Below are 118,650 nucleotides of genomic sequence, written 5' to 3' on the forward strand. Positions count from 1 at the left end.
TTCAATAGCAAGAACGTCCTTCCTCAGACTAGGAGACCAAAACTGAACATAATATTCCAGGTGAGGCCTCACTAAGGCCCTGTACAACTGCAGTAAGACCTCCCTGCTTCTATATTCAAATCCCCTAGCTATGAAGGCCAACATACCATTTGCCTTCTTCACCGCCTGCTGTACCTGCGTGCCCACTTTCAGTGACTGATGAACCATGACACCCAGGTCTCGTTGCAACTCCCCTTTTCCTAGTCTGCCGCCATTCAGATAATATTCTGCCTTCGTGTTTTTTCCCCCAAAATGGATAACCTCACATTTATCCATATTATACTGCATATGCCATGCATTTGCCCACTCACCTAACCTGTCCAAGTCACTCTGCAGCCTCTTAGCGTCCTCCTCACAGCTCACACCACCACCCAGTTTAGTGTCATCTGCAAACTTGGAGATATTACACTCTATTCCTTCATCCAAATCATTAATATATATTGTAAAGAGCTGGGGTCCCAGCACTGAGCCCTGCGGCACCCCACTAGTCACTACCTGCCATTCTGAAAAGGACACGTTTATCCCGACTCTCTGCTTCCTGTCTGCCAACCAGTTCCCTATCTACATCAGTATATTACCCCCAATACCATGTGCTTTGACTTTCCACAACAATCTCTTGTGCAGTACCTTGTCAAAAGCCTTCTGAAAGTCCAAATACACCACATCCACTGGTTCTCCCTTGTCCACTCTGCTAGTTACATCCTCAAATAATTCCAGAAGATTCGTCAAGCATGATTTCCCTTTCATAAATCCATGCTGACTTGATCCAATCCTGTCACCGCTTTCCAAATGCGCTGCTATTTCATCCTTCATGATCGATTCCAACAACTTACCCACCACCGATGTCAAGCTAACCGGTCTATAATTACCCGTTTTCTCTCTCCCTCCTTTTTTAAAAAGTGGTGTTACATTAGCTACCCTCCAGTCCATGGGAACTGATCCAGAGTCGATAGACTGTTGGAAAATGATCACCAATGCATCCACTATTTCTAGGGCCACTTCCTTGAGCATTCTGGGATGCAGACTATCAGGCCCCGGGGATTTATCGGCCTTCAATCCCATCAATTTCCCTAACACAATTTCCCGCCTAATAAGGATATCCTTCAGTTCCTCCTTCTCACTAGACCCACTGTCCCTTAGTAGCTTTGGAAGGTTATTTGTATCTTCCTTTGTGAAGACAGAACCAAAGTATTTGTTCAATTGGTCTGCGATTTCTTTGTTCCCCATTATAATCTCACCTGAATACGACTGCAAGGGACCTATGTTTGTCTTTACTAATCTTTTTCTCTTCTCATATTTATAGAAGCTTTTGCAGTCAGTTTTTATATTCCCTGCAAGCTTCCGCTCGTACTCTATTTTCCCCCTCTTAATTAAACCCTTAGTCCTCCTCTGTTGGATTCTAAATTTCTCCCAGTCCTCAGGTCTGTTGCTTTTTCTAGCCAATTTATATGCTTCTTCCTTGGTTTTAACGCTATCCTTAATTTCCTTTGTTAGCCATGGTTGAGCCACCTTCCCAGTTTTATTTTTACTCCAGACAGGGATGTACATTTGCTGAAGTTCATCCATGTGATCTTTAAATGTTTGCCATTGCTTATCCACCGTCAACCCTTTTAGTATCGTTTGCCAGTCTACTCTAGCCAATTCACGCATCATACCGTCGAAGTTACCTTTCCTTAAGTTCAGGACCCTAGTTTCCGAATTAACTTTGTCACTCTCCATCTTAATAAGGAATTCTACCATATTATGGTCACTTTTCCCCAAGGGGCCTCGCACAACAAGATTGCTAATTAGTCCCTTCTCATTACACAATACCCAGTCTAGGATGGCCAGCTCTCTCGTTGGTTCCTCGACATATTGGTCTATAAAACCATCCCTAATACACTCCAGGAAATCCTCCTCCACCGCATTGCTACCAGTTAGGTTAGCCCAATCAATGTGTAGATTAAAGTCGCCCATGATTACTGCTGTACCTTTATTGCACACATCCCTTATTTCTTGCTTGATGCTGTCCCCAACCTCACTACTACTATTTGGTGGTCTATACACAACACCCACTAGCATTTTCAGCCCTTTGGTATTCCGCAGCTCCACCCATACTGATTCCGCATCATCCAGGCTAATGTCCCTCCTTACTATTGCATTGATTTCATCTTTAACCAGCAACGACACCCTGCCTCCCTTTCCTTTCTGTCTATCCTTCCTAAATGCTGAATACCCTTGGATGTTGAGTTCCTAGCCTTGGTCACCCTGGAGCCATGTCTCCGTGATGCCAATCACATCGTATCTGTTAACTGCTATCTGCGCAGTTAATTCATCCAACTTATTCCGAATACTCCTTGCGTTGAGGCACAGAGCCTTCAGGCTTGTTTTTTTTAAACACACTTTGCCCCTTTAGAATTTTGCTATAATGTGGCCCTTTTTGTTTTTAACCTTGGCTTTCTGTGCCCTCCACTTTTACTATTCTCCTTTCTATATTTTGCTGCTGCCTCCTTTTCATTTCCCACTGTCTCCCTGCATAGGTTCCCATCCCCCTGCCATATTAGTTTAACTCCTCCCCAACAGCACTAGCAAACACTCCTCCTAGGATATTGGTTCTGGCCCTGCCCAGGTAGAGACCGTCCAGTTTGTACTGGTCCCATCTCCCCCAGAACCGGTTCCAATGCCCCAGGAATTTGAATCGCTCCCTTCTGCACCACTCCTCAAGCCACGTATTCACCTGAGCTATCCTGCAATTCCTACTCTGACTAGCACGCGGCACTGGTAGCAATCCTGAGATTACTACTTTTGAGGTCCTACTTTTTAATTTAGCTCCTAGCTCCCTAAATTCACCTCGTAGGACCTCATCCCGTTTTTTACCTATATGTAGCACGACAACTGGCTGTTCACCCTCCCTTTTCAGAATGTCCTGCACCCGCTCCGTGACATCCTTGACCCTTGCACCATGGAGGCAACATACCATCCTGGAGTCTCGGTTGCGGCCGCAGAAACGCCTATCTATTCCCCTTACAATCGAATCCCCTATCACTATCGCTCTCCCACTCTTTTTCCTGCCCTCCTGTGCAGCAGAGCCAGCCATGGTGCCATGAACTTGGCTGCTGCTGCTCCCCCCTGATAAGTCATCCCCCTCAACAGTACTCAAAGCGGTGTATCTGTTTTGCAGGGGGATGACCGCAGGGGATCCCTGCACTACCTTCCTTGCACTGCTCTTCCTGCTGGTCTTCCATTCCCTATCTGGCTGTGGACCCTTTACCTGCGGTAAGACCAACTCACTAAACGTGCTATTCACGTCATTCTCAGCATCGTGGATGCTCCAGAGTGAATCCACCTTCAGCTCCAATTCCACAACGCGGTCAGTCAGGAGCTGGAGGCGGATACACTTCCCACACACTTAGTCGTCAGGGACACCAGAGGCGTCCCTGATTTCCCACATAGTACAGGAGGAGCATAACACGTGTCCGAGCTCTCCTGCCATGACTAATTGAGAAGGCATTTAAAAAACATACTGGATCCTCAGCTTTATAAACAGAGGCATAGAGTATAAAAGCAAGGAAGTTATGCTAAACCTTTATAAATCACTGGTTCGGCCCCAGCTGGAGTATTGCATCCAATTCTGGGCACCACACTTTAGGAAGGTTCTCTTGTACATATTTCAGGAATTCCTCCCTATCTTTGTTCTTTACACTGTTACTATCTCAGTCTAGATTAGGATAATTGAAGTCCCCATTATCACTACTCTATAGTTCTTGCATCTTTCTGTAATGTGCCTGCAAATTTGCTCCTCTATCTCCTTCCCACTACTTGGTGGTCTATAGTATACACCCAGCAGCGTAATAGCTTCTCTATTGTCCTTTAATTCTAACCAAATAGATTCTGTCTTTGGCTCCTCAACTACATCATCCCTCTCCGGTGATATAATAGTTTTCTGATCCATACTGCCACCCTCTCTCCTTTTATCCTTCCCTATCTTTCCTGAATATATTGTAGCCAGAAATATTAAGTTCCCAATCCTCCCCTTCTTTGAGCCAGATAGTCCCATGTATTGACTTGTGCCTGCAGCTCACCAACCTTATTTACCACGCTACATGCATTTACGCATGTGCACTCCAACCCATCTTAGACTGCCTCACATTTGGCACAGGTCTGATCCCTATTTCTGAACTATTTTTTACTCTAATAGTATTTGTCTCTCACAGTTCTCTGTGCACCTTGTTTCTCCTCTCTCGCATTTCATTCTAGTGCCCAATCCCCTGCCAAATTAGTTCTCCTCATTTTTTGCAAATCCCCACTATTTTTGTATTATGAGCAAATCTCAGGATTGTGCTCCCTATGCCCAAGTCCAAATCATCTATATATCCCAAGAACAAAAGCGGACCCTGCACTGATACCTGTGGTAAACCTTTTAACCCATTTACCCTAACTCACTGTTACCTGTTCGTCAGCCAAATACATCTAAATCCATTTATTTCAAAAATAAAATGTATCGCCTAGTAAAACATATCTTAGGCAACCCACCCACTTTGACATTTGGCAGTTACGAGAGAGCTGAAACACCTTGGTTAAAACAGCATTTACAGGTACCAACCCAGCTACTTTTTAAACTAAATGAATTCTAATTGAGTTTATAAAGAATATGCTGAGTGCCAGTCAATATGCATTTTCAATTTTATGATACAAAAATAAATCTCTCAAATGAGTTTCTTTATGACCCGTAACAAAAACAAAAAAACAATTATGCAGGCATACTTCATATATATGTAGTGAGCAGCCTGCACCTCACATATATTTGAGAGCCTCACCTATTGAAATAGCTAAAAATGCCACAGCTTTAGACTCAGTATAATTTATCAAATTCTTAGGATTCCTTTGTCCTTGTTTTATCCCTGTTTAAAGCACCATAGCTTTGATCAAGGTTTATAAAATAATCAATGGGACCAGATTGAGTTTACGTGGACATATTATTTCAACTGGATGGGTTAGGCAGGGCCTGTGGTAATACTTACAAATTGTATAAGGGGAGAATAAGGCTGATGTTACATGGCTCTTTTCACAGAGAATAGCAGATGTCTAGAACAAGTAGCTGGCTCATGCGATGAACACTGATTCACTGTATTAGGAACATAGGAACAATAGTCCATTCAGCCCTCAACCATTCAATTAGATCATGGCTGATCTGTATATTAATTCCATCTGCTCGCCTTGATTCCATAACCCTTAATACCTTTGCCTAACAAAAACCTATCAATCTCAGTTTTGACATTTTCAGTTGACACCCAGTCTCAACAGCTTTTTGGGTGAGAGAGTTCCAGATTTCCATTAGTCTCCGCCTGAAGAACTGTTTCCTGACATCACACCTGAATGCCCTAGCTCTAATTTTAAGGTTATACTCCTTGTTCTGGACTCCCTCACCAGAGGAAATAGTTTCTGTCTATTTGTTCTATCCATCTATCCATTCCCTTAATCATTATAAGGTGATAAAAAAACAGTCACTAGAGTGGAGACAGACCGATGGTCAAGAATGGAGATACTGAAGGTAGTGAATTGATCTGACATGTAAATTGGTCTAGATTAAGAGGGTTTAGCAGTATTAGGAGATTCTGAGGAATCAGGCATTCTCTGTCTTACGGTATGGATTGTAATATTGACTGATTATGTATAACCCGCTTATGTATGTAAAGCACGCTCATACACTCGCTTACATTGGGCTAGTAAGAGGGGAATAGCGAAGCCTGATGGGTAATGAACCACCCGTTGGATTAACCTTAAAACATGGAAGCACACATATTAAGTACAGAACAAGGAATCAAATGTTTGGGAACATATTTTGTAAACAGCATCTGAATCTCATAGCAAATGCTGGGAAACAAGGTTATTTCACGTGTCATGAGAAACTGAGGCGAAGTTGAACACATTCCAGAAGGGAGATGGACTGGTGGGGAAGAACACTCAGAGCTAATCTGATAAGAGTCAACAAATCAATGTGACTTCAATTATAACAGTGGGCCAATCGGTGCTTTTGTAGGAAGGTCACACACCTTGGAAAACTGTATAATTGTAATTGTAAAACCTCTGATTGGAGAAGTGTTCATCGGAACCTTCCCGGGCATGTTCGAATAAAAAAATGGTTAACCGACATTTCGTCTGAGTGATTCCGTGGTTGCTATACAATACGGGCAGGTGTTAATTCCTTATATCAGGGAGTCCATATTGAGGAAGAGAAGTCTTCTTTTTACCCCAACAATTGGCACTGCGAGCAGGGTGCAGACCCTCCGACCCGGATGATGTGGCAGCTAGCAATGGCAGAGAGTATGTTTTCTGTACCACCTACAGAGCTATAGCATTGACGGGGAAGGAGGTAACCTGTATAAAGAACTAAGAGGGGGGTAATCTGTACAACTAAGTTATAGTGAACCATGGAAGGATGAAAACCAAGGTAGGGGACAGGTGTATGTCTTGAAGCGTGACGGGTGACATGGTAATAACAGGGAGAAGCCTGTATTAATAGTGCACGGAGCAAACAAGAAGGAATACAACCTAAAGGGGGGGGGGGGGGGGGGTGGGACCCCAGAATGTTTAGGAGAGGCTGGCCAATGGGATGAAATGAAGACCAAGTGGGGTGGGGGGGGAGGGGGTCTCTGAGATATGGACCAAAAGGGTCTCGGGTCTAAATGCTAGCAGGAAAGAATGTGAAAATAATTTTTTTTAAACTTACGAGTTAAAACGAACACAGTAGCTGCAGCCTTTGTGCCGAGAAAAGAGAAAATAAAGATGCAACCTTGAAGCTAGATTGCAAAAAGGAAAACAAATTGAACTTTTAATTGGGAAAAAAAGATTTTGCGATTGTCTTATGTAGTTTAAAGTAACAATGGAAAAAGACGTAACTCACTGGATGCTATTTAATATTGGCTGTGAAAAAGGTATTGGTTTAATTGGAGGGTAATTAACCAATGAAAGCCGGACTTTCGTTGTGGCCATGGTGAAATTCCAGTTTTGTTTCAAAGTGTGAAGATTGGAAGAAAGGTAAAAGATACGATGTTGAAAATAAAAGTTGGTGTTTGGGTGTTTGGAAAATGTTATTTAAATTCTGAGAAAGTTTCACTTCAGTAAAGATTTAAATTTCGGGTTTGAAAACCTTTTTAAAATGGATGCTGTATTCTGATATCGGGAAAGGTTTTAATAAAAAGAATTACGCAAAGTCACGTAATGATGTGAGGCCTTCTTACAAACCTGCAAAGGAGTTAACCCTTTCCACCGACAGCTGTTTTATTTAGTTCACCAACAACTTTAGCATCGCTGCATGAAATTAAAAAAATTCTGGACATTATTAATTTGGGTTTCTTAATTGGAAGTGAATATTTTCCCACGTGCCAGAAGGAAAATAAAATTGTAACGGTTATAAAGAATTTTAAAAAAATGTGTAATCGTTAATATGGAAGGAGTGAAGTTACATAGTTAGAATACATCATAACACAAGGGAAGAGACAGCTGCCTGAGGACAGAAAGGAAGCAATTCGATCAATGCCCAGGCCAGGAACCGTGAAAGGGGTCAGGCACGTACTAGGGCTATTCAACTACTGTAGAAATGTTATTCCCGAATATGCCGAGATGGCCCAGCCGATACAGAACCTGGTCAAAGGAGGGAAATCCTCCCAAGAGCCTGTAAACTGGGGCCCTGATCAGGAAATTGTGTTTGTAAGGTTAAAACAAGCTCTCACAAGTTCTCCAACCCTGGGATTACCCGTCTAGAATCTACACCTACCACAGTAAAGATCATTACATGGGGACAGGCATAGGTCAGTGGCATAGTAATGTCAAGACACATTATCCTACATACCCAGCATACCTTAGTAGAAGTGCTCAACACAGGAAGGCTAAAACCGGTATCCGACGTACGAAGGGCTAGGTGGGAAGCAATACTCTTACCCCCCCCACCCCCCCCCCAACGGGACGGTAACAATAAAAAACAACCTTCAGGGTGGATCATTACGCAGGGAGAGGAGCATCAGTGTAGCCCGACAGGAGGAGACAAAGGAAGTAGTCAGGCTAGTGAAACCCCCCTTGAAGAGGTAGACATGGATCTATATGTAAATGGGTCTCGGCGCTATATCAAGGGGACACCACGGACGGGATGGACCGTGGTAGACAGCAGCGGACAGGTTAGAAGGGAAGGACGGCTAGAAGGGGGCCTATCGGCTCAAGTGGCTCTCACCCAGGCTCTGAGGCTGGCTGAGGGAAAAAGAGTAAACATCTATACAGACAGTCGATATGCTTTTGGAGTAGTGTATGGTTATATGATAGCTTGGAGCAGATGGAGATACGTGACCTCAGGAGGAGGGCCAATTAAACATGAGGAGATTGTTAAAGAATTAGTGCAAGCTTCCCTCCTACCCTAAGACTAATAAAAGTCAAAGCGCACATAAAAATTACTGATCAACACCAAGAGGGAAACGCATGGGCAGACGAGGCAGCCAAGCGTGTGGCAGAGACATGTACACTGGCCGGGGAAGCCCAGGTCGGAGCATGTACAATCGGGCCTGATGAAGTAAGCATGTTTAAGGTACAGGGAGAAGCCACTCCACAGGAAAAGGAGGGGTGGAAGCAAAGAGGGGCCCAACAAGGGACTGACGGGAAATGGAGGAATGATGGGAATGTGGTGGCCCCGAAATGCATCCAGGGGAGCCTACTAAATTTATTCGAGCATGTCCATACTGGTAGAACCAACATGGTAAGCTCGATGTCCAGATGCTGGTGGTGGAAGGGAATGGGTAGAGATATGGAGAACCACAGTAGAAGGTGCATGACATGTGCAAAAAACAACCATGGGGGGAAAGTTAGGTCAGAATGGGACATCAGCCCCGACCCCTGGGAAAACTTGCAGATAGATTTTACTGGACCGTTACCCAGCAACAAGGGGAAGACATACTGCCTAGTTATAATAGACCAATTTACAAAATGGGTAGAAGCTTTTGCCACTAGAAATTGTTCATCAGAAACCGAGGCCAGGATCCGAGCAGAGGAAATACCAGCGGGAATCTTCCGGATTGGTGGAACGAATGAATAGGACCTCAAAAAGCAGTCCTAGCCAAGGCAATGGAAGGGACTGGAAAGGGATGGGTAAACATGTTACTCCGAGTACTGATGAAACTCAGGACAACCCCTAGTTGGACGACAGGACTGACACCCTTTGAACTAATGATCGAAAGGGCTATGAGACTGACAGAAGTCTTGGTTACAGGAAGCGAGGACGTAGGCCCTTATAAAGACAGGATACAGAGGTTTGTGATGGAACTCTGTAACTAGTTACGTGATTTAAAGGCACAGATTAGAAACCAGCAAGTAATCAAGGACTTAGAGAACGACGCTGAAGAACAGAAGGTCCAAATACCCCAAATGGACCAGTCAGGTAATGGTGAGGATTACCCCAGAGAGATCCGTGCTCGCACCAAAGTGGACCGGACCCTATCAGGGACATGTGCGCCTGCGTAGTAATAAGGGATATTGGCAAGCGGAAACACTGGACCCAGTTGGAAAACAGAGTCACTAACTAACTGGTGACGACCGGGAAATATTGTTTTTTTGCAGGATTTTGGTGCCTGTGGGGACAACGTGGAGTAATGCAGCCTCATATTAAGGACAACAGGCTGAGGGACAGCAAGGCTTGTATTACAGGGACTCGGGCGACATTAATTGTGATAATCAAAAACGCTGACAGCGATGAACGGAGCAATAGTGGACTTAAATAACGGGCATAAAACAACGTAACAAGGAAACGCAACAACATTGGGGATGGGCTAGTAATACGCGACCAATAATTAGTGTGAATAAGACCTGGAGGGGGGGACAAAGATACTGCACCCGGGGGAAGGGGGTGCCGATTTCACTCAACATCTAAGAATGGTGGTGGAGGGATATCTCCCGAGATAGACCCACCAACACGGCCCCACCTACTACTTTAGCAACAGTGAGCACTACCAGGGTCCCGACCATCACACCCCCAGCCACCAACGTGTCCAACTATAAACGCTTGGGGCAAAAGGGGGATTGGTAATAAGGCAGACCAAAGATAAGATACACCTTGGGGTATGTCAGCGAATAATTATTGTATTCCTAAATTTAACCATCCCCAGCTTCTGCAGGTCAAACACCGTAAGCCTGTATAGAAACCTGACCCTGTGAGCACTACAGGCTCTGAATCAAAAACCATGAAGTTTAATGTTGTAAGAGGGTCAGATAAAAAGTGGGATTGGGGAAAAAGAGGGATACTGGAAATGGTAGGTGTGGGATATGCGGCGGGAGTTGCGACGGTAAACGCTATAGACCTGCACATGGTAGATGATCGAGTCGATGCCCTAACACGAACCTTACAGGGATTGTTGGAGAGGGATGAGGATAATGAAAAGGTACAGGCACAACTGGAGAATGGCGCAGAAAGGAAATGATTACAAGTGGCCCACACACTGCAAGACCATGCTAGAACTATAAATTCGATAAATAGATTGGAAAGAAACTTGAAGAGAATCATAAAGACAGAAATAGTATACGGAGCAAGGTTACTTATTGCTATACAACATAACCTAGAGCAGCTTCAGAATGGAAAGGTGCCGGATTTGATAACACTTGATGTATTTACCAACTGGACCTTGGACAAAAACATGACTCATGCCTGTGAGATGCGGAGAAACAGTCATGCTTGGGTCCCAAAGCTCAGATGTGTAACCGGACATTTAAATATATTAGGTTTTGTACTATCTATACCACAGTATGATGTGACAAAGGGAGATCCCCTGTACCAAACAAATAATATAGAGGATATAAGAAATCAAACTCGCGTGTGATACCATGACAATCCAGATATGTAATTGAAGAGACCAACAGTACTAAGAGTCTCAGCATAGATGATTGTTAAAAAATAACCAAGTTGTTTTATGTCGAGATCCACTACAAAGGCTCAAAGATAACTGTGGATATGACCAAGTGGACTGGTACACCTTGAGTATCACCCCCCTAGCACGGGACTACGAAACCAACGCTGCTCCACAAGGAAATGGGGAATGTGTGTGAGCACCACAGCGACTGAGATGATGGTCACAAATAAAGGAGGAGATACCTCACGCGCCATCATGAATACTGACTTCTGCTTTTCCCCGCATGACGAGACACACATAAATGGATATGTTATAAACTCTGAACTAAAAGAAGAAACCATCAATGGGACAATGATAGACACTATCCGAGAAGGGTATGAGAAGGCCATCGGGCCGCAAGGAAAAACCGATGAAAGAGAATATTCAAAGCAACATAGAGAAGACCCCAGGTGGAGGAAAGATAGAAGAAACAGAGGATATCCCAGGCGCAGCATAATTCAAACACTGAGAAAATGTAATGCTGGACTCAATGTGCAAGTGCATCCGTTGATACGGATAGTGTCACATGTACTGGTTGTAGTGCAAGGGATCATCTTGGTCATCTTGCCATTGTTAGCCTGTAAAAAGTGTAACTTATGTAAGAGGCAGGCCCAAGCCCGAACTATAGTTAAAACATTGAATAAAGGGAATATAGACAGTCCGGCAGAAAGGACTTATCTGGTATAACCTTGATGGGAAAGCCAACAGGTGGGTCCTGCAGTTTGGGAAGTAGTGCTACCCAAGCGAAAGGACAACCCTGGATGCTCACCCATGAGAAAGTAATTGGGAAATGACCTATTTTGGGCACATAGCCAAGGGCCATTAGTGGGGATTGTAAGGGGATAAAAATCAGTCACTACAGTGGAGACAGACCGATGGTCAAGAATGGAGATACTGAAGGTAGTGAATTGATCTGACATGTAAATTGGTCTAGATGAAGAGAGTTTAGCAGTATTAGGAGATTCTGAGGAATCAGGAGTTTTTCTGTCTTACGGTATGGATTGTAATATTGACCGATTATGTATAACCCGCTTATGTATGTAAAGCACGCTCATACACTCGCTTACATTGGGCTAGTAAGAGGGGAATAGCGAAGCCTGATGGATAATGAACCATCCGTTGGATTAACCTTAGAATGTGGAAGCACACATATTCAGTACAGAACAAGGACACAAATGTTTGTGAACATAGATTATAAACAGCATCTGAATCTCAGCAAATCCTGGGAAGCAAAGTTATTTCACATGTTATGAGAAACTGAGGCAAAGTTGAACACATTCCAGAAGGGGGACATATGATGGGAGATGAACAGGTGGGGAAGAACACTCAGAGCTAGTCTGATAAGAGTCAACAAATCAATGTAACGTCGGTGATAACAATCGGTGGCTTTGTAGGAAGGTCACACACCTCGGAAAACTGTATAATTGTAATTGTAAAACCTCTGATCGGGGAAGTGTTCATCGGAACCTTCCCGAGCGTGTTCGAATAAAGGTTGCGTCTGAGTGTTTCTGTGGTCGCTATACAATATGGGCAGGTGTCGATTCATTATATCAGGGAATCCACCTTGAGGAAGAGAAGTCTTATTTTTACCCCAACAATCATCTTAAACACCCCAATTAGATCACCCCTTAATCGTGTATACTCAAGAGAATACAAGCCTAGCCCAGGTAACCTGGTCTCATAATTGAATCCTTTTAGCCCCGGTATCATTCTAGTAAATCTATGCTGCATCACCTCCAAGGCCAATATATCCTTCCTGAGCTACTCCAGGTGGGGTCTAACCAGAGCTTTATATTCCTTCAAGAAAAAGCTGGACCTGTTTCGAACTGAGGTGGAGATCACCTTGAATAAGAGGAGTGCTTCCTTTAATGGTACTCAAGGTCAATACGATCTCCTGGATTAGTTATGATCGCCTAAAGGGGTTGGGGAGGAATTTTTCAGACTTTTCCCCCCTAAGTGTTCTGGGTTTTTATCTGCTTTTCCCCTCTCCCGGGAGATTACGCGGCTGGGTAGGGAATGTCTGTATCGTGATACATAAGGCATCACAATTGTATGGGACAGGCTAGTTGGACTAGTTGGTCTTTTCCTGTCCCAGTTTCATATGTTGAGATCTTTGAAGTTCATTGGTAATATTTTTGAGTTCTGACAAAGGATCCATACCTGAAATGTTAACTTGCCTATTTACTGCGTAAATCCTGCCTATGATCTGCCTATTCTGGTTTGGTTTTACATTTCCAGTATCTACAGTTTTTTTGCTTTTTATTGACAGTTTTATTGCTCAAGTGATTTCTGTCTAGTCAATCAAAGACTGAGAGAAGATAGTATAAGAAAATTAATCAACTATATCAGCAGCATGAACAAAAATACCATCAACATTAAAAGTAGAATTAGAGGATATGATTAAACCACACATGAAACTTTGGATAAGGAGTACCTTCTTCACTTGAAATCCTCATCTAAGACTGCCATCTAGTGCATTAAATATGATGCTGTTAAAGCCTTCAATACGGAATTAGATCAATTATTCTTTTAGTGAAGAGGAATAACGATTGGATTGGGAAGCACGATTCCATTTCTAATTTCCCAAATCTTTACAAAAATAGATTAATGTTTTTGTCGGCATGTTTGCTGTTTTGCATAGTAATTTGCATTTATAAAATACCTTTCACACCCTCAGGATATACCAAAGCACTTCACAGCCAATGAATTACCTTTGATCTGGAGTCACTGTTGTTTAAGGCCGATGCAGCAGTCAATTTGTACACAGCAAAGTCATACAGACAGCACGGAGATGAATGATCAGATAATAAAATGAAAGTCAGTATGGATTTGTTTAAAGGCAAATTGTGTTTGACTAACTTGATTGTGTTCTTTGATAAAGTAACCGTGAGGGTTATGCGGTTGATGTTGTGCATATGGACTTTCAAAAGGCTCTTGACAAAGTATCACATAATAGCCTTGTTAGCATAATTAAAGCCTGTGGAATTAAAGGGACACTGGCAGCAATTGGCTAAGGGAGAGAAAGTGGGGAGTAGTGGTGAATGGTTGTTTTTCAGACAGAAGGGTGTTCCCCAGTGGTCAGTATCAGGACCATTGCTCTTTTTGATATACATTAATGACCTGGACTTGAGTACACGGGGCATAATTTAAAAGTTTGCAAATACAAATATAAAAATTGGATATGCAGTAAACAATGAGGATAGTAACAGATCTAAGGAGGACATAGACAGACTGGTGAAATGAGCAGGCACATGGCAGATCAAATTTAACTCAGAGAAGCGTGAAGTAATACATTTATGTAGGAAGAATGAGTAGAGGCAATATAAACTAAATTGTACAATTTTAAAGGGGCTGCAGGAAGGGAGAGACAAATCTTGGAAGGGGGCAGGACAAGTTGGGAAGCCCATTTAAAAAAAGCATGTAGGCTCCTTGGCTTTATTAATAGGGGAATAGAGTACAAAAACAAGTTATGCTAAACCTTTATAAAACACTGGTAAGGCAGAAGGTGGAGTAGTGTGTTCAATTCTGGGCACCACACTTTAGGAAGGCTGTCACAGCCTTGGAGAGGGTGCAGAGTCAGGTTGTGCAATGCTGTGGAGGGAATTGTAAACGCAAATTTTTAATTCAATGTGTTTTGACGATAGCGAGGACAGGGATGATAGGGGAGGATGCAAGCGCTGTAGTTTTGGATGATTTGGAGTCATGTAGGATGGAGATCGGGATACCAACAAGGAGAGCATTAGAGAAATTCAGTCTGATGGCGTGGAGAGAATTTCTAGCAATGGTGGGATTGAGGTAAAGGTAGAGATGAGTGATGTGCTGCAAGTGGAAATAGTTGGTCTTGGTGATGGCTTTTCTTTATAAAAACCTAATTTCATTGAAATAATTTCTTTAAATTGTGTTCTAAATAAATCAAGTCACAATGCATTTCTGAAAATGTTTCCAAATTTTTATTTCTGTCGAGGTATAAATCTCATGTTTAATTCTAAATACTCGTGCAAAATTAGGTTCAAAGACAACTATATCCAATGTCATCAGAAGCATCGTTACCCCTGCATCTGCAGCCTTTAAATGTTCTGGATACATAAAACAACAGGAAGGTATATGTCCACCGAACAGACTGAGAAACTATCCAACACTCTGGTTCAACTTAAAACAGCTTCCTCAACAGGTTTGTGGCAGCTGTTTGTTCCGTAAAGTTGCCAGAAAATTATCTCCTAGAAGCCCTACCTATCATCAGATGGTCTCCACATGGATAGTTGACTGGTGCAATTGGACTTTGTCCATGACAAGCCATCTGCTGTCAGATTTTAAGACACCAGCAGGGCCAAGGCTGGGACACCAGCACACATATATATCATCATAGGCAGTCCCTCGGAATTGAGGAAGACTCACTTCCACTCCCAAAGTGAGTTCTTTGGTGGCTGAACAGTCCGATACGAGGGCCACAGACCCTGTTACAGGTAGGACAGACATTCGTTGGGGGAAGGGATCGGTAGGGCTGGTTTGCCGTGCACTCCTTCCGCTGCCTGCGCCTGGCCTCTTCATGCTCCTTGCGTCGAGACTCAAAGAGCTCAAGGCCCTCCCGGATGGACTTTCTCCACCTCGGGCGGGTGGCCCGCCAGGGTCTCCCAAGTGTCAGCGGTGATGTCGCACTTTACCAGGGAGGCTTTGAGGGTGTCCTTATAACCTTTCAGCTGTCCTCCTTTGGCTCGTTTACCATGAAGGAACTCCACATAAAGCATTTGCTTAGGGAGTCTCGTATCTGGCATGCGTACTATGCGTACATATATAGCAACCAGGAACAAGGGTCAGGGAGATGTTCCCTGCTCATTCATGTATTTGTTCTCTTTTCTTTGATAAGCCATCTTTATCTACAAGACCATTTCCAGTGAACTGCAAACTCAGGAAAAACCCAACTGCAACAAATACAAAAGCAAAATACTGCAGATGCTGGAATCTGAAATAAAAACAGAAAATGCTGGAAATACTCAGCAGGTCAGGCAGCATCTGTGGAAAGAGAGAGAAGGTAAACATTTCAGGTCGAGGACCCTTCGTCAGAACTGGAAAAAGTTAGAGATGTAATAGATTTTTAAGCAAGTGTAGGGGAAGGGAAAGGTGGAGGGGAGGGGGGGGGGGCAGAACAAAAGGGAAGGCCTGTGACAGGGTGGAAGGCAGAAGAGATTAAGAGACAAAAGGGATGATGGTGCAAGGCAAAAGGAGATGGTAATGGGACAAGTTAAGAAACAAAAGATGAGGGTGTAAATGGAGATGGCAAAATTATCAACAGCTGCCGTGGGAAACAAAGGTTATGGTTTGAAATTGTTGAACTCCGAGTCCAGCAGTGCCTAAACGAATGATGAGGTGCTGTTCCTCGAGCTTGTGTTGTGCTTCATTGAAACAGTGCAAGAGGCCGAGGACGGAGCGATCAGAATGGGAATGGAGTGCAGAATTAAAGTGACAGGCGACTGAAAGCTCAGGGGTCACACTTGCAGATTAATGAAGGTGTTCTTGGTCTGCACTTGGTCTCCCCAATGTAGTGGAGACCACATAGTGAGTAGCAAATACAGTATAGTAAATTGAAAGTAGTACAAGTTAATCGCTGTTTCACCTGGAAGGAATGTTTGGGGCCCTGGACAGTGGGAAGGGAGGAGGAAAAAGGGCAGGTGTTGCATCCATTGCACTTGCACGGGAAGGTGCAGTGGGAAGGGGAGCGGGTATTGGGGATGATTGGGGACTGGACCAGGGTGTCGCAGAAGGTGCGGTCCCTTTGGAATGCTGAAAGTGGAGGTGAGGGGAAAATGTGTTTGGTGGTGGGATCACGCTGGAGGTGGCGGAAATGGCGAAGGATGATCTGTTGAACGTGGAGACTGGTGTGGTAGAAGGTGAGGACAAGGGGAACACTATCATGGTTCTGGGAGGGAGGGGAAAGGGGTGAGAACAGAAGTGCAGGAGATAGAACAGACACAGTTGAGGACCATGTCAATCATGGTAGAGGGGAATCCTCAGTTGAGGAAAAAGGAAGACATATCCAAAGCACTAGTATGGAAGGTGGTGTCGTCAGAACAGATGTGACTGAGACCGAGAAACTGGGAGAATGGAATGGATTCCTTACAGGAAGCGGGGTGGGAGGAAGTATAGTCCAGGTAGTTGTGGGAGTCAGTGGGCTTATAGTGAATGTTTGTCAATAGCCTATCCCCAGAGATGGAGACAGAGAAGTTGAGGAAGGGAAGAGTTAGAGATGAACCATGTGATGGCAAGGGAAGGTTGGAAATTGAATGCAAAATGAATGACATTTTCTAGTTCAGGGCGAGAGCAGGAAACGCCAATACAGTTATCAATGTAGTGGAAAAAGAGGTGAGGGAGGGGACCCGACTAGAACTGGAACAAAGAATATTCCACATATCCCACAAAAAGACTAGGCATAGCCAGGCATGTAGATTCCCATAGCACCTTTAATTTGGAGGAAGTGAGCAGAGTTAAAGGAGAACAAGTTTAGCCCGATGGAGGTGGTGATGGTGAATGGGCACTGGTTGGGCCTCTGTTCAAGGAAGAAACCGAGCACCCTCAGGCCGTCCTGGTGGAGGATGGAAGTGTAGAGGGATTGGATGTCCATAGTGAAAAGGAGATGGTTGGGGCCAGGAAACTGTTAAAGTGACAGAAGGCATCGGAGGAGTCATAGATATAGGTGGGAAGAGACTGGACAAGGGGAGAAAAAAAAAGTCGTGATGGGAAGAAATCAGTACCATGGGGCAAGAATTGGCTGAAATGATGAGTCTACCAGGGCAGTCCTGTTTGTGGATTTTAGGAAGGAGGTAGAAGCGGGCTGTGCAAGATTGGGTAATTATGAGGTTGGCGGCCATGGAGGGAAGATCTCCAGAGGAGATGAGGTCGATGACGGTCTGGAAAATGATGGCTTGATGGTCAGTGGTGGGGTCATGGTCCAGGGGGAGGTAGGAGGAGGTGTCAGAGAGATGCCGATCAGTCTCTGCAAAGTAGAGGTTGGTTCGCCAAACAACAGCGCCACCCGTGTCAGCAGTTTTACTGACAATGTTGGGGTTGGATTATCCAAATCCGACTGTTTAGTTTGGAAGAGGCCACGTACGTTAAGAAATCGCGAGCCAGGAAGAGAGACTGCAGCCATTTTACTGCAGGTGTTGGTCATCGGAAAGGATCCAAATCTGGACACAATGTGGTGGCATTGACTAAAGTGAAGGATGAACCATCTGGTTTAATGGTCAAACAATGTGACAATGGAACTGACACAGGTCAAGATGAATAAACCTGAATGCAAAAAACAATAAAATGCAATCCAAAATAGGTCTTTGAATTTAATGACTTAGCAGAAGCTTAAACTTCAAAAATGATTTTATTTTAAGTTTGAGAATTTTGCTAACATTACATAAAGAAAATAATGTAAAGAGTTATTTTAATGAAGATAAATATCGTCCTAGTGTGCCATCAATCAAATAATTTGCTGTTAACAGAAAAAGGACCAAGAATTGAGCCGTTTGCCAATCCCTATTTTAAGACTGAGATTGGCCAAGATGTTTTCTTTAGTTATTCGTTCAGAATGTGGGCGTCGCTGGCAAGACCAACATTTATTGCCCATCCCTAATTTCCCTTGGTGGTGAGCTACCATTTCAGAGGGTAATTAAGAGTCAACCATATTGCTGTGGGTCTGGAGTCACATATAGGCCAGGCCGGGTAAGGGCGGCAGATTTCCTTCCCTAAAAAAGGGCATTAGTGAACAGATGGGTTTTTACGACAATCCAGTAGTTTCATGGTCACCATTACTGATACTTGTTTCTTAAAATTCCAGATGTATTTAATTAACTGAATTTAAATTACACAGCTGCCGTGATGGGATTTGATCTCGTCTCCAGATTATTAGTCCAAGCCCCTGGATTGCTAGTCCAATAACATTACTACTATGCTACTATTTCCTTAAACAGAAGGTTAAGGGTGATTTACATAGTATTTATAGCACAATAACAGGCCATTCAGCCCAACAGCTCCATGCCTGTGTTTATGTCCACCCGCCCCCCTTCATAATGTAACCCCATCAGCATGTCCTTCTATTCCTTTCTCCCTCGTGTCTTTATCCAGCTTCCACTTAAATGCATCTATACTATTCACCGCATCTACTCATTCCCTCGGAGCAGTTTCTCCTGAATTTCCTATTTGATTTGATTGAGGTTTTTAGGATTTTGAAAAGGAACTGATGGGGTAATTAGAGAGAACCATTTTCCGCTAGTGGGGGAGTCTAGGACAAGGGGGCATAACCTTAAAATCAGAGCCAGGCCATTCAGGAGAGGGGTTAGGCAACATTTCTACCACCCTTTGCATGAAGTGTGGCACTCTCTCCCAAAAAATCAGTAGATACTAGCTCAATTGATAAGTTTAAAGCTGAGAATCATAGATTTCTGCTGGTCAAGGGTATTAAGGGACATGGAGCCAAGGCGGGTAAATGGAATAAGGACACAGATCAAGCATGATCTAACTGAATGGCGGAATAGGCTCAAGGGACTGAATGGCCTTCTCCTCCGTGGCACTAATCTGGTAGAAGTGATAGTTTCCGAGTGCTTATTTGCACAGTGGAATAATTTTTCTAATGTGAAATTGAACAAATGAGGAATATTTGAACATGTTATAAATTAACAATGGCAAAAAACTCATGAGTTGCAGATATCAAAAATAGTGTGCTAAAAACAAGATTAACCTTTCTTGTAACATAAATAAATTAATTTCCACACCAGCACATCAATTTCAAACTAATGTTGAAAAATACAATATTCAAGCATATACATTTATAAGCAGTAGTAATGTCTGTGCATTGTGCAATTTCTGCTTATTTCATGAAATCAGTCTTGATCAAACAATTTCCACAATGTTCAGTGAATAAGTCAAATTTAAAATCCAGTGATCATATTTTCCATAATTAAATAAAAAACAAATACATCAAATGTGGAATGTATAGACACTAATACTCTGCCAAATCCTTGAAGATTAAGTTGCTCATCTTAATGTTGGTTCAGCATGAAATTCTATTAATGTGTGTCTCCAAACATAGTTGCATAGGACATTTTGAGAAACTGTACGTAATTCTGGATGCTGTGATTCTGATTTTCAGATTGTTTGAGACTGAGCTTCAACTCCTGTAGATGTGTTTTATGATTCATCTCAGCCTGAAAAAGCAAGATTCATTCTGTGAGCTTCAAAGGAATGTCATCATTAACGTTAAGAATTTGAGTGGCTTCATGTAACTTTCTCTACTTCCTACCAGTTCCAGAGTTAGTATTTCGCCAACTCTGCTATTCGAAATCACAGAATCTTACAGCAGAGGCGTCCATTCGGTCTGCATTGGCTCTTTGAAAGAGCTGTCCAATTTAGTCCCACACCCCAGCTTTCCCCCCCCCACAGCCCTGCAAATTAGTCCTCTTCAGGTACAAGTGCCTTTTGAAAGTCACCATGGAATCTGGTCCCACCACACTTTCAGGTAGTGCATTCCAGATCTTAATATACTGTGTGAAGACATTTCTCCTCTAGTTCTTTTGCCAATTGTTTTAAATCTTTCTCAATATTTGTCCCATCTGAACTAGATTGTTTTGTCTCTTAGTACGGCATTGTCTAATTTGGTTCTTTTGTGTATAGTTTGGATTCCTTTTCTCCCTAACTCTTACTTTCTTCAACATACATTCATACCAAGCTCAATTCTACAAATGTTGCAAAAATCTTTCACTTAGGCCTATTGCAATGTAGAATTTGAAAGCAGAAATTACACAAAATTAGAGAACATTTGTAATATTTTGTTGGTAGAAAAATACAGTGATGATTGATTAAATGGTTTCAAAGCATTTAGTAACTCACTGGCAGTCATTTTGAATTTAATATTTTCACATCTTTGGAAAGGAAATAAAGAATGATAGAAAATGTGGTGACAATTCATATTTCATCAAAAAAAGTTGCACTCATCAGAAAATTACGATGCAAGTATCTTAAAGGAAATCTAAGTGATCTTCTCAAACTGGTTTGCATATTGCTATAAAGCTGAATTCACAAGTTAGATTTGTTCAGTATCTGATCTCTCATTCGCACAGCAACCTTGGAACCTCCATCATCCAGCTTCTTTCTCTAAATAATAGATTTAACAGCAAGACTTCAGCAGTTTTTTCAGTGCATGACTGAACCTGATCTTACACTAGGTTTTCATTTGTTTAACTGTGGGGGGGGGGGGGCGGTCACTGAATTCAAGAGAGTTTGTCCACCCTTGCAACACAAGAGATTCTTAAACCCATGTATTTTTCTCAAAGGAAATTTGGAATTGAAATTCAGCCTAAATGAAGCACATAACAATCAAGACTTGTCTCAGTGGTGGGGAATATTAGTGTTCAAAATAGGCACTGTTTGGGCACTGAAGGTATTAAAGGGCACCTACCCAGGAACAGAATCCTGTTGTAATATAATGAGGTACATTTGAGATTTCCCCCCCACCCCCATCAAGGCACAGACTCTCCCTTTTCATGCCCCATTGGAGAACCCCAACTGGTAGCCATCTTGTGATCTGACATCATTGCTTCTATCTTGACCAAGAAGTGCCTCGAGCCAGTGTCCCTTATATTCAGAGCAGGTCTTGTAGATTTCACTAAAGCTATGTGGAAGATCTGGCAAGGCACTATATTGTCATAGAAGGAACACTATAAAAAATTTTTATTTTATACTTCATTACAAAATCTTTTGTTCTGCATCTGGGTCTCAAAATCATCAGAGGTATAAACGAGTTCATCAAAATTTGGAACCATGACCCAAGGTTTCCAGCTCTCCAGCCTCTATTCACGAGGTATCGGTTAACAATCACTGATGTAGTCATGGTGAGTAGGACGAGACTCATCCAACATGGATCAGAGGTATCGATGACTCTGTTCCTCTTCACCATGCCAAGATACACTGCTTTGAGTGCTGTTGAGAGGGATGACTCATCAGGGGAGGGCAGCAGCAGCCAAGTTCATGGCACCGTGGCTGGCTCTGTTGCACAGGAGGGCAGGAAAAAAAAAGAGTGGGAGAGCGATAGTGATAGGGGATTCAATTGTGAGGGGAATAGATAGGCGATTCTGCGGCCGCAACCGAGACTCCAGGATGGTATGTTGCCTCCCTGGTGCAAGGGTCAAGGATGTCTTGGAGCGGGTGCAGGGTATTCTGAAAAGGGAGGGTGAACAGCCAGTTGTCGTGGTGCACATTGGTACCAACGACATAGGTAAAAAAAGGGATGAGATCCTACGAAACGAATTTAAGGAGCTAGGAGCTAAATAAAAAAGTAGGACCTCAAAAGTAGTAATCTCGGGATTGCTACCAGTGCCACGTGCTAGTCAGAGTAGGAATCGCAGGATAGTGCAGATGAATACGTGGCTTGAGCAGTGGTGCAGCAGGGAGGGATTCAAATTCCTGGGGTATTGGAACCGGTTCTGGGGGAGGTGGGACCAGTACAAACCGGACGGTCTGCACCTGGGCAGGACCGGAACCAATGTCCTAGGGGGAGTGTTTGCTAGTGCTGTTGGGGAGGAGTTAAACTAAAATGGCAGGGGGATGGGAATCTGTGCAGGGAGACAGAGGGAAGGGGGCAGAAGCAAAAGTTAGGAAGGAGAAAAGTAAGAGTGGAGGGCAGAGAAATCAAGGGCAAAAATCAAAACGGGCCACATTACAACATAATTCTAAAAGGAAAAAGAGAGAGTGTTAAAAAAACAAGCCCGAAGGCTCGGAGTCTCAATGCAAAGAGCATTCGTAATAAGGTGGATGAATTAACTGCGCAGATAGCTGTTAACGGATATAATGTAATTGGGATTATGGAGACATGGCTCCAGGGTAATCAAGGCTGGGAACTCAACATCCAGGGGTATTTAATATTCAGGAAGGTCAGACAGGAAGGAAAAGGAGGTGGGGTTGCGTTACTGGTTAAAGAGGAGATTAACGCAATAGTAAGGAAGGACATTAGCGTGGATAATGTAGAATCTATGGGTAGAGCTGCGAAACACCAAAGGGCAAAAAACGTTAGTGGGAGTTGTGTACAGACCACCAAACAGTAGTAGGGAGGTTGGGGATGGCATCAAACAGGAAATTAGGGTCGCGTGCAATAAGAGTACAGCAGTTATCATGGGTGACTTTAATCTACATATTGATTGGGCTAACCAAACTGGTAGCAACACTGTGGAGGAGGATTTCCTGGAGTGTATAAGGGATGGTTTTCTAGACCGATATGTCGAGGAACAAACTAGAGAGCAGGCCATCCTAGACTGGGTCTTGTGTAACGAGGGAGACAGAGGGAAGTAAAAAAGGGGACAGAAGCAAAAGTTAGGAAGGAGAAAAGTAAGAGTGGAGGGCAGAGAAATCAAGGGCAAAAATCAAAACGGGCCACATTACAACATAATTCTAAAAGGAATCTGGTCGTGCAGGGCCCCTTGGGGAAGAGTGACCATAATATGGCAGAATTTTTCATTTAGATGGAGAGTGACACAGTTAATTCAGAGACTAGGGTCCTGAACTTAAAGGAAACTTCGACAGTATGAGACGTGAATTGGCTAGGATAAACTGGAGAATGATACTTAAAGGGTTGACGGTGGATAGGCAATAGCAGACATTTAAATATCACATGGATGAACTACAACAATTGTACATCCTGTCTGGCGTAAAAATAAAACGGGGAAGGTGGCTTAACCGTGGCAAACAAGGGAAATTAGGGAAAGTGTTAAATCCAAGGAAGAGGCATATAAATTGGCCAGGAAAAGCAGCAAACTTGAAGAGAAATTTAGAAGTCAGCAGAGAACTAAAGCTTTAATTAGAAGGGGGAAAATAGTGTATGAGAGTAAGCTTGCAGAGAACATAAAGAAAGGAAGCTTCTATAGATATGTGAAGAGAAAAAGATTAGTGAAGACTAATGTAGCTCCCTTGCAGTCAGAATCAGGTGAATTCATAATGGGGAACAAGGAAATGGCACCAACTGAAAAAATACTTTGGTTCAGTCTTCACTAAGGAAGGCACGAATAACCTCCCGAAAATACTAGGGGACCGAGGGTCTAGCGAGAAGGGAGAACTGAAGGAAATCCTTATGAGTCAGGAAATTGTGTTAGGGAAATTGATGGGACTGAAGGCCGATAAATCCTCAGAGCCTGATAGTCTACCTCCCAGAGTGCTTAAGGAAGTGACCCTAGAAATAGTCGATGCAATGGTGGTCATTTTCCAACATTCCATGGACTCTGGTTTAGTTCCTATGGATTGGAGGGTAGCTAATGTAACCCCACTTTTTTAAAAAAAGGAGGGAGAGAGAAAACAGAGAATTATAGACCGGTTAGCCTGACATCAGTAGTGGGGAAAATGCTGGAATCAATTGTTAAAGATGTAACAGCAGCGCATTTGGAAAGCAGTGACAGGATCGGTCCAAGTCAGCATGGATTTATGAAAGGGAAATCATGCTTGACAAATCTTCTAGAGTTTTTTGAAGATGTAACTAGTAGAGTGGATAAGGGAGAACCAGTGGATGTGATTATTTGGACTTTCAAAAGGCTTTTGACAAGGTCCCACACAAGAGATTAGTGTGCAAAATTAAGGCATATGGTATTGGGGGTAATGTATTGACATGGATAGAGAACTGGTTGGCAGACAGGAAGCAAAGGCCCCAAGTTTCCACATGATTTGCTTCTGATTTTTTAGGAGCAACTGGTGTAGAACGGAGTATCTTAGAAATCGGAATTCTCGACATTTAGTTTGCTCCAGTTCTAGTCAGTTAGAACAGTTTCACTTTGGAACAGAATTTTTTTTTCCAAAAGGGAGCGTGTCCGGCCACTTACGCCTGATTTCAAAGTTTCGTGAGTGAACACTTACTCCAAACTAACTTAGAATGGAGTAAGTGAAGATTTTTGTACGCCGAAAAAAACCTTGTCTACACTTTAGAAAATCAGGCATAGGTTACAAATTAGGCGTAGGGAACGAGGTGGGGGGGGGGGGGGGGGGGGGAAGGGGAAATCATTAAATTCTACAATCAATCCTTAGTTATACTTATACAAATATTATACAAATAAATCCAACCTGAATAAAAATTTATAAGCAAAGAAAAGATTAAATAAACCATGTTCCTACCTGTGTGAAAGTGCTTCAGGTAGGCCTTTCATGTTGGAGACAGGCAGCGGTGTGGCGTCAGTGTCTCGACGGCAGCGGCAGCAAGCTTCGAGCTGAGCTGCGGTGCTTGAGGCAGGCCTTCATTCTCTTCGTGGCTGGCCGCGAAGAAGCAGCACCGGACGGACCCGAGGCCATTCAGCCATGAGATATCAGCGGCGTCAGTGGCTGGCCGGCAGCCGAAGAATCAACACCTGACACACGCAGCTCTTTATGGTGCTCGAGGCCATTCGGCCACGCTTTAGGGGCGGCGTCAGTGGCTCGAAGGCAGCCGAAGATACAGCAGCAGCCTTCGAGCTGTGAGGGGGACTGAGGCCATTTGGACAGGGAGAGGCAGCCACAGACAGTTTTATATTTAAATTTGCAGAATGGGTGCTGCATTGTCAACACCACGGATTATGCAATGGTTTGCCATCAATTCACTGCATAGGAGAGAATTGATTAGAGCTCACCGCACCAGGAACGTCATAGCCCGTAGGTTGATGGGCAGGAGACCTTACCCACGTCGACAATATCGAACCAGGTGCTCGTACCTGGACGTGAGCGAGGCTGATTGTGTGAAAAGGCTGCGTTTTCGCAGAGAAGTTGTCACTGAGATCTGTGACATGGTGAGAGCAGATTTGCAGCCCAGAAGCAGAAGGACAACTGCCTTGTCTGTTGAAGTGAAGGTAACAGCTGCACTTTTTTTCTATGCCTCGGGATCGTTTCAGGCTACAACTGGAGATGTGTGTGCCATCTCTCAACGTGCAATACATGCCTGCGTTTACCAGGTCACGGCTGCACTTTATGCGCGAAGGAATGACTTCATCATTTTCCCAATGACCGCACAAGCGATCCATGAGAGGGCTGTGGGCTTCTTCAGGATTGCCGGCTTCCCAAAGGTAGAGGGCTGCATTGATTGTACCCACATTGCCTTGCGAGCACCCGTGGAGGAATCTGAGCAGTACCGAAATAGGAAAGGTTTCCACTCTATCAATGTGCAGCTCGTGTGTGACGACAAGCAGTGCATCATGTCAGTCGATGCGAGATACCCTGGCAGCACCCACGATGCGTTCATCCTACGCGACAGCGTTCTATCTGACATGTTTGAGCAGCAGCCAGAAGGGCAGAGCTGGCTACTGGGAGACAAAGGGTACGGCCTGACCACCTGGCTCATGACGCCCATACGCATGACACGGACAGAAGCTGACCGTCAATACAACATGGCGCACATTGCGACGCGCAGCATCATTGAGAGGACCATTGGCATATTGAAACAGCGATTCCGATGCCTGGACCATTCCGGAGGACAGTTGCTATACTCTCCTCAGATTGTCGGTCACTTCACTGTTGTGTGCTGCATGCTTCATAACTTAGCCATCATGAGGCAGCAGGAGCTGGTAGTGGAACCTGAAGGCCGACGTGAGGGTCCAGTGCATGATGATAGTATTACGGAAGACCAGGATGTGGATGATAATGACAATCAGGAAAGCATGCAAGTGCCTGATGCCGAAGCACGAGGTCGGAGGAGGGCCGTCCATCGTGCTCCTTTAACGATTGCTCGAGACTTGCACCAGCAGCTCAACCGTGAACGCTTCAATTACTGATGCCTGAGGGCTCTGCGACTACTTTTGCGCATGGACATGTTTATTCTTTGCAGTTGTTCCTACGTTGTGTTGTGTTAATGGAACATGAAACAGTTTTAATGAAAAAATATTTTAATGAAAAGTTAACGTCACTCTAATAAAATATTTGTTGTATCAAACGATACTTTTTAATATGACTCTTGAAGATCACTTAAAAACTTTAAGATCACTTATAAACTTGTAAAGTTACAAAACTTACAAAACAGTTTAATTGTGAAAAATCATACACTCTGAAGAACACAAACTTCAGGATCACTTTTTAGGTGCAAAATTAAAGATACAAAAAAAATGTGAGAGCATTTACACTATAAGATCACTTAAAAACCATAAGATCCCTTATAAGTTGTAAAGTTACAAAACAATTTCAATTTGAAAAACGCTACTACAGCTACTTCAAGAACAAGAACAAAAGCAGCAAAGAAAGGCTGCAACCATCTCTCATCCACATCTCAGTGAATGTTCACTTCCTCATGGGGGTGTCATTTGATTGGCTGGGCTGTGTGCCCTTATTGCAGCAGCTACCTCAACCAGGCCCTCCCTGACGGCCTGTGCCGACACTCGCATGCCCTCCCTGACGGCCTGTGCCGTCGGTTGCACTCCCTCAGACATTCCCTCCCTAAGTTCCCGTGTCATTACTGCTATTTCTCCCGTCAGGACCGTCAACTCTTCACCTACTGCATTGACGCCACCGATGAGTGATCGGGTAAGCTCATTGGTCTCCATACCCAATGCCACAACCTGAGCCACATCTGTTGCACGCTGCATCTCAGGAGAGCGTGTATCCAATCTCCTCCTCCTCTGCCTGGGTCTGCCTTGTGGCACCACTACACTGGGAGGCACAGGCAGTGACGGTGGGACGCTCGGTGTTCCAAATGGCACCACTACACAGGGAGGCGCAGGCTGGGACTGTGGGACGCTCGGTGTTGCAGACGGCAGAACTAGAGGGAGAGGCTCGGGCTGGAATGGTAGGACGCTCGGTGTTCCAGACGACAGCACTCGAGTGCGAGCCATGGGCTGGGATGTTGGACGAGTGGGTGTAAACTGCTCGATGATATCAGCAGCAACACTGGGACCCGAAGCGTCGGAATCAAAACCATAGTAGGTGGAACCAGAACCTATGCGAGAGGGAGGCACAGGCTGGGACGGTAGTGCACTGACTGTAGAATGCTGCATTATACCAGCAGCACCACTGGGACCCGCAACATCGGTAGCGAAACCATGGAAGGTGGAACCAAGACCTATGCTAGGGGTTGAAACTCTGATGCCCCTTGATGGGGGCTCATAAATATTAAATTGGAAGCTCTCCCCTGCAGACATTTCAGTCATCGCTGCCATCATCCAGTCTGGAACGTCCGCAGCTGGTTGTACTGGTTCTTGTTCTGCACCCTCAGGATCCTCAGGGTTGGCAGCAGCAGCATCGTCATCATCATCATCATCATGTTCTGCAAAATACCTCAGAACAGTCAAATGTTTAACAGCAAGGGAGGGGGCCGGATGGGTGGCATGAGTACTCTCACACATAGCAGGCCAGGCAGCAGGTTGATTTAAAGGGCCATGATGCATTTTCAGGACTTGCCCTCTTCCTCGCGTGCAGGCCCAGCTTGTGCTGTACTGATTGCTTTTCTCCATGTACGACTCATCACAGCAGCTACCCTTTGTTCCAAGGGTGTCAGTGGATGCAGATTGGGCACGCCTCCTCCTGTCCTAGTTGCCTCCCTTTTGTTGTGGGCCAATTTCTTCTGCAAAGAGTAAAATATAACTTTTTACAGAGTGTGTCAGTCTGCAAGGTGGGACATACAGATAGCCAGGTTACAATTACGATTAAATTAAAAATGGGAAATATTACTTACACTAACTACTTGACCAAGGTCGTGCCATTTCTTTTTACACTGGCTTCCAGATCTCCTGGTATGCACCACTGCGCAGTAATCTTCTGCAACTTGGTCCCAGCGTTTCTTCATTTCTTTTGGTGGCACTTTTATGCGACCTCTGTTGCTGGTATCCAGCTCCTGCCATCTCTGCTCAATTACGTTGACTAATATCTCCACTTCCTATGCAAGAAATTCTTTGTTCTTGGTGGACGTTGATCCATTGCAAAGTTGAATTGGCACTCTTATTTCTCCAAACACACAGTCCTTAATTTGCATGCACCAATGCAGCACCGGTTCTGCAAGTTTAGCAATGAAAAGCTGAACTCACTGATTTCAGCAGGTGATTTATTCAGCAGTGCTGCTAAAAGCACTCCCTCACACACAGAAATATCAAAAAAAATTAAATTACAAGCCTTTTGCAGGGGTCCAAGAAACAAATCTTCACTTTTTCTGCAGTATTTTAAAAAATGGCCAAGTGCCAATGTTTGTGTGAGACTGCGCGTGCGCGCACGCTCCAACGCGCACGGTTGCCGGCACCACGAAGGCTAATTTAAATTGTACCCGCCCCCTGCTACTTAGAAAATCGGCGCGAGTGTTAGGCTCCGCCCCCTGCTGCGAAGAGCGCGCCGCGCCAAGCAGACATAGAGCTCCCAGAATATCAGACTTTTTTTTTTTTAGGCGCAGTTTTCGGCGCGAAAAACAGGCGCCCAGCTCGGAAGTGCGCCGTTTTCGCCGCGGGACGAAACTTGGGGCCAAAGAGTGGGAATAAACGGGTCCTTTTCAGAATGGCAGGCAGTGACTAGTGGGGTACTGCAAGGTTCAGTGCTGGGACCCCAGCTATTTACAATATATACTAACGATTTGGACGAAGGAATTGAGTGTAACATTTCCAAGTTTTCAGATGACACTAAGCTGGGTGGCGGTGTGAGCTGAGAGGAGGAGGCTAAGAGGCTGCAGGGGGACTTGGACAGGTTAGGTGAGTGGGCAAATGCATGGCAGATGCAGTATAATGTGGATAAATTTGAGGTTATCCACTTTGGTGGCAAAAACAGGAAGGCAGATTATCTGAATGGTGACTGTTTAGTAAAAGGAGAGGTGCAACGAGACCTGGGTGTCATGGTACATCAGTCGTTGAAGGTAGGCATACATCAGGCTGTAAAGAAAGCAAATGGCATGCTGGCCTGCTTAGCGAGGAGATTGGAGTATGGGAACAGGGAGGTCTTACTGCAGTTGTATAGGGCTGCTGCGGTAGGGAATTCCACAGGTTAACAACTCTCTGGGTGAAAAAGTTTCTCCTCATCTCGGTCCTATATGGCTTACCCCCTTATCTTTAGGCTGTGACCCCTGGTTCTGGACTTCCCCAACATCGGGGAACATTCTTCCTGCATCTAACCTGTCCAGTCCCGTCAGAATTTTATGTTTCTATGAGATCCCCTCTCATCCTTCTAAACTCCAGTGAATACAGGCCCAGTCGATCCAGTCTCTCCTCATATGTCAGTCCTGCCATCCTGGGAAGCAGTCTGGTGAACCTTCGCTGCACTCCCTCAATAGCAAGAACGTCCTTCCGCAGATTAGGAGACCAAAACTGAACAGAATATTCCAGGCGAGGCCTCACTAAGGCCCTGTACAACTGCAGTAAAACCTCCCTGCTCCTATACTCAAATCCCCTAGCTATGAAGGCCAACATACCATTTGCCTTCTTCACCGCCTGCTGTACCAGCAAGCCAACTTTCAATGACTGATGAACCATGACAACCAGATCTCGTTGCACCTCCTTTTCCTAATCTGCCGCCATTCGGATAATATTCTGCCTTCGTGTTTTTGCCACCAAAGTGGATAACCCCACATTTATCCACATTATACTGCATCTGCCATGTGTTTGCCCACTCACCTAACCTGCCCAAGTCATCCTGCAGCCTCTTAGTGTCCCCCTCACAGCTCACACCTCCACCCAGCTTAGTGTCATCTGCAAACTTGGAGATATTACTCAATTCCTTCGTCTAAATCATTAATGTATATTGTAAAGAGCTGGGGTCCCAGCACTGAGCCCTGCGGCACCCCACTAGTCACTGCCTGCCATTCTGAAAAGGATCAGTTTTTTCCCAACTCTCTGCTTCCTATCTGCCAACCAGTTTTCTATCCATGTCAGTACATTACCCCCAATACCATGTTCTTTAATTCTGCACACCAATCTCTTGTGTGGGACCATGTCAAAGCCTTTTGAAAGTCCAAATAAATCACATCCATTGGTTCTCCCTTGTCCACTCTTCTACCAGTTGCATTCTCAAATAATTCTAGAAGATTTGTCAAGCAGGATTACCCTTTCATAAATCCATGCTGACTTGGAGCAATCCTCTCACTGGCTTTCCAAATGCGCTGTTATTCCATCTTTAATAATTGATTCCAACATTTTCCCCACTACTGATGTCAGGCTAACCGGTCTATAATTACCCGTTTTCTCTCTCCCTCCTTTCTTAAAAAGTGGTATTACATTAGCTACCCTCCAGTCCGTAGGAACAGATCCAGAGTCGATAAACTGTTGGAAAATGATCACCAATGCACCCACTATTTCTAGGACCATTTCCTTAAGTACTCATCAGGCCCCGGGGATTTATCGGCCTTCAATCCCATGGAATTTTTTGAGGATGTTTCCAGTAAAGTGGACAAAGGAGAACCAGTTGATGTGGTATATTTGGACTTTCAGAAGGCTTTCGACAAGGTCCCACACAAGAGATTAATGTGCAAAGTTAAAGCACATGGGATTGGGGGTAGTGTGCTGACGTGGATTGAGAACTGGTTGTCAGACAGGAAGCAAAGAGTAGGAGTAAATGGGTACTTTTCAGAATGGCAGGCAGTGACTAGTGGGGTACCGCAAGGTTCTGTGCTGGGGCCCCAGCTGTTTACATTGTACATTAATGATTTAGACGAGGGGATTAAATGTAGTATCTCCAAATTTGCAGATGACACTAAGTTGGGTGGCAGTGTGAGCTGCGAGGAGGATGCTATGAGGCTGCAGAGTGACTTGGATAGGTTAGGTGAGTGGGCAAATGCATGGCAGATGAAGTATAATGTGGATAAATGTGAGGTTATCCACTTTGGTGGTAAAAACAGAGAGACAGACTATTATCTGAATGGTGACAGATTAGGAAAAGGGAAGGTGCAACGAGACCTGGGTGTCATGGTACATCAGTCATTGAAGGTTGGCATGCAGGTACAGCAGGCAGTTAAGAAAGCAAATGGCATGTTGGCCTTCATAGCGAGGGGATTTGAGTACAGGGGCAGGGAGGTGTTGCTACAGTTGTACAGGGCTTTGGTGAGGCCACACCTGGAGTATTGTGTACAGTTTTGGTCTCCTAACTTGAGGAAGGACATTCTTGCTATTGAGGGAGTGCAGCGAAGATTCACCAGACTGATTCCCGGGATGGTGGGACTGACCTATCAAGAAAGACTGGATCAACTGGGCTTGTATTCACTGGAGTTCAGAAGAATGAGAGGGGACCTCATAGAAACGTTTAAAATTCTGACGAGTTTAGACAGGAAGAATGTTCCCAATGTTGGGGAAGTCCAGAACCAGGGATCACAGTCTAAGGATAAGGGGTAAGCCATTTAGGACCGAGATGAGGAGAAACTTCTTCACCCAGAGAGTGGTGAACCTGTGGAATTCTCTACCACAGAAAGTAGTTGAGGCCAATTCACTAAATATATTCAAAACGGAGTTAGATGAAGTCCTTACTACTCGGGGGATCAAGGGGTATGGCGAGAAAGCAGGAAGGGGGTACTGAAGTTGCATGTTCAGCCATGAACTCATTGAATAGCGGTGCAGGCTAGTTGGGCTGAATGGCCTGCTCCTGCACCTATTTTCTATGTTTCTATGTTTCTATTACCGGAAGGATATTTGTGTCTTCTCTTGTGAAGACAGAACCAAAGTATTTGTTTAACTGCTCCGTCATTTCTTTGTTCCCCATTATAAATTCACCTGAATCTGACTGCAAGGGACCTACATTTGTTTTCACTAATCTATAGAAGCTTTTGCAGTCAGTTTTTATGCTCCCAGGAAGCTTCCTCTCATACTCTATTTTCCCCCTCCTAATTAAACCCTGTCCTCTTCTGCAATTCATTGGACATATTCAAAAGGGAGTTAGATGTGGCCCTTACAGCTAAAGGGGTGAAGGTGTATGGAGAGAAGGCAGGGGTGGGGTACTGAGGTTGCATGATCAGCCATGATCATATTGAATGGCAGTGCAGGCTCGAAGGGCCGAATGGCCTGCTCCTGCAACTATTTTCTATATAACTCTTTTTACTGTGCCTTGTCAAATCTTTGGGCCGTTTCAAGTACTTTACAACCAATGAATTGCTTTTGAAGTGCAGTGTTAAGCAGGCAAATGACTAGTCTACCCAAAGCTCGCAAGTACAGCATACACAAGTCAGATACATGATAAATGTGCATCTAAAAAGGACAGATGTAAGGGTTCACTATCCAGTCTGCCAAGCACAGAAAATAGTGCACATGTTCTCAACATTTGCTTTTAAACATGTCCTAAATGTTTAAAAATTACTCTAAGCAATAATTGAGCAAATGAAGTCCATTTTGTAGTCCCTGTTAAAATGAAAACCACAAATGTGCATTAACTGTACAATAAAATATACATTTAAAAAAATCTTCAGCGTTTTGTTTTGAAATATTAAATATATATATGTTTTGCAATTGAAGCAATACATGAGGTAGTGGGTCACCAATTGAATCCTTTACTCCGACATGTTCCCAATTTTAGCAGTGCTGGTGTGATGCATCAGACAGAGGCCAGGCATCTTCACCTGGTGGAAGAGAAAATATTAAATGAGTGGGAGAGTCATCCTCTGGCTCCTGTGATGTTCTTTCTGGAGGATGGCTCAGACCAGCTTTGGCCGAGGTTTACTCTCCTAAAGTGATGCATGGAATTGGGGACTGGGGAGAAAGTAAGGGGGCACAATCATCCCCCAAAAGTTTAAAAACTCATCTCTCTCAATCACGGCCTATACTTTTGAAGCATTTCCAGAACTCTATTATAAAACAAAACTTGTTTTTTCCAAGCCTTTGATCTCAATATCCCACGTCACTAAAGTCACAATAATATTTTTACATTTATATTGGCATCAAAACATTGCAAAGTCCAGCAACTGTTATGTAGGAAAATGCAGTAGCTATTCTGCATCTGCCCCAACCCACAAACAGCAATGAGACGAATTAACAGTTCATCTGTTTTTTTTTAAAAAAAGGTGTTGTTGACAGAGATAGAAATGTTGGCCAGACACCAAGAAAACTCCAGCTCTTCTTTGAGTAGTACAATGCGATCTTTAACATTCACCTGACCAGACAGATGAAATCTCACCTATGACAATGTCGGACCACTTCAGCACTGAACTGGAACGTCAAGTCTGGATTACCTACTCAGGTAGAACACACAGCCTTCTGACAGAGAGGCAAGAATGCTAACGGTTAAGCCAGGCTGACAGATACTGGGAATTCAGAAGGCTGGATAATATATTCAGTTTCTGTACTCAAGCTGCTAATGTGGCAAAGATGGTGGCTCCAATCTGGAGGCCAGCCAATACATGGCATATTTGTAGCTTTGTAAATTAAGATTAAAATGCCTTGCCCCAGGGCATTTTGTTATTTGCAATTGGTATTTAAGTTAAAAAAATGTTAATCTTTACTTGTTTTGTCAGATCTAAAAAACCAAGAGGTCTCAAACTTAGGCACGTCAAAACTGTGTTTTTAAGTTTGATAAAATGTCTGAATTATGAAAAGCACAAGTGATTTTGTTCACAGCCAGCCATTAGCAAGAGGTAAAGTTGCATTGCATATCCTTTCAAAACTATTATTCACAGAAGTTCAGCATAAAATAAGGCCATTTGGCCCATTGTGCCGGTGTTGGTGCTAGCTCCAAATTGGCACCATCAACTATAATCCTATTTCCCTGCTGTTTCCCCAGAACCTTTGCTTCAACCATTTATCAGATTGTCTCTTAAATGTTATGATTGACTCCAGTAGCCACTTGTGTGAATGCATTCCATATTTCAAATATCTCCGTGGGAACAGATTTCTTATTTTGTGCTTCAACAACAACTTATATTTATATAGCACCTTTAATATAGTGAAATGTCTCAAGGCACTTCATAGGAGTATGAAGATAAAAAATTTGACACCGAGCACACAAGGAGAAATTAGGGCAGGTGACAAAGAGGTAGGTTTTAAGGAGCGTCTTGAAGGAGGAAAGAGGCGCGGAGAGGTTTAGGCAGGGAATTCCAGAGCTTAGGGCCTAGGTAACAGAAGGCATGGCCACCAATGGTTGAGCAATTATAAATCAGGGATGCTCAAGAGGGCAGAATTAAAGGAGCGCAGAGATCTCGGGGGGGGGGGGGGTGGGGGGTGGGGGGTGGTGGTGTGAGACTGGAAGAGATTACAGAAATAAGGATGGCGTGGCTATGGAGGGATTTGAAAACAGATGAGAACTTCGAAATTGAGCCATACTTAAATTTATGTCAGCCATGGCTCAGTGATAGCACTCGTGTGTCTGAATCAGAGGGTCGTGGGTTCAAGACCCATTCCAGAGACACGCGTACATAATCGACACTAATACTGCGGTGCAGTACTGAAGGAGTTGCTGTCTTTCAGGTGAGATGTTAAATTGAGGCAATCTGCCTTCTCACATGGGCATAAAAGATTCAAATAAAAGCAAGGGAATTCTCCCAGTGCCCTGGCCAAAATTTATGCCTCAACCAACACCATCATAAAACAGATTAACTGGCCATTTACCTCATTGCTGTGCGCAAATTAGCTGCCACATTTCCTATATTACAAACAGTGACTGTAATTCAAGTGTGATTTATTGGCTGTGAAGAACTACGGAATGTCCCGAGGTCATGAAAGGCACTATTTAAATGCAATGTATATACCATGTAGAGTGTAAACACCAGCATTGACCAGTTACGGTGCTGTAAATTATATGTAACTTCTATCTGGTTTTATTATTTCTCCTTATTACTGACTCTCCAATTCTAGTCATTCTGATCCCTTCTATTGGATCGTTCTTAACCTCCTCTTCTCCAGTAATCACCATTGTAGTTTTCCAAGTCACTAAATGAGAACCAACATGTCAAACCCATTATTATCCAAAAGCAAAATACTGCAGATGCTGGAATCTGAAATAAAAACAGAAACTGCTGGAAATCTCAGCGGGTCAGGCAGCATCTGTGGAGAGAAACAGAGTTAACGTTTCAGGTCGATGAGTTCAGAACTCAATATTATCCAATATACATTATCCAATATATTTTTGCATAATAATGATTTTTTTAAAGTTTAAATTTACATATTTATCATATGTATAGATGACATTGAGAAATTATAATGTACTCCTGATGATATTCCACAGAGGACAAGCCCGTCCAGGTTTGGCCTCACCTGTGGCCCTCAACATTTGTCCAATATACAGTTCCACTGGTCTCTGCATCTGTGCATATCTCACAGCTGTGGGTGGCTTGTGCTTCAGGATTCCTTCTCCTTTCACCTTCAGTGATGGAGAATGCCATTGATACATAGGGAGACGTTCTTCTAGAGGGTCGGCAACCTGTTGGGGCCAACCTTGTTTTCATATCACAATTGATAGGCCCTCAAAGTTTTAGTAGTGCTCTCTCACTTGTGGAACGGATGTTGGGATAGCCCCCTTTTCTTTTTTGGTTTTATGATTTTAGCTTGCGTCATTTTTTTTCTTTCAACTAATTTTTAATTTGCCTTGCAGGTGACTCGCTTGTAGGATCCATTCCCCCTCTTCACAGACAGACCACACAGAAAACTCACGTTATTCTTGTTCTGTTGAAGCTGTTTCAATTCTTTTGTCTTTCTATTTAACTCTGATTCAAGACTAAGTATTTTGCACTGAAGTGCACGTTCTCCAGCGACAGCCTGAGCCTTCACCTCGCTGACCTGTGAATGAAATCGGAACATGCAGAAAGAATGACTATACACAATGGGATAAACATCTCTGCAAAGTATACAAGTCTATGAAGTAATCGTCATGCGGATGGAGACATGACTAGAGGTACAGTGGAATTGCTATTATCCAAACGTTAATTATTTGCCTTGCTAATTGTCCACCAGACTTTTTGCAGACATTTTGGGGGGAATTTTAACTGAAAAAAAAACGGGTTGGTTGGGGTTGTGTGGGAAGTTAGAGTTAAAAATCTGTATTCTGACCAGAACCCGCCTCCAATCCACTCACTTCAGTTTTAATGGAGGTGGGATGGGGGGAGTGGGGCAGCCAACCCACTCCCAGGAGGAAGATAGTCTATTTAAATATTATAATGAGGCTGGAAGCCTCCGTTTTAATCTCCAGTTTGAATTTAACCTTCGCTGGTCAGATTTCACAGGCCTCGTGAAACCCGCCCAGTTCATGGAAGGCGAAGACTGCTGGATCCAGGATGTAAGGGCTTTCATACTTACCTGCTGAATCCAGTGCCTTGACCTAACCCATCCCCTGCGATCGGAGACACCACCACAAGGCCTCACTGCCCATCCCTCGCCTGCTCCTCTGGTTGCTGATCACTCGCCCCACCCTGGCATCTCAATCAGGCTGGCCGCAGCTGGGAAAGAGGTTTCACATTCAAATCAGGCCCTACTGTTAAATTCAGCGTTTCCCCACCATTTCGGAGCACCCACCCCACCCCTGCTCCCACATCGCTTTCCCAATTAAAATTCAGCCCCGCTTGATAGCGAGGCAAAGTGCGTTAAAAAGACAAGCCTGAAGGCTCTGTGCCTCAATGCGAGGAGTATTCGTAATAAGTTGGACGAATTAACTGCACAGGCGGCAATTAATGATGATATAATTGGCATCACGGAAACATGGCTCCAGAGTGACCAACGCTGGGAACTCAGCATCCAGGGGTATTCAACATTCAGGAAGGATAGACAGAAAGGAAAAGGAGGTGGGGTAGCGTTGTTGGTTAAAGAGGAAATTAACGCAATAGTAAGGAAGGACATTAGCTTTGATGATGTGGAATCTGTATGGGTGGAGCTGCGGAATACCAAAGGACAGAAAACGCTAGTGGGAGTTGTGTACAGACCACCAAATAGTAGTGAGATTGGGGACAGCAAACAAGAAATTAGGGATGCCTACAATAAAAAAGGTACAGCAGTTATCATGGGAGACTTTAATCTACATATAGATTGGGCTAACCAAACTGGTAGCAATACGATGGAGGAGGATTTCCTGGAGTGTATTAGGGATGGTTTTCTGGACCAATATGTCGAGGAACCAACTAGAAGGCTGGCCATCCTAGACTGGGTGATGTGTAATGAGAAAGGACTAATTAGCAATCTTGTTGTGAGAGGCCCCTTGGGGAAAAGTGACCATAATATGGTAGAATTCTTTATTAAGATGGAGAGTGACACAGTTAATTCAGAGACTAGGGTCCTGAACTTAAGGAAAGGTAACTTCGATGGTATGAGATGTGAATTGACTAGAATAGACTGGCAAATGATACTTAAAGGGTTAACGGTAGATAGACAAATATTTAAAGATCACATGGCTGAACTACAACAATTGTACATCCCTGACTGGAGTAAAAATAAAACGGGGAAGTTGGCTCAACCCAGGCTAACAAGGGAAATTAAGGATAGTGTTAAAACCAAGGAAGTGGCATATAAATTGGCCAGAAAAAGCAGAAAACTTGAAATTTAGAATTCAGCAGAGGAGGACAAAGGGTTTAATTAGGAGGGGGGAAATAGAGTATGAGAGGAAGCTTGCCGGGAACATAAAACTGACTGCAAAAGCTTCTATAGATATGTGAAGAGAAAAAGATTAGTGAAGACAAACGTAGGTCCCTTGCAGTCAGATTCAGGTGAATTTATAGTGGGGAACAAAGAAATAGCAGACCAGTTGAACAAATACTTTGGCTCTCTCTTCACGAAGGAAGACACAAATAACCTTCCGGAAGTACTCGGGGAACGAGGGTCTAGTGAGAAGGAGGAATTGAAGGATATTCTTATTAGGCAGGAAATTGTGTTAGGGAAATTGATGGGATTGAAGGCCGATAAATCCCCAGGGCCTGATAGTCTGCATCCCAGAATGCTCAAGGAAGTGGTCCTAGAAATAGTGGATGCATTGGTGATCATTTTCCAACAGTCTATCGACTCTGGATCAGTTCCTATGGACTGGAGGGTAGCTAATGTAACACCACTTTTTAAAAAGAGGAGAGAGAAAGCAGGTAATTATAGACCGGTTACCCTGACATCAGTAGTGGGGAAAATGTTGGAATCAATTATTAAAGATGAAATAATAGCGCATTTGGAAAGCAGTGACAGGATTGGTCCAAGTCAACATGGATTTATAAAAGGGAAATCATGCTTGACAAATCTTCTGCCATTTTTTGAGGATGTAACTAGTAGAGTGGACGAGGGGGAACCAGTGGATGTGGTGTATTTGGACTTTCAAAAGGCTTTTGACAAGGTCCCACACAAGAGATTGGCATGCAAAATTAAAGCACATGATATTGGGGGTAATGTACTAACGTGGAGAGAGAACTGGTTGGCAGACAGGAAGCAGAGAGTCGGGATAAACAGGTCCTTTTCAGAATGGCAGGCAGTGACTAGTGGGGTGCTGCAGGGCTCAGTGCTGGGACTTCAGCTATTTACAATATACATTAATGATTTGGATGAAGGAATTGAGTGTAATATCTCCATGTTTGCAGACGACACTAAACTGGGTGGCGGTGTGAGCTGTGAGGAGGATGCTAAGAGGCTGCAGGGTGACTTGGACAGGTTAGGGGAGTGGGCAAATGCATGCCAGATGCAGTATAATGTGGATAAATGTGAGGTTATCCACTTTGGGGGCAAAAACACAAAGGCAGAAGATTATCTGAATGGTGGCAGATTAGGAAAAGGGGAGGTGCAACAAGACCTGGAGGTCATGGTTCATCAGTCATTGAAAGTTGGCATACAGGTACAGCAGGCGGTGAAGGCGGCAAATGGTATGCTGGCCTTCATAGCTAGGGGATGAGTATAGGTGCAGGGAGGTCTTACTGCAGTTGTACAGGGCCTTGGTGAGGCCTCACTTGGAATATTGTGTTCAGTTTTGGTCTCCTAATCTGAGGAAGGATGTTCTTGCTATTGAGGGAGTGCAGCGAAGGTTCACCAGACTGATTCCCGGGATGGCTGGACTGACATATGAGGAGAGACTGGATCGACTGGACTTTTATTCACTGGAGTTTAGAAAGATAAGAGGAGATCTCAGAAACATAAAATTCTGACGGGACTGGACAGGTTAGATGCAGGAAGAATGTTCCCGATGTTGGGGAAGTCCAGAACCAGGAGACACAGTCTAAGGATAAGGGGTAAGCCATTTAGGATTGCGATGAGGAAAAACTTCTTCACTCAGAGTTGTTATCCTGTGGAATTCCCTACCGCAGAGATTTGTTGATGCCAGTTCGTTGGATATATTCAAGAGGGAGTTAGATATAGCCCTTACAGCTAAAGGGATCAAGTCGTATGGAGAGAAAGCAGGAAAGGGGTACTGAGGGAACGATCAGCCATGATCTTCTTGAATGGTGGTGCAGGCTCGAAGGGCCGAATGGCCTGCTGTTGCATCTATTTTCTATGTTTCTATGTTGCCTCATTGTACAACTCACAAATGTCACTCTCCTCCTGCCTATCATAAATCAGCCTCACCTGAGGAAAATTAGATTACATGTGTTATTTATACTGTGCTGGACTTCATTATTAAAAAAATATATTCATTCCTGGGATGTCTGGTTGCTCTGGCAAGGCCAGCATTTCTTGCCCATCCCTAATTGCCCTCGAGAAAGTGGTGGTGAGCTGCCTTCTTGAAACGCTGCAGTCCGTGTGGTGAAGGTGCTCTCAGTGCTGTTTGGGAGGGAGTTCCAGGATTTTGACACAGCAAGATGAAGGAACATGATATATTTCCAAATTTGGCTGGTGTGTGACTTGGAGGAGAACTTGGAGATGGTGGTGATCCCATGCTCCTTTGCCCTTGTCCTTCTAAGTGATAGAGATCGAGAGTTTGGGAGGTGCGGTCAAAGAAGCCTTGGCGAGTTGCTGCAGTGCATCTTGTAGATGTTACACACCGCAGCCACGGTGTGCCGGAGGGAGTGAACGTTTAAGATGGTGGATGGGGTGCCAGTCAAGGGGGCTGTTTTGTCCTGGATGGTGTCGAGCTTCCTGAGTGTTGTTGGAGCTGCACTCATCCAAACTAGTGGAGAGTATTCCATCACACTATGGATTTGTGCTTTGTAGATGGTGGAAAGGCTTTGGAGAGTCAGGAGGGGAGACACTCATCACAGAATACCCAGCCTGTAACCTGCTTTTTTAGCCACAGTATTTATTGGCTGGTCCAGTTAGGTTTCTGGTCAATGGCAACCCCAGAATGTTGGTGTTGGGAGCTTCGGCAATGGTGATGCCGTTGAATGTCAAGGGAGGGTGGTTCGACACTCTCTTGTTGGAGTTCGTCATTGCCTGGCACTTGTGGTGAGAATATTACTTGCTACTTATCATCCCAAGCCTAAATGTCATCCAGGTCTTGCTGCACATGGGCATGGACTGTTTCATTATCTGAGGAGCTGCAAATAGAACTGATGTCTGAACTGAACACTGTGCAATCAGCGAACATCCCACTTCTGACCTTACGATGGAGGGAAGGTCATTGATAAAGCTGCTGAGGATGGTTGGACCTAAGACATTGCCCTGAGGAACCTCTGCAGCGATGTCCTGGGGCTGTGATGATTGACCTCCAACCACCACAACTATCTTCCTCTGTGCTAGGTATGACTCCATCCAGTGCAGAGTTTTCCCCCTGATCCCCATTGACTTCAGTATTAATGCCACACTCGGTCAAATGCTGCCTTGATGTCAAGAGCCGTCACTCTCACCTCACCTCTGGAATTCAGCTCTTTTGTCTATGTTTGGACCAAGGCTGTAATGAGGTTTGGAGCCAAGTGGTGCTGGCGGAACCCAAACTGAGTATTGGTGAGCAAGTACCACTTGATAGCATTGTTGATGACACCTGTCATCACTTTGCTAATGATTGAGAATAGACGGATGGGGTGGTAATGGGCCAGATTGGATTTGTCCTGCTTTTTGTGGACAGGACATACCTGGGCAGTTTTCTACATGTCAGGTAGATGCCAGTGCTGTAGCTGTACTGGAACAGCTTGGCTAGAGCTGCGGCTAGCTCTGGAGCAGGTCTTCAGGGTGACAGCCAGTATGTTGTTGGGGCCCATTGCCTTTTCTGTATCATGTGCAGTGAATCGAATTGGCTGAAGAATGGCTTCTCTGTTGGAGGGGACCTCAGGAGGAGGCCGATATGGATCATCCACTCGGCACTTCTGGCTGAAGATGGTTGCAAACACTTCATTCGTGTCTTTTGCACTCACGTGCTGGGCGCCGCCATCATTGAGGATGGGGATATTCATGGAGCCTCCTCCTCCAGTCATTTAATTGTCCACCACCATTCATGACTAGATGTGACAGGATGGCAGAGCTTTTATCCGATCTGCTGTTTGTGGGATCGCTTAGCTCTTCTACAGTATGCTACTTCCGCTGCTTAGCATGCATGTAGCTATGTTGCAGCTTCCCCAGGTTGGCACCTCATTTTTAGGTACGCCAGATGCTGCTCCTGGCACTCCTTATTGAATCAGGGTTGGTCCCCTGGCTTAATGGTAATGTAGAGCAAGAGATATGCCGAGCCATGAGGTTACAGATTGTGGTGGAATACAATTCTGTTGCTGCTGATGGCCAACAGCACCTCATGGTTGACCAATTTTGAACTACTAGATCGGTTCTGAATCTATCCCATTTAGCACGGTGGTAGTGCTACACATGATTCACCTATGGTTCTTTTTAATATATATGAAAAAACAAAAATTGTGTGTTTTCAATTAATCACCATTTGCCATTAGGAAGCATAAAGCTTCGCTGCATTATGCCAGATAATTGAGATTTCACTTTAAACCAAAACCCCCTCAAATTGGATGTTAAATAATTTATACTTTTCTCATGAATGGTACAGGTCCTGAAGCAGTGTGAATGCTGCACTTTGATAGTGTTCCTTCTTTTGTTGCATTAATTGTATCTTTTGTGAAATACTTATAATCTTATCTACAATTGTAACCAGGTAAACTGGGCTCTCTTGTAAACTTAAGTCTACATGGACTTCAAGAATGCTTTTAAATCACTAGATGATACAGCTCAGACAGTTATTCAGCACATTGTGTTTGTGGCAACTCTGCTAGAGCAATCCAATTCTAATCCCATTTCCCCGAGCTCGATTCATAGTCCTGCATCTTCCTCCACTTCAAATAGTTATCCAACTCCCCCTTGAGATGCAATGCTTTCTGCCTCAACCATTCCCTGTTGCAGAGCCTTCTATTCGCCAACAATCCTCTGTATAAAGAATTTTTGCTTACATTCACTTTCTTGGTAATAATTTTAAATTGATGAACCCTCATCATGGACTCCCCAACCAGAGGAAACAGTCCTTCCCAATCAAAACTTTCCTCAGAACTATCTTAGACAATCTAGGCTGTATGCTCTCCATCATTTCAATGCCATTTCTACAATGTTGGAGGTGCCACCCTTTGACTGAAATGTTAAACCGAGGTCCTGTCTGCAGTGTCAGCAGGATGTAAAGATCCCAAGGTGCCACATAAAAGGTTACTGCACAAGATAAGAGCTCACGGGGTTGGGGATAATATATTAGCATGGATAGAGGATTGGCTAACTAACAGAAAACAGAGAGTCAGGATAAATGGGTCATTTTCAGGTTGGCAAACAGTAACTAGTTGGGTGCCGCAGGGATCAGTGCTGAGACCTCAACGATTTACAATCTATATTAATGACTTGGATGAAGGGACAGAGTATAATGTAGCCAAATTTGCTGATGATACAAAGATGGGTGGGAAAGCAAATTGTGAGGAGGACGCAAAGAATCTGCAAAGGGATATAGACAGGCTCAGTAAGTGGGCAACAATTTGGCAGATGGAGTATAATGTGGGAAAATGTGAGGTTATCCACTTTGGAGGAAATAATAGAAAAGCAAATTATTATTTAAATGGGGAGAGATTACAAAATGCTGAGGTACAGAGGGATCTAGGAGTCCTTGTACATGAAACACAAAAAGTTAACATGCAAGTCCAGCAAGTAATTAGGAAGGCAAATAGAATGTTGGCCTTTATTGCAAGGGGGATGGAGTATAAAAGTAGGGAAGTCCTGCTACAACTGTACAGGGAGTTGGGGACACCACACCTGGAGTACTGTGCACAGTTTTGGTCTCCTTATTTAATGAGGGATATACTTACATTGGAGGCAGTTCAGAAAAGGTTCATGAGGTTGATTCTGGAGATGAAAGGGCTGTCTTACGAAGAAAGGTTGAGTAGGTTAGGCCTATACTCATTGGAATTTAGAAGAATGAGAGATGATCTTATTCTGAGGGGGCTTGACAGGATAGATTGAGAGGATGTTTCCCCTTGTGGGGGAATCTAGAACTAGGGGGCATAGTTTCAGAATAAGAGGTCACCCATTTAAAACAGAAATGAGGAGGAATTTCCCCCGAGGGTTGTGGATCTTTGGAATTCTCTACCCCAGAGAGCTGTGGAGGTTGGGTCATTGAATATATTTAAGGTGGAGATAGACAAGATTTTTGAATGATACGGGTGTCAAGGGTTATGGGGAGCGGGCAGCGAAGTGGCGTCAAGGCCAAGACCAGATCAGTCATGATCTTATTGAATGGCGGAGCAGGCTCGAAGGGCCAAATGGCCTACTCCTGCTCCTATTTCTTATGATGCAATTTCAAAAAAAAAAGGGGAGTTCACCCCGATGTCCTAACCAAAATTTCTCTCTCAACCATCATCACTAAAAAAAACAGATTAGCTGGGTCATGATCACATTGCTGTTTGTGGGAACTTGCTCTGCGCAAATTGGCACAAGGCCATAGGAAGAGCCAGGCTTCATGTAACAAAGATATACTTCATTCAGAGACACCCTTCATCTTCAAATCGGAGCCTGCTGCAAACACAAATTTGTCTTTTTTTTTTTATGATCTCAATGTTTAATGTGGAATTATAAATTGAAAGTACAATCACTGAGAAAATTCACTGATTGGTAATTGTAGACGCACAGCTCCGTCTTCTAATTAATTTAATTAAGAACAAAGAGCTCTGCAAATAGACATTTCTGGTTGGAGTGCACTCTGCAATTGATAAGAATGCACATGGGATAAAGGAATCATTAATCTGAAGGATTGGGAAATAATACCAGATAGCTTCGATATTTGAATACAGTGCATTGTGCTGGACCACAATTTGCAGTCGGCCAGATAGAAGCACCAGCTGCTCGAAATGTTGTTTCCGACAGGAACTTTAGGTCACATAAAAAACATGGCTTGCTATACAAACCTGTGCAAAAGCAGTCGGAGATAACATTCGGGATGTCAGGCTCGAAATGAATTACTGAGACACTTCCAACCGCATTGTGAAAATTCAGTAATCCACAAATCCAAAGTAAGCTATAAATCTAATGGACTGGACGAATTGCCTCACTGAAAAGGCCAGCATTATAAATGTGATGTTTTAAGCAATCCTGCTAGTCACACAGCATAAGGCAAGTCAACATCAATTAAACTGTGCACTAGACCGTGTTGGCTCAGATGGGTGCCGAACTGATCCAGGTAAAAAAAAAAAACTTACTCCTAGGAGAAATTGGCAGATATATAAAGAAAGACAGACTTGGATTCCCATGCACGGGGAACACTGCCTACGCCTGCTCCTAATTCTTATGTTGTTTTAATTCCAGAACTAAGGCACAGCTGTCAACGGTGCAGCGTTAAAAGTCGGGGATGTGAAAGAAGTCAGAATAGAAGGAGCGCAGAGATTCATAGACACAATTAGAGCACCTAAGTAGCTTCCAATTCACCTAGTTAAATCATAATACCACAGTCTGAATCCAATTTTTTAAAAATCAGTAAAAACGAATCATTGTATTTTTCCACAATGAGCCTGATGTAACCAAAAATCTGATTTTCTTGAAAATAGTGAATTTGAGTCACCACTCAAACATGAAGTGAAAGGCAACATTCAGTGTTATCACGTTCAAGTCGTGTACCTTATTGTTGACAAAGTAGAAAACCTAAGGGAGCGGTAGCATAGTGGGTATGTTACTGAATTAGTAATCCAGAGGCCTAGACTAATGACCTGGAGACGAGAGTTCAAATCCCACCACCGCAACTGGGGAATTTAAATTCAGTTCATTAAATAAATCTGGATATGGTGACCATGAAACTACCGGATTGTCGTAAAAACCCATCTGGTTCACTAATGCCCTTTAGGGAAGGAAAATGTGCCGTCCTTACCCGGTCTGGCCTATATGGGACTCCAGACTCACAACTTGAAAAAGGTTTTGTGTGCTCCACACAGCAATCGGCCTGCCAATGGTAAATAGAATTCTTTTTCTATATGTTCTGAACAAGGAAAAGGAAAATTGCAGACGGATGAAAACATTATTTTACGGAAGAGTGATGGGAGTTAGATGTGGCCCTTACGGCTAAGGGGATCAAGGGGTATGGAGGGAAAGCAGGAATGGGGTACTGAAGTTGTATGATCAGCCATGATCATATTGAATGGTGGTGCAGGCTCAAAGGGCCGAATGGCCTACTCCTGCACCTACTTTCTATGTTTCTATGTTTCATACCTTTTTGCCAACATCGTGCAACGCAGCTTCCAACTGCTGACTCAACGCTGCAGATTCCCTCGATCTCTCTTCTAGCTGATATTTGCTCAGCAAAACAGCTTCTTCTTGTTTTGCCATTGTCTCGATTAGCTCTCGGTTTTGTAAATCAACCTCCTTCAGTTTCCTTAAATTAATAATTGAAATTAAGTAGATTCAAACAGGAAAAGAAGCCACTTCTCACAGAAAAGCAATCTAAATGCAATTAGAAAACATGTACACACCTATCTAAAGAAAGATGGTTATAAATTAATAAATCGATTGAAACAGAATTTATTTAAAGTTGATTTTCTGAGAAGGCTGCCCTATCTCTTGTGCACTGGGTTGGAATTCAGCCTAGATTGACAGAATGAAATCTCTCTGCTGACAATAAAGGACTCAATGCAAAATGCACGTAGTAGCTGGGCCATAGAGGCAAGGTGGCCCTGGGTTCAATACCCAGTCTATGTTGAGTAAGCTGATTTCATCCAGAGCCATTGTAAAGACATTACATTTGGTCATACTGGTCCAAGTGTTAATCCAATTCTTAAGAACCACTGGTCCATGAACAGAAGTGGCAACAGTTCATCAGAAGTCCTCACTCAGATAGGCTTAATTTAGGAAAGTGGACTAGTGTTTTTCTGAGGGCAAGGGGCTGGCACATTGTTGGGACTTTATTTCAAACAGACTTCTGTTGTCTAATGTTACCATGAAGAATTTTTAGTTATAGCAAGGATTAGACACGGACTTTGCCCATAGCTCAGCTAGTTACGGTGGTGAATAGCTGAGCTCGAGGGACTAGAAGATCCCGGGGCTCAATTCACAAATCTGTGTTGAGTTAGCTGAGCCCATCCAGGGGAAGTTGTAAAGACACTACATTTGGTCCTGGGTTAGGGTGCGGAAAATCAGCCACGGTTTCTATTTTAATTGCTAACCTCCTGGAAGTGCTCTCAGTACTGGAGGGAACCCTGCTTCTGTGGAAACATTAGCAAACAAGGAGCCAATGCCTGAAAGTGGACGGCAGAAGAAATATGAAAGGATTGAAAGCAGAGCAATGCTCCCAATGTGCTTTATTTAGCATATGTCTTAAATGTAGATTCAGAAGTACATGTGCATTAATGTGTATTTTATTTACACATCGGAAACAGACAAGGTGGTGAAATAAAACTGTTTTAATTCAACTCAATAGTCCTTGTGTGATTTGGCAATGTAATAATTAACTGCTTTAGAGTTATGGGTCAGTATTTGCTGATGAATAGAACATAATGAGGTTCCTATTGACTGCACGTAATGGAGTGCCCAATATCACTTTACCCATGTCCTCTTAGCTGATTTATAATATACAACTACTCAAGGAACTGCAGAGGTACCGGTGGTGTTTTGTTAAACCTCTCAACGGCAGGTGAATACGACAGTATGGAACATGAGGACTATTGATATCTAAGGCTGCCTTTGCACTACAGTCTAAAACTAGCAGATGTAGTTCAGGTTCCAGTCAGAACCATCTGTATATTGTCCAGCTCCTGCTTGTCTGGAACTGTAAGAGTCAAGCCCGAGAGAGCTGTGTGCATGCCTGGATACTGATGCGATGGGAGAGCTCTCCCAACAATCAAATGTATGTGCTTAGACGGCAGGGAGGAGACAATCTCCACTTGCTAATCATCATTACCGTCATCATAGGCAGTCGCTCGAAATCGAGGAAGACTAGTGAATTCTCAGGTAGCTGTACAGTTCAATACGGAATTACAGTCTCTGTTACAGGTGGGGCAGTGGTTGAAGGAAAAGGTGGGTAAGGGAGCCTGATTTGCCGAACACTCCTTCCGCTGACTGCGCTTGATTTCCGCATGCTCTTGGCGACGAGGCTCGAGTGGTCAGCGCCCTCCCGGATGCTCTTCCTCCATTTTGGGCAATTTTGGGCCAGGGATTCCCAGGTGCCGATGGGGATGTTGCACTTGAAATGTTGCTAAACATTTAAATCAGCATTAGGTGGGCTTTATAAAGTGCCCAGGATCGACGCGAGTCCATGAGCACTTTGTAAACCAGGTTTGACACCGCACTGGATTTACATTGCATGCAGTGTCAAACCAAAGAGCGAGGCAACCTGCTCCAGGGAGTTTAACCTGCTTCATTCCAGAGTCAAATGGGTCACTCGCGTACACTGCCAGAATAGCATTGCTGCAAAGCCACAATTGATTTCCACTAAAGCTAAACTGGTACTGTAAAAGAACAGGTCGGTGAGGAGCTAACACAATGATCTGAAATGCGACTAAAAATTGTGGAGACATTACCGAGAAAGAACTTCCAACGTCATCTGTAATTTGCGTTTCTCTTCACTTAAAGACTCCGCCTTTTCCGAAGAGGATTTCAATCGAAAGCTCTGTTCGTCAGCCTGGAACATCAGCATAATTATAGCACTTCTACAAAACAATTCATTTGGTTGAAAGACACAAGCTGTTGTCAACATTACCAGTAAACAAAGAGGAAGTATAGGATAGTAAATAACCATAAGCAAGGTCAACAGAGGATATATATAGCTAAAATGATTAGAACAAGCAAGCTCTGCGCTATACCATTGCACAAGGGAATCAATACAGCATGAAAGGAGTTAGGAGAGCCTGTGCACTTTGAAAGCCAAACAAACAATCATTAAAAATCCATTCACAATGCTTAGCATGTTGCTTCCAGAACCTTGCAGATAAAAATGCCATGTGCAAGACTCCAGGAATAACTCCCATATACAAGGTTGCAGGTGGAAAGGCAGTATCAGGGATGCACTCAACTGATTACGTTGTGCTAATACCCATCTCCCAATTAATGGCGTTTGCCTTAACTCCAGCACCTTCATCTGCAGCTCAATCAGTGTTTGTGATAGACCAAAGAATCTTCTCTTGCGACACAGGAGCTTTTCCTCATATTCATGCAGCCTACGTTCAGCCACTTTCAGCAGCTCAGGAAAGGCTCCCAATTCCTTCAAGCGCAGTCCCATCTGATCTTTCGCCTGCACCATGATAGTAACAGCAGTGGGATGGTGGTGGAGGTGTGAGAGGGCAAAATATAGATGAAAAATAACCTGTTATTATAGTGAACCTGTGTTGATGACTCTAATGGGATCACCATTATGCAACACCTCTACAATATTATTCTGCCTTATATGGGCACCTCTACAATATTATTCCTCCTTGGAGAAAGAGACATTAGTAAATGCCAATGCTAGCAGTTATTTCCTGCTAACCTTGATTACATGGCTCTCAGATTTACAAGGAGCTGCCAGTCTACAAGCAGTAAGAGACCAATGAATTGCTCCCTCAGGCTGAGTCTCTAGCAGAGGGGCAGCATTGCTGTTTAATAGTTATTTTTAATCAGACAAACTTCAGTTAACATCAGTAATTTGTCTCTAATTGGCATCACGACGTGTCTAATCAGAGCACTTCCCTACATAGAATAGCCAAGGAAGATCCGATTTTGGCTCAGAATGTGTCACTTTAAAGGGATAGGCTAGCTTAAACACAGTTTAGATAGCTCTCCTCAAGTCAGTCACTTTTGGAAAGGGCTATGAAGACAAAGAACTACCTCTTTATTCAATAAATCATGCATTAAATCATTTAACACCTCTGTTGTGATACAACAGTGAATCCTTTGACTTATTAGCGACCTAAGTGTGCCTATTTCCACTTCCGTAACATCGCCTGTCTCCACCCTTGTCTCAGCTCATCTGCTGTGGAAACCCTCATCAATGCCATTATTTCGAGATTTGACTATTTCAACGCACTCCTAGCTGGCCTCCCATGTTCTACCCTACATAAAGTTGAGATCCAAAACTCGGCTGCCTGTGTCCTAACTCACACTAAGTCCCACTCACCCATCACCCTGAGCTCATTGGCTCCCAGTTAAGCAGCACCTCGAATTCAAAATTCTCATCCTTGTTTTCAAATCAGCCCCATGGCCTCACTCCTTCCTATCTCTAATCTCCTCCAGCCCAACAACCCCACCCAGAAGTATCTGCACGCCTCTAATTCTGCCCTCTTGAGCATCCCTGATTATAATCGTTCAACCATTGGTGGCCGTAAGCTCTAGAATTCCCTCCCAAAACCTCTCCGCCTCTCTTTCCTCCTTTGAGACATTCCTTAAAACCTCTCTCTTTGACCAAGCTTTTGGTTATTTACCCTGATTTCTCCCTATATGGCTCGGCCAATTTTTTTGTCTTGTGGTTCCCCTGTGAAGCACCATGGAATGTTTTACTACATTAAAAGCGCTATATTGAAACTTACAACGTAGGAAGTGGCCATTTCGGCCCATCGTGTCCACGCCGGCCGACAAAGAGCCGCACGGCCCTTGGTCAACAGCCCTAGAGGTTACATATAAACTGATGAACAATGACGGAAAGGCAAAGAACACCCAGCCCAACTAGTCCGCCTCACACAACTGCGATACCCCTTATACTGAAACATTCTACACTCCACCCCAACCAGAGCCTCTCTGGGAGAGGCAAAAACCCAGGCCAATTTAGGGAAAAAAAAATCTGGGAAAATTCCTCTCCGACCCATCCGGGTGATCGAAACTAGCCGAGGAGATCACCCTGGCTGTATTTTATTCCCTGCAGTACTTACCATTACATTATAAATGTAAGTTGTTGTTGCTATTGACTCATTGAATCAAAGATTCATTAGTAAAAAAACAAAAACATGAAATGTTCGGATAGGACTTGTTTAAAACACGATGCACAGCAACCTAACACTATCAATTTACTGACTATTACATTTTAAGGACACAAATATGTTAAAAGAAAATAAATACAGATTCTACACGAAACAACTTGCGTGTCACTAAAAGAAAGAATTCTCACAGCAGTTCTCTGCCTTTTCACTCTCTGTACTGTTGAAAAACAAGTTCAATAGAATTGTTATTTATAGAATGATACAGTACAGGAGGCGGCCATTCAGCCCATCGTGCCTGTGCCTGCTCTTTGAAAGAGAGATTGAATTAGTCCCACTCCCCTGCTTTTTCCCCTCAGCCCTGCCATTTTTTTCATTTTTAAAGTATTTATCTAATTCTCTTCAGAAAATGACTTTGAATCTGCTTCCACCATCCTTTCAGGAAGTGCATTCCAGATAGTAACAACTCGCTGTGTAAAAAAAAAATAATAAATGTAAATGAATCATTTGACTGACATTACACTGCAATGTTATATTGGGTCACTTAAAGGAACATTCGCGAGAAGGTTACTGCATCTTATAGTCCACCAGATTATAATGGAAGGTGGACTAATGTAATGTCTTATTTGAGAAATTAATGGGACTGAAAGCTGCTAAATCCCCATGACTTGATGGCTTACATCCTAGGGTTTTGAAAGAGGCGGCTATGCAGCGATTATAATAGGGTGCATTGGTTGTCATCTTCGAGAATCTATGGAATTTTGGAACAGTGCCTGCAGATTGGAAGGTAGCTAATGTAACCCCGCTATTTAAAAAAGGAGGGAGAGAGTGAAAACTACAGACCAGCTAGCCTGACATCAGTAGTAGGGAAAATGCTAGAATCTATTATTAAGGACATGGTAACAGGGCACTTAGAAAATAATAGGATTGGGCAGAGTCTACATGGATTTATGAAAGGGAAATCACATTTGCCAAAACGTAAGAGTTTTTTGAGGTTGTAACTAGCAGAATAGATAAGGGGGGGGGAGGGGGGGGGGAAGAACCAGTGGATGTGGTGTATTTGGATTTTCAGAAGGCATTTGATAAGGTGCCACGCAAGAGGTTATTAAACAAAATTAGGGCTCATGGGATTGGGGGTAATATACTAGCATGGATTGAGGATTGGTTAATGGACAGAAAACAGAGATAGGAACAAATGGGTCATTTTCGGGTCGGCAGGCTGCAACTAGTGGGGTGCCACAAGGATCAGTGCTTGGACCCCAGCTCTTCACAATCTATATCAATGATTTGGATGAGGAGATCAAAAGTAATATATCCAGGTTTGCTGATGATACAAAGCTAGATGGGAATACAAGTTGTGAGGAGGATGCAAAGAGACTTCAAGGGGATATAGACAAGCTAAGTAAATGGGCAAGAACATGGCAAACGGAAAATAATGTGGAGAAATGTGAAGTTAGCCACTTTGGTAGGAAAAATAGAAAAGTAGAGTATTTTTTTTTTTAAATGGTGAGAGATTGGGAAATGTTGGTGTTCAGAGGGACCTGGGTGTCCATGTACACAAATCACTGAAAGTTAACATGCAGGTACAGCAAGCAATTAAGGAATCAAATGGTGTGTTGGCCTTTAATACAAGAGGATGAGAGTATAAGAGTAAAGACGTCTTACTGCAATTATATAGGACCCTGGTGAGACTGCACCTGGTATTGTGTACAGTTTTGGTCTCCTTACCCAAGGAAGGAGGGAGTGCAACAAAGGTTCACTAGACTGATTCCTGGGATGGGGGGAAGGAATTGTCCTAGGAGGAGAGATTGAGTGGACTGGGCCTACATTCTCTAGAGTTTAAGAGAAGAGGTGATCTCATTGAAACATACATAATTCTTACAGGGCTTGACAGGGTGGAACCAGGGGTCACAGTCTCAGAATAAGGACTGAGATGAGGAGAAATTTCTTCACTCAGATGGTGGTGAATTTTTGGAATTCTCTACCCCAGAGGACTGCGGATACTCAGTGGTTGAGTATATTCATCATCATCATAGGCAGTCCCTCGAAATCGAGGAAGACTTGCTTCCACTCTAAAAGTGAGTTCTCACTGTACACTATATTCAAGAGAGAGATCGATAGATTTTTGGATATTAAGGGAATCAAGGGCTATGGGGAGAGTGCAGGAAAGTGGAGTTGAGGTAGATCAGCCATGATTACACTGAATGGCAAAGCAGGCTTGAGGGGCTGAATGGCCTACTCCTGCTCCTAATTATGTTCTTAAATATTATATTTTTTTTTAAAAAAAGGTCACAAAACTCCATGGAAAATTGATGAGCGTACCTTCTCTGTTTCCGTGTATCTCATGTGTCTTATCTGGCTATTTTTTTCTGCAGTCTTTTCAAGACTAGTCTTCAGCTCATCAGCTGCTGTCTGTAGTAACTGGACCTATCGTTAGGAGTGACAAAATTAATTGTGCAGCAACTCAAGAGTACTGAGTGAGGACAGCAACTTATACTACAATTCCCAGAAGAATAATTCTGCTTGGTTACCAGAATAAGAGCAATTTCGAGAAAGTGAGAATAAATTTTGGAGACCTAGAGGACACAATTTATATCCCGTAATGTGCTGACCTCAGTATTCATAAGTTACAATGTGGTATATTTCCCCCATTCCTTAATTTTAAAACAGAAAAAGCACAATGCAGTGTTCCCCATTTAAACCGACCTTCTCATTAATTAGTTACAAACTACTTCATAGTGATGCAGAAGTGACAATGTAACTGCACCAAGCAGATCATTCTCTTCCATCAGATGATTTTTGTTTCCTTTAATCTGCTGCGTATCGTATTCCAGTCGAACTTTAGCTTAAGAAAAATTATTCACTTTTTTTTGAAAGAAAATGCATCCCTCCAGTACATTAACTATCACAGCATCTAATTGTACTTGGCATAACAATGACAACTTGCATTTATATAGCACCTTTAATGTAGTAAAACATCCTTCGGCGCTTCACAGGAGCGATCAGACAAAATTTGACAGTCATATAAGGAGATATTAGGGCAGGTGACTTGGTCAAAGAGGTGGATTTTGAGGAACATTTTAAAAAGGAGGAAACCATACTGACTTGAGCTCTGTTGCCTTGCTTGGTGGATTTTTCCAAACATTTTATCATTTTGAGAGTTAAACAAGTTCTGCTTCTTGGCATTTGTTCCAAATTTACTTTTCACTTGTTCCTTTCCATGAACTGTATGTGCTCTGGATCCATTTCTCCGTGTATTTTCAGGTAATTATCTATATACCATTTAATATTTTGTATACCTGGATGAGATTCCGCTTCATCATCACCTTTTTAGATTGTACAGCTTAAAACTTTTATGCTCTCTGTTTATGATTCATTCCCTTTACACTCATCAATCTTGTTCGCGTTTAAAAAAAAATTAAAATACATCTTTTTGTAGTGTGGTGACCAAAACTAAACAGTATTCGGATTGTGATCTGACAGGTGAAGCCTTAGGGTAACTTCCGCAGTCTTAATATTTTACTGTGCTAGATTAACCTTTTTCATCTCTGTCATATGTTCTGGACACAGAGTGCACAGATACATGTTTTCTGTCATGCAGTGACAGCATATCTAGCACATCCATTATCAGGTACAACAATAGTCTAATGTTATGAAGATTTCTCCATTAAGCCTCACTAATATGCATCAAAAGACAGCTCTTTTGCAGAAGAATGAGATTTTCATGCTGGCTGCTACCTAACTTCATCATCTCGGAGTTCAATTAACTAATCACAGCAACTCATTTGCATTTGCTGTGATACAGATTTGTATCTACAGGAAGCTGGACTAGATACCAAAATTCATGTCTTTGGAAATCCTTTTTCCCCCTCCCTAAAGTTTTGTTCCTCTTTTTCCCTCCTCTCCTAAAGATGGTGACTGACGCTGAGCCATTGCCGCAACCTTACTATTTTGAACAGATCAAAGGCAACCCCTTACAGATCTTAAATCGGTATGCAAGAGAAAGGTAACTCTCAATTCGATTGATCAGAGCTGGAGCCTAGAGTTGCACAGCACACGGTTTAACAAGTGTTGTCTTCGGAGATTTCAGGAATTGCAAATTGAGGTAAGATTTCCAATTTAGACCCTGAGCAGTGTTCTAACACATTGCTACTTTCAGCTTAGTAAATTTTCATTACCCGAGTTTCGTATTGCAGAGCAACTTCCTCCCATTGTTTAGCTTTGGTTTGTAGCTGCTCAAGTTCTGTTGTCGTCATCGCTGCTTTTTCTTCCAAAGCTGTTATTGAAGCCTGTGAATAACAATGCATTGTCCCTTCTGTCATATAAAAAAGGTATGGCCCGTACAGTGCAGCACATTTTATCAGTTTATAGTTACTAGACGATTGCGAGTGAGCCTCAAGGCCAGATAAGAATCTCAGCACAAACTAGTCACCTTGGGAGGATGGACAATAATGAATAATCAGCCAGGTTTCTGTTCTGAGCACTATCCAGTGATCTCTACTGGAATAGTTACATGAGCATTGAGGAAAGGGCAGCATTGGGCTCACTCTGACGCTCTCCATGATCAAATAACATGCCAACACATAATGACCACCCGGCTGCAATGCCGGAAATTATCTAGTGTCCATGGAATCAAAATCTCAAAGAATAGGGCTTTCAGGAGGGCTGAAAAATTGTATTCCGCAAGTGAATAAAACTTCAAATTTAGTTATATAGACCTACTTCGCTCGTGGAATAAACATTACCAACCTTCTAGGTAGTTTCCTGGTTGTTAACTTTTTAAAATAAGGTATCTGATCTCCCTCGGCTTGCTGGTCTATTTATATGGATTGAGCCCTTGCCTCTTGTCGCTCCGGCTGGTGCTCGGGAGGGCAGAGTCAGAAGTGGAGCTCCAAGCTCTCTCCCAGCTTTCCTCTTCTGCCTCCAAACTTTTCTTTGCCTCTTGAGAGCTCATTCCCAACACCTTGCTTTGTCTCTTGTATTATTTTAAACGCCATTTCTTTCATTTCACTCAAGAATTATGTCTTACTGCAGTTGTACAGGGCCTTGGTGAGACCACACCTCGAGTACTGCGTGCAGTTTTGGTCTCCTAATCTGAGGAAGAACATGCTTGCTATTGAGGGAGTGCAGCGAAGGTTCACCAGACTGATTCCCGGGATGACAGGACTGACATATGAGGAAAGACTGGATCGGCTAGGCTTATACTCACTGGAATTTAGAAGAATGAGAGGGGTACTCATAGAAACATAAAATTCTGACGGGACTGGACAGGTTAGATGCAGGAAGAATGTTCCCGATGCTGGGGAAGTCCAGAACCAGGAGTCACAGTCTAAAGATAAGGGGTAAGCCATATAGGACCGAGATGAGGAGAAACTTTTTCACCCAGAGAGTGGTGAACCTGTGGAATTCTCTGCCACAGAAAGTTGTTGGGTCCAGTTCGTTGGACATATTCAAAAGGGAGTTAGATGTGGCCCTTACGGCTAAAGGGATCAGGGGGTATGGAGAGAAGGCAGGGATGGGGTAACTGAAGTTGCATGATCATATCGAATGGCAGTGCAGGCTCAAAGGGCTGAATGGCCTGCTCCTGCATGTATTTTCTAAGTTTCTATGTAACTCAATTTGCTGGCCTGGTTTTTATACTGCTTTGCCTTCCATTTTTTTTCCCCCAACACTCACTTCGAAATAAAGCCAGGGATTCAGCTAGAGCTCCCCACTTTATTTTTCATCAACCAATAATCCGAAACAGGCAAAATCCAACCTGGTGTACTTTGAGGAATTGTCACAGTAGCTGTATGCCACAGAAACTTGTTTTCCCTCAAAATGATGTGATGGAAATTGCACAGTTCTGGGATCTGGAAGGAGGGCTTGAAGGTTCAGTGGTGACAGATTAAAAATCCTCACCTAAAACAGTAACTTGTCTGTACTCTCCACAGATGTTCACTGACCTGCTGGGTGTTTCTAAGATTTAAGTGTTTGAAGTTCTGGAACGTGATTGATTTCTCGTCTCGCATATACAGTCCAAAAGTGGAAATCAGCTGAGGCACAGATTACTTAAACAATCATGTCAGACAATTTCAACCAGGATTCTGCTAAGCTCCTATATTGATAGCTTGCACTTGTGTGAGGAGGAATCGCAGAGTCAGAGCTGGAAGAAGGTCCCTTGGAAACATGGAACATCTAGGGTGATTCTCAGAAATATGAAGCTTTTAAGAACATAAGAATTAGGAGCAGTAGGTCATTTGGCCCCTCGAGCCGGCTCTGCCATTCAATAAGATCACGGCTGATCTTCTGCCTCAACGCCTAATTTGCAGAAGGCAATTAGAAATTGTTACTTTTTAGCTACATGCTGTAGGAGGTATGAGAGAGCAGCTTGGTGGAAGTTCCCCGTTTGACTTTATACCAGCACAGGCAGATGGTTGGTCTGTGCTTTGTACTCCCTCCCACAGCCCCAATGCAGCCAAGATCACATGCGGTGGACTAAGGAAATCGATCCATGTGCCTGCATTCTGTGGTACTCCATTGCATATGGTCACCAAGATGTCTACAGTACTGTAGTTTCCACTGACATAAGAACATAAGAAATAAGTGCAGGAATAGGCCATTTGGCCCTTCGAGCCTGGTCCGCCATTCAATAAGATCATGGCTGATCTACTATGTCAACTCCACTTTCCTGCACTATTCCCATTTCCCTCGATTCCCTTAATATCCAAAAATCTATCGATCTGTGTCTTAAATATACTCAACGACTGAGCCTCCGCAGCTCTCTGGGTAGAGAATTCCAAAGATTCACCACCCTCTGAGTGAAGTCATTTCTCTGCATTTCAGTCCTAAATGGCTGACCTCTTAGTCTGTGACCCCTGGACTAGACTCCCCAGCTAGAGGCAATATCCTCACTGTCCAGCCCTGTAAGAATTTTGTATGTTTCAATGAGATCACCTCTCATTCTTCTAATCTCTAGAGAATATAGGCCTAGTCTACTCAATCTCTCCTCTTGGACAATTCCTCCCATTCCAGGAATCAGTCTAGTGAACATAAGAACATAAGAAATAAGAGCAGGAGAAGGCCATAAGGCCCCTCGAGTCTGTTCCGCCATTTAATACGATCATGGCTGATCTGATCATGGATTCAGGTCCACTTCCCTGCCAGCTCTCCATAACCCATTATTCCCTTATTGTTTAAGAAACTGTCTATTTCTGTCTTAAATTTATTCAATGTCCCAGCTTCCACAGCTCTAAGGCAGTGAATTCCACAGATCCACAACTCTCAGAAATTTTTTTTCCTCATCTCAGTTTTAAATGGACGGCCCCTTATTCTAAGATCATGCCCTCTAGTTCTAGTCTGCCCTCAGTGTAAACATCCTCTCTGCATCCACCTTGTCAAGCCCCATCATAATCTTACACATTTCGATAATTCTTCTGAATTCCAATGAGTAGAGACCCAACCTACTCAACCTTTCCTCGTAAGTCAACCCTCTCATCTCTGGAATCAATTCTGGAGTGAACCTGCGTTGCACTCCCTCTATGGCAAGTACATTCTTCCTTTGGTAAGGAGACCAAAACTGTACACAATACTCCAGGCGGTCTCATCAGGGCCCTTTAAAATTGCAGTAAGACATCTTTATTCTTGTACTCAAGACCTCTTGTAATAAAGGCCAACATACTATTTGCTTTTTTAATTGCTTGCTGTACCTGCATGTTAACTTTCAGTGATTTGTGAACAAGGACACCCGGGTCCCTCTGAACACCAACATTTCCCAATCTCTAACCATTTTCTTTTCTTTTTTTCCTACCAAAAAAATGGATAACTTCACATTTCTCCATATTATATTCCATTTGCCATGCTCTTGCTCACTCACTTGGCCTGGCTATATCCCCTTGAAGTCTCTTTGCATCCTCCTCACAACTCACATTCCCACCTAGCTTTGTATCAGCAAACCTGGATATATTGGGGCCAAGTTTCGGCCTGAGTTGCTCCTGTTTTTTTGGAGCAACTGGTTTAGAATGGAGTATCTTAGAAATTGCAATTCTCGGCATTTAGTTTGCTCCAGTTCTCGTCAGTTCGAACAGTTTCAGTTTGGAACAGATTTTTTTTCCCCCAAAAAGGGGCGTGTCATGCCACTTACGCCCGTTTTGAAAGTTTAGGTAGTGAAAACTTACTCCAAACTAACTTAGAATGGAGGAAGTGTAGATTTTTGTACGCTCAGAAAAACCTTGCCTACACTTAGAAAATCAGGCGTAGGTTACAAATCAGGAATAGGGAATGGGGGGCGGGGGTTAAAAAGGGAAGTTTACAAACATTAAACACTTCAGTTTTACAAATAAAGAGCCATCATCAATAATAAATGATAAATACATCAATAAATCAAAAAAAATGGGGGGCGGGGGGGGAAGAGAAAGAGAGATGGGGGGCGGGGAGAGGCGCGGAGAGGGGTGGGGGGTGGGAAGGAGGAGAGAGGCGGGGGAGACCTTATCCACGCAGCCCCAGTGAGGCCATTCAGCCAGGGCTAGGGGCTGTGTGCTTCGGGCCCCTCCCACACAGTTTTGGGCGCCTGGAGCTACTGCACAGAGGTCCCGGCACAGTTTTCAGCGCAGGGACCTGGCTCCGCCCCCCACAGCTCATGCTGCGCCGCGCCCAGCTCCAGAGGACCTGCAGGGAGCCGGAGAATAGGTAAGTTTTTTTTTTAGGCGCACTTTGTGGCACGAAAAACGGGCGTCCAGGTTGGGGCTGCGCTGTTCTAGGCGCGGCCCGAATCTTGGGCCCATTGCATTTGGTCCCCTCAGCCAAATCATTGGTATAGATTGTGAATAGCTGGGGCACAAGCAATGATCCTTGCGGCACCCCACTAGTTGCAGCCTGCCGACCCGAAAATGACCCATTTGTTGCTATCTCTGTTTTCTGTCCATTAACCAATCCATGCTAGTATATTACCCCCAATCCCATGAGCCCCAATTTTGTTTAATAACCTCTTGTGTGGTACCTTATCGAATACCTTCTGAAAATCCAAATACATCACAACCACCGGTCCCCCCCTTATTTATCCTGCTAGTTACAACCTCAAAAAACTAAACAGATTCATCAAACATGATTTCCCTTTCACAAATCCATGTTGACTCTGCCCAATCCTATTATTATTTTCTACGTGCCCTGTTACCATGTCCTTAATAATCGATTATAGTATTTTCCCTACTACTGACGTCAGGCTAACTGGTCTGTAGTTCCCCGTTTTTTCGCTCTTTCTCCTTTCTTAAATAGCGGGGTTACATTAACTACCTTCCAATCTGTGGGAACCATTCTAGAATGTATGGAATTTTGGAAGATGACAACCAATGCATCTGCTATCTCTATAGCCACCTCTTTCAAAACCCTAGGATGTAGGTCATCAGATCCAGGGGATTTATCGGCTTTCAGTCCCATTAATTTCTCCAGTACTATATTTTTTTACTAATACTAATTTCTTTCAGTTCCTCATTCTTATTAGACCCTTGGCTCTCCACTACTTCCAGGAAGTTTTTATGTGTCTTCTTCTGTGAAGAAAGGCACAAAATATTTGTTTAACGTCTCTGCCATTTCCTTATTCCCCATTATAAATTTCTCCTGTCTCAGCCTGCAGGGGACCCACATTTACTTTCACTAATCTTTTCCTTTTTACATACCTATAGAAACTTTTACAGTCTGTTTTTATGAGCTCAAGAATCGGCCTTAGTTGCTCCTATTTTTTTTGGAGCAACTAGTTTAGAATGGAGCATCTTAGAGATTGCAATTCCCGGCCTTTAGTTTGCTCCAGTTCTAGTGAGTTAGAACAGTTTCATTTTAGAACAGATTTTTTTTCCAAAAGGGGGCGTGTCCAGCTACTTACGTCTGTTTTGCAGTTTAGGCAGCAAAAACTTACAATGGAGTAAGTGTAGATTTTTTTGTACGCTCAGAAAAACCTTGCTTACACTTATAAACGAGATGGGGGTGGGGGCGCGGGGAGGGAAGTTTAAAAACATTAAACACTTCACTTTTACAAATAAAGAGCCTTCATCAATAATAAATGATAAATAAATCAGCCAAAAAAAATTAATGGGGGGGGGGGGGGCAAGAAGAGGGGGGGGGGGGGCGCGGAGTTGAATGGGAGGGAGGTTAGAGTCCCGATCTTCACCGGTGAGCCCATTCGGCCAGGGCTGGGGTTGGGCCCCTCCCACGCTGCCTCAGGGGCCTGGAGCTACTGCACATGCGCGCACAATCTAGCGCGCATGTGCAGAGGTCCCGGTACTGTTTTCAGCACCGGGACCTGGCTCCGCCCCCGACCCTTGTGCTGCGCCACGCCGAGCACGAAGACGTCTTGAGGAGACCGGAGAATCACAAGGTAGGTTTTCGGTACCCTTTTTCTTCCAGAAAGTCGCCACGCCGTTTTTCCAAAGGGCGGAAACATTGGGCCCTATGTCCCTCGCTCGTTTATTTTCATATTCCATTTTCTCTTTCTTTATCAATTTCTTAATCCTTCTTTGCTGAATTCTAAAATCTGCCCAATCCTCAGGCTACTGCTCATTTAGCCAACATTATAAGCCTTTTCCTTTAGTCAAATATCTATGGGGAGTTTGGAGACAGAGGGGCTCAGGAAAGGAGATCAAATGTCAAATATATGTGGCAGAAGTTCCCAAAAGGACTGGGAGAGATCTCAGAAACTTGCAGTGACACACATGCACAAGCATCAAGATAACAACTTGCATTTATATAGCGCCTTTAACGTAGTAAAATGTCTCAGAAGTAAAAACCATTTAACGCCTTAACAGACTTTAGAAGTTTAATTCTAGTACCGAACCTTTAATTGTGCATTTTCCAGTCTGAGATTGGAGTTTTCCGAGTTGCTGGTGTGTAACTTGTTGAGAAGTTCATGGTTTGTTGATGTGGTACTTTCTGCAGTGTTCCGAAGCTGTTCCTTTAGGCCAGCTACCCTACTGTTTGTTGGAATGGTTAGATATGTTAGTCCAATGCAAAGCTTTTACAATTAAGCTTTGAAAAACATCCCATGAAGTGAGCATCCCATATACACACACAACTTTTCTTTTTTCGGTTTATAATTTGGAGACATATAATGGACCCACTGACTTATTAATATGATGGACAATCCAGCTCTGAAGACTCTGGAGCCTTGCCCTTCATGGGAGCAGTGGTAATGCTGAACATATTTTAAACTTGTGGCTAAGTTACATCAAGTTTTCACCCAGGCTACTCGGGTCAGAAAACAGCAGGGAAGGAAAATCTAGCAGGGTCAACAATGCCATTTTAAACGCATCTACTGGACTGAAAAATACTGTACCAGAGGCAGTGAGGCAGTTAACATAGATCAGTTACATTTCTAAAGTGTAGCTATAAAAAGGAAAGTGATAAATGCCAAATCAACACAAGAAAGATATGCAACTAATGATATCAGAAGGCTGTATTACAGGTATACTGGGGCTGGTTTTCCTCATCTGCTTGACTTGACCTGGACTGCACACCAAACCTTTTGGGGTATCTGTAACATTTTGGGACTTATTGGGGCTTTGATTTAATGTCGCAGTGAAAAGATGGTGACTGAAGAACACAGGTCTAGAACAAACAAGGTGGATGGAAGATGTACGAGGACTTTTGATAGAATAGATCAGGGGAAACTGTTTCCACTGGCAGGAGAGTCGGTAACTAGAGGACACAGATCGAAGATAATTGGCAAAAGAATCAGTGGGGGAAATGAGGAAATATTTTTTTTTCCACAGCGAGTTTATGATGATCTGAAATGCACTGTCTGAAAGAGTGGTGGAAGCAGGTTCAATGGTAACTTTCAAAAGGCAGTTGCGTATATACTTGAAAAGGAAAAAAGGAACAATTTTCAAAGTGCTGGGGAAAGAGCAAGGGAAGTGGCACGAATAGGATCACTCTTTGACAGAGCCAGCACAGGCACGATGGGCCGAATGGCCTCCTTCTGTGCTGTCTGATTCTAGGAAAGGAATGATAGACCCCCATTATATATTAAACGTGCAGTTCTGGATTTCCCCAGGTGGGTGACCTAGCTTATCTATGCTTTGTGGATGACAAATCAAAAAAATGATACAACAAATCTGAATATAATTAATTCCATATGAAAGGTAGTAGCCACAAGACTGAACTTTACAGCAAATCACCATTTTTACCAAATTCTGACAAATCAGATATACTCACGTGGAAAGGGAAATAATCTGTGTTTCCAATTGGGCCTTGTCCTCCACAGTTAATTCATGTTGTTTCTTCCAGGTCTCAAGGGTCAGGCGGGCTTCTAATAACATCACATCCTAAAAATGTTCACAACATACAAAGAAAGCAGAGTAATATTGGTAGGACACTAAACCAGAGAGATGAGAGGGTCCCAGGTATGCGGAGCTTTCCAGGCTGAAGCTGGGACAGCTGTTGTGGTGCTACACGCGTTCGTTTTAGCACCCTCCTGCCAGCTGAGATTATCCAATTCAACACAGACGGACGATCAAACCCAAGTTCCTCTTTGTCTGCAAGGTTCAGATACTCTGGATAGCTCTTTGCGCCATTGGCAGAACACAAAAGCTTTCATTGTTACATTACATTAAGAAAAAAAAACAAACCGATGCTTTTCCAGAAATGCTCATTTCAATAGATACCTTATCTTTGACCAGAGAATGGAGGTTTTCCGTCGTAGCTTCAAATCTCTCCGCTCTCCTTTTTTGAGCCCGTGTCGCCTTCTTCAGAACCTCCTTGTCCACTTCAGCCTTTTCCTTCAGCGCTGATAACTGTGACTTAAGGTGCTCAATCTGCAACTTCTGCTCAATTACGGTCCTCTCAAATCTCTGAAATATTGTAAGATACAGTGACATTTCACCCAATGTCCACAAGATGTCCTCAGGCACACACAATTCAAAGACTTAGAAGGGGAGCGAGTATCCAGAATAAACAGCGAGACCTATTTAGAAAGAGAATGGGTATCCAGAATAAACAGAGACCCATTTATAAAGGGAGTGGAATAAACACTGGGATCCATTTAGATAAGCAAGGGCACTATAAATGTTATAATAAAGATGTCCAACAGTTTCTGATAGGAATCAGTGAAAAGCTGAGTCATAAACAGCTGCAATAGCTATATATGTAACTAACAGCAACTTCATTCTACCGGTTCTATCCTTTAGTTTTGCGCATGTTATTATATATACACCTCAAAGCGCTGGAGAAGTACCATCAGCGCTGCCTCCGCAAGACCCTGCAAATCCACTGGGAGGATAGATGCACCATCGTCAGTGTTCTCCATCAGGTCAACATCCCCAGCATCGAAGCACTGACCACACTCAACCAGCTCCGCATGCCCGACACGAGATTCCCAAAGCAAGCGCTCTATTCGGGACGCCTACACAGCAAGCGAGCCCCAGGTGGGCAGAGGAAACGTTTCAAGGACAGCCTCAAAGCCTCCTTGATAAAGTGCAACATCCCCACCGACACCTGGGAATCCCTGGCCCAAGACTGCCCAAAGTGGAGAAAGAACATCCGGGAGGGCACTGAGCACCCCGAGTCTCATCGCCGAGAGCATGCAGAAACCAAACGCAGACAGCGGAAGGAGCGTGCGGCAAACCAGACTCCCCACCCACCCCTTCCTTCAACCATTGTCTGTCCCACCTGTGACAGAGACTGTAATTCCCGTATTGGACAGTACAGCCACCTGAGAACTCACTGAGTGAGTGGAAGCAAGTCTTCCTCGATTTCGAAGGATTGCCGATGATGATAGAGATATATCTATCTATTATACACACACACACACATGTATATATGGCTGCCTGGAATGATTATGTATTGCATATACATAGGAACAGAAATAGACCATTTGACCTATCCAGCCACCTCTGCCTTTTACTTAGCTATTGCAGCTCTGTCTGTTCTCCTTTCCTGCATAAGTAGCTATCTATCTCACACTGAAACATCTCAATTGATTTTCCATCTATGGCATCCCAGGACAGTGCATTCCTAGCTTTTAGCCAGCTTAGTTCTAATTGTAAGGTTCTGTCGCCTTGTTCTAGATTCCCCAAGAGATGAATGAGCTATTCTCTTTCCTATCCACTCTGTAATCCCCTTCATTGCTTTAAACAAGCATCCCATAACCTCCTCATTTCTAGGGACTATAACCCAAATTTACCTAGTCTCTCATCATAAAGCAAGACCCTTCATCTCAACTATAACCCTGGTGGATGGTCCAGTATTGTTTGACTATCATCCTTCCAGATGTCATTAAGGCAGATTATATGAAGGGTGAAAACAAATAAAATGAAAGTAATTTGTGTCTATATGCATTTTATTGCTAGTCATATTAATTAATAACATTGTTCAATTAAAAAAAAAAGTAAGAAAGATAAAAAGATTATACACTAGTGTGCATTTATATTCAGTTGTGAAATTTCTAGCTTGTTCAATTAGCAGGATCAAAGATTGTTTCAGAAATCTGAATTGGTACTGCTATTCTCATAGGGAGAACATTCTCATATGGAGAACATTTATTATAAGACAATAATATCTACATAATTTAGTTATCATTATAATCATAATCAAAAATAGTCTGCAGCTGAAATCAGACTTTCAAAGCACAGCCCATGTCGAGCCATCCCTGATGGTTTGGGAACTTTGTCTGAAGGTTATACCAGGCTTGGAATTCCTAATTTTAATTGAACCTGGTTGGAGGTCACAAATTCAGTTGACAGGTTTCTGAAATGCCACTTGCAGTGATCGTCAGACACTGCACACTATCTGCTCTGATGGAAACTACTGGCTTCCCACCAAACCCCCCCCCCGCCCACTTTGAAACACTTGGTAAATATCTCCTGAATGCAAACGTTGCATTGGTGAGGAATGAAAAAAGGGAGAGAGATTCTCACCCTGCCTTTATTTGTGTGACATTTCAGTCACTAAAATTAAGCCAACCTGTGCATTAAAGGCATCAAAATACAAGCGCCTTGCTTCATAGCCTCTGGTCTCAAACTTCAGGCGTTAAAGCAACCTCCGAAGCTTCCAATAAGACGGGCAGGTAGCGCAGGCTCGTAACGAGCTCATATGGAGACTTTTCCCATGTACAGATCATCTGGTTGCTGGCTAAATACAATAACCACCAGAGTGTTTTTCAAAATGCAAATCATGGTCGGTCATTTTCACAAGGTTGGCAGAATTTTTTTTGTGGTGTAATTAACCGTAAAAAGTTTGAAGACAACATTCTGCAACCTTTTAAGTTCTTGTGTTTTTTATTTGACAAAACTGGTCAAATTTTGCAGAGCAACTTACGTGTATCTGAACTGACATTCTGTTGCTCTCGGCCTCTTTGTTTCTAAGCTGCCCCTGTAGACGAGCTCGGGTCGCTTCAACAGATTTTGAAATTTGTTTTACAAAGAAAGAATTATCCTGGAAATAAATGTCCTATTTGGTTAAAGCATTAATTAACCATAATGAATCATTATTATTTAATCGGAATAAATGAAGAAAGAATTCCAAAGTCCCTTCACCTTTTCTACCTGACACAGCTCCGAAACTTCTTTTGCATTTCTCTCAGTCTCCAGGAGCTTTCTTTTTAAATGCTGTAAAAAGGAGTTTTAGAAAAATAAGTAACTTTTTTTTTGGTGCAAACTCAGTTGTTAATATGAAATCATCCATCTTTCTGTATTTAACGTAATTTGGATCAATTCATCTATATTTAGGAATGATGAATGTAAAATACTTGCAATATTTTCAGTTTCACTTCTCGTCAGCTTCTGTGTCAACACTTCGATCTGCCTGTTGGTACAATCCACACTAGGCTAGAAAGAGAAGCTATGTTTAGAATGAGGCCTCAAATTCCTAAAAGTAGTAGAGATATTAACAGCACTGGCTAAAAAATTCCATCATGTGTTAATTTTATCCCCATATCCACAAGAACTTTGCCCATGGGAAAACATAGCTTAAAAAAATCTTTGATTAATGAAATATTTCCCTTCCCCTGTGGCTGGGACAACTCCATCTCTCATGGGATTAACTCAACTCTAGCTGGTGTGTGTGGGGACAAATAGATTTAAAGACATTTTGATTAATTTGTAACTTAAATACAAAGTATGTCATAGAAGCTGATAGAAGCATTAGTGGAGCAGTTTATGGGCAATATAGGGAGAGACGGAGGAGAAAATTAAAATATTTAGCATTTTTAATTTAGCATTTTTGCATATATTAAAACTATGGTGGTTTATTTCAGCTGATCATAGTTTGGAACTTGATAAAAGTATGTGAATAAAAAGGGCAACATTTATTCATACTGGGCCCAAATTTGGCCAGGAGTTGCTCTGTTTTTTTTGGAGCAACTTGATTTTTTTTGGAGTATCTTAAAAATCCCCATTCTGCACATTTAATTTGCGCCAGTGTAAGTGAGTTAGTTAGGATTTTTTTTAGTTTAGTTTTTTTTCCCCCCCAAAGAGGGGGGGGGTGGGGGGGAGTGGTTTACCAGCCACCTACACCTGTTTTGGCCATTTAAGCCAGTTTGGACAGCTAATAGCTGCTCCAAACTAACTTAGGCCAGCATATGTGGCCACTTGTGGCTGCATAGAAAACCCTTGTGGAGAGTTAAGAAATCAGCTCAGGCAAGTACATTTAAAGCACCAAGCACTAAACAAAGCACAAAAATAAGCATTCAATAATAAAAAATACAAGGAAGCTGAGAGGACCTGCATCTAGCACCAAGACTTACAAAGCACTAAACAAAGCACAACAAGTAATAAGCAATTATTTAATAAAAAAAATAGAAGGAAACCTGCACCTAAAGCACCAAGACCAAAAGTAATAAGCAATCAATCAATAATAAATAAAAAATAGAAGTCCTATCAAAACATGGCCCGGGAAGGCAGCAGTCCGCCGATGAGGGAGACCATTTGGCCAGGGATAGGGGCGGTGTGCTTCGACCCTCCCACACAGCCTGCAGCACACGAACAGATTCTGGGGCGAAGAGCTACTGTGCATGCGCGCACACTCGAGCGCGCATGTGCAGAGGTCCCGGCTCTGTTTTCAGCACCTAGACCTGGCTCCGCCACCATCGAGGAGGCGCTGGGGAGCGGCCAAACTTGGCCCGAAAATTTGGGAGCACTTCGAGGCGGACAAAAGCAGCACACCTCTGGTGAGTGCGTCAGAAATCTGTACTGGCCAAATTCTACCCCGTAGAATCTTCCTGCTAACATCAGAATATTCAACTGATACAATAAATTAAATAAAAAGCCACTATGGAATGGTAGAATGGCTGATGCATTTACTTACATAACACTCACTGCACTCAGAAAGTGATTAGTTGTGCTGACTTGGAGTCATTTCAACAATATATAAATGAAAAGATCAATTATGCCTTGTTTTTGGGTAGATTTGTAGTCAACTGCTGTCATTTTAGCACATTTAAGAACTCTCTCACATACACTCAAATTAGTTAATCACCCAGGGATTCAATAAACTTTGAATTACAAACCGATCCCATTTCCACAACAGCATTGGCAGCATAGCTCCAGTAACACCCAGCTTGAGGTTTGTATTTTTCCCAAATGCTCCCATTTTAACTTTCCACTTAATTACTAAAAAAAAAATTTATCTTGCGGTTGACAATCAATGTACAGCATTCTTCCTGATCTCTGCACAACTGGATTTTGTAAGAACAATAAGAATTAGGAGCAAGAGTAGGCCATATGGCCCCTCGAGCCTGCTCTGCCATTCAATAAAATAGTGGCTGATCTTTTACTTCAACTCCACTTTCCCACCCGATCCCCATACCCGTTGATTCTCCATATAGAGTCCAAAAGTCTATCCATTTCGGCCTTGAATATACTCAGTGATTGCAATTATCTTCCACCAAAGGGCTGTGGTTGCACAAAGATTCACAACCCACTGCGTGAAGAAATTCCTTCTCTTAAATGCCCGACTCCTTATCCTGAGACTATGCCCACTAAGTTCTAGACTCTCCAGCCAGGGGAAATAACCCCTCAGCATCTACCCTGCCAATCCCCCTCAGAATTTTATACGTTTCAATGAGATCACCGCTCATTCTTCTAAACTCGAGAGTAGTGGCCCAATCTACTCAATCTCTCCTCATAGAACAACTGGGAACAGTAGCATAGTGGTTAAATTACAGGACTAGTAACCCAGAGGCCTGGACTAATAATCCAGAGATGAGAGTTTAAATGCCACCACAGCAGCTGGGAAATTTAAATTCAGTTAATTAAATAAATCTGGAATAAAAAGCTAGTATCAGTAATGGTGACCATCGAACTACGGGATTGTCGTAAAAACCCCTTTGGTTCACTAATGTCCTTTAAAGGAAGAAAAGCTGCTGTCCTTACTTGGTCTGGCCTAGATGTGACTCCAGACACACAGCTCTTGACTGCCCTCTGAAATGGCCTAGCAAGCCACTCAATTGTAACAAACTGCTACAAGAAATAAGAATAAAACCGGAGGGACCACCCAGCATTGACCTCGGTACTGGCTTCAAACACACTAACAAGCACACCCAGCCCAGTCGACCCTGCTCACTAACATCTGGGGACTTGTGCCAAAATTGAGAGAGCCGCCCCACAGAATAGTCAAGCAACAGCCTGACAGTCATACTCACAGAATCATACCTTTCTGCTGGCTCTGCTGCACAGGAGGGCAGGAAAAAAAAAAGAGTGGGAGAGCGAGTGATAGGGGATTCGATTGTAAGGGGAATAGATAGGCGTTTCTGCGGCCACAACCAAGACTCCAGGATGGTATGTTGCCTCCCTGGTGCAAGGGTCAAGGATGTCTCGGAGCGGGTGCAGGACATTCTGAAAAGGGAGGGTGAACAGCCAGTTGTCGTGGTGCACATTGGTACCAACGATATAGGTTTAAAAAAAAGGGATGATGTCCTACAAGACGAATTTAAGGAGCTAGGAGCTAAATTAAAATGTAGGACCTCAAAAGTAGTAATCTCAGGATTGCTACCAGTGCCACGTGCTAGTCAGAGTAGGAATCACAGGATAGCTCAGATGAATACGTGGCTTGAGCAGTGGTGCAGCAGGGAGGGATTCAAATTCCTGGGGAATTGGAACTGGTTCTGGGGGAGGTGGGACCAGTACAAACCAGACGGTCTGCACCTGGGCAGGACCGGAATCAATGTCCTGGGGGGGCAGGGGAGGTGGTGTTTGCTAGTGCTGTTGGGGAGGAGTTAAGCTAATATGGCAGGGGGATGGGAAACCAATGCAGGGAGACAGAGGGAAACAAAAAGGAGACAAAAGCAAAAGACAGAAAGGAGATGAGTAAAAGTGGAGGGCAGAGAAACCCAAGGCAAAAAACAAAAAGGGCCACTGAATATAAAGGAGCTGCAGGAGGGGTCAAAACTAAAAATCATGATTTAAAAACTAGTATTAAAACACTATCTAAACGCACGCAGCATTCAAAACAAAGTAAATGAGTTGACGGCACAAATCATTACAAATGGGTATGATTTGGTGGCCATTACAGAAACGTGGTTGTAGGGTGGCCAAGACTGGGAATTAAACATAGAGGGGTACCTGACGATTCGGAAAGATAGACAAGAAGGGAAAGGAGGTGGGGTAGCTCTTTTAATAAAGGATGATATCAGGGCAGTTGTGAGAGATGATATTGGTTCTAAATGAACAAAATGTTGAATCATTGTGGGTGGAGATTAGAGATAGTAAGGGGAAAAAGGCACTGGTGGGTGTAGTTTATAGGCCCCCAAATAATAACTTCACGGTGGGGCGGTCAATAATCAAGGGAATAATGGAGGCATGTGAAAAAGGAACGGCAGTAACCATGGGGGATTTTAACCTACATATCGATTGGTCAAATCAAATCACACAGGGTAGCCTGCAGGAGGAATTCATAGAATGCATACGGGATTGTTGCTTAGAACAGTATGTTACAGAACCGACAAGGGAGCAAGCAATCTTAGATCTGGTCCTGTGTAATGAGTCAGGAATAATAAACGATCTCCTGGTAAAAGATCCTCTCGGAATGAGTGATCACAGTATGGTTGAGTTTGTAATACAGATTGAGGGTGAGGAAGTTGTGTCAGAAACGAGCGTACTATGCTTAAACAAAGGGGCTATAGTGGGATGAGGGCAAAGTTGGCTAAAGTAGACTGGAAACACAGACTAAACGGTGGCACAATTGAGGAACAGTGGAGGACTTTTAAGGAGCTCTTTCATAGTGCTCAACAAAAATATATTCCAGTGAAAAAGAAGGGCGGTAAGAGAAGGGATAACCAGCCGTGGATAACATAGGAAATAAAGGAGAGTATCAAATTAAAAACCAATGCGTATAAGGTGGCCAAGGTTAGTGGGACAATAGAAGATTGGGAACATTTTAAACGACAGCAAAGAATGACTAAGAAAGCATTAAAGAAAGGAAAGATAGATTACGAAGGTAAACTTGCGCAAAACATAAAAACAGATAGTAAAAGCTTTTACAGATATATAAAATGGAAAAGAGTGACTAAAGTAAATGTTGGTCCCTTAGAAGATGAGAAGGGGGATTTAATAATGGGAAATGTGGAAATGGCTGAGACCTTAAACAATTATTTTGCTTCGGTCTTCACAGTGGAAGACACAAAAACCATGCCAAAAATTGCTGGTCACAGGAATGTGGGAAGGGAGGACCTTGAGACAATCACTATCACTAGGGGGGTAGTACTGGACAGGCTAATGGGACTCAAGATAGACAAGTCCCCTGGTCCTGATGAAATGCATCCCAGGGTATTAAAAGAGATGGCGGAAGTTATAGCAGATGCATTCGTTATAATCCACCAAAATTCTCTGGACTCTGGGGAGGTACCAGCGGATTGGAAAGCAGCTAATGTAACGCCTCAGTTTAAAAAAGGGGGCAGACAAAAGGCAGGTAACTATAGGCCGGTTAGTTTAACATCTGTAGTGGGGAAAATGCTTGAAACTATCATTAAGGAAGAAATAGCAGGACATCTAGATAGGAATAGTGCAATCAAGCAGACGCAGCATGGATTCATGAAGGGGAAATCACGTTTAACTAATTTACTGGAAATCTTTGAGGATATAATGAGCATGGTGGATAGAGGTGTACCGATGGATGTGGTGTATTTAGATTTTCAAAAGGCATTCGATAAGGTGCCACACAAAAGGTTACTGCAGAAGATAAAGGTATGCGGAGTCAGTGGAAATGTATTAGCATGGATAGAGAATTGGCTGGCTAACAGAAAGCAGAGAGTCGGGATAAATGGGTCCTTTTCGGGTTGGAAATCGGTGGTTAGTGGTGTGCCACAGGGATCGGTGCTGGGACCACAATTGTTTACAATATACATAGATGACCTGGAAGAGGGGACAGAGTGTAGTGTAACAAAATTTGCAGATGACACCAAGATTAGTGGGAAAACGGGTTGTGTAGAGGACACAGAAAGGCTGCAGAGAGATTTAGATAGGTTAAGCAAATGGGCTAAGGTTTGGCAGATGGAATACAATGTCGGAAAGTGTGAGGTCATCCACCTTGGGAAAATAACAGTAAAAGGGAATATTATTTGAATGGGGAGAAATTACAACATGCTGGGTGCAGAGGGACCTGGAGGTCCTTGTGCATGAATCCCAAAAAGTTAGTTTGCAGGTGCAGCAGGTAATCAGGAAGGCGAATGGAATGTTGGCCTTCATTGCGAGAGGGATGGAGTACAAAAGCAGGGAGGTCCTTCTGCGACTGTATAGGGTACTGGTGAGGCGCACCTGGAGTACTGCATGCAGTTTTGGTCACCTTACTTGAGGAAGGATATACTAGCTTTGGAGGGGTTACAGAGACGATTCACTAGGCTGATTCCGGAGATGAGGGGGTTACCTTATGATGATAGATTGAGTAGACTGGGTCTTTACTCGTTGGGAGTTCAGAAGGATGAGGGGTGATCTTATAGAAACATTTAAAATAATGAAAGGGATAGACAAGATAGAGGCAGAGAGGTTGTTTCCACTGGTCGGGGAGACTAGAACTAGGGGGCACAGCCTCAAAATACGGGGGAGCCAATTTAAAACAGAGTTGAGAAGGAATTTCTTCTCCCAGAGGGTTGTGAATCTTTGGAATTCTATGCCCAGGGAAGCAGTTGAGGCTAGCTCATTGAATGTATTCAAGTCACAGATAGATAGATTTTTAACCAATATGGGAATTAAGAGTTACGGGGAGCGAGCGGGTAAGTGGAGCTGAGTCCACGGCCAGATCAGCCATGATCTTGTTGAATCGCGGAGCAGGCTCGAGGGGCTAGATGGCCTACTCCTGTTCCTAATTCTTATATTCTTATATCCCAGAGTATGTTCTGTCTTACCAGAGGTGGTATACAACCGGGAGCGAATGGTCCTGGGAATCCTAAACATTGACTTCGGACTCCATGAAGACTCATGGCTTCAGGTCAAGCATGGGCAAGGAAACCTCCTGCTGATTACCACCTACCGCCCTCCCTCAACTGCTGGATCAGTACTCCTCCACAACACCACTTGGAAGAAGCACTGAGGGTAGCAAGGGTAGAGAATGAATTCTGGGTGGGGAACTTCAATGTTCATCACCAAAAGTGGCTCGGTCGCACCAATACTGACCGAGCTGGCAGAGTCCTGAAGGATATATCTGCCAGACTGGGCCTGCAGCAGGCGCTGAGAGAACCAACACGAGGGAAAAATGTACTTGACCTTGTCCTCACCACTCTACCTGTCGCAGATGCATCTGTCCTTGACAGCATTGGTAGCATTGATCACAGCACAGTCCTTGTGCAGACAAAGTCTTCACACTGAAGACACCCTCCATCGTGTTGTGTGACATTACTACCATACTAAAATGGGATAAATTCATATCAGATCTAGCAGTTCAAAACTAGGCATCCATGAGGCGCTGTGGGCCATTAACAGCAGCAGAATTGTATTCCACCACAATCTGTAACCTCATGGCCCAGCACTTTACTATTACCATCAAGCCATCTACTATTACCAACAAGCCAGGGAACCAACTCTGGTTGAATGAGGAGTGCAGAAGAGCATGCCAGGAGCAGCACCAGGCATACCTAACATTGAGGTACCAACCTGGGGAAGCTGCAACACAGAACTACATGCATGCTAAACAGCAGAAGCAGCATGCTATAAACAGAGCTGAGCGATCCCACAATCAATGGATCAGATCAAAGCACTGCAGTCCTGCCACATCCGGTTGTGAATGGTGGTGGACAATTAAACAACTAAACGGGAGGAGGAGGCTCCATTAATATCCCCATCCTCAATGTAGGTATGTATCCTTGAATGTAGAGGGTATGATTAAGAAGTTTGTAGATGGTACAAAAATTGGCCATGTGGTTGATAATGAAGAAAAAGCTGTAGACCGTCGTCATCATCATCATAGGCAGTCCCTCGAAACAAGGATGACTTGCTTCCACGCCAAAAAAAAGGATGAGTTCACTTGTGTTTCGAATGAAGAACCCGAACTACATCCTCAAGGATGGAAGATGCCTGTGCGTGGATTTTTTTAATGTGTGGTGGCTGTTGCACACTAGCCACCACACGGGCTTGACAGAGCTAGGGCTTGGTCCAGTGGCAAGGATTACCCATGCCCTTCATCCAAGTCATTATTATATTGTAAATAGCTGAGGCCCAAGCACCGATCCTTGTGGCACCCAACGTGAAAATGACCCATTTATCCCTACGCTCTGTTTTCTGTCCATTAACCAATCCTCTATCAAATGCTAATATATTATCCCCAATCCCATGAGCTATTTTCTTGTTTAGCAAGCTTTTATGTGGCATCTTGTCAAATGCCTTTTGTAAATCCAATTACACTACATCCACTAGTTCCCCTTTATCTACCCTGCTGGTTCCATCCTCAAACCTCTAATAGATTTGTTAAACACTATTTGCATTTCATAAAACCATGTTGACTCTGCCGACTTATGATGATGATTTTCTAAGTACCCCGTTATGAAAGCTGATCACTGCCCTTCCATCACATTTGCCTGCCTCTTGACCTATCAACAACTTTTTCAACCCCAAGTGTAATAACCCCAAGAACTTTCCTCATGACTGAAATAACGTGCTCAATACCGTGTCATTTTTTGTTGCATTCTCAGTCAACCTCATCATGTCTGTTATTTTGTTACTTCCAGGACCTTATTAGAAGTCATTCTTTTTGTTCATTCTGCTGATAGTTTTATGGCAACAATGTTTCTCTTACCTCTGGATTCCATAACTCCCTGAAGAGAAATTGTAACTTTAGGTTAGCGACATTGAAACTCTCCAGCTTCTCAAACAGCAAGTCCTTTTCTCCAACAAATCTGCCAACACCAGAGGCTGAAAGTTGATTCACCTACAAAAGATAAAAAGGCGCATTGAGCCAAATGGATTTACTGAATTACATAGTAGTTACATCACAGAAACAGGCTATTCGACCCAACTGGTCTGTGCCGGTGTTTATGCTCTACACGGGCCTCCTCACAGCCCACTTCACCCAACCCCTGCCCAACCCCCCCCCCCTCCCCAAAGCCCTCTTCATCTAATCCTGCTCCCCCTCAACTAACCCTCCCCCCAGCCCTCTTCACCTAACCCCTCCCTCCATCCTTCTTCACACAATTCCCCCCCCCCCAGACTCCAGCCCTCTTCTAATCCCCCCGCCCCCCACTCCAGCCCTCTTCACCTAACGCCGCCCCCCCACACCCCCACTATCAGCATATCCTTCTATTCCTTTTGTAGGATCCGTTCCTCCACACCTCAAACTGTAAAAATTGAATTATGAAATAATAAAACCCAAACCTCAGTGCAAACACCCAGAGGGTGGGTTATACAGTAAGGAGTTCATTCAAACAGTGCAGCGAAACTGACCCATCGAGAGACAATGATACAGGATACCTGCCATTGATCTAATCACCAGACGATGGCCATTATCTTATATGCTTCAATAAAATTCTCTCTCATTCTTCTGAACTCCAATGAGTTTCGGCCCAACCTACTCAAGCGATCTTCATAAATCAAACCCCTCATCTCCGGAATCAACCCAGTGAACATTCCCTGAACAGCCTCCAATGCAAGTATATCCTTCCTTAAATACGGAGACCAAAACTGTACGCAGTACTCCAGGTGTGGCCTCACCAATACCCTGTAGAGTTGTAGCAGGACTTCTCTGCTTTTATACTCGATCCCCCTTGCAATAAAGGCCAACATTCCATTTGCCTTCTGATTACTTGCTGTACCTGTATACTAACTTTTTGTGTTTCATGCACAAGGACCCCCGGGTCCCTCTGTACTGCAGCACTTTGCAATTTTTCTCCATTTAAATTATAATTTGCTTTTCTATTTTTTCTGTCAAAGTGGATAACCTCTCAGTTTCCGACATTATACTCCATCTGGCAAATTTTTGACGACTCACTTAACCTGTCTATATCCCTTTGCAGATTTTTGTATCCTCCTCACAATTTGCTTTTTGTATCAGCAGCAAACTTGGCTACATTACACTCGGTCCCTTCATCCAAGTCATTAATATAGATTGTAAAAAGTTGAGGCCCCAGCACCAATCCCTGCTGCACCCCACTAGTTACTGTTTGCCAACTGAAAAATGACCCATTTATCCCAACTCTCCGTTTTCTGTTAGTTAGCCAATCCTCTATCCATACCAATATATTACCCCCAACCCCTATGAGCTTTTATCTTATGTGGCACTTTATTGAATGCCTTCTGAAAATCCAAATACACCACATCCGCTGACTCCCCCTTATCATTACATCCTCAAAGAACTCCAGCAAATTTGTCAAACATGATTTCCCTTTCATAAAACCATGCTGACTCTGCTTGATTGAATTATGCTTTTCCAAATGTCCCGCTACTGCTTCCTTAATAATGGACTTCAGCATTTTCCCAACGACAGATGTTAGGCTAACTGGTCGATAGTTTCCTGTCTGCCTCCTTTTTTAAAATAGGGGCGTTATATTTGCGGTTTTCCAATCTGCTGGGATCGCCCCAGAATCCAGGGAATTTTGGTAGATTACAACCAATGCATCCACTATCTCCGCAGCCACTTCTTTTTAGACCCTAGAATGTAAGCCATCAGGTCCAGGGGACTTATCCGCCTTTAGTCCCATTATTTTACTGCGTATTACTTCATTAGTGATAGTGATTGTATTAAGTTCCTCCCTCCCTATAGCCCCTTGATTATCCACTATTGGGATGTTTTTAGTGTCTTCTACCATGAAGACTGATACAAAATATTTTTCTTCAATGTCTCTGCCATTTCCCCGTTCTCCAGTATTAATTCCCCAATCTCATCCTCTTGGGGACCAACATTTACTTTGCCACTCTTTTCCTTTTTATACCTGTAGAAACTCTTAAGTATCTGCTTTTATATTTCGTGCTCATTTACTTTCATAATCTATCTTCCCCCTCATTTTTTTTTTTTTTAAATCATTCTTTGCTGGCTTTTAAAATGTTTCCAATACTTTGGCCTCCCACTAGTCTTGGCCACATCATTTTCAATTTGATATTCTTCCTCATTTCCTTAGTTAGACACGGATGGTTATCCCTTTTCTTACAGTCTGGTCTGTATCTTATCTGCATCTACCCACCTTGGCTCAGTAACCCTTAATTCCCTTCCCTAATAAAAGTAAAATAGACTCCCACAAAACATACATATCAGTACGGATTATTTTATTACCCCTGCTATATTTACATTTTTAAAAAAAATCACATTTGCCATGTTACTTCATGTAACACTAGAAAAATATTGGATATTATAGGAAACATGTCCTTTTAATAACTAATGCGACCTCCAGATTATTATATTACATTCAGGTATAGAAGTTGTAGGATACTGGATGCGAAACCTCTAGAATCATTCACAACTCAGAAATTCACACTCACCACCCCCAACCAATAGATCAGGTAAAGCCAGCCCCTGCCCGCTGAGCAAACAATTACTCTCCCATTCAAGGAAACACCACTATTCAACAGATTAATCCCACAGATGAGAAAAAGACCTGCTGAATGGGTAGAGGGACCCACTGTGTGGTATAATTAAGTCCTACAGGAACAGTGCCAACTGATGCAAATGTTGCCTGCAATCGCTCCCTCTCCCCCTTGTCTTCCTTTCCATCTGTACCTCACGACCACCCCTACATCTCCAGATAAACCCCTCCTCCTCCTCACCTTTGTGGCCACGTGGAGGTCTAGAGGTCCTGCGCACGCCGCCCATCGGCTTTTCAATGGTAATAACCATGCATGGGCGAAAAACTGAATGGGCGCGCCGCCAGTTAAAGGGCCCACGCACCAAAATAAAATGACAGGGAACATTGCTCCTTTCCTCTACCTCCCCGTCTCTCCTCTCACCTCCCTTCAACTCTACCCTCCCTCAGCTCTGCCTCCCTCTCATCTCCATTCCTTCTCCCACCAAAAAAAAAGACCCCCCCCCCCCCCCTCTGCCATTCTCTCCCTCTCTGCTCTCCCCTCTACCCAGTACTCTCACTCTCCTGTAAAGTGCCCTTGGTTTGGCCCGATGCATCGCCAAGGGGATCAACTAGTACATTCATAGGTTGCTATACATTAAAATCATTGAAGGGTTTGCGCATTTAACTGCTGTGCTTTGTACATACCTGCATTAACTCAGCAATGGAATTCTTCAGTGCTGCCACTTGTTTTGCTGCAGATATTGATGCTGTTTCAGCTTCTTTAAGTGCAGTGAGCAGCATGCTCTCTTCAGCAAGGCCTTCCTTCTCCAGTCTAAATAACAGCAAAAGCTGCATCAGAACAGATTTATAGCATAATGCTTGTTTGCAATTCAAGATGCAACAGATCTCAGGATTGAAATTACTTCAGGTTTCACCATTTCAATCTATGCATCGACAATATTGGAACCAAACGGTGGGCCCCAGCAATTTGGCTCACAGAGCGCAGATAATTGGTTGTGTGTGTGTTCATAGCTCACTTGCTGGTTTGTCCTGTTTGAATTTCCTTGGCCTGTAGGTTTGGAGCGGGCTATTTTATCAGTGTTACTTTATTGATGAATAAATATTATAGCAGAACAGCAAGATCTATAATGATCAGCGATGAGATATGCACAAATTAATGGAAATGGACTGGAATTTCCTGAAAATCGTCAGGCATCTATCAAGGATGGATTAAAGGTGTTTTTCCCCCTACGAGGAAATTTGCATAACTGATTTGGCATAAAACTGCAGTTAACTATCACTACGCACGAATATCCCAAGTTATGCCACTTAGCTCATTAACATAGATCCACTTTTTGGCAAAAGACCAGAGAACACACGTTTCCTGAGTCAGCTGTGGCTCAGTGAGCAGCACACTCGCCTTTGAGTCAGAAGGTCTTGGGTTCAAGTGCCACTCCAGGAACTTGAGCACATAAATCTAGGCTGACACTCAGTGCAATGCTGGAGGAGTGCTGCACAGTCAGAGGTGCCATCTTTCGGATGATACGTTAAACCGAGCCCCCGTCTGCTCTCTCAAGTGGATGTAAAAGATTGCATGCCACTATTTCGAAGAATAGCAGGGGAGTTATCCCAGGTGTCCTGGCCAATATTTATCCCTCAATTAACATAACAAAAAACGATTATCTGATCATTATCATCGGTAGTCCCTCGAATTGAGGAAGACTTGCTTCCACTCCAAAAGTGAGTTCTCAGGTGACTGTACAGTCCAATACAGGAACCAGTCTGTCACAGGTGGGACAGACAGTCGTTGAAGGAAAGGGTGGGTGGAGAGTCCGGTTTGCCGCACGCTCTTTCCGCTGACTGCGCTAGATTTCTGCATGCTCTCGGCGATGAGACTCGAGGTGCTCTTCCTCCACTTCGGGCGGTCTTTGGCCAGGGACTCCCAGGTGTCAGTGGGGATGTTGCATTTTATCAAGGAGACTTTGAGGGTGTCCTTGAAACGTTTCCTCTGCCCACCTGGGGCTCGCTTGCCATGTAGGAATTCAGAGTAGAGCGCTTGCTTGCTTTGGGAGTCTTGTGTCGGGCATGCGAATAATGTGGCCGTCCAATGGAGCTGGTGGAGTGTGGTCAGTGCTTCGATGCTGGGGATGTTGGCCTGATCGAGAACACTGATGTTGATACGTCTGTCCTCCCAGAGGATTTGCAGGATCTTATGGAGACATCGTTGGTGGTATTTCTCCAGTGATTTGAGGTATCTGCTGTATATGGTCCACATCTCTGAGCTATACAGGAGGCAGGTATCACTACAGCCCTGTAGACCATAAGCTTGGTGCCAGATTTGAGGGCCTGATCTTCGGACACTCTTCCTCAGGCAGCAAAGGTGCGTGCAGCAAACCAGACTCCCCACCCACCCTTTCCTCCAACGACTGTCTGTTCCACCTGTGACAGATACTGTAAATCCCCTATTGGATAGTACTGTCACCTGAGAACTCACTTTTAGAGTGAACTTCAAACTAACAGCTGTAGTTAGAATACATTTTTATCAGTTTTATGATGCTTGGCCCAGCTCTATATGATTGTAGCCCTCTAGAACTAATCAAAAAGAGAAACTGGTCATTATCACATTGCTGTTTGTGGGAGCTTGTTTGTGCGCAAATTGGCTGCCGTGTTTCCCAAATAACAACAGTGACTACACTCCAAAAGTACTTAATTGGCTGCAAAGCACTTTGGGACATCCAGTGGTCGTGAAAGGCACTATAGAAATCCAAACTTTTTTTTGCATTTACGTTATTTTTTTAAATCTGGAAGTAAAAGTAAAACTAAAACTCTGAATTCAAATTTCCAAACACACACGGTGGGATTTGAACTCCTATCTGTTGTATCATTTGTCCAGGCTTCTAGATTACTACTCTAGTAATGTAACCACTATACTACCATACCCCTTATAGTTAAACAACCATCTAAACATCGAGTTATAGTCTCAAACTTACTTGAAATCAATCTAAACTGGGATTTACATAAAAACAAAACACGTTCATAACATGATCATCATAATAAACTGGGCATTCTGGCCGGCTAACAATTACTACTTATTGGTTGTGAACTTTAAAATTCAAAACAGCTGTAGTTAGGATAAATTTTTATCAGTTCAATGATGCTTGGCCCAGCTCCATATGATTGTAGCATCCTGTCTCAGAGGCAGTAAACAAATATTTATACTTCAAGTAGCCCTCTCGTAACTAATCAGAGAGAGATACTGGAAGCAGTCGAGAAGTAACTGAAATGTGTTGCATCTCAACTGAAAAAGGATATCAGGGCTCACCGTTATATTTGGATACCATGCCATATCCAAAGCAACACCTAAAACCGTTATACGTGAAATAAGTGTTTAACAAATTTATAACCAAATAAGAGCTTCTATTTAAATACAGCTTTCACAACCTTAGGATGCCCCAAAGCGCTTCACAGCAAATTAATTTGTTTTGAAGTGTTGTCACTGCTGTAATGTAGGGAACCGTGGTTGCTAATTCTGCGCACAGCGAGCTCCCACAAACAGCAATGAGATAAATGACGAATTAAACGGTCTTGGTAGTGTTAGGTGTGGGATAAATATCGGCCAGGGCACCGGGAGAATTCTTCTACAAATAGCAACACAGGATCTTTTATATCCACCCGAGGGGGCAAACAGGACCTCAGTTTAACGTCTCAGCCACAAGATGGAACCTCACAGTGCAGCACTCCCTCAGTACTGCACTGGAGTATCAGCTGAGATTATGTCTCTGGAGTGGGGCTTGAACCTATGACCTTCAGGAGGCAAGAGTACTACTCTAAGCCAATGATAACACACAAATCTAGGTGTCTGGATGATATGAAATTGCAAATATGTTCCTTTCAATAAACAGATTATATTATTTAGTCATTCTATACCAAATGTTATTTTTGACAAAACATTGCATGCTTTTTAGTTGCAAACAGTTTCTCAAAACTGCAAATTCTGCCATGACAATCTTAAGACGATACTCATGGTTCTTGCATAACATGATGTGTAGACAGCCTTCTCAGACTCGGTTATATCACAGCGTATGAGTAAAAGGATCAGGCCAAAGGAAAATACTTCACAGCGTATGTGGAACTGAAAGTACTGTGACTCTTAAAGCTGTAGCGGACTACACATAAAATAAATAGATCAGAAATATATAGGCAACTTTGATTTGCCACGGTTAATAAAATAACTGCATGGAAAAATAACCAGGATTTTTAAAATAATTATGCATTGCAACCAATGAGGTTTGCATACTCAGATCTACTAATTGTTTCCATATCCGTAAAATGATAATCATCTAATTTAAATAAACTTAATACAGGTGAAAAAGAAAATCACCACGCTGTTTGACATGAACATATTAGTGCAGGATTTAAATAGGTTAACACTTTGGTTAAAATAGCAGACAAACGTGGCTTCATTTAATGCATTGAAACAGTCACATTAATATTACGACATCTCAAAAGATTATCGACAAACATAGCTACCCTTTCAGGTCCAGCTCTTTTTGCAGCTTTTCAAAACTCTCCTGAAAAATCCTATTTTTATAGGTTGTTGCAGTGAGCTCCTGTGACAGTTCAGCTTCATGGTCTTCGGTCGTCCATTTTGATGTATTCGGTTCATCCTCATCTTCCTCAAAATGTTCATTTGTCGTATGCCCTGAAAGCTGAACAATTTCCATTAACAATTTGTACTGCAGCCAGCAGAGCACATAACTAAGCGCTACAATTAACAAATAAACAGCCAAAATGATCTTAAATATATTCGATGTCTATACGGTGCAAATATTCTGGTGCCTTTATGTTAGTTGCACCTTCCCATTCCAATCCTGGTCGTATATTACACTCAGCAACAGATTGTTCCCTATCCACAGGCACACGTGGAAAGGGTAACTCATTAACAGACAGCACAGGGAGCGATGTAAATGCTGGTCTTGCCAGCGATGGCCACATCCCGGAACAAATTAAAGAAAAGCATTATCCGAGATCTCGTCAACTAGCACCAACATTTTCTAATGATAACTGATCAAAACTTACTTCATTTTTCAAACTTTCTAAATCTTCCATTAAGCTGTCAATTTGCTGTTCATACTGATTCATTCGCTCATGAATGTTGGCTTCCTGATCAAAGCTAGCATCACTGGAATGGATTACTGTAAAGGTCTTTTCCGTCTCGCCTAGGGTGATTGAGACACTTTGTGCTGGTCCCTTCAAGCAACAAGAATATACTTCAGACAAGTGTGGGTGGATACCGAGTTGTGCACCCTTTCAAAAGTACATTCAGGCAATTTTACAGAATATCTAAATGAAAGAATAATATACTTTTCCTTACATATTCAGATTCCTCATGTGGAACATTGCTCAGATTACAACAATACAATTATTAGCAGGAACACCATCAAAGAGAAGAGAGTAACACGTTCCTAAAATGAGGTGTGTTACAAATACTTACAGCACAGAAACAGGCCATTCGGCCCAACCGGTCCATGCCGTGTTTATGCTCCACATGTACCTCCTCCCACCCTTCATCAACATCTCCTATTCATTTCTCCCTCATGTGTTTATCTAGCTTCCCCTTAAATGCATCTATACTATTCACCTCAACTACTTCTTGTGGTAGCAAGTTCCACATTTTAACCACTCTCTGGGAAAGAAGTTTCTCCTGAATTTCCTATTTGATTTATCTTATATTGATGACCCCTGGTTCTGGTCTCACTCACAAGTGGAATCATCTCTACATCTACCCCATCAAACCCTTTCATAATCTTAAAGACCTCTATTAGGTCACCCCGCAGTCTTTTTTCTAGAGAAAAAAAAAAGAGTCCCAGCCTGTTCAACCTTTCCCGATAAGTATAACCTGCCAATTCTGGTATCATTATAGTAAATCTTTTTTGCACCTTCTCCAGTGTCTCTGTATCCTTTTTGTAATATGGAGACCAGAAATGTTTACAGTACTCCAAGTGTGGAATCATCAGCCATTTTAGTAGCAGAAAATGAGTTCGATCTTGCAATACACTTATTCTAAACTCCCTAAAAAGAGTAATTTTAATACTAAGGATACAATAAAGTTATCAAGTTCTGTTCTTCCAAACCTGCAATGCAGAACTTTTATACTGAATGTAATTATATATTGGATCAGATGTGCAAAGGGAAGGTTCACTTGTTTAGTGTAACAGATACAGGTTGAACTTTCCTTATCCGGAACCCTCGGGACCTGGCCTATTCTGAATAAGGGATTTTTCTGGATGATGGGTGGTCACCTTAAATTGGATGGTACTGGTACTGAGCAAGGGGATATCGGGGCTGGCTGGCTTGGGGCTGGGAGTGCGGTAGAGAGATCATGGGCAGGGGTGGGGGTGGGGGGGGGCGCGGTGGATCTCGGGGTCAGGCTACAATTGTGGGAGTCGGCAGCGAGGAAGGACTTCAATTTGCTCATGTCGGAGTTCTGCGCATACGCCACCCGGTGGCCAGGGGTGGTTCTGGACATGGGGGGCGTTCTGGACCGGGAGGTGGGGGTTCAGCCTGTAGTTCAAACCAGAAACAAAAACCTGGATACAAAAACATTTTTTGTATGTCAGGCACTGTAATATAGCCAGAATAAATTTCTAATTCATATTTGCACTACTCCAGTATGTGGCTTAGGAGACCGCCTGTGTATATCTTGTTTTTCCCCTTGCATCTCTCCAGATACTGCTACATTTTTAGTGTTTAAATCTACCTCTTATCTTTTTGGGAGCTCTCACAGAAGTTATCGATCTGATAAAAAAGCAGAATCTGTCTGGGGCATCTAAAAATATTCTGCTGGCTGCTCACATGTGGTACCGAGCTTCAAAACAGAAATAGTTATGAGCTCCACAAACAGACAACTGCACGCTGGCCACTGTAAATAGGTTTTTGGAAACTAAATTCTCCCATGTGAATTAAATTATACCTTAAATTTCATTTTAACCAACAGGAAAATAATTAGCACGAATAGATTGACATTGTAAACCCCAAAGCTTCTGTTTTTAATAATTCCTTACCTATAACTATTAGTAGTGTAGCTTAAGAGAACACAATAATCTAATTTGGTATACCTACCTCTTGTTGGTAATTTTGGCCACACACAGAAGTTTGGGGCTTCCAGTAACCCTTAGCTTTCCCCTTCTGAGATCTATTTGCTTTCGCTGAATCAGTCGACAGCTTTCTTTTGGACAGACGGGATAACTGGAAGAAAACATGCCGAATGAGAATGGCGATCTGAAAGTTCTGGACTACGTACAATAGATTTACCAAACATATCGGGGCCGAAATTCCCCCCCCCCCCCCCAACCCCGACTGAAATCCATGGGGCGGAGAGTGGAGCACAATTGAGCTCTTCCAAAAAAATAAATTCTCTTCCGGGCGGTGTTTGGGGCAGAAGTTGGCGTGGAGCAGGGCAGATGTCGGTCGGTGTCATCAGTGCCGTGCTGATGACGTCATCACACTGACACGTAGCAACGTCTCTCTCCCCTCCCCGCCCCCCCCCCCCTTCAGTTAAAGGGGAGTGTCGCTGCGAACTCTGCAGCCATATTAGTGGCACCCACTGGGCCACCAGGGAGAGCTTCAGCCAGGCTAGTGGCCCGTTACCCTTGGAGTCAGCCGACAATTAAAATAAAATGGTGACCATGGCAGTGCACCCTCCCCTTCAAGGGCTGACGCGCTGTGCAGCCACAAGAAGCTGCCCATCGGGGAGAGCGGTCAGGGGCACTGACCAGCTGCGGCTCTGCACCCGCGGGACAATTTCCACCCAGGGTGGAATGGGGGTCGCTGCCGGTCGATAAGGGGTCAGCGCGGACCCAAAAATAAATATCGCGAATGTGGGCGACTCTGCGCTGACTGAGCGGTGAGTGCTTTCCACACAGTCACCGCCTCTTTAAAAATAAAAAAAGGGGCTATTTCGGCCCCATAGTGTTTGACAGTTGAAAAATAGAAGTATGACAAAAAAAAATGTTTTATGGATTATGTTGTGCCATTGAATTAAAAAACAGTTTTAGAAAGTATATTTTCACTACCCCACCCTCTACATTGTTTCTCAGCTGAGAGCGCAAAAGATGGCCCACCCCAGATATCTTCCAAAAATGCTACTTTGTAACTAATCATCAGGAAGTGCACAGGATTTGTAGGGCTAGCCTGGGTAGAGGGAGAACTTTCACTCTGGTGGGCACGAAAGTCTACTCAGTGACTTCCTGAACAGCAAACTCAAGATCATTGAATCACTATGTCCACATATCCTATCACCAAGTAATCGAAGGGGGAAAATGTAATGCTAAATATCATTTACCACTTCCTAAACATTGGTGCACAAGTTTGCAAACACACTAAACCTACAATTGCTTTACAAATATGTTGTCAGAAAGCGCAGACACAGGAAATGCATTAACCACACCATCTGTTTCAATGCCTCTCCTCCACGGTCCAACTCTGTGGGACTTCCCCCAAATGGTTCCACTTTTACTTATCTAAAACATGGCTGAGCATCTCCAGCAATGGCTTCCCACTCCGGCACCATCGCCTCCGGAATCCCGGGAAGACCTATGCCATTGCCTTCAGCCCCCACCACAAACTCCACTCCTAAAGCGCTGATTCCAATCTCTTCCCTGGCACTATCGCAGGTTGAACCAGACTTTTCTCAACCCCCAGTGTCCCGCTCGAACCCACGCTAAACTTCAAATTCCATATCCTCTTCATCACAAAGACTGCCAAAATTCCACCTCCATAGCATTGCCTGGCATTGCCCCACCTCTGTCCCATCAGCACTAAAACTTTAATCCACACCCTCATTACGTCAACACTCCAAATCCCATGTGTCCACCCTGCTCCATATCCCTGATTCTCTTTTCCTGCAACTACCTATCTCACCTATTCTTAAATGGTGACATGGTCTCTGCTTCAATCACTAACTCCACTACTGCATTCCACAGCCTCACAAGCTTCTGTCAGAAAAATATTTCTCCTACTTCCTGTCCTAAGTCTCTTGCATTAACTCTTATATCCATGGCCCTTATTCTATACCCAAACCACTGCAAAAAGTTTCTATCTAATCTGCCCATCACTTCATAATATTAAATACCTCCATCGAATAACCTCTTAAATCACCTTTGTCCTAATGAAAACAGCCCTAACATTTCAAATCTTATTTTGTATTGCCTCATACCATCTCTATTGCCTCAACATCCTTCTGATAGTTTGGAGTCCAAATCTACACACAGTATTACAACGGTGGTCTTACTAAAGTTTAATATTGACTCACATTTCAATTTTATATTCGCTACTTCTTGCCGCAAAATCCAGTATTGAATTAGCTTTTTATGCTCTCAATTACTTGAGGGTTGGAGTGCTGCTTGTAATGTCTTGTAAACATGAACCCCCAAACCCCCTGCTCTTCCACATCAATCAATTCCCACCCCCCCCTCCCCCAAGTATTACTTTAAAAAAAATGTACCACTCACATTTACTGATATTGAATGCTACCCATCAGTTTTTTGCCCATTCCACCAATTTATGAATATCCACTTGCAGCTTTCTTTAACCTTGAGAATTATTTACAATGCCTCCTATTAGGTATCATCTACAACTTTAAAAATCACTCCCTCGCACCTTATATCCAAACCATAGATGTACACAGGGAACTGAAGCAGTCCCTAGAAAAGAACCCGAACACTGTGACCTGCGCCCAACCAGAGAAACTGCCCTCCTAACCTCTGGCTCTCCCCTCATCACAAGCTTTGAATCAAAATTTGCTACTTCACCCCCCACCTCATTCCATCCCCCTAAACCTTCCCCAATAGTCCCTTGTCCAGTACTTTGTTAAAGGCTTCCTGAATGTCTAGAAACATAGAAAATAGGTGCAGGAGTAGGCCATTCGGCTCTTCGAGCCTGCACCACCATTCAATAAGATCATGGCTGATCCTTCACCTCAGTACCCCTTTCCTGCTTTCTCTCCATATCCCTTGATCCCTTTAGCCGTAAGGGCCATATCTAACTCCCTCTTCAATATATCCAATGACCTGGCATCAACAACTCTGTGGTAGAGAATGCCACAGGTTAACAACTCTCAGTGAAGAAATTTCTCTTCGTCTCAGTCCTAAATGGCTTACCCCTTATCCTTAGACTGCGTCCCCTGGTTCTGGACTTCCCCCAACATTGGAAACAATTTTCCTGCATCTAACCTGTCCAATCCCGTCAGAATCTAGGCTCGCAACTTCGCCCTAATCTACCATCGGTCACTTAGAAATACAGAATCATAGAATGATACAGCACAGAAAGAGGCCATTCTGCCCATTGCACCTGTGGCAGCTCTTTGGTAGAGCTTTCCAATTAATCCCACACTCCTGTTCTTTCCCCATAGCCCTGTTTTTTTTTATTCCTTCAAATATTTACCAAATTCTCTTTTGAATGTTACTATTCATAGAATCATAGAATGGTTACAGCACGGAAGGCAGCCATTTGTGCCTTCAAGCCCCTGCCAACTCTCTGCAAGTCCCACCGGTCCTTCCTTTCCCGTAGCCCTGCAAATTTTTCTTCTTTCAGGTACTTATCCAACTTCCTCTTGATAACAGTGTTTGAGTCTGCCTCCACCACCCTTCCAGGCAGTGAATTCCAGATCCTAACCACTCGCTGTGTAAAAATATTTTTTTCTTATGTCGCTTTTGGTTCTTTTGCCAATCACCTTAAATCTGTGTCCTCTGATTCTCCACCCTCTGTCAATGGGAACAGTTTCTCTCTAACTACTCTGTCCAGATCTCTCATGATTTTGAACACCACTATCAAATCTCCTCTCAATTTTCTCTGCTCTAAGGAGAACAACCCCAGCTTCTCCACATAACTGAAGTCCCTCATCCCTGGAATCAGTCTCGTAAATCTCTCTGCACCCTCTATAAAGGCCTTTACATCCTTCCCAAGGTGTGCTGCGCAGAACTGGACACAATACTCCAGTTGAGGCCGAACCAGTGTTTTATACAGGTTCATCATAATTTCCACGCTTTTGTACTCTTATACCTCTATTCATGAAGCCCAGGATCCCATAAGCTTTTTTAACCGCTTTCTCAACCTGCCCTGCTACCTTCCAATGATTTATGCACATATACCCCTCGGGGTCTCTGTTCATGCACTCCCTTTAGTTTATATGTCCTCTCCTCATTCTTTCTCCCAAAATGTATCAATTCACACTTTTCTGCATTAAATTTAATTTGCCATGTGTCCACCCATTCCACCAGCCTGTCTATGTCCTCTTGAAGTATATCACTATCCTCCTCACTGTTCACTATACTTCCAAGTTTTATGTCTTCTGAAAATTTTGAAATGGAGTCCTGTACACACACATCCAAGTCATTAATATACATCAAGAAAAGCAGTGGTCCTAGAACCAACCCCTGGGGAACACCACTGTATACCTTCCTCCAATCCAAAAAACAACCGTTCACCACTACGCTCTGTTTCCTGTCACTTAGCCAATTTTGTATCCATTTCATAGGCAGTCCCTCAGAATCGAGGAAGACTCCCAAAGTGAATTCTTTGATGGCTGAACAGTCCGATATGAGAGCCACAGACCTCAGGTGGGACAGACATTCGTCGAGGGAAGGAATCGGTGGGGCTGGTTTGCCGCGCGCTCCTTCCGCTCGGCCTCTTCACGCTCTTTGCATTGAGACTCGAAGAGCTCAACGCCCTCCCGGATGCACTTTCTCCACCTCGGGTGCTTTTCTGCCAGGGTCTCCCTGGTGTCAGTGATGATGTCGCACTTTACCAGGGAAACTTTGAGGGTGGCCTTATAATGTTTCTGCTGCCCACCTTTGGCTCGTTTACTGCCAAATGCTGCCACTGTCCCTTTTATTGAATCTGCTTCTACCAACCTTCCGGGCAGTGCATTCCAGATCTCAACAACTCGCTGTGGAAATAAAATGCTTCCTCATGTCACCTCTGGTTCTTTTGCCAATAACTTCCTCAAATAACTAAGGTTTTGATTATTTTTATTAAGTAATTGTCACCATTTGTACCTACTTCCACAACAGAAGGCAACAATTTGGACTTCTGAATATGAACACAAACAGGTGTAGATTCATCAGTATGGACATGGATTGGAGGTGAAGATGATCTTGACTTCATTCTAAGAAAAAAATAATGAAAATAAATTAATACTTAAAAAAAATCTTTGTTTTTATTGGTAATTGCAGAATATATGCTTGTTGTAGAGTCATAGACTAATACAGCACAGAAAGAAGCCATTTGGCCATTGAGTTCACATCAGCTCTTTCGAACAGTAATCCAGTTAGTCCCACTCCCCCACTATGTCCCCATATCCCTGCATTTTTTTTCCCTCCTTCAAATATTTATCCAATTCCCTTTTTACAGTTACTATTGAATCTGTATCCACCACCCTATCAGGCAGTGCATTATAAATCCTAACTACTCGTTGTTTAAAAAAGTTTTTCCTCATGTCGCCTCTTCTTTTGCCAATCGGCTTAAATCTGTGCACTCTGGTTATACACAATAACTTTCAATTTTTTTTGGAGTGCGATAAAAATTGTTGGATGGCGGTAGGAATTTGTAATAAAAAAATTACTGTCAGTATCAATGACTTCAAATATTGGAAAACAGACTTAATTGCATCATAAAGAACACTTTCCATATTTAAGTTAAAACAAACCAACAAGCCTCCTTAAAAAACTGGGGATTCTGCCCAACATGTGGCTAACTCTGTAAATTATCTCCATTTATTTATTTTTTAAAACAAGGGTGCCTTCTGTTCCCACTGAAGCACGAGACAGGGCATTTCTTCCTGAGGAGTGCGCCTCAAGTTCTGAGAGAATAATTCAATGTAACTGTGAATGATTGGTTTGAGTACCCTCCTAGGCCAAGTTCCCTGGCTCTTGATATTGTATTGTACAGTTCAATATCTCACCTATACTACTGACTTCTGTAAATAAACCGGTCAATCTATCAAAGTGATGCAAATAGCTAAATCCTCTGTAGCAGTAAGTCCATAAACTAAACTCTTTTTCTTCCTGTTTACATCTGTGCTTGAAGATGTGGAGACCTCTTCAGGTTATGAAGATCCTCACCGTCGACCAAGAAAACGTTCAAACTTAAGCCAAGTTCCTGCCTTATTTTGGGGTCTTACATAAGAAATAGGAGCAGGAGTAGGCCATTTGGCCCCTCGAGCCTGCTCCGCCATTTAATAAGATCATGGACTCAGCTCCACTTCCCTGCCCGCTCCCCATAACCCCTTATCGATCAAAAACCTGTCGATCCCCACTTTAAATATATTCAATGACCCAGCCTCCACAGCTTCTCTGAGGCAATGAATTCCACAGATTTACAACGCTCAGAGAAGAAATTCCTCATCTCAGTTTTAAATGGGCGGCCCCTTATTCTGAGACTATGTCCCCTAGTTTTAGTTTCCCCTATGAGTGGATATATCCTCTCTGCATCCACCTGGTCAAGCCCTCCCATTATCTTATATGTTTCGATAAGATCACCTCTCATTCTTCTGAACTCCAATGAGTATAGGCCCAATCTATCTTCATAAGTCAACCCCCTCATCTATGGAATCAACCTAGTGAACCTTCTCTGAACAGCCTCCAATGAAAGTATATCCTTCCTTAAGTTCTTATACATCTTCCAGTTACTCACAATAACTAAATACAAATCTTAAATTGGTGCCAGTTGGTTTGGATGCACCTAAAATATGTTGACAATACCGACATTTATATAAAGGGGAAACAGTGCAGAGCGGCAGACCTCCGGCGCAGTGCAGCTCCTCACCCCTTACACTGCCCCCGGACTTGCCTCCATTCTCCTCTCCAGCCGCCTCCTGCAGACTGGGATACAGTTCCTCCCCCCGCGGCCCAGGCTCCGCTCCCGCTTCCGCTCCTCGCGGTGTTTTTGTGCGTCTCCAGCAGCTGTTGCCTGACGCCAGCCCAGGCTGCTGATTGGCTGCCTTTAAAATTTGGGGCTGGGTTTCCTCCGTCGGCAGTGAGCGTCAGAGCGGGTTATCCGCAGTTAGAGCGGGTTAACGGAGCAGGCGCCGTCAGAGCGGGTTATCCGCAGTCAGAGCGGGCTAGCGGAGCAGGCGCAGTCAGAGCGGGTTATCCGCAGTCAGGGCGGGTTAGCGGAGCAGGCGCAGTCAGAGCGGGTTATCCGCAGTCAGAGCGGGTTAGCGGAGCAGCTCGGGCAATCTGCCATTCGCAGCTGTCACCAATGTTGTGGTATAATTGAGCGCTGAAGCAACAAGTTTCATGGCGGAACCGGGCACTGAGGTAGCAAATTTCACAGAGGATTTGAACACTGAAGTTGCAAATTTTGTGGCGGTTTTGAGTGCCGAAGTAGCAAATTTCGTGGTGGAAGCCAACGCCAAAGTTGCAAGGTTTGTGCAAGAATCGAGCATCAAAGTTGCAAATTTCGTGGCAGAGTCAAGCGCCAACGTTGCAAATTTCGTGGCGGAATCGAGCGCCGCAGTCGCAAATTTCGTGGCGGAATCGAGCGCCGCAGTCGCAAATTTCATGGCGGAATCGAGCGCCGCAGTTGCAAATTTCGTGGCGGAATCGAGCGCTGCAGTCGCAAATCTGCTGACAGAATCGAGCACCAAAGTAGCAAATTTCACGGAGGATTCTTACAAACTCTTAATTTCTTCCATTTGATACAAAATATCCCAGTAAAGTGTGTCGGGAGGTGTGCGGATTAAAAAGGGAAAGAGGGAGTTGGCGGGTGTGCCGTCATGGCCTCAGACACTCTGGGCGAGGAGCTATTGTGTGTGTCATTTGCCGTGACATCTCCGTGGAGCCCATCATCCTGCCGTGCGGGCACAACTTCTGCAGTGGGTGTGTGGTGCAACTCAAGCGCTCGGTGTGGGGCTCGGGTCCAGCCGCAGTCGGTGGTGGCGTTGGCTCCTCTCCGCGGGCGGAGCCTTGCTACTCCTGCCCGCTCTGCCTCGCCACGTGCGGGGTGAGTTTGGAGCTGAAGAGGAACGTCACGCTACACAACATCACCGAGAAGTACTTGCAGCGGGCGGAAGCCTCCGACACCGGGACGCCGAGGTGCGACTTGTGCAAGGGGCAGCGGAGAGCACCGGCCGACAAGTCGTGTGTGACCTGCGGCGAGTCCTACTGTGCCCTGCATGTCTTGCCGCACCTGGAGAGCTCTGCCTTCCGGGAGCACGTCCTGGTGAGGCCGATCGCGGACGCCGGCCAGCTGTGCAAACAGCATGGCAAAGAGCTGGAACTCTACTGCCAGACCAACAAGTGTCCTCTCTGTGCCTACTGCATGATACCGGCCAAGACCGCTCATCGTGACCACTGGGTCGTTAAACTGACGGATGCCACCAGTATAATCAGAGTAAGTGTTTTAGCTGTTCGAATCATACAGCATAGAAGGAGGCCATTCGGCCCATCATGCCTACATAAGAAATAGGAGTAGGCCATACGGCCCCTTGAGCCTGCTCCACCATTCAATAAGATCATTCATGGCTGATCATCGATCTCCACTCCACTTTCCCACCCGATTCCCATATTCCTTGATTCCCTTAGAGTCCAAACTTCTATCTATCTATCTCAGTCTTGAATATACTCAACGATTTAGCAACCACAACCCTTTAGAGCAGGGAATTCCAAAGATTCACAGCCCTCCGAGTAAAGAAATTTATCCTCATCTCGGTCTTAAATGGTCGACCGCTTAACCTGAGACTATGCCCCCTAGTTCTAGACATGACAGCCAGGGGGGGAAAAAACGCTCGGTATCTACCCTTTCAATCCCCTTTAGAATCCTGTATAGAGATATGCAATTAGTCCCATGCCTCCTGATCTTTCCCCATTTCCCTGCAGCAACCCCTCCCCCCACCCAACTATTTATCAAATTCCCTTTGGAAAGATACTATTTAATCTGCTTCTGCCACCCTTTCAGGCAGTGCATTCCAGATCATGATAACTCGCTGGGTATTTTGAAAAAATCCTCGTTTCACCTCTGATTCTTTCTTTTGCCAATTACTTTTTGCAAAAAGTCCCCCCCACCCAGTTTTCTTCCTAAACGTGAGTGTGTGTGTGAAATCCATCCAATTGGAAAGGATGCATAACCTTCCAAGTGGGGAATTTTAATAATTCTACCAGCAGTCTCAGGCTGTTGTTATACTGCACTGGATGAGAACTAACACTGGTGCTTTAAAGAAAGTCATACATTAATATTGCATCTTTTGCACCCTCATTATGTCCCGAAGGGCTTTATAACCAAAGAAGTATGTTTTGATGTGTAGTCTCTGTTGTAATGTTGGGAAACATGGCAACCAATTTGCAGACAACAAGGTCCCAAACAACAGCATCGTGATAATGACCAGAAAATCTATTTCAGTGATGTTGTATGAGAGATAAATATCAGCCAGGACATCAGGGAGAACTCCTCTGCTCTTCAAAATAATGCAATGTGGTTTTTTTTATGCCCACCTGAGAGAGAATATGGGGCCTCGGTTTAACGTCTTTTCAGGAAGACGACACCTCTGACAATGCACCACTCCCCCAGTGCTGTGCTGGAGTGTTGGCCTAGGTTATGTTCTCAAGGCTTTAGTTCAGTTTTGTGGAGAGACGAGAGACGCTGTGATTGTACTCTTTAGAACAGAGAAGGTTAAAGGGAGATTTAAGAGCTGTTCAAAATTGTATGGGATACAATAAAGAGAAACTTTCCACTGGCAGAGAGTCCGGATTCAATAATAACTTTCAAAATGGAATTGGATATATACTTGAAAAGGGAAAAATTGCAGGGCTATGGGGAAAAAGCTTTGGAGTGGGACTAATTGGATAGCTCTCTCAAAATGCCACTACAGGCATGATGGGCCGAGTAGCTGTGATTCTGTGATATAGGATGAGTTTATACTACCAACACAGAATGAGGAGAGGACATGTAAACTAAATGGTACAATCCTAAAGTGGGTGCACGAAGAGAAAGACCTGGGGGTATGTGTGCATAAATCATTGAAGGTGGCAGGGCAGGTTGAGCAAGCAGTTAAAAAGGCTTTCAGTATTCTGGGCTTCATTAAATAGAGGTATATAGTACAGGTATAAAAGTGTGGAAATTATGATGAACCTGTATAAAACACTGGTTTGGCTCCAACTGGAGTACTGTGTCCAATTCTGGGCACCGCACTTTAGGAAGGATGTGAAGGCCTTAGGGAAGGTGCAGAAAAGATTTACGAGAATGATTCCAGGAATGAGAGACTTCAGTTAAGTTGATAGACTGGAGAAGCTGGGGTTTTTCTCATCGGAGTAGAGAAGATTGAGAGGAGATTTGATAGAGGTGCTCAAAATCATGAGGGGTCTGGACAGAGTAGAGAGAGAGAAACTGTTCCCATTGGCAGAAGATTTGAGAACCAGAGGACACAGATTTAAGGTGATTGGCAAAAGAACTAAAGGTGGCGTAAGAAAAAACATTTTTCCACAGTGAATGATTAAGATCTGGAATGCACTGACTGAAAGGGTGATGGAGGCAGACTCAATCTTATCTTTCAAAAGGGGAGTTGGATAAGTATATGAAAGAAAAAAATTTGCAGGGCTACGGGGAAAGGGCGGGGGAGTGGGACTAGCTGAGAGTCGACACGGTGTTGATGGGCCGAATGGCCGCCTTCCGTGCTGTAACCATTCTATGGGCCCAAGTTTCCACACGATAAAAAACGGGCGCCCCTCCGAGCTGGGCGCCCGTTTTTCGTGCCTAAAACGGCGCCGGAAAAAAAACGCTCGATTCTGGAGCGCCCTGCGGCTCCTTGTCTGCCTGGCGCGGTGCCCAGGGGGGCGGAGCCTACACTCGCGCCGATTTTGTAAGTGGGAGGGGGCGGGTACCATTTAAATTATTTTTTTTCCTGCCGGCAACGCTGTGCGTGCGCGTTGGAGCGTTCACGCACGCGCAGTGTGAAGGAAACATTGGCACTCGGCCATTTTTGTAGTTCTTTGTAGCTGTTTAATTTTTGAACATTTTTTAATAAAAGCACATTGCCATCAGCACTGAGAAGGCTGCAGGAAGCCTCAGAAAGTTGAGGCAGCCGTTTCCCTCCCCCTCCCCGACTGCTGTCGGGAACAAACGGCTGCCTCCTCCCCCGCGGGAACAAACTGTTTTCTCCTCTCCCAGCCCCACCCCCCACCCCCCCGCGGGAACAAACCCCCCCCCCCCCCCCCCCCCCCCCCCCCCCCGCAGGAACAAACTGTTTTCTCCTCTTTCACCCCCCCCCCCCCCCCCCCGGCGGGAACAAACTGTTTTCTCCTCTCTTCTCCCCCCCCCCCCCCCCCCCCCCCCCCCCCCCCCCCCCCCCCCGCAGGAACGAACGGCTCCCCCCCCGCGGGAACGAACTGTTTTCTCCTCTCTCCCCCCCCCCCCCCCCCCCCCCCCCCCCCCCACAGGAACGAATGGCTTTCTCCTCCTCCCCCCCCCCTGCGGGAACGAACGCCTGCAGCATTCTCCCTGGCTGAAGCACTTTCACACAGGTAGGAAGATGGTTTATTTAATCTTTTCTTTGCTTATAAATGTTTATTCAGGTTGGATTTATTTATATAATATTTGTAGAAGTATAAATAAGGATTTATTATAGAATTTAATGACTTCCCTTCCCCCCCAACTCGTTCTGGACGCCTAATTTGTAACCTGCGCCTGATTTTTTAATGTGTAGACAAGGTTTTTTCAGTTCTACAAAAATCTTCACTTGCTCCATTCTAAGTTAGTTTGGAGTACGTTTTCACTGTGGAAACTTTGAAATCAGGCGTCAGTGGCCGGACACGCCCCCTTTTGAAGAAAAAATTCTGTTCCAAAGTGGAACTGTTCTAACTGACTAGAACTGCAGAAAAAAAAATGTGGGGAATTGCGATTTCTAAGATAGTCCGTTCTCCACCAGTTGCTCCTAAAAAATCAGGCGCAAATCATGTGGAAACTTGGGCCCAAAGATTCTAACTTCAGTGCACTTTACAAAAATGCTAAACTGAGGATATAAATCTACAGTAAGGTCCTGGTGAAGAGAGGAGTGTTTCAAGGCGGCAGTCCTGCAGCAACTGAGTTTGGTACCTGATGGAATATATATATAACTGCAGTGTAAGAGTGATGCAAAAGTGAACCAGTGATCTCCTTGAACCTCGGAGTTCTTGTTAAACTTGCTTAGTATGTTCAGAATAGACACTGAACTCTGCTCAAATCATTTAGGATGAAAATAGAATAATTTTAGTTAAGATGCTTTTCTTTCAGATTTTATTCAACAAAAAATTGATGTCATAATCTCCTTTTGGACCATATTTTGTTCTTAAATACAAAGATAATGTGAAACCATAATGGACCATAATTTGCGGTCCCTACGGGCACATGCGAGGGGCCACGCAAGGTCCAGATTTAGGCTTGCAAAGCACATGCGCTAAAACACGGAACTTGGGATCTGTCAAGAATTTTCTTGTCCGATCCAATGCATTCCCGGGAAAAGGGCCTCCGCAGGCAGAGGTATTTGCCCAACTTCTGCCCAGCGAATACCAATGAAATTCTTGCACTTGGTAAGGCCTGATTTTACTAGTGTATGACTTTTAAAAGACATAAAATACATTTATTTCATTCATTTAAACATTAAAATGCATGTAAAATAAGGTAAGTTTATTTTTAGACACTTTGAAATATGTAAGTGTATTTTTCAAAAAATCACATTTTTGTTTTAAATATTTAATTAAATGGCATTTTGATTAATTTAAAATAGGTGATGTTTTTAAAAAAAAATGTATTTTAAGTATATGTGTATTTTTGGGGACACTCCCATTCATACTTATGGGGATTCCGTATGTGCGAAATCCCCATAAGTATAAATGGGGATTCATTGGTTGGGCCGGCCCATGTGATACCACATGCACCCCTGGGATACGTGAGCCTCTACGCAGGCCTATGCATAGAGGCCCAGGAGCGCAAGTATTTGAACCTCCGGGACCATCAGGTAGGTTCGTAGATTTTTTGCAGGTCGGAGAAGCCTCCGACCGCAATTTCAGGCTCCTTGCATTTTTATTTTGTTTTTCAATGCAATCTTTAGCTTTCATAATGGAGTACCTTATCTTGTAACTTGTGAAATGTTGGCTTTAATTTTGAGGCCGTGCAATATAAATGTTTAATATTCCCTAGAATGCCTGCAAGTGTGAACTCGTCAAAGTTATCAAAAATCTGGCTGATGTGGAAGATGAGCTCTGCCATTTGGATAAAACTGCAGCTGCTCAGAAGGCACGATGCTGGAACTGGAGGAAGGAGCTTAATAATCTGCAACTCTTGGTATAAGGCAATTAGAAATTGTTACTTTTTGTAACGACATGCTTTACAGTTACAGGATAGATGCCACATTTCTCTTTGTAAAACTATTGTATAGTACTGGTTTACTTTTTCCCCCTTAATCCTCCACCCGCCTACAGGTCCCACAAGCACACAGAACCTGGAGCTGAGTTTTTGGCCAGCTATAGGAGGTATGCGAGAGCAGCTTGGTAGAAGTTCCCCGTCTGACTTTATACCAGCACAGGCAGATGGTTGGACTGTGCTTTGTACTCCCTCCCACAGCCCCAATGCAGCCAAGATCCCATGCGGTGGACTAAGGAAATCGATCCATGTGCCTGCATTCTGTGGTACTCACTCCACTGCATATGGTCACTTTCCACAGACATAAGAAATAGGAGCAGGAGTAGGACATTCGGCCCCTCGAGCCTGCTCCACCATTCAGTAAGATCATGGCTGATCTTCTACCTCAACTCCACTTTTGTGCATTATCCCCATATCCCTTGATTCCCTTAATATCCAAAAATCTATCGATCTTTGTCTTGAATATACTCAAAGACTGAGCCTCTGCAGCCCTTCAGAGTAGAGAATTCCAAAGATTCACCACCCTCTGAGTGAAGAAATTTCTCCTCATCTCAGTCCTAAATGGCCGACCTCTTATTCTGAGACCGTGACCCTTGGTTCTAGACTCCCCAGCCAGAGAAAACATCCTGCATCTACCCTGTCAAGCCCTATAGGAATTTTGTATGTTTCAATGAGATCACCTAAACTCTAGAGAATATAGGCCTAGTCTACTCAATCTCTCTCATAGGACAATCCCCCATCCCAGGAATCAGTCTGGTGAACCTTCACGCAATAGAGTAACTGTAGGTCATTCAGTGGCATTAAGGCGTATCTTCACCACGCAGCTATGGATTAACACAAAGCACAGTGTGCTATCAGCAACTTGCCCAATTTTAATTACCATCATAATCATGGAGCCCAGCAGTTAAATTGAGTGAAGTATTTATTCTGTATACCAGTGATAAAATATTTAAGCAGTGAAAGTCATTTTATTGGATGATCTTGGGCTTAGTTTGTTCTCATTTAACAGCAATCCTTGAAAGTTTCACTTGTCAATCACCATCTGGATGTCTAGACTGACGACTTATGGAAAATTCAAGGGGGCCGAAATAGCCCCCTTCTTTAAGACCCGTTGCCACCTCTAAGAGGCAAGGCCTTTCTGACCAGGGACAGGCACATGGTCCGACCCATGTGGAATTGCCCCAGTACCAGGGGCGGTGGAAACATCTGCTGTCCCCCCCCCCCCCCCATGTTTCCGCCCCACCCAGCGCTCTGACCCGTTGTCGGGTACCCACTGACCCTTTACTGCCTCGCAGCAAACCCTTTAACCCTCTCCGCCGCCGGTCGGTGCCCCCGACAGCTTTGCGGAGCAGGAAGCTGCCAGTGGCTGGGCTGGGCGGTGCGGCCGTCCTTAAAGGGGTGAGCGCACCGCCATGGCCGCCATTTTATTTTAATTGTCAGCCGACTCTGCAGTCGGCCCGACAGTGATGGCCGCTAGTTCGGCTGGGCCACTAGCGGGCAGCCTGCACCCACTCTTGTGTGCTGGGCCTCTGGCCCGACCGAAGCCCTCCCTGGTGGCCCAGTGGGCGCCAAGGAGGCCTCGCAGCGTCCCTCCCCTTTAACTGAAGGGGAGAGACATTGCTATGCATCAGCACGACGCGGCAGATCTATGTCGCGCTGACGTGCTCAGCGTGGTGCTGATGACACAGTGTGCCTTCCGCCCCACTCCCACCTCTCTGCCGCTCCCAACACCGCCCCAATGATTTTTAAAGACGAAAGAGGGCAATTTCCCTCTATACCCCCTCCCCTCAGTGCTGGTGGTAATTTGCCAGTCAATTCGAATTATCCGCCCCACATTGGGCGGAGGGCAATTTCGGCCTCGAGACGTCTAGGCACTGTTGCATTGGAAATCTCTGCTGATTTACTCTAAGTGATGTGTTTCTGCCCGCTGCTGATTGAGCTTGGATAGTGCTGGACATGTAAGAACAAATGAGCTTGCATTGATACAGCACCTCGGGACTTGCTAACATGCTTCCCAGCCGATTTGATTCCTTTGCAGGCACTGTTTTGTCGGAAGGTGAAGTCTGTTTCAGTTGGGATCAGGTCTAATCTGGCGATTGCAAGCTAAGAACATGCAGTTCTGGTCGCCATATTACAAAAAGGATATAGAGGCACTGGGGAGGGTGCAGAGAAGATTTACAAGGATGATATAGAAATGCAAGGCTATACATATCAGGAAAGGATGAATAAGTTGGGTCTCTTTTTTTTTCTCTTGAAAAGAGATGGTTGAGGGATGACCTAATAGAGATCTTTAAAATTATGAATGGTTTACAGAGAGAATGTTTCCACTTGTGGCGAAGAGCATAACTAGAGGCCATCAATATAAGATAGTCACTAAGAAATCTAATAGGCAATTCAGAAAAAAATTCTTTACCCAAAGAGTGATGAGAATGTGGAACTTGCTACCACAGGGAACGGTTGAAGCAAATGGTATAGATGCATTTAAGGGGAGGCTAGACAAGCATATAACGGAGAAGGGAATAGAGGCTTATGCTGATAGATTTGGATGAGGAAAGATGGGAGGAGGCTGGAGTGGAGCATCATCATCATAGGCAGTCCCTTGGAATCGAGGAAGACTTGCTTCTACTCTTAACAAGAGTTCTTTGGTGGCTGTACAGTCTAATACGAGAACCAAGGTCTCTGTCACAGGTGGGGCAGATAGTCGTTGAGGGAAGGGGTGGGTGGGACTAGATTGCCGCATGCTCTTTCTGCTGCCTGCGCTTGATTTCTGTATGCTCTTGGCGACGAGACTCGATGCTCAGCACCCTACCAGATGCACTTCCTCCACTTAGGGCAGTCTTTGGCCAGGGATTCCCAGGTGTCAGTGAGGATGTTGCACTTTATCAGGGAGGCTTTGAGGGCATCCTTGAAATGTTTCCTCTGCCCATCTTTGGCTCATTTGCCGTGAAGGAGTTCCGAGTAAACATAGAAAATAGATGCAGGAATAGGCCATTCGGCCCTTCAAGCCTGCACCACCATTCAATAAGATTATTGCTGATCATTCACCTCAGTACCCCTTTCCTGCTTTCTCTCCATACCCCTTGATCCCTTTAGCCATAAGGGCCATATCTAACTCCCTCTTGAATATATCCAATGAACTGGCATCAACAACTCTGCGGTAGGGAATTCCACAGGTTAACAACTCTGAGTGAAGAAGTTTCTCCTCATCTCAGTCCGAAATGGTTTACCCCTTATCCTTAGACTATGTTCCCTGGTTCTGGACTTCCCCCAACATCGGGAACATTCTTCCTGCATCTAACCTGTCCAGTCCCGTCAGAATTTTCTATGTTTCTATAAGAACCCTCTCGTGCTTCTAAACTCCAGTGAATACAGGCCCAGTCGATCCAGTCTCTCCTCATATGTCAGTCCTGCCATCCCGGGAATCAGTCTGGTGAACCTTTGCTGCACTCCCTCAATAGCAAGAACATCCTTCCTCAGATTAGGAGACCAAAACTGAACACAATATTCCAGGTGTGGCCTCACCAAGGCCCTGTACAACTGCAGTAAGACCTCCCTGCTCCTATACTCAAAACTCCAAGCGATGAAGGCCAACATGCCACTTGCCGCCTTCACCGCCTGCTGTACCTGCATGCCACCTTTCAATGACTGATGTACCATGATACCCAAGTCTCGTTGCACCTCCCCTTTTTCCTAATCTGCCGCCATTCAGATAATATTCTGAGTGCTTGCATTGGGAATCTTGTGTCTGGTATGTGGACAATGTGGCCTGCCCAGCGGAACTGATCAAGTGTGGTCATTGCTTCAATGCTGGGGATGTTGGCCTGGTCGAGAACGCTAACGTTGGTGCATCTATCCTTCCAGGGGATTTGTAGGATCTTGCGGAGACATCGTTGGTGGTATTTCTCCAGCGACTTGAGGTGTCTACGATACATGGTCCATGTTTCTGACCCATACAGGAGCGCGGGTATTACTACAGCCCTGTAGACCATGAGCATAAATGCCTAAATGGACTGGTTGGGCCAAATGGCCTGTTTCTGTGCCGTATATGCTATGCAATCCTATGTAGAATGAAAAATGTCCTTGTTTTTAAAGTGGAAAATACCCCATGAAAGCTTCTGTGTTGCCTTTTTCTTTAATAGGACAAGTTAGCAAAGCAGCAACAGACACACCTGGATTTCTTCAGGAAAGTTCAGCTTTTTTTTGACATTGAAGAACGAGCATGGAAAAAAAGATTTTCTGTCGAGTCTGCCCATGTGAATCTGATGGTTGCCTGTAGGGCAGGCAAAACTGCAGCAAGCTGAAGCAACTTTGCAGAATGCATTTAGTATTGAAAACCCTGTGGCATTACTGCAGGTAAGGTTTTTCAAAAATACAACTTTGAAAAAGGGGGTAGTGTTAATGATCAGTAATGTGCAAAATCACTGGAATCTGGAGTCATTTTGACTGGACCTCGGGAAAAGCGGTGCGTTCATGATCTAGTTCCTGACCAGTGAAGTGATAAAATCACAGAAGTGTCAAATAAATAGTATTTCTTCACTGTTGGCAGCTGTGTTTACCAATAGTAAGGAATATGCATATACTCCTGTGAATTGTTTAGTTCAATAAGTCATCATCATCATCATTGGCAGTCCCTCAAGTCGAGGATGACTTGCTTCCACGTCAAGAAGTTCATAGGTGTTTCAATGAAGGACCTAATATTCCAGGTCCCGAACTACATCCTGAACTATGGAAGATGCCTGTGCGTGGATTTTTTTTTAACGTGTGGTGGCCGTTGCACTTCAGTCACCACACGGGCTTGACAGAGCCAGGTCTTGGATTAACCAAGACGACAGGAGACCAGCTCTGCTGCACGGACCTAGTGCGTACACATTTCGCAGTGTGGGCCTGCCCGTGCTGCCCCTGGGCCCCGAACTCGCGCCTCTCCTGGGCCCCGATCACGTCCCTCTACAATCTTTCGCCACTCCTTCGCCCCGACCTCGCCGCTCCTGCAGTACCTGCCCACGCTCCAATCACCAAGCTGGACCTTGGTGACATCCCTTTTCACTGCTGTTGCTCTCCTGCTCCAGCACATGCTGCTCCCTGGAGTGGTATAAGAACATAATAAATAGGAGCAGGAGTAGGCCATATGGCCCCTCGAGCCTGCTCCGCCATTCAATACGATCATGGCTGATCTGATCATGGACTCAGCTCCACTTCCCTGCCTGCTCCCCATAACCCATTATCATTTAAGAAACTGTCTATCTCTGTCTTAAATTTATTCAATGTCCCAGCTTCCACAGCTCTCTGAGGCAGCGAATTCCACAGATTCACAACCCTCTGGGAGAAGAAATTCCTTCTCAACTCGGTTTTAAATTGGCTCCCCTGTATTTTGAGGCTGTGCCCCCTAGTTCTTGTCTCCCCAACCAGTGGAAACAACCTCTCTGCCTCTATCTTGTCTATCCCTTTCATTATCTTAAATGTTTCTATAAGATCACCCCTCATCCTTCTGAACTCCAACGAGTAAAGACCCAGTCTACTCAATCTATCATCATAAGGTAACCCCCTCATCTCTGGAATCAGCCAAGTGAATCGTCTCTGTACCCCCTCCAAAGCTAGTATATCCTTCCTTAATTAACGTGACCAAAACTGCACGCAGTACTCCAGGTGCGGCCTCACCAATACCCTATACAGTTGCAGCAGGACCTCCCTGCTTTTGTACTCCATCCTTCTCGCAATGAAGGCCAACATTCCATTCGCCTTCCTGATTACCTGCTGCACCTGCAAACTAACTTTTTGGGATTCATGCACAAGGACCCCCAGGTCCCTCTGCACCGCAGCATGTTGTAATTTCTCCCCATTCAAATCATATTCCCTTTTACTGTTTTTTTTCTAATGTGGATGACCTCACATTTTCCAACATTGTATTCCATCTGCCAAACCTTAGCCCATTCGCTTAACCTATCTAAATCTCTTTGCAGCCTCTCTGTGTCCTCTACACAACCCGCTTTCCCACTAATCTTTGTCATCTGCAAATTTTGTTACACTACACTCTGTCCCCTCTTCCAGGTCATCTATGTATATTGTAAACAGTTGTGGTCCCAGCACCGATCCCTGTGGCACATCACGAACCACCGATTTCCAACACGAAAAGGACCCATTTATCCCGACTCTCTGCTTTCTGTAAGCTAGCCAATTCTCTATCCAAGCGAATACATTTCCTCTGACTCCGCGTACCTCTATCTTCTGCAGTAATCTTTTGTGTGGCACCTTATCGAATGCCTTTTGGAAATCTAAATACACCACATCCATCGGTACACCTCTATCCACCATGCTCGTTATATCCTCAAAGAATTCCAGTAAATTAGTTAAACAAGATTTCCCCTTCATGAATCCATGTTGCATCTGCTTGATTGCACTATTCCTATCTAGATGTCCCGCTATTTCTTCCTTAATGATAGCTTCAAGCATTTTCCCCACTACAGATGTTAAACTAACCAGCCTATAGTTACCTGCATTTTGTCTGCCCCCTTTTTTAAACAGAGGCATTACATTAGCTGCTTTCCAATCCGCTGGTACGTCCCCAGAGTCCAGAGAATTTTGGTAGATTATAACGAATGCATCTGCTATAACTTCCGCCATCTCTTTTAATACCCTGGGATGCATTTCATCAGGACCAGGAGACTTGTCTACCTTGAGTCCCATTAGCCTGTCCAGCACTACCCCCCTAGTGATCGTGATTATCTCAAGGTCCTCCCTTCCCACATTCCCGTGACCAGCAATTTTTGGCATGGTTTTTGTGTCTTCCACTGTGAAGACCGAAGCAAAATAATTGTTTAAGGTCTCAGCCATTTCCACATTTCCCATTATTAAATCCCCCTTCTCATCTTCTAAGGGACCAACATTTACTTTAGTCATTCTTTTCCGTTTTATATATCGGTAAAAGCTTTTACTATCTGTTTTTATGTTTTGCGCAAGTTTACTTTCGTAATCTATCTTTCCTTTCTTTATTGCTTTCTTAGTCATTCTTTGCTATCGTTTAAAATTTTCCCAATCTGCTAGTTTCCCATTAACCTTGGCCACCTTATATGCATTGGTTTTTAATTTGATACTCTCCTTTATTTCCTTGGTTATCCACGGCTGGTTATCCCTTCTCTTACCGCCCTTCTTTTTCACTGGAATATATTTTTGTTGAGCACTATGAAAGAGCTCCTTAAAATCCTCCACTGTTCCTCAATTGTGCCACCGTTTAGTCTGTGTTTCCAGTCTACTTTAGCCAACTCTGCCCTCATCCCACTGTAGTCCCCTTTGTTTAAGCATAGTACGCTCATTTGAGACACTACTTCCTCACCCTCAATCTGTATTACAAATTCAACCATACTGTGATCACTCATTCCGAGAGGATCTTTTACTAGGAGATCGTTTATTATTCCTGTCTCATTACACAGGATCAGATCTAAGATAGCTTGCTCCCTTGTAGGTTCTGTAACATACTGTTCTAAGAAACATCCCGTATGCATTCTATGAATTCCTCCTCCAGGCTACCCCATGCGATTTGGTTTGACCAATCGATATGTAGGTTAAAATCCCCCGTGATTACTGCCGTTCCTTTTTCACATTCCTCCATTATTCCCTTGATTATTGACCGCCCCACCATGAAGTTATTATTTGGGGGCCTATAAACTACGCCCACCAGTGACTTTTTCCCCTTACTATCTCTAATCTCCACCCACAATGATTCAACATTTTGTTCATTAGAGCCAATATCGTCTCTCACAACTGCCCTGATATCATCCTTTATTAACAGAGCTACCCCACCTCCTTTCCCTTCTTGTCTATCTTTCCGAATTGTCAGATACCCCTGTATGTTTAATTCCCAGTCTTGGCCCCCCTGCAACCATGTTTCTGTAATGGCCACCAAATCATACCCATTTGTAATGATTTGTGCCGTCAACTCATTTACTTTATTTCGAATGCTGCGTGCGTTTAGGTAGAGTGTTTTAATGCTAGTTTTTAAACCATGATTTTTAGTTTTGACCCCTCCTGCAGCCCCTTTATATTCATACATATTGTCCCTTCCTATCACCTTGTGGTTTACACTTACCCCAGTGCTACTCTGCTCTGTTGCCTCCTGCCTTTTGCATTCTTTCTTGGGGTCCTGTTCATCTGAGCTCTCACCCACTCTAACTAGCTCAGAGCCCTCTCCTGGGTTCCGAATACTCATTGCATTGAGACACCGAGCTTTCATGCTTGCCTTTTTATTACACTTTGACCCTTTAGAATTTTGCTGTACAGTGGCCCTTTTTCTTTTTTGCCTTGGGTTTCTCTGCCCTCCACTTTTACTCATCTCCTTTCTGTCTTTTGCTTTTGTCTCCATTTTGTTTCCCTCTGTCTGCCTGCATTGGTTCCCATCCCCCTGCCATATTAGTTTAACTCCTCCCCAACAGCACTAGCAAACACTCCCCCTAGGACATTGGTTCCAGTCCTGCCGAGGTGCAGACCGTCCGGTTTGTACTGGTCCCACCTCCCCCAGAACCGGTTCCAATGCCCCAGGAATTTGAATCCCTCCCTGCTGCACCACTGCTCAAGCCACGTATTCATCTGAGCTATCCTGCGATTCCTACTCTGACTAGCACGTGGCACTGGTAGCAATCCCGCGATTACTACTTTTGAGGTCCTACGTTTTAATTTAGCTCCTTGCTCCTTAAATTCGTCTCGTAGGACCTCATCCCTTTTTTTAACCTATATCGTTGGTACCAATGTGCACCACGACAACTGGCTGTTCACCCTCCCTTTTCAGAATGTCCTGCACCCACTCCGAGACATCCTTGACTCTTGCACCAGGGAGGCAACATACCATCCTGCGGTGTATCTGTTTTGCAGGGGGATGACCGCAGAGGACTCCTGCACTACCTTCCTTGCACTGCTCTTTCTGCTGGTCTTCCATTCCCTAACTGGCTGTGGACCCTTCACCTGCGGTAAGACCAACTCGCTACACGTGCGACTCATGTCGTTCTCAGCATCGTGGATGCTCCAGAGTAAATCCACCCTCAGCTCCAATTCCGCAACGCGGTCCGTCAGGAGCTGGAGGCGGATACACTTCCCGCACACGTAGTCGTCAGGGACACCAGAGGCGTCCCTGATTTCCCACATAGTGCAGGAGGAGCATATCACATGTCAGAGCTCTCCTGACATGACTTAACCCTTAGATTAACTTAAATTGGCAACAACAATGCTAAAAGTTACTCACTGATATAGAAGAGAAAAAAGAAAAACTGCTTACCAGTCACCAGCCAATCACTTATCCCCTTGGCTGTGATGTCACCTTTCTATTTCTTTCTACTTCTTTTTTGCCTTCTCCCTGTAGCTGCACAAGCTGGTCTTTTGTAGGCCTCTCTGGCTCAATGACTCCCGACTCAGCGACGCACCTCCCGACCTCGCGGCCTTTTGTAGGCCTCTCTGACTCACGGACTCCCGATTCAGCGAAGCACCTCCCGTTCTAGTCTCCCCCATCAGTGGAAATATTCTCTCTGCATCCACCTTGTCAAGCCCCCTCATAATCCTGTACATTTTAATAAGATCACCTCTCATTCTTCTGAATTCCAATGAGTAGAGGCCCAACCTACTCAACCTTTCCTCATAAGTCAACCCCCTCATTCCCGGAATCAACCGAGTGAACCTTCTCTGAACCGCCTCCAAAGCAAGTATATAGACTGGGTCTTTACTCATTGGAGTTCAGAAGGATGAGGGGTGATCTTATGGAAACATTTAAAATAATAAACAAGATAGAGGCGGCGAGGTTGTTTCCACTGGTCGGGGAGACTAGAACTAGGGGGCACAGCCTCAAAATACGGGGGAGCCAATTTAAAACCGAGTTGAGAAGGAATTTCTTCTCCCAGCGGGTTGTGAATCTGTGGAATTCTCTGCCCAGGGAAGCAGTTGAGGCTAGCTCATTGAATGTATTCAAATCACAGATCGATAGATTTTTAACCAATAAGGGAATTAAGGGTTATGGGGAGCGGGCGGGTAAGTGGAGCTGAGTCCACGGCCAGATCAGCCATGATCTTGTTGAATGGCGAAGCAGGCTCGAGGGGCTAGATGGCCTACTCCTGTTCCTAATTCTTATGTTCTTATGTTCTTATGTATCCTTTTGTAAATATGGAAACCAAAACAGCACGCAGTATTCCAGGTGTGGCCTCACCAATATCTTGTATAGCTGTAGCAAGACTTCCCTGCTTTTATACTCCATCCCCTTTGCAATAAAAGCCAAGATACCATTGGCCTTCCTGATCACTTGCTGAGTTCAGTAAGTGATGTAAAGAGGGCGGTATAATTCCACGCTGGCTTGTACTGCTTTGCACGTAGTACCTGTATCAACCTGTAGGTGCACAATATGTACCACCAGGGAATGTTCCCTGGAAGCTGCGCTTTGTTCTGTGCAGTTCCTTTAAATTTCCATGCCTGAGCTGTACACCGGGGAAGTCGGTGAGCAGCCTACGCAGGATCTTGCCCATTTACTGCGCGGTCTAGAGGGAGCATTGCCAGGGACCTCATTCTTTGCATTTCCTAAAATTAAAAGTCTAAGCCTGGTTACTTGAGCAAAGTAACATCGGATTACATCGGATATACGGCACAGAAACAGGCCATTCGGCTCAACCAGTCTATGCCGGTGTTTATGCTCCACTCGAGCCTCCTCCCGTCTTTACTCATCTAAATCTATTGGCGTTAACCCTCTATTCTCGTCTCCCTTATATGCTTGTCTAACACGTCACCAAAATCTTACTTTAGTATTTTGTAAAACAAACTTATTACTAACTGTCGTAACTTTTCTTTCCAGCTTCTGAACAGTTTTGGAAGGTAAGAATATATTTTTATGCACTCAGTTCTTACAGGGTAGATGCAGGGAAAATGTTTCCTCTGGCTGGGGAGTTTCGAACCAGGGGGTCATCATCTCAGAATAAGGGGTCGGCAATTTATGACTGAAATGAGGAGGAACTTTTTCACTCAGAGGTTGGTGAATCTTTGGAATTTTCTACCACAGAGGGCTGTGACGGTTCAGTCGTTGCTTATTCAAGACAAAGATCGATAGATTTTTGGATATTAAGTGTATCAAGTGATATGGGGATAGTGCAGGAAAGTAGAGTTGAGGTAGAAGATCAGCTATGATATTGGATGGCAATTCAGGCTCGAGGGGCTGAATGGCCTACTCCTGCTCCTAATTCTTCTATTCTTTTTAGTGTAATTTAACTGAGTCAAGAGACTTCCTGATTGGCTGTTGGAAAACTGCTTTATTTCTGGCTTTGGTTTTGGCCAGTCAGTGAATTGTAGATTCAACCTTACTTGATTTGGCATCCCAGCTATATAGTCCTAGTCCACCATTCCTACCCATTTTCATTTGGATAAAGAGATTGTTGTCCCATTAAATTTTGTACAGTGCCTCATCAGTCAAAATTAGAGCACTTGTCCTTTTCCAGCTGTTCGCAGACAATTTTACATTAAATGTGTGGAACAGATTTGAAAATCCAGACATCTGTTGATTTTCTTTGGTTTAACGTGATTTTTAATTTTTGACCAGCGATTAAAGGAATTGGGTGGGGTGGGGAGCGCAGAATAAACTGCACTGCACCCATTCCATGGCTACAGCCTGGGCAGCTCCTAAATGTGCCTGGATTGATGACATTTGCAGGGCCATCACATGCAGTCGCACTCAGACATTCACTAAATGTTGCTACAAAAACAGAAGATGCTGCAAATACTTAACGGGTCAGGCAGCATCTGTGGAGAGAGAAAGAAAGTTACCGTTTTGTTATGTCTGTAATGTACTTCTGATTGACTCCACGAATCAATGTGTTGTACTCAAATTGTAGTGACCTTGGTCCTTTATTCGTAACTCCAGAGTGAGGCAGCCGTATGGTGGTTACCCTTTTATACAGGCCCTGTCCCACCAGGACAGGAAACCCTTGTCTCCACCAGTTGCACCCTCTAGTGGTACCAGCATAGTATATACACAGTGTAAACCTTATTGATAGTACATCAGATAAACAAGTCTCCATTTTATGCAACTATACAGTGACTACACAGAGAGTATATCAATAGTCTGCATATATAAGACGATTCACCTTGATGACCCTTCGTTAGAACTAAAATCATTGTTTCTTTACACAGTCATAGCGCTGAGATTAAGGAACAGCATCTCAGTTTAAGGGATCTCCAGGATGTGATAAACAACTTACAAGATGTAAAGGCCCATTTTACCAAGAGCCCCAGAAATGGCCCCAGAATTTTAACCGCTTTGTGTGGCATATTTTCAGGTAAGTCCATGTTAAATGTGCAACACACTATATAAAATATACAACAGTGTCGGTAAAGCACAGTAAACTGAACGTATCCTGGATGCAAACAAAATACTGTTTCACCCGAGTTAAAGGATACTTTGTAGCAAGTATGATTGACTGTTTTTCGCATCACTAGCCACACTCGAGCTAGGAAATTCGCACCTCTGTTTAAGAAAAATAGACCAGATAAAATGCAGTGTTATCTACAACTGACCTGCATGTGCCAATTTCCATTTTAGTCTGGCAATTTGTAGCATAGGTAAGGCTGCTTTAAATGTGATTAAAACATATCTATCTATAATATATTAAAATCTTGAATACAGCGCTTGCTTCCTGCATATATTAGCTTTACTTGCCTCATTTTCCAGTCATCATTTATAAAGTGTTGCACCTGTGTGTTACTCTATATACTGCTCCTCCTTAGATACCATAATTTCTAATTTAAAAACTCTCCTTTAATCCATTTCTTTCTCTCTCCTTCCCCTACACCCCTCACCCCCACAACCTCATATATTATTCAAGAACTTGTTTCCACATTAGTAAAGTGATGAAAGGATTAGTCAACATTAGTCCCTCGGAATCGAGGAAGACTTGCTTTCACTCTTAACATGAGTTCTTAGGTGGCTGAACAGTCCAATATGAGAGCCACAGTCCCTGTCACAGGTGGGACAGATAGTCGTTGAGGGAAGGGGTGGGTGGAATTGATTTGCAGCACGCTCCTTCCACTGCCTGCGCTTGATTTCTGCACGCTCTCGGCGACGAGACTCCAGGTGCTCAGCGCCCTCCCGGATGCGCTTCCCCCACTTAGGGCGGTCTTTGGCCAGGGACTCCCAGGTGTCAGTGGGGTTGTTGCACTTTATCAGGGAGGCTTTGAGGGTGTCCTTGTAACGTTTCCGCTGCCCACCTTTGGCTCGTTTGCCATGAAGGAGTTCCGAGTAGAGCGCTTGCTTTGGGAGTCTCGTGTCTGGCATGCAGACAATGTGGCCTGCCCAGCGGAACTGATCAAGTGTGGTCAGTGCTTCGATGCTGGGGATGTTGGCCTGGTCGAGGACGCTAATGTTGGTGCGTCTGTTCTCCCAGGGGATTTGTAGGATCTTGCGGCGACATCATTGGTGGTATTTTTCCAGCAACTTGAGGTGTCTACTGTACATGGTCCATGTTTCTGAGCCATACAGGAGGGCGGGTATTACTGCAGCCCTGTGCCAACAATGCCATTAAGTAATATCCACTCGCTAATGACTCAGATATTCCATTTGGGATCCACCAGAATCACTTGGCTCCAGGCCTCATCATAGCCTTGATCTCGACATTGACATAAGAGCTGAATGCCAAAGGAGACAAAAGAATATAACTACCCTCAGCATTAACCATGCATGGTACCATGAAGCCCTGGGAAAATTGGTCAAAGGGAAAACCTTCCAATGGCTGGAGTCATATCTGACTCGACGTAAGGTAGTTGTTGGAGGCCAATCATCCCTGCACGTGTTCCTCTGGGAAACAACTTCAGCCCAACCATCTTCAGCTGTTTCATTAGAAGATTAGAATTGGGGCTGTTCGCTGATGATTCCAGAGTTCAGCTCCATTCTCACTCCTCTGATAATGAAATAGCCCATGCCAACCTACAGCAGGGCCTGGATAAGTGGCTGGCAACATTTGTGCCACATACTTACCAGGAAATGACCCCAAGATGGAGCCCAATCACCTCACCTTGACCTCCAATGGAACCACCATTGCCAAGTCCGTCACCAGGAAAGAGCTGGATACTATACGAGGAATGGCTTACCTCTCCTCCATCTACAAGGCTCGTGTCAGGGGTTTGATCGAATATTTACTATTTGCCTGCATAGATGCAGCGGCAGTACCACTCGTAGCTTAACACCATCCAGGACCGAGCAGAATGGTGCCCCTGCCACTGGACTCCATGGCTTCAGTATGTATGATCTAGAGGATGCATAGTAGCACGGTTACTTCGACGGCAACCTCCCTCCAGTAGTCACACACCATCCTGACTTGCAGGTGTGTTGCTGGGTTAGAATTCTGCAATTCCTTATCCAATACGATTGTGGGAGCTCCATTACCTCAAGGACGGCAGCTGATCATGGAGAATGCCCACCACCACCTTCTGTGGGGAACTAGGGATAAATTCAATGATGCAGCTCTGCCTGCGTTCCAAGAACAAATAGCGATGAATGTGCAGATTGTCCCAGCTCTCTTCATCGACTTCTATACACTCCCCCTCTTTTCCCCCCCCTTCCCCCCCCCCCCCCCCCAGGCGATAAGCCAAATACTGCCGTTGGATGTGTTGATGTTTTGGGAGGGAACAGCAAGTGAAGGCTTGGAGTCGGGATGTTCTGTCCGGACATGATGCTGGCAGGCTGGTCTGTATCCTTGGCCTCTTTTCTTTCTCTCTGCTTTTCCTAGGACCCTGATCCACTGGAGCCTGTCCTGCTTTGAGAGTTTTTCCTGATTCCATTTCTACCTGCCTTCCCCCCCCGCCCCCCACAACCACCACCTCCGCTATTCTGTATCTGGTAAATGTCCAGGGGTGGTCTGGCCATTTGGGCGGTTTCATAGTACCCTGGTAGGAAAGCTTCCATACCGCTGTATTATCGACCCAGCCCACGCAAATCCTGCACAATTCCAGGGGAGCCAGTCCGTGCCTGTAAACCTTTTAAAATTCTTTCATTATTCCTCCTTTTTTGTCCCGTGTTAAATTGCTGAAGTGATGTTAACCATCTCTTTTCCATTTTATTTCCTCTTCTTTGATTTTTTTGTTTGCATAATGCTGTCTTCCCCCCCCCCCCCCACTTTCCTTTGTTCTGTTCCATTTTTATGTTAAAAGTTGTGTCCCTGTAATTTCTTCGAGGTCTGACGTTAGGGTCTACATCTGAAATCTGAACTTATTGTCTCTACAGATGCTAATCAACCTGCAACTGGTCTGATCTTTTTCTCTTCTAGATCAAGCTATACGGTTGGATACAAGCAGTGCTCAAGCACAGCTGAAAATAGCCAGGAATGGCACAGCAGTGCAAGTTGTTGAGGCGAAGCAAAGTGAACCGTGTAATGCAGAGCACTTCAGCGCCTCGTTCAATGTACTGGCCACTGCTGGCTATGCTACTGGACTTCACTACTGGGAGGCGAGTGTCAAAAATATCCCCCCGTGGGCCGTGGGGATAGCCTACCAAAGCATTCCGCGCACGCTACCCGGAAGCAGGCTGGGAGCCGAGGAATATTCCTGGGCATTTTCTTGCTGTGAACAGGGTCTGTGTTGTGCCCAACATGACATGGAAGTGACATCCTTCCGCTGTGAAAAGCAACTGGAGAACATCGGCGTCTACCTGGATTGTGACAATGGCATTCTTGCCTTTTATGACGCAGATTCTGTGCAGTGCTTGCACACGTTTTATTGTACGCTAAAAGCACCGGTATTCCCTGCCTTTTGTCCAAAATTAGTGAGAATGAAGAATTTGACATGGTTCCCATGATAATCCACAGCGGTATTATGAACTGAATGACATGGCTATAATGTAGACTAGTATCTTTCAGAATGAGAGCGTACTTTCCCAACGTCGAGGCTTTCCAATTGGCGGCGGCATCTCTGGCAGGATGAGAGTTCTCCGAAGTGCCTCCTGCCCCTGACCGTATCGCTGGCCACAAAGTCACACGCAGGGCAGAAGTGGGCACCCCGGTCTCTGCCACAGAGTTGCACCCAACTGGGGATGGAGGCTGGCTGTGGCAAGCCTCTCTTCCCACGTTTTAATTTCATTATCGTGCACCATCATCATCATCATAGGCAGTCCCTCTAATCGAGGATGACTTGCTTCCACGTCAAGAAGTTCACAGGTGTTTCAATGAAGGACCTAAAATTCCGAACTAAATCTCGAAGGGTGGAAGATGCCTGTGCTTGGATTTTTTTTTAACGTGGGGTGGCCGTTGCACACCAGCCACCACACGGGCTCGACAGACCTTGGTCCAGTAGCAAGGATTAACCAAGACGACTGGAGACCAGCTCTGCTGCACGGACCTAGTGCGCACACATATCACAGTGTGGGCTGGCCCGTGTTATCTTCTGGGCCCCGATCACGTCCCTCTACAATCTCTCGGCGTTCCTTCGCCCCGACCTCGCTGCTGCTGCTGTACCTGCCCACGCTCCAATCATTGACCGGGACCTTGGTGACGTCACTTTTCACTGCCGTTGCTCTCCTGCTCCAGCACGTGCTGCTCCCTGGAGTGGTATGCCGCCCCACTGCTTCTGCTCCCCGGCCTGCTCCGATGGTTCTCGTAGGCCGGGCCCACACACCAATGTGCAGATGGCTGCATCTTAAACTACTGGGAGAGGTGGGGACCTGGTGGAGCACAGCACCAGGGCTGCTGCCAGCCCAGCGGGGTAGGCGTGCAAAGCCGAGGCAAATATTTTCTATTGGTGTTTATGGTAGTAGTGGATTATTTCAATAATTTTGTTGCGTGTCCCAGAACTCAATCCTGAGGAAAGGTGATATTTCTTGAACAACTTCCAGGAAGCCTGAATTATTGAGTTGTTTTCTATAAGATTCATTCTGAGGCGTAGTTGTAGCATGGTCGTGTTTCCCACGGGACAATCTATGCTTTTGCTGCGACTTGTGAATTTGTTAATGCTCCTTATCAATTTTTCCTGAAGGGATTTCACCCCTCCTGGTCAACGATTGGAAAAGGGATGGAGGGATGTGCAATTCTGTCTGCAGCACATGAAGGCGCTTTGAACTATAAATAATGGCCCAGAAATTCCCCTTGAGGTTGTGCCGCACTAAAGAATGGACAGAAAATGTGCACTTAACTGAAGCTGCTCAGCCCGCTCGAGATCCCGGTCCAGAGGCCTCTCGTGACTGCACGTCGCACCGTGTGCAGGAGTCATGTGGGCCTGAACACCCAATCACAGATAAGTATTTTCTCATTCATAGTCCGAACCTCCTATTACTATGAATGAGAAACACCCTAAAACACACAAACACTACATAAAACATTTTTTTTTTTAAAAAACACCTCACATAACTACACTAATAGAAATTAAAGTTGTTATAAATGTTTTTTAAAGAAAAAAAATTGCCAATTTTTTTTTTTAAAGTTTAAATTCTGGTTAAAAATAAATGTAATGTATTGGGCAGGGTTTTTAAAAATAATGTGTTTTAATTTTATTTTTTATGTTTTAAAAGTGTGTTTTAAAACTTTTATGCCTTTTTAAAAGTAGACTATGCACCTGCTTTTATTAGGCGCAAGAGTTTTGAGGACATTTGCTGGGCAAGATTTGCATAAATACCGTAATCTTGCCCTTGCAAATGTCTTCGCTCCTGATCTGTCAAGCTCTAGCTTGACCGATCTGAAAAGCTGGTTTTCAACACATGCACATTGCGCGCTGAAAACCGGCTTTACCGATGCCTTCACAGGTCCGTAGAAACTTCGTACCCGCCCGAGGGGCTGGGATTTCTGGGCCAATCTATCTGAAGGATGAAAGGCAGGGTTAATCAGTCTGCCTGTTTTGCGCAAGCAGCCCAGTACATCAAAGTTTACCCTAGGCTTCCGTAGCTACCTTTTTTACTTTGCAGTGTATATACATAAACTAAAACCAATATCTGTTGAATCATAGGGGGAGAAATTTGGGTCGTTAGCGCCCCCCTGCGGGAGTTTAGCGGCGGCGGTAACCGGTAAGGCCTCGCACCACTGCGCCAGCCATAACAACGTCATCACCGTGCGCAGCGACCCGGTTTCGCCCCAGCGCGAAAATTCTGGAGCACCTGCTGAAGCTGTGGTGGGCGGTAGCTTTAGGGGCGCGTATCGGACTGTAGGCCGCTCGCGGGGGGGCGCTATTTAAAGGGGAGGTGGCACTTTAATAAAAGGGAGGGTCCATTCAACGCGGCAGCAGTATGCATCCCACCACATAGCGCTGCGCCTCTCTGATTCCTTCCACCCCTCAAAGCGAGTGGAACCTCCGTGCCTGGCGCAGAAAATCCCGCCTCACGGCTGTTGTTGCCCCCAAAGGGGCACTACACAATTTCCCCCACATACTTTTTTAATAGGGTGAATAGGCTAGCTTCTAAAATGGTCATTAATCCAGTTCATTGTCACTGGTCATGCTCTATAATAAGTGACATTTATATATCTATCTATATCTAAAGTAGATTTTAATTTTTAAAATACCTACAAGCAAGTGCACTTTTCACAATTGTGTTCCTTATGATCGAGGTCACTTATCAACCATAGTGAAGTCAAAGGTGCACAGCATATCCGCATTACATATAATATACTTGTATTTTCGCTAGCCATTTAATCTGGGTGTTTCGAAGGTACTGTTGCCCAAAACTCACTGTAGGTTTGTAGACAGTTTACGTAGTAGGTATTTAGTCACTACAGTCCCAACAATTTGGTGGGACTTCGAGTATTGAAAGAAAGTCGTCGACAAAAGTTGTGTTTCAGCTCAACAAACTTTATTTCCCAAAGTAGAATTAAAGTTCAAACGATTTCCCAAAGTAGAAATAAAGTACAAACAATGTATAAAATAGCACATAAGCCTCACAACTTGTGCTCGTATTACCCGTTAACAGAAATGATCAGTCTCCGCCACTGGTGTCCTGCTTTAAGCTCCTAGTTTTTAAGTCCGGCTTCTCTCGAGAGTGGTTCCTAGGTTCGCGCTGCTTCTGTGGGATTTCCTTTCCTGGTTTATACTCTGCTATAATCTGTTCCATCTCTTTGACTACACATTTGTCTGTGCCCTGGTGATTGGGTTATTCTAGTTAAAATCTGTCCCATTTCCTTGATTACATTTTGTCTGTACCCTTCTGATTAGTATATTCTAGTTACTGGCGATGCTAAGGAAGCATGACTAATCAAAATTCAATTGGTAATTCATTTTATGTTCAAGGCACCTTAACCTTACTCTCGGGGGTCTTTCCATTTTATGTTGCCATAGCCTGCATATTTCTACACTACCTACAAAACGTTTGTTCTGTGGGGATCCTGATACATGCCCCGCAACTAGGCTTTTGAGGTACTCTTAAGTGCACAAAGAACGGGAAGGTGAGCCCGGAGAGCCAGGAATCCCTCCTTTTGCCCCGTATGTTCGGGCTGACTGTGTGATTGAGGGAAGCCTGTGATGCAGACCCAGTTAATGTTATTTGGGGGATGGTTTGACAGTCACAGGTCAGTATTGGAGGGCCAGAGATCAATAGATCTCCATCCCATTCTGTCTTCTGTACCTGGGACCTGTGTATTCGCTGGGTGCAATGAAGAGGAAAATCTGCTCTTCAATTTTTTTTTAGAGAATCAAAATTGAGGTTCAGCAACTTTCTGGAGGATTTTTGCATAATCCAGGGCAGGGGTTCTCAACTGGGGGTCTGTGGTCCCCTCGGGGTCCGTGAGAATTTTTCAAAGGGTCAGCCAAAATTAACCTAAGAATGTAGAAAAAATAAATGTTCATTTTCGTGTATTTTAAGTTCTGCGCTTTCAGCATGTAATAAACATGTTCTTGGGTTACGTAATACGTTCCCGCTTTAGCAATTTTCTGCGCCACTAAGTAGGATGAGACTAAACGCTTTTTATCAGCAGTAGTTGTGGATTTCATTACTGCGTTAGTACCGAGCAATTCCTTAGCCTGCTGCTCAAAAAGGTGTAATACATCTATTTCAAAGGCAGCAAGATAAATTACAAAGAAGAAAAATCATTGTAAAATCCGCTTCAAAACAACAAAACAACAAAACCCACACAGCGATGATACAGAACTTCCTTCATTAAGTTCAACCATAAATCGTGTCAGCTTGTCTCTGAGTCAGAGTCTTGTGGGTTCAAGTCCCACTCCAGAGACTTGAGCACAAAAATCTAGGCTGATACTCCAGTACTGAGGGAGCGCTGCACTGTTGGAGGTGCCGTCTTTCGATTGAGATGTTTAACCGAGGCCCCATCAATTTTCTCAGAGTAAACGATGCCATCGCACTATTTCAAGGAAGAGCAGGGGAGTTATTTTAATCATTTCTGAAGGGAATCCCCTAATAAGATGAAATGAAATCCCGAAATCTGATCTAATTACACTTTACAGAATTGGAATTTTGT

At 44.0% G+C, this 118,650-nt stretch overlaps 2 protein-coding genes and 1 pseudogene across 9 annotated transcripts; 1 reads left to right on the top strand and 2 right to left on the bottom strand.

The window, feature by feature from the left end:
• Positions 1-18,290: 18,290 nt before the first annotated feature.
• On the bottom strand, positions 18,291-91,830 carry LOC139268020 (outer dense fiber protein 2-like). Of its 7 annotated transcripts, XM_070885992.1 has the most exons (21): positions 91,721-91,830; positions 89,933-90,038; positions 84,995-85,120; positions 82,952-83,122; positions 82,403-82,581; positions 78,578-78,704; positions 75,178-75,309; positions 66,711-66,785; positions 66,495-66,566; positions 66,277-66,393; positions 63,627-63,812; positions 63,178-63,287; positions 61,802-61,937; positions 55,176-55,286; positions 53,320-53,424; positions 49,185-49,343; positions 48,634-48,734; positions 46,331-46,493; positions 36,437-36,562; positions 33,334-33,414; positions 20,043-20,128 (listed from the first exon to the last, which is right to left on the bottom strand). In XM_070885992.1, exons 2-20 carry the CDS (start codon positions 90,035-90,037, stop codon positions 33,346-33,348), a joined length of 2,370 nt encoding a protein of 789 aa, XP_070742093.1. In that variant the 5' UTR covers position 90,038; positions 91,721-91,830; the 3' UTR covers positions 20,043-20,128; positions 33,334-33,345. The 7 variants fall into 7 exon arrangements, with proteins under 7 accessions (XP_070742091.1, XP_070742092.1, XP_070742096.1 ...); XM_070885990.1 differs by lacking the exon at positions 33,334-33,414 and having other exon boundaries at positions 18,291-20,128; XM_070885991.1 differs by lacking the exon at positions 33,334-33,414 and having other exon boundaries at positions 18,291-20,128; positions 91,697-91,830.
• Positions 27,028-28,965, bottom strand: LOC139268019 (uncharacterized). Of its 2 annotated transcripts, XM_070885989.1 has the most exons (3): positions 28,579-28,965; positions 27,622-28,467; positions 27,028-27,564 (listed from the first exon to the last, which is right to left on the bottom strand). In XM_070885989.1, exons 2-3 carry the CDS (start codon positions 28,355-28,357, stop codon positions 27,197-27,199), a joined length of 1,104 nt encoding a protein of 367 aa, XP_070742090.1. In that variant the 5' UTR covers positions 28,358-28,467; positions 28,579-28,965; the 3' UTR covers positions 27,028-27,196. The 2 variants fall into 2 exon arrangements, with proteins under 2 accessions (XP_070742090.1, XP_070742089.1); XM_070885988.1 differs by having other exon boundaries at positions 27,028-28,467.
• Positions 91,831-92,169: 339 nt separating the features above from the next.
• LOC139269108 (probable E3 ubiquitin-protein ligase MID2) lies at positions 92,170-114,144 on the top strand (annotated as a pseudogene).
• The last annotated feature ends 4,506 nt before the right edge of the window (positions 114,145-118,650 follow it).

Source organism: Pristiophorus japonicus, chromosome 8, assembly GCF_044704955.1.
Source record: "Pristiophorus japonicus isolate sPriJap1 chromosome 8, sPriJap1.hap1, whole genome shotgun sequence".
NCBI classification, from domain to species: domain Eukaryota; kingdom Metazoa; phylum Chordata; class Chondrichthyes; family Pristiophoridae; genus Pristiophorus; species Pristiophorus japonicus.

What these genes read in the sequence shown, in the direction of transcription:
- LOC139268019 (XM_070885988.1), bottom strand. Translation starts at nt 28,357, where the DNA reads ATGGAGAAAAGCAATCAGTACAGCACAAGCTGGGCCTGCACGCGAGGA.
- LOC139268020 (XM_070885990.1), bottom strand. Translation starts at nt 90,037, where the DNA reads ATGAAGTCAAGATCATCTTCACCTCCAATCCATGTCCATACTGATGAA. An exon ending in TGTTGCCTTCTGTTGTGGAA is followed by an intron (nt 85,121 to 89,932) that starts GTAGGTACAAAT and finishes GTTTTCTTCCAG; the next exon opens with TTATCCCGTCTGTCCAAAAG. An exon ending in CTCTGCAATACGAAACTCGG is followed by an intron (nt 53,425 to 55,175) that starts GTAATGAAAATT and finishes TCCTAACGATAG; the next exon opens with GTCCAGTTACTACAGACAGC.